The sequence below is a fragment of the Haemaphysalis longicornis genome, unplaced genomic scaffold, assembly GCF_048455015.1.
Source record: "Haemaphysalis longicornis isolate Haplotype H1 unplaced genomic scaffold, Haemaphysalis longicornis Haplotype H1 scaffold_220, whole genome shotgun sequence".
Taxonomy (NCBI): Eukaryota; Metazoa; Arthropoda; class Arachnida; order Ixodida; family Ixodidae; genus Haemaphysalis; species Haemaphysalis longicornis.
Window position 1 is genome coordinate 157,431 of NW_027526302.1, and position 131,927 is coordinate 289,357.

At 47.6% G+C, this 131,927-nt stretch overlaps 1 long non-coding RNA gene and 1 other non-coding gene across 2 annotated transcripts; one reads left to right on the forward strand and one right to left on the reverse strand.

The window, feature by feature from the left end:
• Window positions 1–973: 973 nt before the first annotated feature.
• LOC144172473 (uncharacterized) lies at window positions 974–55,271 on the reverse strand. The gene is made up of 6 exons (XR_013323020.1): window positions 55,089–55,271; window positions 51,598–51,773; window positions 10,606–10,638; window positions 10,364–10,446; window positions 1,945–2,031; window positions 974–1,181 (listed from the first exon to the last, which is right to left on the reverse strand). It is a non-coding gene; the product is annotated as an uncharacterized LOC144172473 (long non-coding RNA).
• Window positions 55,272–72,998: 17,727 nt separating this feature from the next.
• Window positions 72,999–73,070, forward strand: Trnar-ucu (transfer RNA arginine (anticodon UCU)). The gene has a single exon. It is a non-coding gene; the product is annotated as a tRNA-Arg (tRNA).
• The last annotated feature ends 58,857 nt before the right edge of the window (window positions 73,071–131,927 follow it).

The following is a 131,927-nucleotide window of genomic DNA, read 5'->3' on the forward strand; positions in this document are numbered from 1 at the left end:
AAATTAGACGAACGAGCTATTTGCGCTTAAATTTAGGGCACATTCTTACAAAGCAATAAGAATGATGGGACAAACAGTGGAAGTTACGAAAGCACATGTAAACATAGAAGTACTGACGCGTTCTGCTGTTCGTACTGCGCACAGCATGCTTGGTTTAGCTGCACAGCACTACGGGGCTTGGGGTTGTCTCAGACGACACTGGCCGATTGACGCAAGCAACGGTGTCTTACATGACCCCATTTGTCGAGCGAGCACTGTTTCAGGGAACGAATATTTTCTCCCAGAACAAAAACAAACCAAGTTTAAATGCGGGCAAAAACAAACCAAACGCTTGCCACGGTATGGTGGCGCCATCTAGGTTCGGGTAACGTAAAGAAACGCGGGAACAAACCAACACCGCTGTACAGGGTGGAGACAACCTTTGAACGGTCCCGTGCCGCCGCAATTGGGCCAACGGGCTGAACGCGTTATTCTTTTCGTTTCCCACGAGACCTAGCAACGCGAAACAGACAATATGATTCAATCTTCTTCAGTAAACCGCGTTGCGGCGATAATTTTAGCGCGTTTTTGACACAATGACTTGCTTCGCCGGCGAGCGAGCAACCCAAAATGGCGGCGCCAGCGTATACGTGTCTCTACCCTGTACGGCGGATGCGTGAATGAAGGTACTCTAGGCTGCAGAGCGGTCGGTTCCTGTGATGTCATTTGGGACCACAAAAACGCACGATTGAGCGGGAAAATCAATCTTTTAACCTAAATTGTTTAATTTCTCAGTGAATAAAGCATCGTTTGTATCCGGACAAGCGCTGGGGGCACTATAAAACGCGAAACTTTCGAATAAAACTAACTTGCATTTTCTCTTCATGGCTCCTTGAAGCTTCATTGCCTCCACTACCATCTAAAAATTACGAAATTACCTTGTAGAAATTACGACGTACTTGACATATCAGTAACTGAAACTTTGAAGTCTGTTTATTTGCAATCGTTGGACATTGTGCATCCTTCAACTTTATTGCACAAATGTATTCGTGTGGCATTGTCGTCGTAGCTACAATGTTGCCTTTCGTAGTTATAGGCATTATAGACTGGAGTCCTGCACCTGTCCAGTAGGATGAAGTGGCAATGTCTGTTGGCTGAATTAACAGCGTTTCTGTTAACCCACAAAGCGCAAAGAGGTTTTACTGAAAAATACGCAAGGTAAAATAATTAGTTTGTGTGCTATAAAACAACCAACTACAGCCTTCATCAAATTCACATAAGCAACTGTGTTTCTGACAGTCCAGTAAGGAACACGCCAACAATACCGTGAAAGAAAAATAAACCCCATAAAATACCATTGTGCTATGGCGTTGTCAGTTTTGAACAATAGTGCCAGAAATGAGCTCCCCAGACCTTTACCGAGACATTAGATGGTTCAAGGTATTTACAAACGGCGCACGCTCACAAGATTCTTAGATAAATTATTCACATTCTTCCTCCAATCACACTCTGTTATAGATTTTGAGGAACCATTAGGACGCGACTTTAAATGCTCTAAGCTTAAATATCAATACGTTGGTAGCACTGTCCAGATCTACCGGTTTCGTTTTCAGTTTAATTCGAGCGTTATGGGTAATTTGACAAGTGTTCGAGCAATGAGCGGAAAATAATTTTGAGCAATACACAGTAATTATTCCGTGAATGGTGGCTCATAATAACCACATTCACGTACATCATAGACGTTATCATCGTGGTTTTTTGCTGTAAATCTTTACAGTACCGCATCTAATACCACCACTGTATTAGGACCTTCCTACTGGGAACTTCTAGATAGCTTCAGCGTAAGGTGTAATTCAACTCTAGCATGTCCAGTTGTCTGCTTAGTGATGAAATTGTTTCGTCTCTAGCTTTAATCCCTAGAGTTGGGGCATGCATTTCGATTTTAAGAAAAGAAAGAGGACGTACGTATGTGAGGATTGTCTGAAGGCAGTTCCATAATAATGCAGTTGCTGTCGGCAAAGAAAACTTTCGACAAACCATGAATATATATCACTGAAAAACAAAAAAAATATGCGCTGTGGCTATTTCGAACACTTTGAAATATATGTCAACAGCTCACGCGGCTCAAAGATTCCTAGTGTAATATCTGACAGAATATTACGTAGCGCCCTGTGCCCATATACAATGTATTAGCCGAGCTAAAGTTAGGTATGATAGCAACAAAAGAGCACTTCCGTTTGGGAATTGAAGAAGCGCTGTTTTATTGCGACAAGATATAACTTTTGGTCGGGTAATATCTTGTAGATGGGAATTGGGCACTGTGTAATATTTTTGAATGAATATTAGCACTCCCACAATGACACCAATCACGGGACGGTACGGGCTCTCCAAATCTTGAAATCTCAGTCAGGAAATTCCGCCTACATGAGGCGGAGGTGTGAAGAGGAGTGAAATGCTCGACCTACATTCCGCGTACTTCTCATTGGCTTCCAGTATCACTGTAGTTCCAGCTGCAATGCCCGGTCACCAGCATTGTACAGTTGCCACGGCCTCTGCTGGCATCGGTACAGATCCTCGCCTTTCAACGTCTTTTAAACGCTGCTGCTTTGTTTAAAACTAGCCCTCGTATGCAGGCACCTCCTTCATGGAGTAGGAAGATAAACAGTTCAGACAACATGTTTCCCTTCAGTTTTACTTCCTACGCGCCGCATTCTCAGATCACGGTTAGGGAGAATTCGGTCTATTATTGCAATACCCCTGCGTGAAGGTGAAAATTCATGCGTGGAATCGGGGTGTCAACAAAGGGGTATTTGATCCATTCTCATAGCAAGATTAAAGAAACTTCGTTCCTGGGCTTGCATTTTGCAAGTTGACTTTCTCAAGGCGACTTTTATAGTAGTTATGTGCTTGATGCATTGGAGGGAGACACTAGAAATTAAAGGGACCCTGCAACACTTGCCATCGACTACTAGTACTGTATTTTGGGATGAAGTCTATTGTCCCAGAAATCTCCTCCCGCAAGAATTATGAAAATCCGTTCACAATTAACGAAACCGCGCGATGAGAAATCGCGCATAATCGTTCCCTCTCAACTCGAGCGCGGACAAGGCGACGAAAGCTGCGCGCTCTCTCCCGGAGAGGGGGGCGGCTCGCGGCGTTCTCTTCGGCGGCCTTCGATATATCACATGCCGGGTAGTTTTCTCCTTTTCTCCGCAACGCTGAGGGGCCCATTTCCGGTCTGGTGCCACAAAAAAGCAGGCATGGGTGCCTGCTCGCAAGTGCGCGCTCGGGCTGGAAGGGCGTTTTTGAAGCAATAAACGTTTGTAGTCGAGTGGTCCCGTTGAAAGGGAAGTATTGAGCTCATCACTCAAACTCCGCGCGCACTGAAAACACAAAATAAACGGCAAAACTGTGCCTACAGGTTCAGGCATAGAAGAGGTTCGTACACAGCGATGACGACGACGACGAAGGACAGGTGTTAATCGACGATTAACACCTGTCCTTCACTTCGAGTTGTTGATCAATTCGCCTTCGCGCTACTAACGACTAGCCTCCTGGTTAGATCAGTTGGTAGAGCGACTGCTCCTGTTAAGCAGTGGTCCCGGGTTCGAATCCTGGACCAGGACGAATTTTTCTTCAACTGCGAAGTTTCTGAGAAAGCTGTATAGCTTTCCTTTGTAGCCGTATGGCTGCATTAAGGTGGATGTCAAACTTTCCTTCACAATTAAAGCGATGCTGGGCCTCCTTCTGTGAGCGTTGCAAGGGACCAAAGCGTTTTGAGCCGTGGTCTGCAATACAGCTACATCAAAGGGTAACCATTAACCAAGCGAAACCAATACTCAACCAGAGTAGGCCAAGCTTTAGCTATGCATATCCAAGGTTAGCTGAGCTAAGCCGCAGCCATTTTTTCCCTGCCGTTAAGTGGCATGGTTTGGGAATTGTATTCGCGAATCCAAAACAAAACTTAGCGGTTGAACTGTCGAGCTACCACATCAAACGTCAATGCATCGTTTAAACCATAAGTACGATTCGACCAGTTTTAAACTTGTGCTTTGTATATTTAAAAAAGGCAATTGTACTTTCAGAGGACGAAATACTGATGTGTGTATTTTGGAAAGTTGGTATGTCCCTATATAGCGTCAAGATAGTTTTCTCCCATCCACAAGGTAGGCTTGAGGGGTGGAGGAAGGGGGGAATATAGGGCCGCGTCCGGCAACCAAGACCTCCAAGTATCGCACCTTGTAGCCCTGAGCACGTAAACAACGAACGAGCAGCCTTTATAGAGGTTAAAGGGGCTCCAGGCCATCAGGAGGAAAAACGAGGGTGGAATAATTACTCTGTGCTATTACATGTAGAGTAGAATAAAAGAGGCGGGCGCCCACGACTCCTCAACCTACTACACTCCCCAGACGGTTCGTAATATGTGTATTTGTCTAGCGGTTGATAGACAGAGTCGCGTAGGCGTTTCCCGGGAAGTAAGGGGGGAGAAATGGAAAATGAACCGTTCCGTGCAACCCTTCCGCTGCGTTTTGTTGCGACTATAAATGTTTAGAACTGACCGGAATCACAAAACGAAATACTACATCTGCCTGTGTACGCGTGTGCGTGGCGTCACCACAACACAACCAAGCTCGAATTTGGCGCGAACGAGCGGCCACTTAGCAATATATAAACCAGACGCCGGCTGAGAAAGCATGCACGTGCTCACTATAACAAATTTTGAGGCGATTCTTTACACCTTCGCTTAGCTATTTTAGACGCCCGTATGTCCCACCCCATTCCTTCCATAATCTTTTCCAGCCGTGAGGGGAGTTCAGGATTCATAAACACAGTGATAAAAAATGGCCTAAACGAAACGCAAAAAGTCAGACGATCCCGTACCAAAGCGAGGCGGCGCCGCAGGATATCGCCGTAGCAAACGACGTCGCAACCGCATGTTCTTGCAGACGTCATCTATAAGCAAGGCATCATGGGCAGTCACGCTCGTCGGGTGCGAGGAGGTGGACGAAACGAGGGTGAATCGCGGCGCGGGCGAAAATGCGGTGTTTTGATTTGCAATAACTCCACTAATAATCAATGCTTTAACGAAATTCTTGAAGGAGGTGATTACTAGGAAATTGGTTTACTTGAAACTGCGAACACCCATCTATCGGAAAAAGGTCGTTCAGGGCAACTCTTCGTAGAAAACTCTCCTGTGTGACTTGGAGAACATGCTTGATCTTTGGCGTGCTTTATGAAATCTATGCCCAGAAACCTCACGCGGTAAGCCTTTGCGTCTTAAAAAAAAAAAAAAAATCACCGAAATGGTGATTGTCTGGAATTTTTGGCATCGGTTTGGAAATATTGTTTTACCTCATAAAAAGACGTTGTAAAAATGTGTTGTAAGCTACGAATAATTAGGAGCATTGGCCATGTGTCCTGTTAGATTTTTTAGCCAAGTACAGTTCCAAACAAAAGTTGCAGGGTACCTCGACGTTTAGGTCTTAAAGGGAAACTAAAGGCTGAGTGACTTCTTGTTTCAACTGAAAATTTACGCGTTCCGTAGCCCTCTCAGCTACTGGTCGGCAGCCAACCTACATTAGTTACGCCTCGGCGCGCTATACTCCCAGTGAACTCCGTATTCCCATAATTCCGTATATACGGAATGATTCAGTAAGGCGAAACTATACCTGCTGAGACGTCCCTATCAAAGCTGCGAAATGCACCAGGTTTTGTGATAATACAGCGAACGTTAGGAAATGCGAATTTTAGGTTTATAGAAGATAAATCCAACCAGGTTCGCTACAAAATATGTCGTATCGTGTGACCGAACATCCTCTGGAGCGCGTTGTGGTGTAACAGTTCAAAGAGAAAGTGTATATTAACTTATGTTTTGCAGGACTCTGTCTGAAGCAGGTTCATCAACGAAACAATTTGCGCCCTCTTCTATTCTACCCTTTCCATTTCTTGCGTCTTTCTTTAAGTGGCTGTCGAACGCGTTTATTAATAGAACCTAAGAGTAGCCCGGCAGTTTGAGTTTTCATGAGGGATTGAGTTACGTCGTCCAAGCACGAAATATAGTTCGAACCAAACAAAAAAAATGTTTTCAACCGATTTCCCTCTTAATTCATGTGCATGCAGCACTAAAATTGGGCAAGCGCGTTCCGTGGCCACCCAAGAGACGTGCTTGTGGACTGCGTTCAGAAAGACTCTGAAGTTCAGAGTTTAACTGCAATAGCAGAGCCGTTTAGGCCGACACACATCTGTCTTTCGCATCAGGAAACCACGAAGACTCCAGAAAAGAATGTTGCTAAGGAGGTCCCGGGTATCGAACGCAGGTCCTTTGCGTTGAGAAACCGGCAAACTAATCACTGAGCCACCACAAAGCCCCGAGGGGTCGGGTTAGCAGCGGCGGGGTCCCATAACATGTGCCCAACCAATTCGAAAGATACGAAAACGCTTCCGGTGGTGGGATTCGAACCTGGGTCCCGGTCCCTCGCGTTATTAAACCGGCCTCTGTCCGATTCAGCTGTCGCCGAATACCGGGCGCAGAGTATTTCGTTTCGGTTCTTAGCACGGGCGTTGGCTTTGGACTTTGCCACGGGTTCTAGCACTTGCAAAGGCGGTCCACTATGGGAAAGACGTAAAAGCCTGCGGACGAAACCATCCGCGCCTCCATTCATGGAGAACTTTCAGCGGCAAGTTCAGAAATAAATGTGAGGTGATGACATATGTAGCCGAAACGTGGCGCCCTACTAAACAACTAAGTCGGCTCAACGGGCCATAGAACGACAAATGATCGGAGTAACACTGAGAGAAAGGAAACGAGCTTACTGTATCAGATAACAAACTAGAGTAGGAGAGATCATGGTTCAAATAAAGAAAAAGAAATGGACTTGTGGTGGCCACGTAATTAGGCGAAATGACAACCGGTGGACAACAAGGGTGGCCGCGTGGACTGCGAGAGCAGGGACGAGAAAATGAGGAAGGCTCATTACTTGATGGAGGGACGAAATAATGAAATTCGGAGGCAAAGAATGGGCTCGAGTGGCGCAGGACGTGAGCGGTTGGAGGTCGATGGGAAAGGTCTTCGTACTGCAGTGGGCCTAGTGTGCTCTGATGGTGGCGATGACGCAGCAGCCGTTTGTCCGACGAAGGGAGACGGACCGCCAGCTCTGCCGTTTCTCTAGCCTTGCATCAGTAGTGCAAGCTGCGGCAATTTTTAAAACTAAATGTTAAGGTAAACCGTAAAAGTTCAAAAAGGTGTTGCAGGGGACCTTTTAAATTACAAAAAAATAATCAAATGCTTTTAAGTCCACTCATTATTTTTCTGGATCTCGGCGTCTTCTACCCATTCATCTGGGTGCACATAGGGCTTCGTGTAACTCATAGGCGCCCGAGCCCCATCTGAGAATTCTCGGGAGAGGGGGGGGGGGGGCGAGGGCAGACCCCCTCCGCGATGGTGACCCCGCCCCTCTAGTCCCAAGTTTCATTGCCAGTGCCACTACTCTTGTGAGTTTCCTCTAACTTTTCACTTAAAGTTCCGTTTTGGCTAAAAGCTTACGGCGTCATTTTTGGCGCAGACGTGCACGGATTACTTTCATACTTTTCATTTGTTCCTTCAAATCCTTACCATAGAAGGATAAGCGCCCTGGAAACACCAGCGGCGGTTGCGTAATCCGTATTTTTATTGACTGATTATTTTTTGCTTTTGATCGTGAACGCCATGTACACACAAACTACATTTAAATATACATAGGGATAAATTGTATTGTTTTAAAGGGTTCATGAAGAGAAAATACAACTTTGTTTAACTTTAAAGAGTTCGGCTTCGGTACCTCACTCAGCTCCATTCCGGCCACGAAAGACGTTTTTTAACCGATAAAAACTCAAGAAATACTTAATTAAGAACTTTCAAATTTTGCGCCACAGCGACGTGTATCGGCGCGAGTGACGTCATATGGGCCAGCACTAAAATCTTAATTTTCAGTGCGTTAGGTGCACATTAGCATTCAAGTGAGTCGATCAAACGGAACTAGCGGCCACACTACAATCGTCCAGTAGAGTGTCCTGGCGATTGATTAGTTCGGCCGCCGTCAATCGCCCAAACAAGATTCTGTGACGTCATAGAAAAGTTGCTGGAAACTGGCTAGCGAGTAGCTCAACACGTTTTCTTTATTATCTCCGTTATTTTTTTGAAGTTTGCGATGACATCGGTATCATTTTTATCAGGATAAAGCAGCCTTTCTAATTAACCCATATTGTATTTTGTCTTCATGGCTCCTTTAAAGACAAGGACGGAGCGTACTAACCATCATTGACTAATGTTGTGGATAGCGTATGCTCAGGTGATGAATATGTTGCTGCATGTTCACCTCGCTTTAAATAGCTTTGTGTGCCTGTTTCAGCATGACAAAAAGGCTGCAGTCTCCAGTAACTCCTTCGGCAGGGCTCTTTATCAGCGCTTTGTCAAATACACATGAGTGTTCTTAGTATTGCTGCAATTTCGAGTAAGCAATTTTGAGGACCCATGCAAAATAGCTCTTCTAATCACTCTTCTTAGCGGTGAAGACATCGTTACTTGCATGCAGAGGTCATAAAAATACATAATTCATTCAGTACTAAAAATGAGGCCCATAATCATTTACTAAAAATCAGAATCAGATTAAGATTATTGTGCTCAACCCGCCGAAGTCTAAACCCATACTTGAGGCGCGGCGCAGAAGTGGAGGGCTCTGGATTAATTTTGACCAAGTGGGGACCATAAATGCACGCCGAAACCTCGACGTACCATATATATATACATGTATATATGCATGATGATGATTATAATGACGGCTACATTTCACCATCATCATATTGAGAGGAGCGCGAGAGAAGGACAGATAGATAGATAGATAGATAGATAGATAGATAGATAGATAGATAGATAGAGAGAGAGAGAGAGAGAGAGAGAGAGAGAGAGAGAGAGAGAGAGAGAGAGAGAGAGAGAGAGAGAGAGAGAGTGGGGGTAGGGGGTAGGCGGGGGGCCAAGCCTTGCCCTTCCCCCGTAAAACTGAACTTTCCGCCTATGGGCCGGTAACTGCTGCTAAATTTCATTCCGAAGTCTGGATTAGGAAGCAGCATCAGTACACTGCGGTTGAAAAAGCATTTTATAATAAGACAGTACGCACAGTTAACTGATACACTGCTTTCTAGACCTCTCCGGTTACGCAAGGCGCGACGCATGCCGTCCCGATTTGCCTATAGCGCCGCTGCAGTTTGTTTGGTAGCGTGAGCTACACTGGCCGAGGTTGAGCAGTTTCGCGTGGCTCCTGGCGAGCCGTGCTGCGCATGCGCGAAGAGCAGTGACGTCGCACAGCGCACAGAACGTTGGTCGCTGCCCGGCGTCTCTCACACACCCCACGCGCCCAGCGTCTTCGCAGACCGCCGTTCCGCGCGTGGCGGCCCGGTCCACTTGATGACCATGCTAGGGGTGGCCGGTGTGGAACCGATGGCTCGTGCGTTGCAGGAACACCGGCGTGCGCCTGTGGAACCAGCTTAGCTCTGGGGCGATTGGTGACGCTGCACCGGAGCTGCTTGATAAATATGCATGTCTCACATAATGCCTATAGCGTGTGTGTGTGTCATTGAAGGAGCAGTAAGCATGATAATCAAGCTAATCCAAGACAACCTGGAAAGCTAATAATAACGAGCTGAGCCTTAGCTCACTCTAAGGATATCCTGCCATATCCGAGCTAAGCCACTGCTAATTTTTTTCTTATTTATTTTTGTCTGGGGGCGAGGGTCCTGGGTGAATAAAAAGGCTCCGCGGCCATATTGTGTACGCTGCCGCATGAGACACCCCTTTAGTAGCAATATGGTTAAATCGCAACCGTGCACTTTTCCCGTAAGAGGATGTTTGTGAATGATTACGTTCGGCTTCCACTTCTTACTCGGTGCGCACTATTGATCCCGGTGCTTATGACGTCCGGTTCTGTAAGCTTGAGGAACCATCATCGTATTCTCGCTACCAGACTGTCGGTACCTCCCCGTGTACCACTGACACACGCGAACCAATTTTTATGAGTTCCGACTGGTGCCTGTGCCACAATCCCCCGTCACAGAATGGCTGAAATATTTACTTACACGGAATTGATTTTACTGCATCGGAAAATTTAGTGCACCTGCTAAGAAGGCTGCACCTCATCAATGGGGAGGATCAACTATACAGTGTAAAACCAAAATACAGGAGCAACATTTACGTGTATGAGTCAGCCAGCCACTGATTAGAAAATTTGTCGGTTAAATACGCCAAAGTTAGTAAGGCATGGACGATTCTGTCTTAATGAACATGACGGTTGGTAATAATTTCCGCAGCACCCTATTAACGTAAGCATTTTAAAATATCAAACTGTTCTCTTGCCTTTTGTATCGTTTATAGGTGTGGTGTAAACTTCTGTAAATTCTTTCCTCTGCCGGTATACTTCGTGCTTCACGAAAAAGCTTCTGAAAAATTCGGAATGTTAGAAGAAATAAGACACTCAAAGAAAAAGTATAGTGAGAAGGACTTCTACACAAAGCTCAAGAAAAAGAGTGGACACGTTTTGAACAAGCCATAACACAGAAGGAATTGGTAGAACCGAATTTAGTTTTTGTTTCACATGCCTGCGTTCTCTCTCTGGGTGGTCTTCTCTGGACCTGAAAAGGACAGAACAAATATTAAAACATAGCGAGAACCTCGATTGACGGTGAGCTTTATAACAAAAACCGATTTCTGATTATATTTATGCTAAGCATTCAGGTCACGACATGAGAGGTCTTAAACAGTATTACGTAACAAAAGCGCAAAAGAAAACGTGAGACTTCAAAGGACACAAAAAATGTGGCGTTGTAAACTACCGAGAAGTTGCATCTGCAGCCACCTGAGTCAGGCGGGTGACGCATGAACCGAACAAAATTTGTCTCCCGCATCGTAAAGTTTCCCCGCCCTTTCCTTCTTCCAACATCCCCTCCCTTTTTATTGACTGTGCCTAAATACTCAATTTTCGGACAAATAAACAGTTCAGGCCTGACTGCCAGCCTCGACTGTCGTCCAACACGGTACGCGCTGTGCACACGCCGACTATGCACCATGTGGATAACATTTTGATGTTTTACTGATAGATCCCACCGACCGAGTTTTTGTTGTGCTAAAAAAAAGGCAGGCGTTGTTTTCATGAAAAAAAAATGTAACAATGCGCGCAGCTCCCTCTTTTATTTCCCTCGTTATTTTTCGCAGTGGAAACGAATTTCATAAATTGCTAGTGATGTCCCCATGTGATGCCTCCAGGGTACACAGTGTGTACAAAGGTAATATGCCTGAGTGCTGCCTCCTTTATGAAAACATACGGTATGCAAGTAGGCACTTTCCGCGCATCCCGTTGCTTTGAGTTGCCGGGGTTAAATACAAAAGTTCACACGATATAACTACTGGCGTGAAGTTCACCGCTTTGCTGCTTACTCTTTTTGACGTTGGCTTCTTGTAATGGACTTTCCCCATTTGGGAACAGGTGCTTACAGGAGTGCTGACACGAAATTTCAAAGCTGAGATAACTATGTAAACGGCTTTTTTTATCAGCAGATATCTCCGAGCAAGGTCGAATAGCAACCGTTCGGCGTAACAAATTTTAAATCCATTTTAATCTTCGCCGCTTGAGGAAGCCCAGAGTGGGCTGACCTGACATCATCTGATACTTGCTCCAAACTGCCGACGCCGGGGCTCCCGTGACGAAGCCGACGCGCTGGCTGTGGTTGGCGCGCGTTGCTCCGGCTTGTGTACACGTCATGGTTTTGGGACTGACGTCATGCTGCCCGGGCGCATGGGGACGGTGAAGACCTCGGCCGGTCTGGGCGCGCCTGCGCTCGCTCGCGCGTGCGTCCAGAGCGGCAGCGGTACGGCAAGAATAGTGACGTCACGTGATACCTCCTGTCATGGCGGCCGCTCGGCGTTCGTTTTGTCGAAACCGAAGCTGACACGAATAAACGACGCCGCAAATGAATGTTTACTCTGCACTCGACCGTCGAATGGGTCATTCTATGATTAGTGGGCTGGTAGGCACGCATAGCAGCGAAAAAAACGTAACACAAAAATTTCGGGTCAGTACTTCTTTGAGCTAACGTCTAACCTCCAAGAAATTTAGACAAGCAGACGGCTAGCATGGCTGTCGGTTCTCCTATGGTGGTGGCTTCGAAATTTTGTTGGAGGCAGCTGTAGCTAACGCATAGAATAACAAATGGCAGATTACGCAACGTCGAGACTAAAGTGGCTACTGACACATCATTTGTAAACAATGACGCCATGCGACCCATATACCGACCAAATTGTTCATGAGGGCTGTTTCTAACGTCTGTTTTTAGGACTGGATGGGTTGCGTGAGTAGTCTGAACGTGGCCTGAATATAACTTGAACCCGTAAAACTCTCCTTTTCACTTACACTTGCAGACCAATGCAAAACAATGACCGCACGATCACAATCAAAATTGAAACAATGGACACCTTCTCGGTGGCTTGAAAGACGAAGCTGGCCGTTTAAATATCTTTATACGCTGCCGTGTGCGTCTTTGTGGACATGTGGCTTGTTTGTAAAAAGTGAAAGGGTATGCGCACTAGAAATGAGAGTCGACGGTCGCTGGAATTGAAAAGGTATTCGTGCTAACGTGTGCGAAATTAATTGGTGGTTGCACCCGGTGCGCACGAATGAAAATACAAAGCACTCGGCATATCCCCATTGGCATGGGAGCAGCGGAATTTCTGTGGGTAGCAGACGGGACACGTCGACATCGCGCCTAAGTTTCCTGCCGAAACTGTGCTGCTGCTGCCCGCTTGAAGGGAACTACCAACCTTGCTGGACTGTTTCATCGGTTGTTCGGCGAACGCGACTAACACTTGGCGAAAAAACGAAGATGCGGCTTGGGTAATCAACTGCAACGTCACCGGACGAACAGCCTGGCCGATGCCACATCTTCTGATGGCCAATCCTATGAAAAGGGGCGTCAGCAGCTGGATTCAGCCTTTTGGACATCAAAGGAACACGCCGACATCGTGCATTAATTTTCTGCCCGAGCTTTGCGGATTGGTTCCTTATGAGTGGTAAACCTATGGGTTGACTCTCAAAACTTTTGTGTGCTGCTTCTGCCAAGCGTATCTGTGAAATAAGTCGGACCTCCAAACCTTGCAATGCCTGGTTTGTGGCGTACAGCTCGACAGTTGATTTCTTCCTCGTGTGCAGAAATTGCAATTACGTGCCCCATGTAGGAACATGTGCCGGTATTACGAAGCCCGAGTTTTCACCGATGCGAAATAAACAAACAGAAAAAACTCCAGAGGCGTGGTGGTGCCAGACTCGCGAGCCTGAAGTGGCTCTTAGGATAGACCTAAGTCTGACACTGCAGACGTAAACGACATGGTACGAAAATTGGCATTAACCACGTTCTTCTTGACCTTCAGGCTAAGTTATACCCCTTAATGTATCTCACAAGCACTGTTGAGAAAATCAAATAGTGCAGCTCAAGTCCGACAAATATGATGAGGTGCTTGCGCCACGGTACACCATGAAAGAAGACTTGAGCATACGAACGTCAAAATTGAGGCTCTTGATTCAATGAACCACCCTAAAATAACTTCTATGAAAGAACAGCTTGAGGAACTAGAATGAGGAAACCATAATCTTAACCTTGAGTTCACAGATTCAAACCAAAGCCGCCTGTATAAACATTGCCTAACGCGTGAGCGAAAAATGGCCAAACAGCCACTCTCCTGCTGCTCTCCCCTACCCTCTCCGACTCCGTAGCCTTCCTGCGTGCTTTCATGTCCGTCGGCCATCGCCGCTTCTTGGAAACTGCAAAAAAGTTGACAGCTTGTTTAGCGTATCCAGGCGGCGCTCCTACGCCTTCTTGTTTTTCACCATGCCTGTCTGTCTCGGTCTGTCGCTGATAAAACCGCCTGTGCCACGTACGCAAAATAACTTGCTTGCCACAGCCTGATGACGGCTTTGCGCGCTTCCCTACTTGGATCACGTGCCCCGCAAACTTCTGATTGGGGAACTGCCCCCCCCCCCCCCCCCCCTTTGGGTCCCCTCCGCATTACGGCCTTGTTTTGTCGCCGATGTTCTCACTCCGCTCGGTACGCACTTATTTTTTTTGTTTTCTATAGTCTTCTGAAATTTACAAGCACGTGATATTTTCTGGAAAGTGATGGGAGAAGTGAGCTCCTGAACAAAAACTGTGCACGCGATTTTTTGTTCCTAAATCTTCCAGAAAGACAAATATCAGTAAAATATTGAATGTATCACCCGAAAATATCGTGTTCTGTTCGCTATTTGTCTATGCGACAATTAATATGTTGCAGAAGAGTTGCAAGCTGGGCGAGTTGGAAATGCATCTTGAATGAAACCAGGCGCAAACGTAACAGGACGCAGAAAGGAGTACACAGGACAAGCGCTTGTCCTGTGTACTCCTTTCTGCGTCCTGTTACGTTTGCGCCGTGTTTCATTCAAAATTAATATGTTCTTACACTGTTTCAGTTACGCCTCTATCAGTTATCTTTCGAAAAATGCGGTATGAAGCGAGCGACGCGTTGAACGAGATCCCCAGTGTACAGGGGGGTAAAGCGAGCTCTGAGACCGTACGAATCATGGGCGCTGACATGATACGATCCACATGGTCGCAGAGTAGTCCTATTCAGCCCGGTAATTCAGTAATTAGTTCAGACCGCTACTCAGTAATTATTTTGTAGCACCAGCTCCAGCGACATCGCTGGATCGAGCGCCGCTCCTCGCGCAGCAGCCCGATAGACATGGTCACAGACTGCGTGGTCGCGGGCGCACGAGGACACGGGGGTCTCACCGGCGCTCACAAAATAGAATCTGGTTTTGCCTTGCGACGAACGGTCGTCCTGCCTGAGGCTCCTTCCTCTCGCCCGACATAGCGCCCTACAATTGGTGACCCGGACCTGTGGCACTGGCGTGTGGCACTCTCTGGCAGGTGGCACTGTGGCCGCGGTTTATGCCTCTTTCACTTGAGACTACTCCACCGTACACCAGTTCGCCCCACCTTGCACTCCCAGCCAAGGCCACCCGAGGCCAATCAACGCTCCGGAGGCCCACAACGGACTGACCAGGACTGCTCCCATTGTTTACCTGCGATTTGACCTGGACCCTCTAAGAACCTTTACGATGGATAGGCTTTGTTAATTATCTGCACATAGTTTGTACTTCGGCTTCTTTCGTAACGCACTACGCGCTAGAGGGGGAGCCCTGTAGTGGCGGCAGCTTCACCCGCTAACAGCGCCACTATCATCACCACCCCTGCATCCCACAATCATCATCAGCAGCGGTGCTTGCCCGGCTGCGTCAGCAGTGCCACACGCCAGAGATCAGGGGCCCTATTCTCGACTGCACAAATTGCCGGCATTTCGCCCATGTTTTTTTGCGTAAGCACGACGTAAGCAATCAGTGACGTGCTGCACCTATAGCTATGACGACATGCAGTGTAATTTGACGAGTCACTCATAAAGATCGCTACCAAGGTATCAAATATTGGGCAAGAAAGATATAAAAACACTTGGCATGTACTATAAAAATTAAGACGGTAGCTGAGGCTGACAAGAAAAACACATTTCTGGAGGTCAAATTTGGCGCCAACACCACAAGGCGATCGAGTAACGTTGATCCAAAAGCGAGCGAAAGGCGGATGTCGAGCTAAAGAACATCACACAATTTTTTTACCGTATCTATTTATTTCTTTCAATCGCTTTTATTAACATAGCTAGGCTCTCTGCTTCAATGCAAGCTTTGTTGCGTTATCATCTTCCCTGCCGCCACCGCCGCCACGCCATCGTCTGCTGCTATGTTACAAGTTTACGGCGTGATCACAGAAAAAGACGGCCGCGACCATCGCTTCTATGACACATAAGAGCAGCGAAGCGCTACGCCTGATAACCGCGGAGCGCACCGATGTCGCCGATTCACTCATTCGTCAAGCTCGACTGCAATCAGCGCTGTAATGAACTAAATAATCACTTTTCATTGTTATTTTTCTCTTCAGTTCGATCATGTGACCCAACAGCTTACTAGGACAAGTATGGGCAAATGCCATGCATTGGGTACTCTTTGTCGTGGAGAGGCTTGTACTGCCCTCTTATGTTGTGGTTACGCCAAAAAAAATAATTTTTATTTCATTGCCAAACATAAAAGCAAAATACTGCACGTTATTTGTATGTTCCATGATCGCTGACTTGGAAGCAGTTGAAACTATAATTTATTTCGTTAGGAAACAGGCTTTAAACAGCGCGCATGCGAAACTGCGCCTGCTGCAAATTGCCGCACATTTCGCGGCGCCGTAAGCCGGGGCAATAGTTTGCCCTATTTTGCTTGTATTTTGCGGCAAAAACAACCGCCATTTTCAAGCTGTTACGTAGCGCTACGTCACTCTTACGCAGGCTGAAGTTGCCAATGCATGACGTAATTGTTCCCGCCAAGTGTTTAAATTACGTCACGCCTTCTCAGCCAATCATAGAGGGGGTGTGTATTACAAGCAGTATTGTTGTTGAATAGCAAAGACAGGCTTACGTTGTCATGTCCGCTGTATTTAGTGTGGTTTTTCATTGCCGGCCAAGAATTATGCGCCTTTAGTAACGAGAAATAAGGCAAACTTTAGAACTGGTGTCCGTAAACGACATGAAACGTCAAAATGACGACAGCACACACAAGCGCTTTGTCAACCGGAAGCACGTGACCAAAATTGAAAGCCAATCAGAAAAGACTTCCGGAAAATTGCCTGAATTGCCGGCAATTTGTGCAGTCGAGAATAGGGCCCCAGATGGAACACGACCGAGCGCCTGGGCGGCCTGGGCGGCCGGGCCTACGCTTCAATAAAATGTAGGAGGCCACCGCACCCTACCGAGTCTGTTTCCTACAATTTAACTAAAACAAAGAAATGAAGCAAAATATACAAATCATTCCCTCGGTAATTAATACCAGCTCTTTAAAAAACCTATCAGTGTAACTAGGCTCTAAGTAGGCTGGGATTAGCGGACAAAGAGTAAATGTGTAGTTCAGTTCTGCTTTCGATTTCCTTTAAGTGCAATAGAAAGTGTCTATGCCCTTGCGCCAGACTTGCGCAGTGCGTGCGTGCAGTCTCCAGCTCAGATGTGCGTGCTTGCAAAACATGGGCAACTCGGAATCGCGCTGTGCACGCACTGAGCAACTGCCTCCCCGGGCGGTTTCGAGGCCGTCATTCGTTGCTTCACGTTAAGCACCTTATCTATGGCCCCTGAACTGACGCGGGAACAGCGATCCCGATCTGAACTTGACTACCGCAAGCTCACTGCAGGGTATAGAGTGGCAGCCAGCGGTCGTTCCCGTCAGAAAAGAAATAAAAGCAGCTTTTATAATCGTTCCGTTTAGTTGTTTCATGTATAGAACTTGGTACAGCTCTTCGTGCTTCAAACTTCCGCGCAAACGTTCGTGATTGTACAACAAAAAAATATGCAACAAAATGCGGTTTATTTTTTTGATCAGTAACAATAAGTGAATGCTCTTTACTCGCTTTGTGCGGCAAATTACTGTCCCCATTCAGTACCGCGAGCTTTTCCTTGGAAGTGGTGGAAAACAGCTGGCTAGAACTTGACGAATAAAGGCAGAAAAGAAAACGCGACACGTCGCTGACTGCATTTCTTATACTGCCCTTGGCATGCATTTTGCACTCCGTTGATTGCGATCGCCCGCGCTCTTTCGTTCGTGTACTTCAAAGCGACCGCGACTCACCGACAATATTAGCCTTGGCCCATGCTATAACGTTTTTGTTTTGTATTTATGTGTTATTGAAGGTTCCACATTTAGCTAAAGCCACAGTTCACTTCACGTCATTTGAAAAGCATTGAGTGCCTGGAAAAATGTCGCAGAATGGCAAATAAAGCGACACGGCGCAATTGTGCACGGAGATCATGACGGAGAATCATTGCGCGCCTCAGTACGGAACAGCTGATTCGTTGGCGTCCGCGCGCATTCGATCAGTCGCATTCAAGCTGGCGCGAAAGTGTTGTGCGAGCGTATGCCACGTCGCGCTCAAATAGTCTCACTACGTACAAGTCGCACGCTCAACCGGAAACATGTTGGTTACCTACCCACAGGTAATAAACTACGCAATTCTGTCGACGCCAGCAGCACAAAATCCGCCTGGCCAGCGGGCCGCCACGTTAATATTAATCCCGGCATAATTCGCTAGCCGGATGCGGAAACGCCACAGCAAAACGTTGCCAGATTAATACCCATCACTTCCGCTGTTTTTAGTAAGCAAAAACTCAGCTGGCAACCTTCAAATCGTTGTATTATGGCAGCCACTATGTGTGGTACGCTTCCAATGCATTGGCTCAGTGGCGCGCTTTCTCTCTAGAATCAGTATATTATCTCTATGTCAGTGCGCCCCAGAACTGGCGCCCCGTCGCGGCTAAGATGTGAGGGAGACTGCTCTTCAAGCCCAACAGGCAAGCTGACAGGCACATGTCGTAGAAGAGGGTGCAGCTTTTTTAAAGACGATAGTCTTTCTTGGGCTACTTAAACCCAGAAATTTTGGTCTGTCTGTATGTCTGTCTGTCTGTTTGTCCGTCTGTCTGTCTGTGACTCGATTCAGCTACCCGGCCAAAGCAAAACAATGCCTGCGCAATCGTCTTATATAGTCACAGCTAAATCTACCCGTCTATGTCCGGTGTATTGTTCATACTTGTCAACATTGTTGAATAAGAACAAGACATTACGCAAATATGAGACAACAAATCAATACAGAAGTGATATTTGCAGTGTTCCTTTATAAAAAAAAATGAAACATGCTTGAATTTTGCGAAATTAAATACTTCATCAACTGCAGAAAAAGAATTCACTCCGCCGTCGCCTGCTGGCGCCCGCGCCACTATAGCTTCTGGTGCAATTTTAAGAAATCAACCGGCAACAGTTATGCAAGGTTCCACTAGATAGGTTCCACGTTCTGCTTGCAATGCACGTGGAGTAGGGAAACGCGGTTCTATAAACGTTGAAGTAGGGCGTCTCGATTAACGCGCGTCTTCGCCGTACGGGAGTGTTCGCATCGAGACACCCGGTTTGGAGCAGTGGAACGCGGTAAATTTAAAATGATTTAAGCAAACCTTTGGCGTCTTTACCTTGGGAGGAGCGCGACGCAAGAGGAACAACATGAGAGGTGAGAGGGAAAGCTAAGGGAGGCATTTACTTCGCAAAAGCCAATAAAGACTATCGTCTTTTGACGGCATTTGCAACGAAAGGAGCAGATACGCGGCCAATTTTTTTCCACTCGCGAGCAGTGACGTAAGGCGGGATGTCCGCCGGTGCGCGCCACGTAGCGGATGAGTGCCTGAACTCTTCCCATTGAAAGGCACGCGACGCGTTAGGTAATGTTTATACAGGCGCCGTTGATTTAAACAAGCTGAAGATGGAGAGCTGCTCGCCAAAGTGGATCATGTTGTTCAGAAGTTAAATGAAACGGTACTGTCCAAATGTAACATCGTATCTACATATCAACTTCCCGCGAAGCCAGAGAAGACACCAGAGATAATTGTTCGTTTTGGTAGCCATAAAACAGGGGAGAAATTTCTGGAGAGCAGGCATGAACTAAAAAAAGAAGCACCTCAGGTGTTTGTGCAGGAAAATCTAAGAAAGCTCGCTCGGGCACTCTAATTGGAGGCAAAGCGTTCGGCTAACGACCATAACATTGAGCAATGCATCGCACAGAAATGCCAGAATTTACGTTAGAAGACATCAGGTGTAGAAGGCCAGGCTTATTAGGAACCCGTGTAACCCTGAAAAATTTTCTCCCTAAACTTGATCAGTGTCATCGACTTCAATTTTCTGTTGAAACAAATGATTTTCAGTACAATAAGATAGTGTCGGATCAATTCTAAAAATTCTTGTGCAGTGGTTTATTATAGTTCTGTAACAATTAGCAGATCAGGAAAGAAATCGCGTAGCAATCAGTATACCTTTTTTATACTAACAAGAAAATTAGTGCCTCTCCACTCGGTAAAGACGGATGACGGATGCACTCCATGGAGTGCAGGAAACAAACGGCTTGTAATTTGCGATTTGGCATAATTCCTAAACAATACATAGCTAGCACGTGACGTCACCACCGCCCTTTCTTGCGCACTGCCCGCAACTTCTTTAGCGCTGCTGGAGATAATCGCACCAGATAACTTCATTGCCTTTCCCCGTTCCCGCGATTAACCAAGATGAGAGCTATCGTGACGTCAGTGCAAGCCATGTATTAGGCAACTGAAATTCTGAAGGACCCGAGGCTTAGTTTCGCAGAAAAAAATAGAGCTCACTGTTTCACACCCGCGAAGTAGTCACCTTACTGTTTGTGTTACACAACAACCCAATCTGCTCGACCACTGTAAGATCACCGAACGGTTCGCACTGGCCCGTGTGATGGCCGCGTTTAAACCATCCGCCAGCACAATGGACATGTCATCAGTCAGGGCATGAAACCTATAGCTGCGCGTGCATGTCCGCCCCACCCCCCCACCTATTAACGCTGACAACCGGCTATATGCGCGTATTTGGAAGTTAAAGAAACTGTCGAAAATATCGCTCTTAAAACTCTGAGCTGAACAGTAATTTTGACCCACGTCGGCGTTCCAAGCGAGCAAGTTGCTGTTCATTCGGGAAGGGAATCGCAGCTACTCGATGAGCTGGAATTTGAGGCGGCAACGGTGGTGGCAACTGCTTTCCGTCGTTATCATTCCCATTCCCGCTTCTGTTCGGGGTGACGCTTCTTTAATTCCCGCTCTTCTTCCGTCGAGCGACTGACATGGGTCCGTCCCATAGCGAGGTATACCTGCAAGGCGTCTAACTTTATTCCAGCGAATAAACATGTTCCTGTCTGTTTCACTCCCCCGTTGTAAGCATCTTACTCTCTGTGTGACACACCAACCCAGACCCAAACCGCTGGATTACGGAGGACAGATGACAGAGTGCATTGAGCAATGAGACTTCCACGTTCAATTCTACCACCAGCACAACGGGAACGTCATCGGTAGCGGCATGAGGCACAGCTGAGCGTGTACGGCCCGCTCCTTCCACCCCCAACCCGTGAATGTACAAACCTGCAACCGGTGAGGGGCTCATAATTCAGCGGGAAATACGCCGGCAAAAATGACGCCGGGGAAGCCGTTCAAGCTGAGGAACAATTATGGCTTAACGCCGTTGTTCCAACCTGGCAAGGTGCTCTTCATTCGGGAGGGATTTGAACCTAGTCGGCTATGTGGAAATTAAGCCGCCAGTGGTGCCGTCTCCATGTTCGGCGACGGCGGCGTTTGGACGTCTTTACACCCATTGGCCCTTCTATCTATTCTCCGCAATCATCTGATAACAGCGCTACCATGGTTGTCAGTCGAGTGCGCAGCATGGGAAAGAGGCATCGGTGGTGGAGAGGGGAAAAGCAATTGTGAAAGAGGGGGAGGCTTGGCGAGGAGTAGCCCATGATCGGCGTCGAGTAAGCTGGCGTCGCCGGAATGAAAACTAAAAGGGGGGGGGGTGAAGGAGGGGGGGCGTTAGACATGTACATCTCCGCAATCATAACTTCGTTTAAATAAAGGTAATGTACTATCCCGCTCAATTTGGCTCGCAACAAGCTATCGGAGGCCGGAGCTGCTCCTCGGATGGTGGTGGCACCGCACAGCGAGACATTTTATAATTAAAAGGGGCGGATCTCGGCTCTTGGGATAATCACCAGCATCCCCCGTAAATTCTACTGCCTTGTACCTGTCAAACCCGCAGCGCTCGAGTGAGGCCGATGTAGTACAGTGGAGCACTGATTTTCGCAACGGATAAACAGTTGCGACTTTTGGTGGTTTCCTTGCTGCTTCTTGTTAGTTATGGCGTCTGCTTGAACTTTTAGCTATTGTCCCCGCTATTAAAGACGTCATTTCTCGCTCTATTATATCACTGACGGCCCACTGTTTGGTTTAGCTGGTTAACATTTACTTCGAGTAACGAAAACGAATGACAGCCGATGAACCTATTTTTATGCGATAATAGCGAGGAAATAGCACGCGTCACAATTTCCAAGCCGCTGCCCAATGCTCCGCTGGAGTGATATACAGCCGGACCGTTAGAGCCTTGCGGTAGTTGTAAATCACATGGAACAAAAGCTACCTAGGGTTGCTGATAATCATCAGAAAAGCTGGACCTGCTTTCTCGCATAGTTCTCGAGTGCCTCGCTGCGAGGTGCCGCATGCGTCGTGGGAGCAGTTCCGGCCACAGCTCGCGTGGTGGGAGCCAAGTTGAGCGCGATATTAAGGAGCACAGCAGAACACAAAGCCTGCCCCTTCGATAAAACGAGCACCCTAAAGACCCAGTTTTTGATGTCCCTCGACGAAACTTACCGACAGTGTCTTTGCGAACAGTTTTAACACTTAGAGACTCTTATCCTGATGATAATTGTCAAAACGGAAGAAAACCCGACCTGTTTTTTTTTTTGTCTTCATCAACTGATTCTGTTGTGTCCTGTTACCATCATATAGTTTAATACTATGTACACTCTACAAGAATCTGGCGCTAGCGTCTATGCGGCTCACATCAAGGCCGTCTGTCGTCAAACGTCTGCATAACGGCCCACACGCGCGTTAGTTTCAGGATTGGTTTGAATTGAAACGTTTTATTGGCCGTAAAGTCAAATACAATTCCACGAAAACGCAAAGAGTGCGCAATCATACAATAATGAAGTAAAACACGCTGTTTTAAAGCTCAAGAAATAACGATAGAGCGTGTTCTTTTTGTTGTGAGTCTGCGGGAACGGTTATGGCTACTATTCTCGAGACGAAGCTGGTACTCAACAATAATGTAAAATTTTGGGCGAAACTCATTAAACACTGAAATTTCGCTGATATTTCACAATATAAATTATTTGAAAAGCTCAGGAAAACTTTATGCGCGTGCGTAGGAAAACATCGCCTTCGCTGGGAACCGGCACATAGACCGTCCGCTAAAATTTTCGCAGTTGCGTATTACCCGCATAGGTCGGCAAAACAGAAAGAACTCACTCAAACTCAATCACAATTTTTTTCATTCACGCTGTTCTCAATCAAACTCAGACTCAAAAAGTTCGCCTGTTCACAAAATCACTCGTACTCACTCATCAAATACTCATTTGTAATCGTACTCACTTGTACTCAAACTCATTTGTCCTCACGAGTATTCATACTCAATCTGTACTCATGAGTACTGAATCTGTACTCATGAGTACTCACTCTGTACTCATGAGTACTCAATCTGTACTCATGAGTACTACTGATTTTTCACTCATGAGTACTACTCATTCTGCACTCTGGAGTACTACTCATTCTGCACTCATGAGTACTCAATCTGTACTCATGAGTACTCAATTTGTATTACTCACGAATAATCAACTTATCTGCACTGTTAGCTAGGTCGTAGCTCGAATGAAAGACTAAGTAGAAAAACTAAATTGTTTAATTGATTAGAAAAACACAGGTTACATATAAATCAGGACAGAGGAAGAAAACGTCTGACGCGGTGCACTGTCGTTGGGCGACTTACTGCGCGAAGGCAAGTACATGTGACAAAGCAAAACGGAACGTAAGCACTCGCGTTGCGTCTGGTGTCTCCTCTTGTTCTCAGGCCGGGTCGGGCTCAGGGAAGCTCGGGGGTTGTCGGTGAAGCCGTGGCCGTAAACTGCGTTTTTCTGCGTGTCTTCGGGTGGCAGCTTTTGTCGTCCGTTTTCTTGTTTGCGCTACTGTATTCAGGAGTGCATATACTCAAGAGTGCAAGCACTCGCAAAAACAGTATTCATGAGTATTGTACTCATGAGTGCTGTGTACTCATGAGTGATGTGTACTCATGAGTACTGTGTACTCATGAGTGCTGTGTACTCATGAGTGCTGTGTACTCATGAGTACTCATACTCATTAGTACTCAAACTCATGAGTACTCATACTCATGAATACTGTACTCATGAGTACTCATACTCATGAGTAGTGTACTCATGAGTACTGTACTCACGAGTAGTGGACTTACCCCTATACTCACTCGTCATCGTACTCACTATTTTTTTCTGGGTGTGTGATCACTCATCATCGTACTCACTCGTGAGTTTGAGTACAAATGAGTACAAATGAGTGTACTCACGAGTGAGTACGCCGACCTATGATTACCCGCTCAGTGGAGATGTCCGGACACTGCTAACATATGTACTGCTGCTGTAAAAAAGGGCCCAAAAGCGAACTTCCTCTACACAAACTAATGTATCTATATTAGGGGTTTGTACTTTAGTAATTATGTACCGACGGTCGCTCACCGGTACTGTTACCCCCACTTGCTTATAATGAAGCACAGCTCTCTTAGCATAAACTAATGCAGGAAATTTAATTTGTGACAAGCTAGTTTTATACACAAATTCCTCGAGAACGCACGGTTCCTTGTAAGCGCTCGAGTTGGTACACCGTACACGCATTTCATTTATGATAAGCGGCCGTCTGCCATTACCGTATATATGCTGCGAAATTTTGAGCGTTTCATTCCAGCCGCCTTTCCTCCGCGTTCACCTTTCTATAAGCCCCTACCTGTTTCATTTGTTTCATTCGTAAACCAAGAGTTTTTTGAACACTTTTGTTTGTTTTTCTCAATAAAGTACCATGAAACAAGTCTCCCACTGGGTGATGCAGACCCTCTACAGAAATGTGTTCACGCTATGGGGCAAGAAAGCTTTGTGGTCAAAAGCCCCCACAGACTTGTCTCAGCAGACTTAGAGTTCTCAATTTTTTTCGGGTGTCTTGTAGGCTACGTGATTATGCAGTGCTAATACTTTTCGACGTCACCTCAAAGAAAGCACAGGTGTGCATGTGTAAATGCTCACATCAGCGAGGCACACAAAGTGGCACGAAACCAAGACAAAATGCATTATTACAACATTAGAAATTCATAGGTGCATGACATTGGGAGGATCATACAAATTGTATATACACGAAAAAAGCGAAATCAATTGCAAACCGTAGAATCAAGCTACGGTTGTAGATCGGAGGGAATGTATGGAATCTCATGATGCACATCATGTTCCATTTACGTGCGATATGTGGTGTTTTCAAACTCCCTACTGTTTTAACTTAGATGCACTCGAGTAACTCTAATTGCAATGCCTTGCCCTGCACAAGGAAGCTAAAAACTGTCTTGTAAACTTCAAGAAATATGTCCACTTGGAAATGTCATGTGCTGCAACCAATCACAGTCTTTTTGTTAATGTCTGGCTTCAATAACTGTTTCAAACTTGCTCCAGAATTTTTTTCAGGCAACACGTTTCTGTTAGGGATGTATGGCATGTACTAATAGATTTCGACACTGCAGACATCGCAAGTTCCAACTTCTTTTGGAACTAACAGTGCATACAGGATAATGCTACATTTGAAGTACATGAACAAATCGTACATAACAGCATTTAGCCAATAGTGTGAACATGGTTTTCACAGAAGGTTTTCACATGATTACAATTACAAGTGCAGCAAAACACTGCTTTACAGCCCATGTTGCAATCCATTTGAAAGCCTGCCTACCCTCCTCCTCTCTGTTGGGCTGCTCATTTCTTCCCACGGACACTGCACTCGATGGTTCCTGCAGCTTCATCAGACAAAGGTCTCGAAAAAAGAGACATTGTTGGGACAAGAGAAGCATGTCTAACAGACGCAACATACATTGATGCAGGAAGTGCACAGAGCAGAGGAGAATTTACGCACACTAGGTATAAACCGCAGTATGGAGCGACATCAGCGAGTAGTGTGCAGCATGATCAAAGCATACATGACCACAGTTAAAGGTTTACACTACGGCATGAAAAGATTGCAAAGCACCTAACAGGGAGCTTGGAAGCCATAAGGAAAAATCTAAGCTGCGGGGGGGGGGGGGGGGGGGGAGGGGGAGAGCAAGGCTGCACATTGAAAAAAGTGACTGTTTGGGAGCTTTCATTGCGTAAATAAAGGAGCAACACTTTCTGTCAGATGAAGCAGAAGCAAAATTGGAACAATTCGGAAACTACCCATATAAAATTGTTAAAATCTGAAACGAGAATGCTGCAAGCAGCCACGAAGGCGAAGGCCCAGTGAGGAGTTGAAGAAGTTTCCCTCCGAGGTGCATTATTACTCTTGTCATTGGTATGCATTCGTGTGCGCACTATTAACCATGCCCTGCGTTAGAACCACCAGTCAGCGTATCCAGGTTGCCGGTGTCTGGGCAAGCTTCACTGCTGAAGTGCTGCAAACCTTGACGGAGGTGCGCAAGAACGACGCCGCCCGTGAGCACATTTGCTCAATTCTGCTCAACGGGGTGAGTATCATGAAATTCTGCGACTTATTTACATAGATTCGGAGGCTCATCGGCTATGTCGACCTTGGAAACAGCCATCGACACAGATCGATCGACAACAGGGCGACACAGATGACCCGCCACTCGCGACCAACATACTCGCATTCATGGTTTTGGACTTGCAGAACTCTAAAAAAATCCCGTTGGATGCTTCTCTCTAGTGAGGTCGTCGAAAACCTGCTGCTTGAAGCAATCCAATACGTGCACGACTGGAGGCTCAATGTCGTGGCTCTGATGAGCGACTGTCTTGGGGCCAACCTGGTGATGGCAAAGCTTTTGGGTTGCCAAGTGCATCAGCGGTATTTTGATGACCTCAAGACAGACGCCTTCGACAGGGTGTATGACCAGCAGGACATCTCCATTGCGCCCGACGCCTTGCATGGCCTCAACTGCTCAGGAATATTTTTGGTGACAAGAGGGGCAGAACCTACAGGGTAAACACGACATTTGCTAAATTGGTCGGGCCCATTCATGCTCTAGAAGTTTAGCAAACTTAGGTCAACGGATGCCACTGTCTGTCTGCGATTCATTGCCCCAAAATCAACTACTGTAATGCTATCACAATGGTTTGTGACGTAGCCTTCATAATTTCCACTTTCACCTATTGCAAAGAATTATCAACTTTTGATTGTTCCCGCAGAAGTAATAGGCTTTAAATGGGCCAGCAATGACAATCAATTAGCTATAACTTTACTATGCAGGGTTGTGCCGAGGGTCTGTACATACATACCACACACATACCACACACAAATACCACATAACACACATACCACAACAGGTGCTAGACCCGCCGCGGTGGCTCAGTGGCTAAGGCGTTGCGCTGCTGAGCACGAGGTCGCGGGTTCGATTCCCGGCCGCGGCGGCTGCTTTTCTGATGGAGGCGAAAAGCAAAAACGCCCGTGTGTACGAGATTTCGGCGCACGTTAAAGATCCCCAGGTGGTCAAAATTAATCCGGAGCCCTCCACTACGGCGCGCCTCATCGCCTGCGTTGCGTCGGCGCGTTACACTCTACAATCAATCAATCAACAACAGGTGCTAGATAGCTCCGCTGGTCATCCACATTCCTAGGGTGGAATGGCCATGAATTTTCAAATCTACAAATAATCACTAAAACTACTCCAACGATTGGTCCAACAGCTGTTTATTTGGTGGATTTCCCCGTCAGATGTTGTTCTCGATAGCAGGGGGTGCAAGAACAGCCTTAACATTAAACGATATAGGGTACTGCTTTCAGGCAATTCTTGGGATATCCAAGAGTACATTAAGTGCAGCCACTGTAGTAACAGCGCATGCCGCTGCCCTATATGCAGACCTAAAAAATCCATCACTGAAAAATGCGAGCAGCAATGTGAGAGTTTGGTAAACATCAACCACAACTGCTGGTGTTTCTTCTCCGTTTCGATAAGGTTTTTAACCAGGCCTCATCGATTATCAGTACCGGACCATCCACGGACTACCCGGGACGGGTTTCGGCACTCTGTTTCCCGTATATTTCTATCAAACATCCGGTCCGATGGTAGTCCTCGGACTGCACGCCGACGGCGCTAGTAAACCGTGGATGCTAACTGTTACCGCACTAGGAAAGGAATGCAAACAGTGGGCTGTTTTAATTTGTATCGAATCAAAACAGACTTCTTCATTTTAAGGCCAATCAACGTATTTCTGTGATCGCAATTTTCAACGAATGAAAAAGAAACACAACTAACAGCACAAGCAATGCTGGTACACTACAAACTGATGGTGTAGGAGATGGAAACGAATGAAACAACCTTGTCCAGTTGCGGCAGTTAGCGGGAAATAGTTATTGTGAACACACCATGCTGAGGGTAAGAAAATTGCGAGAGCTCATGTTGAGACAACGATGATCACTTGAAAAGCTGTACGACACATTAGTGCGCACAAACAGTTACGGGACCTGACAGTCCTAGGCATAAAATGTTTCCACCGACGCTCAAAAGCGTGCACGAACAATATAAACTTCCCTCACACGGCTTACTTGGGTCCTCTGGTGTCCGGAGAGACGGTAGTAGACCAGCGCCAGGAAAAGCTGCAGCCATACGTTCATTCGGCTGTAGCGTACCTAACATTGGACACGATGATCTGCTGCTCCACCGAACACACCGTGCCCCGGCTATCGTACCTCGGCCACGACTCACGGCTACCGGTACCCCGTGCCTACCAACGACCAGGCAGGATTTCTGTGTTTCCGCCATTTCGGCTGCCTCGTAGACACAACAATGCATAGTGATGAAAGCAAATCCAAGAACCCACTTAAGAATCCGTTAGACATGCCAAGCCAGCCGCTGTGCTCTTCCCATTACCCCCCACGTGCACGTGGATTCTCAGGCGCAGTTTCCTCTCTAGTATACTCACTAAGAAACTCTATGGTTACCACAGACGGAAAAGCTTGGACGCCCAACCTGCTTGTCGTTTACCTATTGGCGTAGAAGATTTACGCTGATATTCTCTTTCGCCACACCTATCCACTAGGGGACTTCCTGCTCCTTGGCACGGTGGTATTATAACTTGTAAAGGTTTTCATTACGGTTTTATCCTCTAGTCTCTGCCAGATTTCTATTTTCGTAAAATGTCAACACCGACTGTGTGTTTCACCTAAACGCAGAGCGTTTGAAAAACAAGCTTGACGAGGTACACTTGTTTCTTATTGGCTTCGGCGTCAAATTTGACAGACTTTGTATTATTGAAACGTCCTTTACTCCCAATTATGTCTGCTTTCCCATTGGGGTATGGCATTATATATGTCTGCCATTCCAGTGCACGTGGCGGGTACATTGCTAATTCCTTTCGTGATGACTTGCCTTACGACGTTCGCGCTGAATAGAAGGAGAGATGCATATCAGTGTATGGCTGGGAAATTTTAGGGCATTTTGTTCGCTCTTTTTTACCGCCCTCCATCTCGTGTGTTGAGCAATTGTTTTTGCTTTTCGGAAAAAACTGTTTCAGCTGAGCATTGAGTCAAATTTAGAAAGTGTTCTTGCCGGTAACTAACATCAACTCCTCCTCGGAAATTTCATCTTATTTGCGTTTTCAAGAAATTCTCCATGTCAGTGGGTGTTCGGAATCTCTTTTTAACAATTTTGGATTTTATTTTACAAGTTTAATGTCCGATGATGACACTGCAGGGGTTATTAGGGTTATTCCGTGTAATGTGAGTTATCCCCTTCCTATATACCTTCTACTACTTCGTAGCTTACCCCGTAAATTGAAAAAAAAAAACATTTCGATGATAGATTAATCGACGAAAATATAGAAAATTCGAAAGTAATATATTTGCTCAAAACTCGGATGTGGTTTTAAACCAGACACGCGGATAGAGCTTGCAATGTTTTTCGATCGTGTTATATGTCAGCATATAATGCGCATTTTTCACTCAAAGCAGAGAAAAAACATAAAAAGACACGTAAACATTGCGTAACCCATGAACTATATGAAAGAATAAAGCATCGAAATAAACTCTACAAATGTTTTCTGAAACCAAGAAAGAAGGCGACTTAAAAATACTTGAAATAGTTAGAAATAAAGATAACGGAAATATGAAAAAACCCAATCTGAATTTTGTAGGCATATGGCTTCCATGAAACGGCCGCAAACTCCGCCTTATGGGCAGTCAAGGAAATAATTTCTAAATCTCCATAAACAAAAACAATTGCTTTCAATAAAGACGTTTACTGAACTTGAGATTTTAGATTCGTTTAATGATAATTTTCATACTGTTATAACGGACATCGCCCAAAGGACATCACTCACAATTCAATGTGAGCAGTTCATCGCAAAAATATGTCCAAATACCATGTTTTTATCTCCAACCGATGAAATCGAAGTACTTGAGATAATCCTTTTCTTGAAGGGCAGCTGGGCCGCTGGTGCAGACGACATTAATACTTGGCCACAAAAGGCTGTTGATGCCGGAATATGCACTTCTCTTGTGAATGTATGCAACAATATTTTTTAAAAAAAGGAGTGCTTCCTGAAAAAAAATCGCGCCAATCCACCCCGTGAATGTGGTTGGAAAGCAAAGCTGTAAACGGCACCCATAACGATTACCCATGCGACGTCACTTAAATTCACTCGCATCGCTCTACTTATAGCAAAACCAGAGAGAAGTCAAATGCACTTAACCACACCATTTATTACTTCAAAGAAATATTCTTGTTAAGGTTAAATCAATGGTTGAAGCATGAACGGTGTTTGGTTGAGTTGTACTGGTGTAGCGCCAGAGTGGAAACTTTTTTTTTGATAAAATTAAAGTAAGCGACAACCCGGTGTTAGACGATCTGTCTTCTCCGTCTGTGCGCCGCGGACGGAAGCGACGAGATTTGCGGAAGAGAAGCAGGAGGAGGAAGAATAAATACTTCTGTTATTTCTGAGCGGCCCAGAGTGCAGCCCTGGGGAGTGATTCCTCCTTCTGTGGGGCCCATATGCAGTCCGCGCAGCCTGTGTTCTGTCCACCCGCTGAAGCTGGGTAGGTAGACAGGGCCTGGACAGCACCATCTCCCATTGCTCTTGTTGGGTAGCTGATGGAAAGAGAGGAGGGCGGTCAGGGCTAAAGACGCACATACCGATTACGGGGCGGAGTGTGCCTACTTCTGAGCAAAATTTACATTCAGCGTCGTAGCGATTCGGATACATTAAGTGAAGACGCGTAGGCTGTGGGAAGAAGCCCGGATTGTATGAGCCGTGGGGTAGTTTGTTGTTCTCTCGAAAGGTCAGGGTAAGGCGATGGTACGGTCTGTCTCAGAAGGTGATAATGCTGGGTTATCTCCCTGAACGTGACACGCGGGTGACTGTCCTCGTGCAGCTCCATAGAACGGGAGGTAAAAGCGCAGGCTTGTTGGGTGGGCGTATTTGTTGCCCTCCATTGAAGCGTGAGGGGGTGTCCAGATGAGCTGAATGGAACCGTTTGGGGAGTGTTTTTTTAGCACGCGCAGTGCAGGTCAGCACACCCAACCCTACTGGTAATTCCAGTAGGCTTTCTCGGAATCGTTGACTATCCTCCGAACCCCTGGTTGAGGGAGAGTCAAGGTGATGGCTGCCTTTTCTGCTGCCGTCATTTCTTGGGTCCGAAGCGAGGTACAAGCAAGGAGGTTGATTCTGGAAGAAGCCACGATGATGGCGTATTGCTGCCCCCGATGTTTGGAGGCATCTGTGTAGATAACTGCATGATCCCCACCGAGGGTGGTGTTTAGCACTTGAGCCCGTACTTTTCGGTGACCCTCGTCATGTGAGGGGTTCATATTTTTAAGCAAAGGGAGCATCTTTAGTTTCAGTCGCCAAAAGTCTGGGAGTACGTCAAGCTGAGTGACATTTTGGGCTACCCAGCCTATCTGGTGAAGCATGCGGTTACCCATCGCTGTTCTGAGTCGGACCTTCTGGTTAGAAAGATGGCCTTCTATCAGCTCTTCCACCGTGTTGTGGAGCCCTGTGCTAAGCAGCCTCTGTGTGGACGCACTAATGATAAGACCAATGGCCTGCTCGACCGCCTTTCTAATCATTATATAAAGCATCTCTATGTCTGCCTTGTCGAGAAGAAGATAGGGGTTTGTCGTAAGTAACTCTCGAGAGGACAAAAGCTTCAATTAATCGAAAGGTACCGGATTCTTTTAGGCCTCGCTTCTTGGTGGCAACTCGCCTGATCATGTGTATGATTAGATTAATGCTGTTTTTGAGGCGCTGCAAGGAGACGTCACTCTTGGTGTTGGCCTGGAAATGTAGGCCCAGGATCTTGATGCTGGGGTTTGGAGTGATGGCCTGACCATCAAGGAGTATTTGAATGTATTACTTGGTTTGGCGTGAGGGCGGACGACAAGGAGCTGTGATTGTTTACGTGAACACTGGAGGCCACAGGCTTCATATCACATTGGCGGACTAGAAGTGAGATGCCATGCATTGGTGTGAGCTTCCTTTAATTTTTGTAACTCTTAGCACATGAGCAAGGCGCGCACAGGGCCGCTAGACGGGCGTGAGTGGTCGCGTGACGCTTTCACGTGGCATTCAGCGAGAACAATTTGGGTAAACCCGTAAATGTGCTTGGTGAGTACACCACCTGTCTTCCCTGTCTTCGCGTGGGCTCGTAGCTAAATCGGTAAGACAACGGGCTTCCGCTTTGTTAGTCTATTAGTTCCAGGTTCAATTCCCGGCGGTGCCAGTAAATTCTTTTATTTGTTCGCTGGAGTTTTCTGGTGAGACCAACGGTCGCGAAAGAACCCTTGGGGGGTAGAGGTAAAAAGCTTTGCTTGAAAAACTTCAACTTGTGATTGTTATACCTGTAGCAGAAGCCGCTCCGCACCCCAGCGCAGTCCTTTCTCTCCGGTCTGCCGCCGGCTTGACGACAGTGCGCCTTTGTGAAAGACGCGTATTGGCGACGCCACCACCGGCTCACAACGGGGGTCATTCCCCAACCCTCTTCAACGATTTCCTTTCAGGGGAGCGCTTAACTTGTTGTCCGGCCCACTCCTGGCATTAGTCCTGTCGCCGTTGTCGTCTGCTCGCTCAGGGGCCTTTTTCCTCTCTCTTTTGAAGGATGCGGGGGTTCCTCTTCTTTCCATCGTCGGGGGAAGCTCTCTGTGTACGCATTTTTTGGAAATAAAGACTTGTCTTGAAACTTCAAACCAGCTGCACATCTGCTTTCTCGCCTCCTTCAGCAGCCGACATTTCGGACTGCTACAAAATTGGTGACCAGAACAACGCTCTAAAGTACGCGATGAGCTCCGACGACAACTCTGCTGCCTCCACGCCTGCAGTCTTCGCCACAGAATTGAAGATACAAAATTTTCGGCCTAAAAATCCAAGAGTTTGGTTCAGCCAATTGGCGGCCCGTTTTCCGCTCCGGCACATCACCTCGCAGTCGACGAAGTACCTTGACGTCGTCGCAGCCCTGCCCCCAGAAATTGTCGACGCTATCGACGACATTTTGGTTTCATCCCCCACACAAGGGGTATACGACACCCTCAAAAAGACGGTGCTGGACAGCCTCTAGGCGCCTGAAGAAAGCAGACTTCAACAGCTCTTATGTCGGGAAGAGCTGGGCGACCAACGACCTTCTCAACTGCTGCACCGGATGCAGCAACTACTCGGCGTGCACGCGCGTCAGGACGGCCAGCTCCCTCTTCTTCGTGAACGTATTCTGCAACGGCTGCCCCGGTCGGTGCGCATGTTCTCGCGGGTTGAGATGAGATGTCCCTTGATCGACTGGCGCAACTTGCCGATAGCAACGCGAAATACTCTACTCCAAACTTCGCGCCCATAGCTGCTGCAAGAAAACACGAACAACTAGACCGACTTTAACAAAACAGCGCGAAGCACGGGACAAAGGGAAGATGAACACAACACAAGCGCTGACTATCAACTGTTTATTTGAAAGCAAAGAACGAAATATATAGGCGAAATGTTATCAAAGAGTAGCCGCGCGCATGATCAGTGAATGAATTAGGCTATTTGCTAACACAGGGAAAGTCACAATCAATGGAAGACGCTATCTTGACAAGTATGATTTTTCTTTTTCCAGGAGAGCTACTGAAGGGGTGCTTACACACGAGGTTCCTCTCTTGTGTATCGCAAACGCTTCACAAATTTCGCGCGTGCGCTGACCCTTGTATCTTCGTAAGATACTACATTTGTCGAACTGTGGTGTACATCGGCGGGCCTTGACGTGTTGGGCAAGCATGCTGCCCGTGCCGGTCTTCAGTGTGTTGGCATGCTCCCTTAACCTGTCGTTGATGCACCGCCCGGTTTGTACCACGTACGACTTGCCACAAGGCACCAAGGGGATCTCGTAGACCACCGCTTCCTGGCATTCGACAAAGGGCTTGGTATGATTTACCTGGCATCCTTTCTCCGCTGCTTGATCTACATTCACTCTCCTGCAGAGCCCGCCCAGTTTGTTGGGGGCAGAAAACAGCAGCTGTACACCCGACCGTCCTACTATCTTTTTGAGTTTGTGGCTGACACCATGAATGTATGGAATTACTACTATTTTCTTGCGGCTTTCTTGCGGCGTTTCCGGTGCGGCAATCTTCCTCGTGTCGCTCAAAAGTTTGCTGGCTATGCTGCTAAGAAGGTGATCTGGGAATCCGGCGGCAGAAAGGCGCTGGACTTGCACGGTGAAACTCGTCTGAACGGTGTGTCCGCAGGACCGAACCAGTGCATTCTTCATAACGGACGTGGCAACCCCCCGCTTCACAACCTTGGAATCAGCTGACGAGTACGGGAGCAGGTTCTTCTTGGAACGCGGGGAATATGTCCAACACAGGTGTTCAGGGCTCAGTTGAAAACAAAGGTCGAGGAATTGTAGCTTCTCACCCTCGGGCTCTTCCTTAGTGAGGTCGAAGTCGCAGTACACTGTTGAAAAAATGTGGAACAGTTTTTCAACTTCTTGTAGATTTTGCCTTTGGGGTGCCTGGAAGATTATTAAGAAATCATCGAACCGGAACACCCTCACAACTGCGGTGTCCTGCAGAGCTTCAAGCAGTTTTCTATCCAGGTGTGCTAGAAGCAGACCTATGTTCTTTTTGAAGGCGACCTGTACATACAGAAGAAGGGAGTATGCAGAGGCTCATGTCTAGCTCCGGTCCTTAGCGACCTGCTTCTAGCAGGTCGCTAAGGACCGGAGCTAGACATTCATGACCTATTCAAAACCTATTCATGACCTATTCATATTCATGACCTATTCAAAAAAGCCAATGATTGGGTGGTAAATTTAGGGGTACGGGTCAGAACAAATGTACTAAAATAAAATGTAGACAAAACAAAACTTCTGTTATTCAGGCCACAAGAAACGAAAGTTCCTACAAACCTGAAATTAAACATTAATGACATGAATATTTCACCGTCTGGAACAATCCGCTTCCTTGGGTAACATCACATGGAAACCTGTCATAGACGCCACACATAGCTTGTCTTATAACAAAATTTTGTTGAGCTCTAGGTGCACTAAAATGGCTTAGTTACTAATTTCCTGTAAGTGTAGAACGACAAGTTTACCACGCGCATTTTCATTCCCGCCTAAATTATTGTTTTCTAGCATGGTAGACCACAATGCAAACAAACCTAAATAATATTACGCTACTTCAAAAACGGCCAATACTACCTATTGCAAAGCTAAAGTATTCTGAAAGCTATACAACACACCTGGCAAATATAAAATATTAACAGTATGGCAACTGTACATGCAAAAATTAATCCTTAAAGTATGCGCCGGTAAAATTCTGACAAATGATTATTTATTATCGAATTTCCATGTTCATAGTAGCCCAGATTAACAGAGAACATGCTTGATAGAAATGTGCTATTCTCGAACGGGGTACGGTCACCAGCCGTTATTTTGGACATCCCTCACCTCCTAAATCCAACCCGGATATCTTATATCTCATTGAATCCCGTAGCTTTAACAATGTAAATACAATGATGAAACAAAACTTGTTCATAGAAGCGGTGACAGTAGTTAGCGCTGTTATTTTTGGTCAATGCCCTGTGCCTGAATGAGTTATATGTGCGAATGATATCAGACGTTTGTTTTAACGGCAAAGCTGCTGAGCAAATCGTTCGCGTATGGTGTACGCAGTTTTAAAAATAGCGAGAAAATGCCGAGCGCTCAGGAACGAGTGCCTCGAGCGCCGGTTTCCCAAGCTAACCATACCCACTTAGCCAGATTGGCCAAAATTCGCCACGCACAAAAAAAGAAACTCCAGCTAGCGTTCAGTATCATCGTGGCAACGCTTGCTCGGAAAGATAAAGGCACTTCATAGCGCACGCCCCTCGTTCGTTTGTCCTCGTGTCGTCGTGCGCATCCGCTGTATACCGTAGAAGAGGCGCGACTTGAAATTTCAAGCTGCTCTAGGTGATCATTGAATTCGCATGGCCCGCGCGCTGATAGTTCGGAAGGCCGAGAAGAGGCCGTGCTTTGAGAGGCTCGGCATGCATAGCGTCCGCTAGAGACGAGAAGTCGTGCTTCCAAAGTGGCAACCGAAGACGTCGACCAAAATGACGAGCTCACTCTGGCCTTGCGCAAAAATAAGGTCATTGAAATGCCATGCCGCCGACGTCAATCACGACACCACAACGATATTGAAGCTCAACGAGTCCGCCAATGATCATCTAGAAAAGCTGCGCCATTAAAGTCTTGCGCGTGGGTGCAACCTTCCCTGAATTTTCTTGTTTTGCTGGTCGTTGCAATCCGTTGCGTGCTTATTATCTAGTACTGGAATGATTACGCCAGTGTTAAATTTTTGAAATTTATTTTGGCGAACGTATGTAAGTCGTATTTTTTTCTCGAGAGAGACCAACGACATTTTGTATTGAATTATCTTGAAATACACAAATAGAACAACAATAATACTCAGTCTTCGTGTTGTGTCCCCGCATCTGTATTTCTCCAGTCTTGGTGCCCCTATCATCCTTGCTGCTTCCGTTTGCAGCTTCACAACCACGGTGGCCGAAGTTTATTTACTACCGTTGGATCGGCACATGGACGCTGCAACCTACGGAGTCACAGACTTCCTTTTGTTCCCAGTGAACGATGGATTTTTCCACTGACCGTCTTCCAGTGAATGTTTGTCCCAGTGAACATCTTGTCTCTAGAGGCACCGCTCCCTAACCAGTAACCCCTTGCAACACTGTCTATCTGCGGGCAAGCAAACAGCGGTGCTTCTTCGCTGCTCATTCACAGTATTTTCGTTTCGCGAGTACCCTGGAGTTTCAATTTTTACTACCGATCCGATAAATGTTTTCTGTACTCTTTCCTTGCCAAATCAGTTGTGCTGATGCCCTTCCTAGTAAGTGCAATTACTGCTTTTCTGCATTTCTTCTCAATGGTAAAATAGAAATAAATCAGGGTCCTTCCAGGAGTTCAAGCTTAGCTCGGTCAACAAAGGCCCTAATAATTCTTGTGGTAGCATTTCTGTCTCTACTTTCTCGATAATAGTCAATAGCGAGCAGCTTAAGGGGCAGAAAACACTGTTTATGTTAAAAGCGTCTTGAGTGAGCTACTCGCAGAGAAAAAAAACTGGCTGATGACCTAGCTAGAAATCAACGTATACAGTTCAACGGTCAATTACATGTTTTATGCCTCCTAATCTCCAGTGGCTCTTCTTAAATCGACATGCACAGCACCTGGTGGTCCTGAGGCACCTCGTTTCCTTGGACTGCAACTACACTCCCTTGCCACCTTAGTAGGAATAACTTTAAACAATGACGATTTGTAAAAACGATGTCACAGAACTTTATTTCATGAAATTCTGAATAATCCTGAACGAAATGAAGTAGCTTTGTTAACAAAACTTCAAAGTTTATTGCAGACTAACTGGGCATAGAGTCGAATGCTTGCGAATTGAAAGATGTACTCCTGTCGGGAGATGTACTAAATTCGGTTCTCATATTACCGTGAACCAATTAAATTGCATTTAAATAACATGGTCATGAAATATGTCAAGAAGCAGAAACACGCAGACATTTCTCTTACTGAGGAATTACCGTTTGACTGCGCTCAGCACAGAAAACATTGTGGGAAGCTACGAAGTCGATCAAGGCACTGGCGCCAACGTTCGCATCGTCTACGATTTCGTCTACATGGACAACGTGCGTTACGACTGGGTTAACGCGTTACAAATCTGTTATTCGGTCCCATATCCCCCCAAAAAAGCTCCATCTGGGCTCTTTCCGCGAAGTCCTCGGTGATTATTTAACAGCAGCTTGTCAGTTCGAACATTTTAAACATCATGGCAAGAAGCATAGTAAAGTTTCCCGAATTCTTATAATCGACTTCTTCGGAAGAAGCACACGTTGTAGGTGTTACTGAATCTTGGCAGCATGAAGGAACTTGTGGCAGTGCAACCACTTTCCGTGGTTTCACCCTAGTTCGATCGGAGGGTTATAATTGGGTAGGATGCGGTGGAAGGAAAGGGAGAGGAGGCATAGTCAAGAGGTATAATTCTCAGAATTGGCCTACCAGTTAATGTACTTGTTAGAAGAACGACTTAAAAGCGCCAACGCCTACGACAACAAGCAACGTGTGATTGGGCTGATTGCTTTAGAGCAATTTTCTGCATCTGTTGAGCAACTGCGCCTGCAGATTCAGGACAACACAAAAGTCGAGACGAAGTAATTGTAGCTAGTTTGGCTGAAAAGTACTCTTCCCGCGGAATGGAAAGTTCGGGAGAACTACAAAAGAAGCCTACGGAAGCATTCAAGAAGTTTCAGAAAAGAGCGAGAGATACCAACAATAGGGAAACCCGAGAATGTTGCCGCCAAAAGGCATATGGTCAAAGCGAGCGAACTGAAAACTTCCATGTTTGAATAAACACATTTGTTAGTCTGCTGCAAATGCAAATAAACTGGCCATATCAGAGCAGGCTGCAGACGGGAGAATGTGTCGGTTAATTTGCTAGTTCGAAGATGGCCTGACGCATACTACATGGTGGTGAACGGCATCAGTTAAAAATTCTACGTGATGCCGAAGCAACATCTGATATCTTCCTCTGGTTGTTTGTTAATCCAGAGAACTTCACAGTATTTTGTGTATGGGTGCGCCATTCACTGGAGCCCGACACGGAAAGATGGGGCAGACAAGAGAATAGGTGCCTTCGGGAACTTTCAAGCTGAAGGTGCTGTTTCAGACAAGCCGCCTCGAAAACTCCCCTACCATTTTCCCAACGGATCAATGAGATAATTGCAAAATCTCGGTATGAAACTTAATGCAAACCCCGTAATGGTGATCTAGAGTTTGCCCACAAGAGCGCGAATTACCAGCGCTTCTGGTATGCTAGTTCCCCCAGGAATTACGGATCAACATAATCCATCACAAGCTGCCACAACGAGCGAACCCGTTCCAGCAACGGCGGCGCTGATAACAGCGCTCCTGTCGATTTCGCTTCCGGAGGCTAAATGGTAAGCCCAGTCAGCGAAAATTTTCATCTTCTACAAAGGTTAAAAAAATACGCTCAAAACGGGGCAAGCAAACGACTATAGTCACTGCAAACCTGCTGGGAAAAATCAAGACGGATAAAAGAAGGACCGGTGCCGTTCACCATCGAAGATGGCGTCTTTTACAGAACATTCAAAAACAAGAAAGGCTGGTCCTTTTAACTCCTTGTAGTCCTCCAAAGGTATCGTGTACCCTTCTGGCTCTGGTTCACAGTGATAGCTCGAATGCCCAATTAGAATAAAGAAGACCAAGACCAGACAATTGAATGACTGCTATTGGCCGATGTGCTTCAAAGAATCCCAGAACTATGTGCGTTCCTGGAGCGTTTGAGCAAGGCCAGGACGGCCCAACAAAAAAACTGAGGCACATTTGCGCCAAGTAACTTTTATTGGTGAACATTTTCGCAGATTAGTAGTCGACAGTGTAGGCCCTGCCCCAGTAACAGCGGCGGGAAACCGGTATTTGCTAACGCTCATTGGCCCTGCCACTGAAGTTTGGCAGGATTGGATTTCCCAGTGCAATCGAATGCGATCAAGGTACCGTTTTCTCAAGCGCGGTGACCACGACGTTCTTGAAGCAGTGTGGCATATCCATTCAACCAAGCTCCGCCTACCAACCGCAAAGTAATTCGGTCTAAGAACTACACTACGTAATTAAGCGAATTCTGCGCACGCTCTGCTTCGAGAATGGCACCGACGGGGACTTGGCTATTCCCGGAAGGCCCTTTTGCTCCGCGCTTCGCTACCCACACGGCAACTGGTTTCACGCCTCCGTAACTTGTTTACGGTCGGACGCTTTGTCCCCCGCTTGCCTTGTTAAAGGAAAAGTGTTAGCAGAAATTCGTAGACAAAACGGTTTTCAAGTGCATGCTGATCTTGTTGAAGCGCTTACACGAATCGCAGGGATTGGTACAAATAAACGTGGCGAAATCGCAGCAATGCGCGAAGGTGTACTACGAAGGATGTGCACGCACAAGAACATTCAAGGATGGTGACAAAGAGCAGATTCTGAGCTGTCGGAGGCAAATAATCCACACGTAAAGAGGGGCAGGCTGGTCACGGTTAAACAAAAGCTCTTCGACACCAATTACGTGGTAGCAACGTCCTGCAAACGCAGCGAAGTGACAATATATCACTGCAGTCTAATCAGGCCGTTTATACAACGCACCGAGACGGTGAGAATCATCCTAAGCAAACCAGATGAAATAACTGTCCCAGTCCCTCAAATGACGAGTCCTTGCTCTTCCCCGTCAATATAAGGGATAGTTCAATCTGTAGCTAAACAGGCTTCTTTAGCCGTCAGGCAAGGCATAGAGTTTAAAAGGTTCCTATCTCGGTAGAGCAAACCTAGCAGAAACACTACATTTAGTTGACATCCTACCAGCCCTTCCAAACCAGAATGCCGACCTTTTCACCCAGTAAGAAAAAGCTGTTCAACGATTTCATTCAAAACATGTTGGCACTGTGTCTAATCGTGCCAGGGGCGAGTGAATACGTGTCACTGTTATTTATAGTATAAAGTTCTGGCAAGGAGCCCCGACCTTCCATTGAATATCTAAAATTGAATGCGACAAAAAACGTTTGCCACTCGTAATGCTGAGGCTTTTGAACAAGGAAGTCTCCGCGGCACAGTATGTTTCGACGCTATATGTAGTACACGGCTTCCGACAAGTGCCCCTCAGGGAAAACGCCGTAAGCTCGATACTTTCACTCCAGCAGGCAGGCACATTTCGCCATCTTGTGGTCACTTTTGGTTTCAAAAACGCACCGTTAATACTTTAGCACGTAATAATTTGGGTGCTCATAGGCATTGATTCATTCGCTGCGTCCTCACTCGATGGCATCGCTGCTTTCTCGAGCACTTGACAAGAACATTTGAAACGTATATGGCAGGTATTCCTCCGAATAAGTAAAGCGTGTTTGATTCTCAAACCGAGCTAATGTGGTCTTGCAGGCAGGGTGTCGAAACGGACTTTTTTCGGGTTCTGGTTTGGGTTCATGTCTTTCGGGTTCAGTTGCTGGTTTGCTTCCTGAGCACCATTCCATTCCGTATGGAACGAGTTCGGAGAAAAAAAGCAGGGATTTACTTTTTACTTTTTTTATTGCGGCGTTTTTGTTTCTTCGTGAGGTCGGCTGCTTACGTGGGTGAGTGTGAAAGCATTACTCTTTATGGCCGCAAGTTTATATTTATTACTTTGTTATAGTTCATTAGAAAATTAGGTTTAATTTTATTTTTGGCTCATATACTCGCAGTTTCATTGACCGCAGTTGCTTTCTTTACAAAACTAACGACAGCACTACTTACCGCCCCGGTGCCGCCTTGTGCTCCACTCCCATCGCCGACCAGTGACACGCCGCACCTAGTCTCCAAATGATGCCTCATTGGGCAGCCTTAGACCCACTTAATAAGCTACGCTTCAGAGTAACAACACTGACGCACGGCAGCAGCCATTTTGGTGCCTGGCGTCAAGGTGGCCAGCCTTATGCACCCTACTGCGGCTGACGTTGACGGGCGGAATTGGTCTGGGCGCCGCTTGGCAACAATGACACCTGTGTTTGCTTTTCGAAGATTTAGAGACGGCGCGCCGGTTCGATAAGGTCAGGCTCGGTTACGCTATCGTAGCTCATTTAGTGGCTCCAGGTTACGCTAGAGCCCCTAATTAAGCGACGCTTTTTAAGTGGTTATCTGTTACGCTAGACCACTGTCGTTCTTTCCCAGCGGGAAGAGATGCAGACTTTTTCCGCCTTCTCGCCGGTTGAAACATGCCAGTACAGAGCATCACGGCATCGCTACTCTATCTGTGGGGTTAAAAGCTCACTCTCAACGGGCCGTACAGCCGCACTGCGCTCCGCAGGTCACGATTTATCGGAGAGAGAGCGCGCGGCCACAGAGAGGCACCAAAATGTCAGCGCCCCTGGGTAAACAAATGTCGCGTGACGTGTTTCGACCAATGGCCGCTGTCGGCGGCATACAACAATGACAGAAAAGAGTGCCGATACTGTGAAACCTGACTAAGAGGCTCCCGGGCTGCTGCCCGGGCTCTGGGCAGCCTCTTAGTCTGGAAGGCGACGTTTTTGAAAAGCAGAGAGCCTGCCCGTCCGCAATCATTTTGGTACCATCAAATTTCGCCACGCACGTGGACCCGCACGCACACGCACACGACACGCACACGCACACGCACACACACCAGTGCTGCAGAATGGACAGCCCCCTTTCATTCCAGTTTCATTTCGTAGAATTAAAACTTTCCGCAATTCTATTCATTTCAATTCCTCGGAATGCCAAAAGTTTGCCCATTCCCACACCTGTAATGGTCGGGAAGTTCAATTCCAACCCTGTAATTCCTCAACGTAGAAACTAATTCTTGTTGGCTGCATCGAGTAACCTACGAACGCTACATAACGCTGCGTTATCAGTCGCGCTGAGAAGCGCAAAAACATGCATGCACGTCGGCAAAGTCGAGGGACAACGGTAGTTTGCTGGTATCTCGGACAGACAAAGATATATGAAAAGATTATCGTGGCAACGATTCTTTCTCTTGTCGATTGAGAATGCGCGAGTATGACTGCTCTTTGAGTTATGTCACCAAATCATTGATTTATTGTAGGGTTTAACGCGCCGGCGCAACGCAGGCGATGAGGGGCGCCATAGTGGAGGGCTCCGGATTAATTTTGACCACCTGGGGATCTTTAACGTACGCCGAAATCCCGTACACACTGGCGTTTTCGCTTTTGGTCTCCATCAGAAAAGCAAAGGCGGCGGCCGGGAATCGAACCCGCCACATAGTGGTCTGCAGCGCAACGCCTTAGCCACGAAGCCACCGGGGCAGGTTTGTCACCGACTTATGTCTCTTAATTGAGGGTCACTAAATATTGTTGACTGATTGTGAGGTTTGAAGTGCCGCTGCTTTACAGGCGACGAGGCGCGCAGTAGTGGAGGGCTAAGGATTAATTTTGACCCCATGGGAATGTTTAACCTGTAGATCATCAATCTGGAAAAAGCGGGCGTTTTGGCTTTTCGACTATATCATCAAAGCGGCCACCAAGGCCGAGAATCGAACCGGTGTCCTTGGGATCAGCTGCATAAAGCCTAAGGCATTGAGACGCCGCGGAGGAAGCTAGGTTTTGGGCCAGTTGAGTTTAACATTGCTAAGTGTACGATGTCGCGAAACATGCAAAACCAGTAATACTCCATATTTCAACGTTTTCATCGTTACCCATTTTTTTATTACGTTTTTTTCTTATTTCTTTCGTTGTTATGACCAAGAGCCTTCGCTAACCGCTCTTGTTAGACCAATGTTCATGCTTAACGTCAGCAAAACCTTATCATTAGCTCAACGACGTACCAAGCAACACCAAACTCATTGTACACCTTCCCAAATTTTTAATATCATCACGGGAGCGACGACCGATCGGCATGCAAGTGCCTTATCCCGGAGTCCAGCGGCGAAATGAGCGAGAGTGCGCGCACCAACAAAAGGCCCTTTCCTGTGCGAGCATGATCTGCTACGCTATTTCTTTTAGAATGATTTACCCCCTACCACGGCGCGACAGAGTTGCAGCCGGCTGGTAAAGAAAGCGTCACATACCTTCGGCGTCCTGGAAGCGTCTCCCCGAACGGACATCCGCGCAGGGCGCGTGTTCGCGTCCCGGCAAGAGAGGGGTTCGGGAATCATTCAAACGGACCAATAAGGTGAGGTTAGCTCGACTACCAGGGCGGAGCGCCCGCTGCGTGACACTGTTTTATAGCCGCAACGGTCGCTGCAGCCTTCACCTCAGGCAGAAGACGGCTCGGCTGTGCACAGTGGCGCCGAGATGAGCCGGCATTTCGGGGAGAGAGGGGAAAAGCGCCGCGCAACGCCACAAACCCAGTGATCGCGCAATGGCTTGGGCGTCAGGATCCCCACAGGGTTCAACTTTAAGAAGAAGAAATGGACGTGGGCAGTTCATGTAATGCGAATCCAAGATAACCGTTGGTCGTTAATGGTAACAGAGTGGCTCCCTAGAGAAGGCAACCGTGGCAGGGGGTGACAGAAAGTTGAATTGGCAGATGAGTTCAATTGGCAGAAGTTTGTGGTGATAAATTGGTCGCAGTTAGCACAGGACCGGGATAATTGGAGATTATTGGGACAGGCCTTTGCCCTGCAGTGGGCGTAGATAGGCTGTTGGTGATGATGATGATGATGACGAAACGTCCCAGTGCAAGGCGTAAACGAGTGTCCCGCTGTTTTAGTATCGGAAATACATAAGACGATGGTTACGACGACGACAGAAGACGCCTTCAACCGGAGCCCTTAAGGGGCTTATCCCTTAATACGTTCTAGTGCGAGGTGTAAACGAGTGTTCCGGTGTTTTAGTGCCATGACTGGAAGAGACACGGTTACGACGATGACATGAGACGCCAACAGCCCGAGCCCCTAAGGGGCTTCGCCCCTAAAACGAGTACTAGAAGAACACACCGGGACACTTGTTTTCCAATGCTTCGAGCTTGAACACTGCGTGCTTCAAGGACACAAGACTTACAGCAAGGCTGTATACCTCTACTTCCCAACGGTTCCATCTCCATGAGCAAAAACGCCAAGGCACCAAGAATGAACTTATACACTGCATGCTTCGCCCCTCCCGGTTTCACGTTGTGATGTCATCTCCATGCGCAAAAACGCCAAGGCGCCAAGAATACCCACCCTTATACACTGCATGCTTCACCCCTCCCAAGGTTTGACGTCAGGGGAGGTGGCCCGTGATTTTCCGGCGCTGGACACCCTGATAAGGCGCTGACACCCCCTTCGGTCGCCGCTACCGAGACATTATTAAAGGTTTGAGAGGGTGTACTTCAAGCTGCGAGTATCGGTTGAAGACGTTGGGCCTAAATCGTTAGGATTAAGGTCGGGGCATTGCATGTCCGCGCCCACCCGTTCCTCGCCAACCGTTCGACTGATTACATTTAGTCTTTTTCACATCTTTTATTAGGCCACGAGCCACCCCTTTCCAATAAACATTTATAATACACGCTTTGCTTTGTTGTTCAGCCACACCTGGCATACCAGTCAGTGGGGACGTGAGACTGGCGCGTACTCGCGCTCGCAGCCAATATAGACGTCAGGCCAAAGCATACCCCCGGGCCGACACACGCCCGCTTCCGGCGCTAATGCAACCCCGGGGTCCCTTCGGTTCACCCTGCACCTCCTGAACCAGTTCACAGCGGTGCAAAGCCGGTTCCACCATCCCGCATAATCGGCGTACCCAGACGTGCACCTTTTTCGTCTGCCTCTGCACTCCCGCGGCAGGGAGTGCAGGCAAAGCCAAGAGCAACTCCAGCATCCGTAGACACCACGGGTGAATCGAACGGCGCCGTTGAGGAGCCGCGAGCTGCAGAAGTTGAAATGAACGGCTAAGTGCTGCACCGCCTGAACTGGTTCCCGTGGTGCAGGTGAAACGAACGAACCCCCGCAGTCGGGGCTAATTGAAATTTTGCGCCCACGTTTCTGGCGTCACGCATATACGGGAAAACCCGTTTTTCGCCACCTGAGCTTAATTAATGCTACGTGTAAGTCTAAACATGTACGTTTAGGTCTAAGGCTTATGACGCCCTAGCGTTACTTCGGCTTCGAGGGAGCGTTCTGGAACGGAGTTGCTGCGTATATCTTTTATCCTTCACAAGTGCTGAAGTTCAGTGACAAGAGCAAGGCCAGCCGCAATGGCTTTAATCGCCGCGGCCAGGAAACTCGGAGGACATTTACTGTTGCATGGCTTAAGATATGAAAACAACAGTTTCAAAGTTTAAAATCGTTCATCCTGGTCACCTGACTGAACGTTCTGGGTTTTTTTATAAGACACACAGAGGGAGTGAGGGAGGGAAAGATCTTTCTTTAGTAAGGTTGATTGAATGTATGGGAAAATGGGATAAATAGATGGTAGACCCTATGGGTTGAACCAGAATTCCAGGTCCCCAGAATCAGATCAAGCTGATCTTCCGGTGGGAATCTGGTCAGGGCAGCCTGTAATATGTCGATATAGGTTAGGTTACGTTAGCTATAACTTTATTAATGCCTGCAAAACGACGGTTTTCACGTGCCGCGCCGTGGGCCAGCGGGCCTGGCGTCGAACTAGGTTCATATCCTTGGATATGGCCAGGTTTTACAGAACATACTGAGTGTTTGCCAGTATGTAAGTCAATGTCGCACATTTCCTACCAAACATCTTCCCCCATCTAGATTTGTGGATGTATGTGTTGGTTTGTATCCTAAGCAGAGTTTCCGATTTAAGCAAGAGATCCCCGAGTCACACGGGAAGGATGGTGTTCCTTGGCGTAGGATGAGGAGACGTTTTCCATATTTTTGGGGGAGGGGACTGTGGTAGTCGAAGTCAACATTGAGCACAGTATGGAAGTTCGAAAGGACCTTGATCGGCTGCGTCGTTCCTTTCTAGACCCGTGTCGGTGTGTTAATGTAATGTGAACTTTAATCATTGTGGAGTGGAGAATCTTTCTCAAGCGATTAAGTATTCTGCTTGTAGCCGAGAGACGAATGGCCAATTGGTCGTGTGTAATGATTCATAAGCATCTATTGGGTATCTCCGCTAGGGGATCGCCAAAAGAATTCAGTTCCAGTGTGTTGGAAGATAATAGAATTACATCGATTGTCCCTGTTCAACAGTACAAGCATTGTTGTCTTCGTATTTCCGAAGGACCCGGCGTCGGCGTATACTGTTGTTTTCGTAATTTTAAAACTTTCCTCAAAGGAATTCGGCCTGGTTTGTTGCTTGTCCTGGCGTAGGTTTATATTTATGTTTTTTACTAGGGGTACGTCTTTAATGAAAAGTCTCTGGATCGTTGACATATCCATCGTGGCGTCCAGCCATATTTTTTTTTTCTGGAGGCGCGCCTTTATTTTACAGGATGAGTAGTTCCAAATTTGCTTTTTCCAGACACTCCTTTTCTGCTAAGAGAGTGGCGTCTCTAAATTCTTCAAAGGTATCATAAGACCCAATTTAAATAACTTTGTGATGATTGTGAAAATCGGGAGGTTAAGGGCTGCCCTTTATGCTGCTCTGATGATGGCGTTTGTTTGGCCATCTTCAGTCGGAGTAAGTAGTTTGTGGTACCGCAGGCTGTACGATATTCAGCTCATGATCAGTGTCTGCACAAGTTTTATCAGTCCTGCACTTCTCCTGTACAGACGTTGTGCAATATGGGCTAAATGATCAAAGATTCCCGGTATTGTGGTGATTGTGAGATCGGCTCTGCCGCTTCTCTATAGGGCCAAGCCGAGGACTCTTACGTGACTTGTTTCGGGGATAACATGCTTGCGGATTTCTGGATTTTTGTTTTCAAATTTGCCTCGTGGCGCCATTCATGGTTTGCCGGACAAAGCTTGCGACGGTGATACCCCAGCGAAAGCTTTTAGGCTATTTTAAAGTTCGTGTAATTAGACACCATATACTCAATTTTGTTTCTTAATGTGGAATATTTTAGTTCGTTTCTGGTTACAATGTAGGCTTGCCTTGTTTTTTGAGCGCCGGGTGTTCATCGTTTGCCACCTTTTTCAGCGACGCGCCGCGGTGGCTCGGTGGCTAAGGCTGCTGCTGAGCACGAGGTCGCGGGTTTGATTCCCGGCCGCGGCGTCCGCTTTCCTGATGAAGGCGAAAGCAAAAACGCCCGTGTGTACGATATTTCGGCGCACGTTAAAGATCCCCAGGTGGTCAAAATTAATCCGGAGCCCTCCACTACGGCGCGCCTCATCGCCTGCGTTGCGTCGGCGCGTTAAACCATACAATCAATCAACCTCTTTCAGCGAGGTAACAGAATGTTGGCGCCGGCATCATTTTACGTCGTCGGAAAGGCGCTTTGGTGGTGGCGTAAGTTCTGGCATGGCTGGCGGCCGTGTCTGCTCAGCATGCGACTCCACACGTCTGTGTGACACCACGTCTAGTGCGTAGGCGCGGCGCCTGTTCATGTCGCGTATCTTTTCTTTGGTTTCGGGCGTGGTATCATTGTCCTCCTTTATACAATCCAATTGCCGCGGCTCGCCATTACTGATTCCGATGAGCTCTCGTATCTGACTGTCTCAGTTGTAGCTTCCTGTTAGCACCGATTACTTATTTCCGCGGACTCTTTATGAGCACGGCTCATAGCGGACGGCAAGCAGCCAAGGCAAAACCAAAAAATGAGCCTAATAACGCTAGCGCGTTAAAAGGGGCAACAGCGTGAAGATCTCTAAATGCCTTAGCATCCAGTTACGGCTTTGGTTATTTTCAGCGGTCACCTAAACCTCAACATCAACCACTGCGCTAGCCCAACCCCCCGTTACCAGCTGCGAATACACTTGTACACAACTTCGCATTTTAAATATTTGTTCATGTGGTAAGCATATCCACAGCCATTGTCCCTCTTCGGTTGTCGCTAGGACAGGCGCAGAAACAACCAAACTATCCCGATGCCGCGTTGCTCAGTACAAAGCGGCGGACGCATGGGCGCATGCAGTAGAGTCTGTGGCCAAGTAGGCATGCCCCGCGTGGCCCTGGTTCTTAGTGGTCGATAGGCTTGCGAGGGGACAAGCCACCTCAACGCATTCACCAAATAGTATTGTAATTATGATGGGTACTCAATGAAGGAGCCTACAAACTGAACCTAACGGGAACCCGTGCAGTCTGCACGCTGTGTGAGCCGCCACGAAATTGTTTGCCCTACAGATTCTCCACTTAGCACTGAATTATGAGACTACGCTCTCTGGCTACAGCTATTTCATTTTCCCGTTTGAACTGGTTATTTTTTCTCAAATAGTGTTTGATCTGTTACGAAAATCTGAAGAAAAGTCCTTTATTTAGTGGGTTTTTAATGCTTCGAGCTGACCAAATCTGTTACATAATGTTTCTACGCGCCATTTATGAAGAAAAGAGCCACAATACCCTTAACATTAAATCTTCTAGCTACCATCTCAGGCATACAATACGGCACACTCCAAAAATAAGAACGAGCTACGGTGAGTGTCTTTCCTGTACAAGTCAACTGAAATAATAAATATATTTGGAGAAAAATTAAACTTCTACGCCAGTAAAACCACGTTCATAGTTCAAACGAAGTTTACTGAAGGGAAACGCCTTCAATACTGATATGTAACTAAATGTTTGAAGTATATGTCGGCATGTCGTCGTAAGGAAAGAAGTTAGTAACATTTACAAAATAAAGTACATTAGTTCATAACGGTGACGTAGTTGTGTAATCGTTGAAACTTAATGTGTCCGTATTACTGCGTTTGTGTGGACACTTTGATCCCTCGGTGCATTTTAGACCTATGATTTGTATAATACTTAGAAATGTATTATTGTGTGTGCTTTTGCGCTTTTGTGCTATTATGATTGTGCTAGTGTGTTTAAATTTGTTTAAATTTGTGAACATCACTCTTCCCGTACTCGGTGAATCCGGTGGCAGATGCCTCTGCCAGGCCACACCCGCCTTCAGTCTAAGCCTTCCCTTGGCTTTCGCCAAGAAATCAAATCAAATCAAATATGCGGCCTTGTATTTTTCTGTTGATATTGGGTCTGCTATTCTGCGAATTATTCCTGACTTTGATTTCGTTGCGTTTGTGCTTCATTCCAATGTTCCTTTTGCATTCCTTTTTTTTGTTTCCTTATCTCTTTCCAAATATTTCTAATCGTATTCATAAAGGTTGCCAACTTGTTAGTTTTTATGCTTTATTGGCGTGGCTAACATTTGAGTTCCACTTTTTACTCGTGGTCCTTGTCAACCTGAATTTATTGCATCACGCTTGGGTTATTCTTAGCAGAAACGTGAAAGAAATCGCCCGTTGATCCGGCCCAAGCCCTATTTGTGAGGGCGACCCAAATGTATTCTCTCAACTGTAATCAATTGCTTCAAACAAATATAATAGAGAAACTTGCACCGACTAACATATATCAATATACACGGAGATACTTTCGTATAAACTGAAACCAGAATTGCGGCAATCCTTTCATGGGCCAAACTTGTTTCGCTGCTGTGATTAGTGTACAAGGTTGAGTAGAGGGTGATAAGACCCAATTTAATGAATAATAGGGGCTTTGCATTAGAATTCCGCGCACCCATGCTCTTTGGGAAACAAGCACGGCGAGATAACGTGGCTTTGGGTATGTTTGAAAACTTGGAATTAGACTATTGATTGTAGCTATATACTTCGTCTATCAACGCGAATGTGTACCTTTCATCCACAAACAAGGAACAATTAATTAAAACGATCCTTTAACGTTTTGGTTCCTCTCATGCCGGCGGCGAAAATCTGGCTACACGGGATCTGAAATTACTAAAGCGACTTTTAACTTCCCGGGAATTACAATGTGCCAAAATAAAGAAGGAGAAGAACAATACAACCATGGAATTGGGATATCTGTTGAATCGTAACTCGCTATTATGTGCAAATTTTTTCTATTCGGCTTGTCGGCCGCGCAATTCTCACCGCTGAAGCAGTGCTCTCACGGTTCCAACGCTTTGTTCAGCAGTCAGGAATACAACAATAATGGATATGGCGTACCTTTTTTTAATATTGTTTGGAGAAGCCGGTTTAAAAGTATATTCTCCCATCCCAGCGGCAGGGCTGAAAAAGACTTAGCTTAGGCTCCAGTGCACTATATTTAAAACAGATTCTTAATTATGTACGGTGTCACAAAATGTACCGACTAACTGTCTGCCGTGTACACTATAGGTGCGCGACCATGGCTTTTTTTCCGTGAAATTCGGAAAGCGCGTTTCCACGTATGTGCTTACCAAATACAGCTTCCTTTTCGTCGGACCTGTTGGGCAAGGGGAGGCTCCACAATGAAGAGACGTGGGGCTGAAGAATACATATAAGCCGAAGATTCCGCGTGGGATCGTGGGGCCACAGGACACTGTTTGAATGCTCTGTGAAGGCCGGATATCTGGCTATTTTTGCGCGTGCTGGACGGGTAGATAGCTAGTTCGAAAGATGTTGAATCGAACAAGGAGATTGAGTATCGGCGTTTTCTTCCCCGGTACTGCGTACAAATGTCCGCGAGCCGAGGCACGCCGCTAAGAGTGACGGCTGCACGCCTGCTGTAATGCCAGTGAAGGAGACGGCATTCACCATGTGTTGCCGTGTGTGTTCTTGGTTCCTCCACACCGCCTTTGCCTCGTGTAGGCTAACCAAGACGCGCACAGAAATCAGGTGAACGACAGTCTAGCCCCATAATGTGTCCTTGGCTCACGCAGTCGGAATTCAGCCCAACCAACTTCGTTACCACTGAATACAGACGACCGACGAGTGATTTTGTATCTGAAAGGCGTGAACTCACCCTCTCATAGGAAGTCCTTTTTTCTTTTGAGGCACGGCGTACTCAAGAGATCTATAATATGTACCGTTTGTTTCGCCGCTGCCGATGAACTTAGACACGAAGCACTGCCAGCTGTCCTCCCTCCAGGCAGTTGCTGATACCCTTAGCAGGAGAAGATCATTTGTACCACCAAGTAGCTGGAATGGTAAATAAGGGAGATCAGAAGTAGCAAGGACGATATTTAGTGTGAAAAGAACTTATAATAGGTTACCTAAAATGGAGGACGGGTAAGAAAATAGGTCCATTAAAAGAACTCTTTTAATGCTGGGCAGAAATGCTAAAGCCCCCAATTAGGAATTCTTCCAAGTATGCGGATTGTCGATATAACACGCTTGGCCTTCTAAATTATACGGTTGCTGACCACTCTTCAAACGAAAACAGAATGAACCGCTTCTTGTCAAGTTTGAAGAAAACGATATGACAACTTTCGCGAGGCTTTTTGCACAAATTAAGTCCATAGATTCCCTGTGTGCAGTAGTTGGTGGATGGGAATATTATCAAGTAATTTAAACTTGCCCGTCTGAATTGCTGACCGACGTGTTCACTGGATTGAAGACGCCCACGTTGTAGTCACCAAAGACTATCACCGAACTCTGTTACACCTGCTAGACGATTGCCTGGACGCGTTCTTTACAGTATCCTGTCGATAACATTGCCTTCTCCACCCCGGCGTCGCTCTTCATAGGACCGGAGCCCTTCTAGAGTCTTAGCTATACGTGGCCATTCTATAGCGTCCGTACAATACAAATGGAACGCCCTGCGCGCGTCGAACCTCCTGCGTCACTGATATACAAACGCAACGCCCCATTGCCATGGGTGTTGTAATTGCAGAGAATTTTATGGGCTCGCCTTGTCGTCTTAGTTCGCTAATGGTCTATGCGACCACTGGAATCAAGCCGTGGCGGCGCAGCGGGATAATCTGGCGGCGCAGCGAGGTAACGGACCCAAGTAGAGCCTTCTGTACCGGAGTCAGAGAGTTATGGTCAGGCTTCGAAAACCACGCATTTAAATAGTCATAAGCGTTCAAACCTGGGGAACCGCTGGCGCTTGTCGTACATCTGCCTGTTATAGCCTGTAGTGCAAGGAAAACTGCAGGTACATTTTAGGCAAAATCAGTGTATATAACCGGAGGCACTCGCGTCCATTTAGTTAGGAACGCTCGTTAGGTGGGTTTTTACGATAGCATGCGAAAAAATCGGGCCCGCAAGAAAGAAGTAGCGCGTTCAAAATGGTGCAGAAAGGCTCCAGCCGCGCAAGAAAAGAATGGCGCGTTCGAAATGCCGCCGAAGGGCTCCAGCCTCGCAAGAAAAGAATGGCGCGTTCGAAATGGCCCAGGAAGGCTCCAGCCGCGCAAGAAAAAATTACGCTTTCGAAATGACGCAAAACAGCTCCAGCATACGAAATTAAAGCAAGCGCGAAAAGAACAGAAATCCGGCTGGCGCAGTTCCAGGCAGGGGGCGCGCGAGCACTGCGAAAGCGTGAATTTTGAAATGCACCACTGAGCGGATAGCGGCGCTGCAGCCCATTATGGCGAATCACTGCTCTGCACTTCCGACAGCTTTAACAGTGAGTGGAACGGCTTTAATTTTTGTGTTTTGAGACACAAAAAATCCTGTCTTTCTAAGTATATACAGCTTCGCTATAAAACCATTAATTCTTTACTCGGGAAAGGACAACGACACGAACTGAATGTATTTTAGTGGCTTAGAAATTAGGATGGAATTGTGATATCAACTGCAGGGACACGCGAGGGAGATACCACGTAGTTTATGAACATGCACATTAGCTTAATTAGCCGTGGTGGCACAACCCCTGTAATTCAAGTTGGAGGCTGCAATGTAGCCATTTCCAAACCTTGTAACAAATGGTTCACTCTATTTCTGCAGGAACAGTTTGTTTTAAGTTGCCACACTAATCAAAGTCTCCGAACTATTCAACAACGGCCGTGCATTCGTTGGGCTTTGGCAAATAATTTAAATGTGCAACTAAAAATATCGGTGCTTATAACAGTGTTCACAAATATACCGACGCTGATATTACCAAAATAATAAAGTGAATACGGGCAACCTTGTGTAGCACTGTGATATGTTGTTTAGTAGCTTCATTTGCAATTCGCTTTCAGAAGGTGTAACGTTTCCTGTATGCACTATAACAACGCCGTATATGGTAAAGATGATTCGATTGTTGTTTGCGAATAAAACAATTAGTGCCGCTTGCACTAGTGGTGCAAGGTGGAAGAAACAGCAGAGCTGGTGGCCCCTGTCGCATCGTCGCAGACACGGCAGTTGCACATCATCATCCGTAGGAGCAGCAGCCCAACTAGGTCTACTGCAGGACGAAGGCCTCTCCCGTCGACCTCCTAGCACGCCTGCCTCACTCCACTCGAGTGCATTGTTTGCTTCGGAATTTCCCAATTTCGTCCCTGCTCTACAAATGCCGTTTAAATGGGTTTATTACACTTCGAGAAGTTTTGTATTTCTTGATTGATGACATAAACGTAAGCGATTGTTGGGTATACTTTTATAATCATAGACTGCACTCTAGGTTGTTGAAGATCTAGGCTGTTTCTTGTGCTGTTAGTCAGTACCTTGATACGTTAAGGTTCCCAGGTGGCGTTAGTGAGATCTAATATCAGATTCGTTTGAACCATCAACATGCACAATGTCAGAAAGTTATGCTGCTCTTTAGGTCTTGTTTGTTAGATTGCGTGCTCGTTTTTACGTCTCGAAGAATTTCGAATATATTGTTGCATTCAAGGCTGCACTGCGCATTTTTGACCGACGCAATAAGTTCAGCAACATATTCAGAACCTGGTCTGCATATTCCGAGCGATGCTTGTGCACAAGGTGCCTACATGATTTCAGGACTTCTATCAAATGATTGCTAGTGTCGAAAAGGGGTCATCATATATTTATATTAAGAATAGACCTGAATCTAATCTAGAATGATGACGATCATGAAGATTTTGATCGTGGTCGAAAGTATTGAACATGATGATGACGGTCATCAGCCATGATCCCGTGGCTTAGCCTATGAGTACCAGTATATCTAGGCTTGCTAATTAGGATTTCAGGTACAGCACGATTGAACCGAAATATGCGAAATGTCCAATCAGGGAAAGGCAGAAAATAGATTTTAAAAATTCTATATTGAATGACAGTCCAAATATTGGTATAAAGAACAAAACTGCACCTGCCGCTAGTTACAACTTGAACGCATTTCCACAAAGCACACACGTATAAATTGAGCAAGCTTGCATTCGCAAATTTCTCTCGAGAATAAACTTTCTTGCAGATAGCATATAACCGACACAATGCATTGATTTTTAGTATGGTGCTTAAAATGTTGTGCATACATCCGCTTTTAGCTATGCAGAAGCAAGATTCTTAGCCTTGATATGGTTACACATATCGTAGCAGACATTTATGCCGCCTGAAGAAAATGCTTCTCACCTTCCACGCATTTCCATACTCCCGAATTTGTAGGTGTCCAGAAAATTCTGGTTCAGTCTGCGCGTGGTGCACTGCTGCGGCCACAGCGATCAACACAAGGGAGAATATGCCGTTCAGCATTTTCCTCGCATTCAATGCTTCTGTATAGCAGCCGAAATTATGGCTAGTGAAGTGCTTCAGTGCTCCGGGATTTCTGCCGCAACTGAACAAACAATCTCTATGACATTTAAATTCTGCGGAACACGGTTTTCTTGTTCTTTTTTTTGCTGGCTTCATCGCAACGCATCTCCTGGAATGCTTCTTGCAAATGTTTATGTTTTTAAAGCCCCCAAAGCAAAATGGCACATACAAATAAAAAGTTCTTCTGTTAACAAAGCGGAGAGCAAGGTTATTAAGGCGAAAGTTTTCTCAGTGGCACCCATGGCTTTCTATTGAAAAACAAATGCATTTCCAATTAGACCGGTTGGTCGACAGACAAGCTCTGATGTACCCCACTGCGCGTGCAGGAAACCGTGCTTCCATTAGGTCAAAACGGTTACTTAAAAATCGCGAAAAAGGAACGGTTTTAAATGAGACATACACGCATCTATCATTACGAAGGAGTAGAATCGCATCTGTTTATCTCATAAACCACCTATATATTTATATTCAGATCGTTCATGGATGCGTTTACTTAGTTCGCCAGAAATAATTGCACGGATTCGTTCATCTCTTTGCAATTTCGGTGTTTGAAAGTTTGACGAATGATCGGGCGCACTTTAAACGAAGGTTGGGTGCAGTTTTAGCTTTCGCGCTTTTTTACACTTTCTTTATGAAGGGATAGTAGTTTTTGTAACTTTTATTGTGCCCTTTATGGGGTCAAAAAGCAAGGGGAAGAAGAAAAGGTGCCGTGTTCGACTCATCTTCCTGTCCTCTTCCTCTGTCGTCGTATAGAAGTTTTTGGATTCTGGTTGCGGCCTCGGCCATGCGGACGGCCCGAAGTTGCACTTCCGGGTCGGGGCTGAGCAAAGCGGTCTCCCATTGCTGCATATTCTTTCAGTAAACGAGTTGCTCTTAGCATTTGCTGCGCCCTTTGGTTTCTGTCTGGTGGGGTATGACCTTAACATGTGGTTAAGTCCGCCGGGCCCGCGCATGCCTTACAATCTCCAGTGTATATGTCGAGATAGCAGCGACTGAGTGCACCTTTGTTTCGCAACGTGTTCGTCTGTCACCACTGCCACGATAACGGGTCCCTTTGAGTAAGGCTGCGGTGCGCGACGGGATACTTTCGCCTTGCCGATCGGTAATGATCAATGATTTCTCTGAATTACACCATCTCTTCCTGATCTGTCGAGGTGAGAAGGGGGGGTTGTCGTCTCCGGTTTATTGAACCTCGGGCGGTGGCGTGAGACCTCTCACTTCCTGTCAGACCCTAGTGTGCTGGTGTCCACGTTGTTTGAATTTTAACGGCAGAGCTGTTTAAGCGGAGCGTCATCCGTCCTCCACACCAAAAAACGTTGCGGACCGATCACTTCGCCTCGCGTTGCCTAGCAACCCCTGGCGCTGCTGTGCATACCTTCTCGCTCGCTTCGCTATGGCCTAGGCATGGCTACATTTTGCAAATATTCTGGGGGCTGATTTCGATTCACTAACAAATATTTTTGCGCTGGTGTTGGTTATGGCCAAAGCAATGGCCACCTGCTCACCTCCCGTAGGATGCACTGTAGCGAGCAATGCGGCCGTCAATAGTTAGAGAATTATAGCAGAGCGGAGAACCGAGCCCAGTACCAAACTCCGCTTCAGCTGCGCATGCGCACAACCAGTTTTTCCGCCTCTCGCCACTCGCCTACCGGGTACAGTACCGGGAGTGGTCTCCGATCTGCTATAACTCTTTACTGTGACTGACGATGGAATATCGCTACCGTCATGGGTTGCACAATATTCGGCTGCATCAACGTAGACCGCGTTTTAAAGCAAAGCTTTTTACCTCTACCCCCCAAGGGTTCTTTCGCGACCGTTGGTGTCACCAGAAAACTCCAGCGAACAATAAAAGAATTTACTGGCACCGCCGGGAATCGAACCTGGAACTAATAGACTAACAAAGCGAGAGCACGTCATCTTACCTATTCAGCTACGAGACCACGCGAAGACGGGGAATACAGGTGGTGTACTCATCAAGCACATCTACGGGTTTACCCGCTGCGTTCTCGCTGAATGCCACGTGAAACTGTCACGCGACCACTCACGCCCATCTAGCGGCCCTGTGCGCAGCTTGCTCATATGCTAAGAGTTACAAAAATTAAAGCAAGCTCACACCAGTGCATAGCATCTCACTTCTAGTACGCCAATGTGCTAAAACCTGTGGCCTCCAGTGTTCACGTAAAAAATCACAGCTCCTTGCCGTCCGCACTCACGCCAAATCAAGTAATACATTCAAATACTCCTTGATGGCCAGGCCATCACTCCAAGCCCCAGCGTCAACATCCTGGGCCTACATCTCGAGGCTAACACCAAGAGTGACGTCGCCTTGCAGCGCCTAAAAAACAGCACACACATGATCAGGCGAGTTGCCACCAAGAAGCGAGGCCTAAAATAATCCGGTACCTTTCGATTAAGTGAAGCTTTTGTCCTCTCGAGAGTCGCTTACGTCAATTCCCTGTCTTCTTCTCGACAAGGAAGACTAAATAATAAGAAAGGTGGTCGAGCAGACCATTGGTCGTCTCATGAGTGCGTCCACATAGAGGCTGCTTAGAACGGGGCTCCACAACATGATGGAAGAGTTGATAGAAGGCCATCTTTCTAACCAGAAGGTCCGACTCAGAACTGCGGTGGGTAACCGCATGCTTCACCAGATTGGCTGGGCAGCCCAGAATGTCACTCCGCTTGACGTACTACCAGACTCTTGGCGACCAAAACTAAAGATGCTTCCTTTGCTTAGAAATATGAACCCCTCACATGACGAGGGTCACCGAAAAGCACGGGCTCAAGCGCTAAACACCACCCTCGGTGGGGTTCATGCAGTTATCTAACCAGACGCCTCCAAACATCGAGGGCAGCAATACGCCATCATCGTGGCTACCTACAGAACCAACCTCCTTGCGTGTACCTCGCTTAGGACCCAAGAAATGACTACAGCAGAAGAGGCAGCCATCACCTTGGCTCTCACTCAACCAGGGGTTTGGAGGGTAGTCACCGATTCCAAGCAAGCCTACTGGAATCACCAGTCGAGTTTTGTGTCCTGACCTGCACTGCGCGTGCTAAAAAACCACTCCCCAAACGGTTCCATACAGCTCATCTGGACACCCCTCACGCTTCAAAGGAGGGCAACAAATATGTCCACCCAACAAGCCTGCGCTTTTACCTGCCGTGCTATGGAGATGCACGAGGACAGTCACCCGCTTGTCACGTTCAGGGAGATCACCCAGCATTATCACCTTCTGAGACAGACCGTACCTTCGCCTTACCCTGACCTTTCCAGAGAACAACAAACTACCCTACGGCTCATACAATCCGGGCTCCTTCCCACAGTCTACGCGTCTTCACTTAATGTATCCGAATGGCTACGACGCTGAATGTAAATTTTACTCAGAAGTAGGAACACTCCATCCCGTGATCGGAGTGTGCGACTTTAGTCCTGAGCACCCTCCTCTCTTTCCGTCAACTACCCAACCAGAGCAATGGGAGATGCTCCTGCCCAGGCCCTCTCTACCTACACATATGTAGCGCAGAAGACGAGAGACACAGACAAGTAGACACACACGTGTCTACTGTCTACTTGTCTGTGTCTCTCGTCTTCTGCGCTACATATTTGCAAGTTATGAACCAACAAGCCCAAATTTCCACGCTACTGAAGTTTAATCCTCTCTACCTACCCAGCTTCAGCGGGTGGACAGAACACAGTGTGCGCGGAATGAATATGGGCCGACAGAATAAGGAATCACTCCCCAGGGCTGCACTCTGGGCCGTTCAGAAATCTGAACAAAAGTATTTCTTCCGCCTCCTCCCTCTTCTCTGCCGCAAATCTCGTCACCTCCGTCCGCGGCGCAGAGACGGAGAAATCAGATCGTCTAACACCGGGTTGGAGCTTACTTTAATTTTATAGAAAAAGTTTCCACTCTTGTGCTACACCAATACAACTCAACCAAACACCGTTCATGCATCATGCCTTGATTTAACCTTACCAAAAATATCTCTTTGAAGTAATAGTGTGGTTAAGTGCATTTCACTTCTCTCTGGTATTACTATTTGTAACGCGATGTGAGTGAATTTAAGTGACGTCGCATGGGTAATCGTTATGGGTGCCAGTTACAGCTTTGCTTTCCAACCACATTCACGGGGTGGATTGGCTCGATTTTTTTTAACTAATTGTTGAATGCTTTCTTTAGTGTGGCCATTATTAGATGCGACGCATCTCTTTGACTCGCCTTGTCCCTCCATCCATCCGTAGTCCGCACGCCTCTCCCCCATTCTCCTCCCCACGCCAGCTGCGCGGTAACGCCGCTCTCACCGCAGCGCCATCTTGCGTTAGCGCTCGCTCCCCTCGCCATGCCAGCTGTGCGTCAGCGCGCGTTAGCGCTCGGTTAACACATGCGCATGGGCTACTCTCTCTCATTCCCCTCACCGTTAACGCGCGGTACATATAAACGCGATAACTGCGCCGCTCCGCTAAGGCGCTCCACCGCCACCACTCCGATGACATCCGATGACCACCGATGATTTGAATGGAGACTAACAGGTCTGCTACAGCGATGGTGGGCGCAACCGTAACAAGCACCGCCCAGATGCGTCGCATCACCCCATGGTTTCCCCCCGCGGAAAGATGTGGTCAATTTTTTTTAATTATCAGGCCGAGGACCGTGATTCTGACCACGGTAGGAATGAGGTCGCTGCCCGCGTGGAGCACAATGTTCGGTGTAGCAGGGTCACGTTTGCGTCCTCTGCTAGTGGGTCTGTATAGCAGGAATTCAGATTTTTTGGGAGAACATTCGAGCCCTCAAGGGTGGACGTAATCGATTATTGGGTCTATTGCCCCCTGTAGCGTGTCTTGCACATGACCGTTGCTGCTGCCGGCAACCTAGAGGGTAACGTCCTTGTCGGAGAGGCTGGCATATGGAGTTGCTATCTCAATTAGCTTGTCTGCTGGTCCCATCATGGCCGCATTGAATAGAAACGGTGAAAGTACCGATCCTTGCGGCGTCCCTCGGCATCCGGTCTCAAATTGGCTCGATTCGATGTTTTCAATTACTAGGGTTGCCGTTCTGTCAGCGAGAAAATATCTAATGCAATTGCAATCTTTTTTTTTCGGTCGCCAGCCTCTCGAGGCTCTCCATGGTAATTTTTTTATGTGAAGCGTGCGATGTCAGATTGTACGGTGCATCCGCTTGCACCATCAAAAGTTATACTGAGCGGCATTTACAGCCGTACAGCACCGGTTCAAGCAAGGTTCTGAAAGTGGGAAAATAAGGCTTTTGCGGTAGCGCAGGGCTGGACAGTCGCTGCGTGTTGTATTCAGATTGGTGATCGAGTGTGAAATGTAACTTACCTGTAGTTATATTAGGGGCGCAGCGAGGAATAAAGGTTCGTTCTATCAGCATGCCTTTGTGAGACAAGTCACTACATCGGCGACAAGGCGGGTACTCACCCGACATGCCACGAAACGACAGAGAAATAAGTTCGTGTGAACGAAACAAGTCACACGACCAAGATAGCGTAGAATCTTCGAACGCACGCGGCTGGAAAAGTAGGAAGGGCAAGCTCTGCCTCGTTTAGTAAGGACGCCGCTACGCGCAAGCTGAGCCTCCCGTAGAACGGACGCTGCTGAACGAGCAAGTGGGCTCCCGGGCACGATAGCCAGCTACTCAAGACAGCCGGACGGGTGAGTACCGCATTCTTAAACAGCAGAACTGTTTAAGTGTTTAGTTTCGTCCTCGAGCGTTACCATAAGACTCAGCCCAGCCGAACGCACGTCAAGGTGCGCCTCGTGAGGAGCGCCCGGCATCGGCCTGCTCGACCTTCGAAACCACTCGGCCCAGCGTTCATGGCGTGATCTCTCGCCTGCTGTTCTCCTCGCCAGTTTATGTGCGTTCGCACCTGAAGTGGGGAGCCCAGAAGCCCAGTTCGCAAAGCCGGTTGTCGCTGGTTCTATAGCGCGTGCTAACGCTATCCACTTTGGTAATAGTGTGAAAGCCTGCGGACAAAACGATCCCGGCCTGCCAGTCATAAAGAACTTTCAGCCAAGTTCGGAAATTTATGTGAGGTGCAACAGCCGGGTCTCCGACAAACGGTGATGGACCGCGAGATGAGCAGTTTTTTAGAATAAACCTAGACCACCAGGAAAGCTTAGAATAACCAGCTGAACCTTAGCTCACGCTACGTATATCCTGGAATAGCCGAGCTAAGCCACTGTTAAATTTTTCGAATAAACTTGGTGCAGTGTGGGCTTTGTGTCTTAATTTCATTATGAACTCGGGAAGGACTTTCAGATTCCAGCGATTGACTCTGGCCGATATCGAAACGACAAGGGGAGTAAGCCCAGAGCAGCTGTGGAACAGAGAGAGCAACCGACATTCGAACGTGTGCCCTGATTCGGGTCCGCAATAAACTCAACGCCCGTTTCCGGAAGAGAGAGAAACATGCAGCTTTTTCCGATCCGATACAATGTAAAGTACACAATCTAAACAGTCAAACCCCAAATCTACGACAACGCTGAGCTAACCGAATGTGACGTTTTGGTTTGGTGCGTATCAGTTTGTGATAGGGTTATCTGAATATGCTGATTCGGTTCGATGGCGTTGATTTGGGCTCCCAATCGGTTAAGCGTGTAGCGTGATTAAATGTCCATCTGGGGGAACAGTATAGAATGCTTTCAACATCATCATCATTGCTCAATCCTACGACGCTAAACTGCATTCGCCTAGCACAACGGAAGCAGTTAAGCATGTAATGACATTGCATTGTTTATGAGGAGTGTGATTGATGTACCCTTTGTGGAAAATGTAATGTGTAAATTTGGCTTTCCAGTAGTGAGTTATGACGAAGCATTGTCATCAGTGACGCATGGGAAGCTTCGCTTTAAGAACACCGAAGTGGTCAATATGAAGCTGGGGGCCGCCCTGTACATAATGGCGTATATTCATTCAAATGGTAGTTTTGACACCTAATGCACTGAAATTAAAGGGACACTGAACTGATTCGTAAACAGTGCGGGATTACTAGCCCAAATTGTTGTCCGGAGTCCATAGGCCATTTTCGACCACTCTGAGTGCATTTACGCGAATTTATTTAGTAGAAATATGAATTCGAAAATTGTCCTCCGCCCTGCATCCTCGCCCATTTTCTGTGGCGTTTTCGTGTGACGTCAGGAGGAAATAACGTGGCTTGACTGCGCTACTGCACTGCTCGCCGATCTTCCGACAGAGTCTGTCGGCCCAGCGTTTAGTCCGCCGGGCGCCGACGGGTCGTCGCAATTCGTTCGCTCAGTTGAAATTAAGCCACGACACGTTTGTGAATGAAACAATGTGCCTTTCTTTACTTTGTTAGTTTGTACACTGTATGTAGCTCCAAGTTCAGTAGCTCCGCACAAGTGCTGCACAAGCGCACATGCGACGCTTCGCTGACTGGTACGCTAGTAGGAAATTCTAAGGCCACTTGAAGGCGGGAGGAGAGCCAGCGATGTCAATATAGGTACTAAGGAAATAACATCAACTGAAACTTTCACCGCACAGCGTAAAACTAGGGACCAGGAAGCACTTTTTTGCCCTGGGTGAACAAGCACAGCGGTCAGCAGCACCACCATACATTTGCGAACGCTTTTCCGTCTAAGAGATGCAATTGATAGACGTAAACTATTGTAGAAAGTTGGGGGACACTTACTGTATGAGCGCTAGACAACAAATAGTCACCTAAGCTGCTTAAAATGCTATGACTAAATAAAAGTGTAAACTGGTTATACATATATACCTTATATTATCAACGCCGGTAGCGCTGGCCCGTGGCCGAGTGTTCTGGAGCGCTAGTTATGTCATCTTGCTAGTCAGAACTTCGAACCCCCGACGGTAGATAGATTTTTTTTGTTTTCTATACTGGCAGCACCATGTTTTGGCCGTAACGTTCACTGTTCCACGAGCCAGTTCACTGAACGCGCGCAGACTGACTGGAGCGCTAGCCAGTCCTCGTTGGCCTGCTGTTGTTGCCATAAGCACCGACTGCTTGCGGACAGTGGGCCCAGGCCACATTCTTAGCCAAAACGGACTAGTAGGGCATCGGCTTTTGGGTGCTAAATATCTTGCCACTACCATTATTCCTTTTTGGGACTAACGGCAAGGGTTAATCCCTCTACACTTAGTCCCTTGACGGTTCAACTGTTGGTCCGCCATAAAGACTAACTGTTGGTCCCTCGCAGGTACACTGTTAGTCCCCCCTGCTAGTCCACTGGAGACCAATTGATGCTTTGAAGACTAAATGTTTATACCTGCAAATGCTACCCTCTGGATTAATCGTGCACACTTAACGACGCGGTGTTGGCTCGTGCAAATACTCCATGGGAATGACTGTCGTTCCTGTAGACGGGCAATTCAGAAAGCAGGAGTAAACATAAGAGGCCATAAACAGTATTTCTTGGTCACTTAAGATATTCACGACACAGAAAATGTCACTTTCAAGCTTTTATTGCAACACTGTGTAAGCAACATACACAACACAAGCCAGCCGTACTCCACTCGGAATGTCGGTGTCTCTATTTCAAAGGCCTGTTTGGCACACCTTGTCAAGGCAATATGCGCACAGTATGGGCTATTCCGGATATACATGGCTGCTGCCCTTGGCGCAAGCGCTCTCCACTTGCACGAGGTACTTGTCCATTGAGAGGGGACAACTATCCTCCGTTGCGTTGTCGGCAAGGGGCGCATGTCGTCACGCTCCTGCAGGAAAGAAATAGGGCAACCAAAGAACTGCTATTCGTGGTAGGATAACATTCGTGGTAGGCGCCAAACTAAGAAAAACACAGTTTCTAGCAGCCCTAACAACCATCCGTAAATATACTCCAAAAAGCAAAAAGATAGAAGCAAAATCAACGCTTTATGTAGTGCATCCAAACGTGGCCTGTGAAGTGCAATGAGACAAGACTACGGATTATTAAGACCCTGGCCACAGTCGTTAACATACGAAACTAAGGCATTGTTGTTTTTCCGACTCCAGCAGAAAAGACGCCCCTCAAACCAGAAGTACAACCTGGGGGCTTATGCTCCCTAACTCGACGCATTGAACCACTGCATTAGGGCACCAGAAAATATAAAGATTGCTCATTATTCGCATGCAGGTTCGCTATCATGCTCAGAGGCTTACGCAGCACGAAACAAGGGCCTCTTCGCTCTCTTTCACGAGACAGGTAAGCAAAGAGACGCTTCCTGTCAGCACCCGCTCTCAATCGGAATGGTCTGACTGCAATACAAAAATAAAAAACCAAGAAGAAATAATGATTGGAAGAGAACCTGCTTTCCTGCGCTTATGGTGCGAGTTTGTAGAAATAGTTCCTTATTGATTTCTGGCTGTGATGTCGCCGAATGCATTTTTATTTTCAAAATGTAATAAGAGCCAAATTTTCACAGTGTTTAACAAATTTTATATATCCGCATTTTTTATTGGGTGCATGTTTGCCGTTATGAGGACAAGGCAAATTTTCTAATACTCAGGCTCAATGTAGAGTTAGCGCAGAGCGATGACACAGCGTCTAACGTAATTGCCCCGTAATTTTTTCCCTACACTATCGTAATGTCTATTAAATTTGCTATCACTCCATGCCGCTTTTGAAGCTTATCAGCGGGCGCTGTTATTTTCGGCCATTCGCGTTTGCCGAGTCAGTTATAGCGCTGCATGGTATTCACTGAGAGTTGAACACGTATTTCGCATATTCTACTTGAAATTAGATAACACTCTATTCTGAAAAAAAAAAAACAACAACGCAACACCAGCCGTGAGGTATAGAAAGATGCTACAGTTCTGTAAGAGGGCTTTTATTACGCCAGTCAGACCACGCCTTCGAGGAAAACTTCACTTTGCCGTTCTGTTGTTGTCCGGCAGATTACAAGTTTGTATTGCGCAAAATATCGAGAAAAAACCGCATTCAGCCAATTTTCACCAGATTTTAACTGTTATTGTCTAGTTTTATTCTGGACGTGGTCGCAGTTACGAGGATACGATTATTTTTCCCTACTCAGCCCTTGCAGATCCGGTATTTTGCCAGATTGTTTCTAAGTTTTCTGCTTAAAATATCACGTTTTCATTAAACATTTAATCTGCCTGCGAGTAATTCTTGTACGTTAACAGCACCATGTTGTTATTTTAGTGTTAATATGTGTGCTTAAAAAGTTAGAGCCCTTCAAGAGTCTCGACCACGTGTTAACCAAGTTTTACTAGATTTCCGGCTATAACTTTATAAAACTGCAATTTCAAAAGAAAAAAGTTAGTGGTTAGGTTCCTCTTTGTAAGCTGGTCCTGGTGGGGCGGTTATTTATGTGGTTGGGCCACCCGTTTGAAGAAAAAAATTGCGTTTTACTGTTTAGGGTTAAGTAAAAAACTAGGTAAATATTCACCGAAACAAATAAAAATTAGGTCGTCGTCGGCAGTAACGTACAGCGTATAGGCTGTTGTTCGTTTTAACAAAAACTGACACTCTGACGCTAAGGTACAAGCTCACGAACTTCAAAAAAAAAATTGCACCATCTTCCCGAGGAGAACCATGGGGTGATGCGGAGCGAGTACTGCTGCTCGCTCAGGTACTGCTGCTCGACGTTGTCGTTTCGAAGCGGCTTCTCGTTGTCGTAGTTCAGGTTCCGCTGCCCGACGTTGACGAACCGCCGCTGCTTCACGTTGTCGTAGTTCAGCATCCACCGCTCGACGTTCACGAACCAACGCTGCTTCACGTGCTCGAAGTTCAGGTACTGCTGCTCGACGTTGTCGTTTCGAAGCGGCTTCTCGTTGTCGTAGTTCATGGTCTGCCGCTCGCTTCAAACATTTACGTTCAACGTCGCGTGCCCTTCGCTTCGCAGCTTTGCCTTGATTGGAACTAACGTTGCTGTGTGCGTTTGTGCTGATGCTAGTATGAGGTTGCGTCAGCCCACTCGCAGACGGGGCTGTTGCTTCCATCACACTGCATCTGAAGTCAACGGAGTCAAGCGGAGTCAACTGACGTCAACCGAAGCAAGCGCTGCACTGACTCGCGCAGCGCGCTACCGCTGCTTATATTCACACTTAAAGGAGAGGAGACTAGAGGAGGAGAGATGCGCAAGCGCCGAGCATGCGCGGTGTGAGTAGAAGCTCACGCACGCGAAGCTCACGCAGCTGGTAGAAAGAGAGACAGAGCGGAGAGAGTAACGCGCAGCTGTTGGATAGAGGGAAGGAGGAGAGTTGCGCATGCGCAGTGTGAGTGCGGACACCGACGACGCCGACACCGACGCAGGACAGGCCACCGCTATAAGATGCTCCGCATCTAAAAAAGGGCGAACGGGGAAAAGCCGCGACCGCCGCAGCTCACCTTTCACACGTCATTCCCTGGTGGTAGCCGAACAAGTAGAAGCAAGTCGGAGGGCCCCCGCCACGGGGAGCAACCGCAACGTTGCGGGAGCAAAGGGTGGTGTTAGTCTTTCCGTTGGTCCCATTCGCGTCGAGGGTCCAGCGTTTGGCCCCTTCATTTTGCACACGGCCCTAATCTTGGCGCGTTTGGTCTTTATGGGACTGAACGCCCTTCGCGAGGCGTAGATGCTGCAGTTCGTCTTACTTTCTCCCATTTTGGCTAAGAATACAGAATCAGCAGACCCTTCGCTGGTGCGAACAGGCTTTTAGATGCAAAGCATCTCTTAGACGACCCTCCGTCGTCCGTCGGCGTCCGGCGTCTGCACCTCCCCCCTCCTTCCCCCTCTCCACGCCAGCTGTGATAACGCCGCTCTCTTTCTCGCCGCTCGGCTCGGCTCGTCTCGTGCCGGGTCAGGAGGACACAGGCAACACTGTCGCGCAAGGAGCCCAAACCAGCTGTGATAACGCCTCTCTCCTCTTCGCCGCTGGGCTCGTCTCGTGCCGGCTCAGGAAGACACCGGCGACACTGTCGCTCCAGGAGCCATCTCATGGTCGGGTCTATGTCCCTCCCTTGTTGCGCCGTCCACACCCCCACTGCGCGTCTATCCTCCATTCTCCTCTCCTTTAGCTGTATAAAAGCAGGTGCGTGCGCTGCGCGGCATTCAGTCAGGGGAATGAAACTCCCCCGTTTTTCTGTCCCATGACTGCAGCGATCCTAAGGTTGGGGGGCTGTACTACATACGAGCATAAATGAACCTTATTGTTGTATTTTATATTTATTACCAGGTTACTTATTAATTACAGAGTTTTTAATATGCAAGTGAAGTCAAAATTTGCAGTTCGAGATTGGAAAAACACGAGCGCCACCCCGAGTTGAAAACGGGAACCGCTCCTTTCGACTTCGCACCACTGAAAAGGGGCGTTTCTTGTCGCGCCCACAGGTATGCTATGATCCATGGTGTTCGGAGGGCCGTTTTTACCACCGTAAAGTCCGTGTCATCGAAACAGACGCATGAATGGAACATACGCATCACAGATAGTGCTGTACTGAGTGGTGTCAAAATTCTTCACGCCAGGCCGCATAACATTCTTTTGGATCCCGCGGACGAAAGGTAAGATCTGCATGCTGCTCGTTTTGCTTTTGTACGCTTGCACGAGATATCAGATGCAGTTGTAGCAGTAGCTTTATAATTTAAGTGAGCGACACGTGCACTATTTGTTTATTACATTCTGATTGTCTTCTTTGACTCTCGAATTACACATGAAATGCGCGGCAGAGCATCTGGTAATTAATCCAATGTCTACATTAGCTACACACGTTTGCTTATACGTGCGTTATTGATTTAATGCGTTTCGATCGTGTGTTTTCATTTTAACGCAAGTGAATGCACGGTATGCAGGAAAATGTATGTAAGGCAACATATACAATAACTAATGGTACAGTGTAAGCCTACCCGCTCTCTTTTTATTAACTTTTGATTTCCTGCGTTGTTGTTAGTATAATATTATTATTATTGTGAATATTATATTTATTATCAGTATTATTGTTATCATTATTATTATCAGCCTATTTATGTCTACAGGTGGATTAAGGCATCTCCCTACGCTTATGGCTCAAATGGTGGGTCCGTAGGTTCATATCGTGTTGTTAGCACTATGTTAACTATATAGTGACTACATAAATTATTTTATTGCGTTTCAATTGTGTGTTCTGCATTTCTCTTCACGTGAATCAACGGAATTAGCAGAATGAATTTGTAGCAATAAATATACAAACTAAGCAATTGCTCTATATGTTTATAATACAATCGTAACTATAATTCCGCGACTTATAATTATACTTTACGCTTCCGCTCTATGCATCGAGTTTCAGTTTTAAGTACAAGAACGATATATTCACAAAAACGCAGTTAGAGCTATAAGCCGATAAATAATTCGACAATGCAGGCTTAACCTTTGCTGGTAATTTATTAGAGGTTCTTAAATAAGGTTTTTATAACCGGTTTACTGCGGGGCCCGAGAAATACATGAGGAATACATAGTGCGCGAAAGTATATATGCATGAATAATTGCTTAGCGATTGTGGTGTGGGATGGCTGCTTTTGTCTGCAGAAATGTATTTTCGATTAGGAGGAAAGGTGGGTCGTTGCCACCGAACATTACGATCACACAAATAGAAAAACGTATCCGCGTCCCTTAATATTATTAGCTGATTTTAATTTAAAATTTGCCTTTATGATTGCTGTTCTCACAGTCGTCTTTGTAGCCAAAATCAAGTTCAGAAAGAAAGATTCTAAATATATCAGATCATGTTTATTTCGAATACAGATGCGAGTTTTAACTCAAAACTATGTGCGCCTGAAAGCAGCATTAAAGCTAGTATTCATTCTAACCCAAATATACAAACATGCTTGTTGATGTTCCAGATCTCGCGTTTGGCTCCAGTGTGGGAGAAGGCAGGACATGGCTCATTTACCACCTCGACAGATCTACAGCAGCTACCGGCTGTGTCCTGTCCATTTCACCAGCAGAGACTACGCGGAACTTGGACAGTCAAAGCACTGGACAGATATGCACTGACTGGATACCTAGTTTAGCATACGGCCATGTGCCATACACTTTTTTTTGCGACTAAAAGCGCAAAATCTCCAAGTTGTGTTTTTACTGTATGAATGGTACCTTTAGGCAATAAAAATTAAATAACTGTACTCTTTATTCTTGTCTAGATTGTGTGTAGTAATAAACCAAAACAACGCCGTACTTATAATGAGTGGTGCTAAAAGAAGTGGACGCGCAAATCTTCATCAATCAGGACAAAACAATTGCTCTTTTGATAATGTGGTGGGTTGCGCAACAGGAACAAGGTGGTGCGCTGGCCATCTGAATATATTCCACTAGCTCAATTTACTTTGCATGTGCGTCCCAAATGAATTTGGCGCTAAATTGCCCCCCCCCCCTCCCCGCTTGGCTTTTCAGTCCTCATTAAGATGGCGCCTCCCAGTGCATGTCTGCAACGCGCCGCCATGTTTGAGTACCGCCACCAAACACCAGGTGTTTGCCCGGCGCTGCGAGCGAATATCGCGTCCCATGCAAGGTATAGGAAGTTTCACTTCCCTGGTTCAGTCTGCTCTGAGACACCGCCTACACCGGGAACCTACACGGAACCCCCATGCTTTGCATCACCACATAGTTCCCTTCGGGGAGATGGTGTAATTTTTTTACGATACAGACATGAATGCGGCAAGCTCCAAATATGGGGGAAAAGCGCATGGCATTTGAGCGTAGCGTCTGCGGTGACGCGGAGGGCGTTCATTCATTGCGTAGGCCTCGGTAAGTGGTTGCCACAGAGTTTCTTACAGTATACACTAGACGGGAATCTGGTGCTAGCGTCTACGCGGCTTACATCAAGGCCATCTGTGTAGTCATGGACCGCCATTAGATCATGCGCTCGCCTTAGTTTCATCATTACCTTGGATTAAAACGCTTTAGTGGCCGCATTCGAACACAGTGCCACAAAAAATGCAAAAGAATGGTGTGTTATTATATAAATGGAAACTAAAACAGGCTGTTTTAAAGCTCAGGAAAAAAGGAAGTAAAGCGCATTTTTGCAGGAACGGTTGTTCCTGGTATTAACAATCCCAAAATTTTGGGGTGAAACTTATTAAAGACTCTTATTTTATTAATTTTAGCATTGTTGTAGATAATAAGTTGTTTGAACAGTTTGGAAAGCTTTTTGAGCGTGCCTATGAAAACGACGACTTCGTGGTGAACCGGTGCACCGATTGCCAGCTACAGTTTAAAAAATCTTGTTACTGAGCGAGTTGGTTCGTACTTGAAGAAAAAAACTCCCAAGCATTTCCCCGAGGGTGAACATGGTTAAGTGCGAATGCACGGGGTGATGCTATGAGGGGGAGTAAAGTTAAAATCCGTTGGCATTCGCCCGTGAGCGCGCGCGAGCCGACCCACGGAGGTCTGGCAGTTTATCGCTGCATATATAGGGGGGTACGCCGCGCCGAGCGCGCCGAGCCAGGTGGCTGAGAGAGGAGGCGAGCGCAAGGGGAGAGGGACAGCGGCCCACGGCAGCTGCAGCCGAGTGAGGGGGAGAGGAGAGAGTGTGACGTCACGGTGGAGAGAGAGGCGCGCGGCAGCTGCTGGGGAGAGGAGGCGCGCTGTGACGTCATACCATGACGTCACGGCGCGAGGAGCGGTGCGGGGAGCGGCGCGCACCCGCGCAGCCACGGCGAGGAGGCGGAGCGAGCGCGGTCACGTGGTGAAGTGACGTCACCGCGCCGTTGCTACCGACGCTCCTCTCCGCTCCACGCCGTTGCTAGGGAGAGGAGGACTGCGGACGCCGCCGCCGCCACCGCCGCCGCCGCCGGCGGTGGAAGGTTTGGGGTCGCTTATAAAGTGCATTCGCACTTAAAGGAAAAGGTGGCCTTAAAAAGTCGCGGACGAAGAGAACATAAGACAGATACAGACGCCCGTATCTGTCGTATCTTGTCTTCGTCTCTTCGTCGAAGTAGGTTTGTTTCTTTTGTTCGTCACGTACAACTTTCGCGGCGGCATTTTACCCGCTCAGTTATACGTCCTTCGACTGCGGCATGACCAACGTCATGATCACGCATGGCCTGCGGCCTGCCTTTTCACCGAACACGGCTACCACAGAACAAGGAGGATTTCGGCTGCCTCGTAGCTCGTAGACGTGTTAATGCATAGTCAAGAAAGCAAATCTCAAAAACCGCTTAAGAATCCAGCTGCCATTCCAAGCCGAAGCCAAAAATGGGGGTCTTCCCATAACCCCCCACGATGACATGGCTTCTCAGATCCAGTTTCCTGTCTAGTATACTTACTAAGGAACTCTATGGTGATTGCTACGATTCCAAGCCATCCTGGGAGGCTTATTTTAGGCCTTCTACATCCGACAACAAGGCAGAAGCGCGTTATGGCGATTATTGAGATATCGAAAATTCCCATCCACCGATAACGTCGGATGTCAAGCATGTTTTACAGAACCGAAACCGAAACTTGTTTGAATGCTAATCTTGGACATCGTCCTATCACAGTGCACCTCCTCCCGACGTTCAGCCTTTAGTGGGTGCGGTTGCCGCAGACCGCGCATGATAGTTTTTCTTCTTTAGGGCTTTATAAAAGAATTACCGACTTATCAACTGGATAAATGATGAAAAGTGTGTTAATTTGGGCCAGGCTACTAAGTGCAAGTAAAATCGGGAGCTAGACAAATTCACTTCAGTGTCCCTTTATATTTACGTCATATTTTATTTCATAAAGAGTACGTTCTGACACCCCACCCCCACACACAATAAATATATCTATGTATGTATGTATGCATATATATATATATATATATATATATATATATATATATATATATATATATATATATATATATATATATATATATATATATATATATATGTGTGTATGGTTTGGAAATGAGGAGGGGCTCGTTAGGAAATAAAGAAATGCCGGCAGTCCACAACGCCAAAGAAGGCATCGGGGAATGGTTGACTTAGACTATTTTTTACCGTTAGTGACGTTACATAATTATTTTTTATTATTATTAATTACGTGAGAAAGAAAGAAAAAGACGCGCCCAGAGTGAGGACCGAACCCACGCCTTTCGATTAGATCTCGAACGCCTTACCAATTCGGCTATCTGGGCGACTGTGTTCTCCTTCACTTTCTGGGGCATTTATATTTACTACAACTGTATCTGACGCTTGAGGGTGGTAGCCAGCGCCAGTCAGACTTCACGGGGAGAAGGGGACCTTCTTTTCAACCCCCGGGCCGTGCCGTTAACGTCTACAGCCTGTCAAAAGCGGGTAACTGGCGGGAAACCCTCTTATGCTACCTAGGCATCAAGGCTGCGAGAACCGAGGCCCTCACTAAGCTTTCATACGATAATAGGGTTTGGAAATGAGGGGCTCGTTAGGAAATACAGAAAGAAATGCAGGCAGTCTACAACGCCAAAGAAGGCATAGGGGAATCGTAGACTTAGACTATTTTTTTACCGTTAGTGACGTTACATCATTATTTTTCATTATTATTAATTATGTGCGAAAGAAAGAAAAACACACGCCCAGAGTGGAGACCGAACCACGGCTTTCGATTACATCTCGAATGCCTTACCAATTTGGCAGCCTTGATGCCAAGGTAGCATAAGAGGGTTTCCCGCCAGTTACCCGCTTATGACAGGCTGTAGACGTTAACGCCACGCCCCGCGGGTTGAAAAGAAGGTTCCCTTCTCCCCGTGAAGTCTGACTGGCGCTGGCTACCACCCTCAAGCGTCAGATACTGTTGTAGTAAATATAAATACCCCAGAAAGTGAAGGAGAACACAGTCGCCCGGATAGCCGAATTGGTAAGGCATTCGACTTCTAATCGAAAAGCGTGGGTTTGGTCCCCACTCTGGGCGCGTGTTTTTCTTTCTTTATCACGTAATTAATAATAATGAAAATTAATACTGTAACGTCACTAACGGTAAAAAAATAGTCTAAGTCAACCATTCCCCTATTCCTTCTTTGGCGTTGTAGACTTCCGGCATTTCTTTCTGTATATATATATATATATATATATATATATATATATATATATATATATATATATATATATATATATAAAGGGTTGGCAGTCAAGAAAACCTCGGAAAGCAAAGGGGAGGTAATGGTGGGTCATAGAAAGAGATGAAGAATTTTTGAGTCGAAAAGAAAGTGGTGAAAAAATGCCCGCCGGGTGGGATCCGAACCCACGACCTCCAGAATACCAGTCTGGTGCGATAATCACTACGCTACCGGCGGGGCTGTTTCCCCAGCACTTTCTCGGGTATTTATGTTAAGGTATTTTTATATATATATACATATTTATATACATATATACCTATATATATATATATATATATATATATATATATATATATATATATATATATATATATATATATATATATATATATATATGAGTGTGTGTGTGTGTGTGTGTGTGTAGCGAATCAGAATAGGAAATGAGGGGCTCGTAGAAATAACACAGAAGTAAGGGTTGGCAGTCAAGAAAACCTCGGAAAGCAAAGGGGAGGTTGTGGAAGGTCATTGAAACAGATAAACAATTTGGAAAGAAAGAAAGAAAGTGGAGAAAAAATGCCCGCCAGGTGGGATCCGAACCCACGACCTCCAGAATACCGGTCTGGTGCGATAACCACAACGCTACCGGCGGGGCGATTTTCCCCCCCGCTTTCTGGGGTATTTATGTCAACGTAATTTTTTCCTGTGCTTTCGGGTGGTAGCCAGCGCCACTCTGACTACTCGGGGTGAAGGGGACCTTCTTTTTAATCCCCGCGCCGTGACTCGAGTGTCTACGACAGGTCGAGAGTGGTCAACCAGCGTTGAACCCTCTTAAACTCCCTATGTCACCAAGACTGCCAGAACAGAGGCCCTCGCTATGCATGTAGCGAATCAGAGTAGGAAATGAGGGGCCCGTAGAAATAACACAGAAGGGTTGGCAGTAAACAAAATCTCGGAAAGCAAAGGGGAGGTTTTGGCAGGTCATTGAAACAGATAAAGAATTTGGAAAGAAAGAAAGAAAGTGGAGAAAAAATGCCCACCAGGTGGGATCCGAACCCACGACCTCCAGAACACCGATCTGGTGCGATAACCACTACGCTACCGGCGGGGCATTTTCCCCACCGCTTTCTGGGGTATTTATATGAATGTAATTTTTTCCTGTGCTTGGGGGTGGTAGCCAGCGCCACTCTGACTTCTCGGGGTGAAGGGGACCTTCTTTTTAATCCCCGCGCCGTGACTCGAGTGTCTACGACATGTCGAGAGTGGTCAACCAGCGTTGAACCCTCTTAAACTCCCTATGTCACCAAGACTGCCAGAACAGAGGCCCTCGCTATGCATGTAGCGAATCAGAATAGGAAATGAGGGGCTTGTAGAAATAACACAGAAGGATTGGCAGTAAACAAAATCTCGGAAAGCAAAGGGGATGTTTTGGCAGGTCATTGAAACAGATAAAGAATTTGGAAAGAAAGAAAGAAAGTGGAGAAAAAATGCCCGCCAGGTGGGATCCGAACCCACGACCTCCAGAACACCGATCTGGTGCGATAACCACTACGCTACCGGCGGGGCGATTTTCCCCACCGCTTTCTGGGGTATTTATGTCAATGTAATTTTTTCCTGTGCTTGGAGGTGGTAGCCAGCGCCACTCTGACTTCTCGGGGTGAAGGGGACCTTCTTTTTATTCCCCGCGCCTTGACTCGAGTGTCTACGACATGCCGAGAGTGGTCAACCAGCGTTGAACCCTCTTAAGCTCCCTATGGCACCAAGACTGCCAGAACGGAGGCCCTCGCTATGCATGTCGCGAATCAGAATAGGAAATGAGGGGCTCGTAGAAACAACACAGAAGTAAGGGTTGGCAGTCAAGAAAACCTTGGAAAGCAAAGGGGAGGTTGTAGTAGGTCATTGACACAGATAAAGAATTTGGATAAAGAACAGATAAAGAACCGATAAAGACTACGCCCAGCCGGTAGCGTAGTGGTTATCGCACCAGACCGGTATTCTGGAGGTCGTGGGTTCAGATCCCACCTGGCGGGCATTTTTTCTCCGCTTTCGTTCTCTCTTTCCAAATTCTTTATCTGTTTCAATAAACTACCACAACCTCCCCTTTGCTTTCCGAGGTTTTCTTGACTGCCAACCCTTGCTTCTGTGTTATTTCTACGAGCCCCTCATTTCCTATTCTGATTCGCTACATCCATAGCGAGGGCCTCTGTTCTGGCAGTCTTGGTGCCATAGGGAGCTTAAGAGGGTTCAACGCTGGTTGACCACTCTCGACATGTCGTAGACACTCGAGTCACGGCGCGGGGATTTAAAAGAAGGACCCCTTCACCCCTAGAAGTCAGAGTGGCGCTGGTTACCACCCCCAAGCACAGGAAAAAAATTCACAGCATATCCACGGGGTGAATGATGATGACTGGGCGAAGCTCCTGAGGGGAAATCATCGGTAAAACCGTGACTCTTCAGTGAAAGTTCGCCTACTACATCTGTGTCCGAACGTAACGTCTAGAAAGTCTCGCTTAAACCGCGCGTCGGCACCTTGGGGCTGAGCTCGCCTGATGCGTTTTGCAGACGCCTCACGAGCTCTCACTGCATCGGGGTCTGCCTGCCGATACGTGCGCTTTTTCGCCGCTTCCCGTTCTCTGACGTTTTGGAGATACTCTTCGCGCCGCAGCCGTGCCGCTTCGCGTACGGCAGGGTCCTCGCGCCGTTGCCGTGACGCTTGGGCCTCTCGTTCTCGAACGCTGGGATCTTGGCGGCGTCGTCGCGCAGCCAGACGACACGCTTCGGCCTCCCGCTCTCGTACGGCAGGATCTTGGCGGCGGCGTCGCGCAGCTTCACGGAGCGCTTCTGCCTCGCGGGCTCGCACATCTGCAGCCTTATCCATCGGGCGACTCCGAGCGCGCGCCAACAGCGAACGGATTTTATTACAACGCTCCCCGCCATCTAGAAAACAATCCAAGAACTAAACTTGAGGTAGCCACGCCATCTAGTAAACAATCCAAGCGCATCTTTTCATCATATACAAGTACCGCCATCTAGTAAACAATCCAAGAACTAAACTAGAGGTGGCTACATACATACGTCGAGGATGGACAGACCCACGCCTTAAGGAGCTTCGCCCCTAAAAATTACTTTGACATAAATACCCCAGAAAGCGGGGGGGAAATCGCCCCGCCGTTAGCGTAGTGGTTATCGCACCAGACCGGTATTCTGGAGGTCATGGGTTCGGATCCCACCTGGCGGGCATTTTTTCTTAGCTTTCTTTCTTTCTTTCCAAATTCTTTATCTGTTTCAATGAACAACCACAACCTCCCCTTTGCTTTCCGAGGCTTTCTTGACTGTCAACCCTTACTTCTGTGTTATTTCTACGAGCCCCTCATTTCCTATTCTGATTCGCTACATGCATAGCGAGGGCCTCTGTTCTGGCAGTCTTGGTGCCATTAAGAGCTTATGAGGGTTCAACGCTGCTTGACCACTCTCGACATGTCGTAGACACTCCAGTCACGGCGCGGGGATTAAAAAGAAGGTCCCCTTCACCACGAGAAGTCAGAGTGGCGCTGGCTACCACCCCCAAGCACAGGAAAAAATTACGTTGACATAAATACCCCACAAAGCGGGGGTTTGGGGGGGGGGAAATCGCCCCGCCAGTAGCGTAGTGGTTATCGCACCAGACCGGTATTCTGGAGGTCGTGGGTTCGGATTCTTCCTGGCGGGCATTTTTTCTCCACTTTCTTTCTTTCCAAATTGTTTATCTGATTCAATGACCTACCACAACCTCCCCTTTGCTTTCAGAGGATTTCTCGACTGCCAACCCTTACATATATATATATATATATATATATATATATATATATATATATATATATATATATATATATATATATATATATATATATATATATATATATATATATTGTAAGATGGGTTTATTTGCGAAGGCAAGGCAGCAGGACGCTCAGCGAAGGCAGTCCGAAGCAAGTGGGGCTGACGGCTGGCTCTCACGCGCTCTTCTCGCGGTTCAGGCTGATGATGATCCCTGTCCGGTTCACTGGTTCTTCATCTTCCTTGAAGCTGTATTTCCATGGCCAATCTCCTTGAAAGAGTAGGAGATACTTGTATCTCTTCCGCACTACAATCATCCCCCCGCGGCGAAGGGAGCCACCCTGGCGACTCAGGGGCACGCTACGACAACAGGATCGTAATAACGCTTGAGGCGTTGCACGTGGACTGTCTCGCGGCCTCGGCGACAAAGGTCTGAGGACGGGGTTAGCGGCTCCACGACGTAATTAACAGGTGACGCGCGTTCGACAACGCGGTATGGGCCGTGGTACTTGGATAGCAGCTTGCTGGAGAGACCGGGAGTAGTAGTCGGTATCCAAATCCATACCTGGGAGCCGGGAGAAAAAGTCGCTTCTGGGCGGTCACCATCACGACAATGTTTTTGGTGTGACTGGTCTTCAGAAGTTAAATCGCGGGCAATCTGGCGGCATTCTTCGGCGTAGCTGCAGAGTCGAGAAATGGTCGTGTGCTCAGAAACATCAGGTCGATAGGGGAGAATGGTGTCGAGAGTGCAGGATGGTTCACGACCGTAAAGAAGGAAAAAAGGGGAGAATCTAGTGGTAGACTGCATCGCGGTGTTATAGGCATACGTCAAAAAGGGAAGAATCGTGTCCCAGTTGGAGTGGTCGGAAGAGATGTACTTCGCGAGCATATCGCCAAGAGTGCGGTTAAACCTCTCCGTCATCCCATTCGTCGGCGGGTGGTAGGCAGTAGTGGTGCGGTGAGTCACGTTGCATTTTTCCAGGAGAGCTGCTATCACTTCCGACAAGAAGACACGCCCTCTATCACTTAGAAGTTCACGTGGTGCTCCGTGACGGAGGATGAAACGCTGTAGAAGGAAAGTAGCAACTTCGCTCGCCGTGGCAGCCGGTAGCGCAGCGGTCTCAGCGTAGCGCGTAAGGTGGTCGATAGCAACCACGGCCCAACGGTTTCCGGCAGAAGTAGCTGGCAGCGGCCCGTATAAGTCAATACCGACCCGATCGAAAGGTCGCGCTGGACAGGGTAAAGGCTGCAATGGACCGGTTTGTTGATGAGGCGGAGACTTCCGACGCTGGCAGTCTTCGCATGCCCGAATAAACTTCATCACGAAGGTGTACATGCCTCTCCAAAAATAGCGCTGTCGCAGTCGTTCGTACGTCTTCAGCACGCCTGCATGGGCACAATGCACATCCGCATGGAAGCTTTCAGAAATGGCAGTCCGCAAGTGACGAGGGATCACGAGCAACCATTTGCGTCCTTCTGGGCGATAATTGCGGCGATAGAGCAGTCCATCACGGATGGCGAAGTGCGCAGCCTGACGTCGCAGCGCTCGGGGAGCGGTACACAGCGTAGGATTAGAAAGGAGGTCGCAGAGTGAGGATATCCAGGGATCCTTCCGCTGTTGTCCCGCCATGTCCTCAAATGGTTGGAATGTCGGGGTAGAGTGAATGGCCATGAGCTCTGCCGTATCCGTGCCCAGAGGTGAACGAGAGAGTGCGTCCGCATTATTGTGTTTTAGACCAGACCGATATATCACGCGGATGTCATATTCCTGGAGGCGGAGAGCCCAGCGGGCAAGGCGACCAGAGGGATCCTTTAGTGATGACAGCCAGCAAAGGGCGTGATGGTCTGTCACGACATCGAAGGCACGGCCGTAAAGGTAGGGGCGGAATTTGGCAATAGCCCACACGATGGCCAAACACTGTTTTTCTGTGACGGAGTAATTGGATTCGGCTTTTGTAAGCGTACGGCTCGCATAGGCAACAACGTACTAGTCAAATCCTGGCTTCCTTTGGGCAAGTACCGCTCCCAACCCGACGCCACTGGCGTCAGTATGGATCTCAGTGGGCGCACGAGGATCGAAGTGGCGCAGTATAGGGGGTGAGGTGAGCAACCGACGTAACGTCAAAAAGGCTGCCTCGCATGCAGGAGACCAGGTGGACAAGTCATGGCTTCCGCCAAGGAGCTTGGTCAGAGGTGCAATAACCGATGCAAAATTTGGAACGAATCGCCGGAAATAAGAACAAAGGCCAATGAAACTGCGCAGGGCTTTTAGAGTGGTCGGTTTCGGGAAGTCGGCCACAGCTTGTAGCTTAGCAGGGTCAGGGAGAACACCGTCCTTTGAGACCACATGACCTAGAATTGTCAGTTTTCGGGCCGCGAAATGGCACTTCTTTAAGTTTAGCTGTAGACCAGCATCCGTTAGGCAATGCAAAACATGCTCTAGACGAGTAAGATGGGTGTCGAAATCGGGGGAAAATATAACGATATCATCCAAGTAACATAAACAAGTTTTCCACTTGAGGCCACGCAAAATGTCGTCCATCATGCGCTCAAAAGTGGCGGGCGCATTACACAACCCGAACGGCATTACGTTAAATTCGTATAATCCGTCGGGGGTCACAAAGGCGGTTTTTTCACGGTCATCGTCTGCCATCGGCACCTGCCAATAACCGGAGCGTAGGTCCAGCGATGAAAAGAACTCAGCTCCTTGCAGATAGTCTAAGGCATCGTCGATCCGGGGCAGAGGGTAAACGTCTTTCCGAGTGATCTTGTTAAGTCGGCGGTAATCCACACAAAATCGGATAGATCCATCCTTCTTCGTAACAAGCACGACTGGAGAAGCCCAAGGGCTATTAGATGGTCGAATTACGCCACGCTGGAGCATCTCATCAACGTGGCTATCGATGACGGAACGTTCTTTGGCCGAAACGCGATACGGTCGCTGGCGCAAAGGACGATGAGAGCCAGTGTCGATTCGATGAGAGACGGTTGATGTGCGACCCAAAGAAGTCTTCTGACAGTCAAAGGTAGATTGAAAACGCTGAAGAAGGGTCAGAAGCTGGTCGCGCTGAATAGGATCGAGACTGTCGTCTACGGCGGTGACGAAGGCAGCAGTGTCAAAAGGTAGAGGTCGGCTCATTGAATTGATCGACAGAGGGGTTAACACATCCGGGAAGTCGACGAGGTTGCTATGAACAGCTTCCACACGCCCAAGGGACTCACCACGAAACACAGTTAATGGGGAAGGAGATGCATTGCAGACAGCCATAGTGCCTGCCCCATTCTCGATAGTAAGGACGGCATAGGGGAGAGAGGTACCTTTGCGGTGGGAAAAAAGATTAGAGGGCGTGAACACGACTGTTGCCTCGGAAATTGTGTCACAGGTCACTGGTATCAGAACAGCAGAAGCTGGCGGAATCGTGCAATCGTTGGCGGCGCATAGCCTAGAAGAAAGTGGAATACTGTCCTTTTCGGCGTCAAACAGGAAGTAAAGCAAGCTCGGCACGGGCACAGTCAATAATGGCGCTATGACGTGACAAGAAGTCCCACCCTAAGATGATGCGATGGGAACAAGAGGGCAGGACGAGGAACTCGATGATGTAGAGCTCATTTTGTACTAAAATCCGGGCGGTGCAAACTGCGATGGGCTCGACGTGGTGCGCTGTGGCAGTACGGAGATGAAAACCGGAAATTGGCGTCCTCACTTTTCTTAATTGGCGGCAAATCTCTGCGTCCATAACTGATACAGCAGCTCCTGTGTCAACCAAGGCGCAAGTGGGGATTCCTTCCAAGTCTATTTCAATCGTGTTCGCAGGGGACAGACAAGGGCTTCGGTATTTCGACGGCGCCGCAGTTCTTGCCTCCGGAACTGCGGCGATTAGTTTTCCTCCGGGGCAGTCTGACGACGCCGCATCGGCGAGATGGAACGGCGTCGAGGAGAGACGGACCGGCGGGCACCAGAAGAGAGTTCGTCACGAGAAGGCGGAGAATAGGGCGGCTCAGCATGGGCGTCGTTGTAAGGGCGGTAAGGAACATATGCGTTATCAGCGTAGGCTGGCCGTCGGTAAGCGTCTCCTGGCGGCGGAATCCCACGGCGGCAATAACGTGCGACGTGGCCAGGAATTCGACAAGGGAAACATATTGGCCGGTTATCAGGCGTTCGCCAGGGGTTGGTGTGGAGCGGCGACGGGCGAACCTGAGTAAGATGTGGCGGCGGCTGTGGGCGGCGTCGAGGCACATAAGCGTGAGCCGGGGTCCGTGCCGCAACTTCAGCGTAGCAAAGTGGCGCCGCAACAGGCAAGGGCTCGGGAGCAGCTGAAACGGCGTCAGCGACTTGCTCCCGAATTATTTGATGGAGTGGCGACGACTGGGCAGGATCTTGTGTCGGCGACGACTGCTGCGGTAAACAAGGCAAGAGAGAGATCTGCCGGGCGACCTCCTCACGAATCAGCTCTTTGATGCGCCGCAGCAGGGACGGGTTTCCGTCGACTTCCAGCGCACAGAGTGGGTCGTCACGCTGCGACGGTCGGCGACGAGTCAAGGTGCGCTGCCTGCGCAACTCTTCGTAACTTTGGCACAGGCTGACGACTTCGCTTACGTTTTGGGGATTTTTCGCAAGCAGCATCTGGAATGCGTCCTCGTCGATGCCTTTAAGGATGTGCTTGACGGTGTCTTGCTCAGGCATCGATGGATTCGCGCGTCGGCAGAGATCTACCACATCCTCAATGTAACAGGTAAAGGTCTCACCGGCCTGTTGAGCCCGCTCTCTTAAGCGCTGCTCCGCGAGAAGCTTGCGCACAGCTGGGCGGCCGAATACACGAGTAATGTTCGTCGTAAATGCGGGCCACGTTGACCTATCAGCTGGGTGGTTCAGAAACCATTGTTCAGCCATGCCCCTCAAGGAGAAACCCGCGTTACTGAGCTTCGTGACCTCGTCCCACCGATTGTAAGCGCTTACTCGCTCAAAAGAAGAAAGCCAGTCCTCGACGTCCTGGTCGTCTGCGCCACTGAACTGCGGCGGGTCACGCTGGCGGATCGCGCCGGAGCAGATGACAGCCGGCGGGGAAGGTGGCGCGGTGTGTTGGGCATCACCAGGCATGGTTGACTCAGTGGGAGATGGCAGGGTACGACTGCGGAGCTCCAGTCTCGAGGGTAGACGGGGTGAGCTGAGGCGGAGAACCCGCACACTCCACCAAACTGTAAGATGGGTTTATTTGCGAAGGCAAGGCAGCAGGACGCTCAGCGAAGGCAGTCCGAAGCAAGTGGAGCTGACGGCTGGCTCTCACGCGCTCTTCTCGCGGTCCAGGCTGATGATGATCCCTGTCCGGTTCACTGGTTCTTCATCTTCCTTGAAGCTGTATTACCATGGCCAATCTCCTTGAAAGGGTAGGAGATACTTGTATCTCTTCCGCACTACAATATATATATAAAGTAGGAGCCCTGCATTTGGCTTCCGCCGCCATATACAGCGGGTCGTTCCGTATATATTTTAAATTAATACATACCGCAAAATACATGCCGTTTTCTTTTCTTTGTGTAATATTCATCTGAAAAGAAATTATTTAGACTGTCTTAAACAGTTTTATTGCTTCCTCTAAATACTGTATTATTATCCTATTCTACGCGCTACTACATGCGAAGCAGGCGAAGCACGCGGAGCAGATGCAACCGCTAGATATGCAAAAGTGATGTCGCGTTGTATTTATTTGTTTTGTCGAAGCAGATGTAAATAAACCTAGAGGCGAAGCCTTTTACCGCAAGCGTTGACCGTAAGTAAGCCTTCAAGCACGCTCGCCAAGCATTGTTTATTTATTTGAAATACTGCCAGTCTCTTTTGAGACCAGAGCAGGTGGGAATTCATGAATAGACATGAACAATAAGAGTAGAACAGGTTGGTATACATAAACAGACATGGATAATAACAGTAAGAATACTCGGTAGATAACATAACCATGGTGAATAAACATTATTTCAGCTAATAAAAATGAAACATGCAGGTTTTGTTTACACAGCCAGGTGTTCGGTTCGGTCAAGAAAATGAGAGTGTGTGACTCATATTTCAACAAAATTTGGCGGAACAGTTCTGGGAAGTGTACGTGTCTGAATGTGGCAGCTTATTTACATCCAAGTAACAAATATCGAGCATGTGTGTAGAACAAGTTGTGCAAATAAGAAAAACAGCAAAAAAATATTGATTGTTACAGAAATCCGGAATAAAAGAGGAGAAAACAGTCAAGAGTCGCCGCAAAAGCATACTTTGCAACAGGCGATGCAGGCACAGAAAGGCGTAAGGTGCTGTACATTGTGCGGCATACTGCAGCGTAACGTCAATGCTAACCGTACGAAAAATTTCCATCTATTTGATGTTTTCCTGTCAGTGGCTACTACCCGCTATTCTTAATAAAAACTCAGATAATGAATTCGGGTTATAGATGGGCTTAAATGGTTTCACTCTAATGGCGACCGGAAAAAAATGAATACTTAAAGGCATTGTTATGACAGGAATATTCGGCTAAAGTTTACGGGTGCTTTCGCTTTGTTTTCGGGTTCCCGAAAAGCGGATGTACTTATAAGTGTCGATTTTATGATTGTGCAATAGTTGGAAAAGGTATTTTAGTCGACCTTGTTACGCTCTAAATTCAAGGGTAGAAAGCCCACAATCAGTTAACATATTAGTTGGTGACTCCGTACGCATGTATTTATTGCATTTAAATCTGACAGCTTGCCTCTGAACCCTTTCCAATTTTTAGGTGAGGAGCACCTTAGGAGCGCACAATGTCCGTCCGCGTCCATGCGCATAGCATTTACAATCGCGAAAATCACACAGCCACCGGCAGGATTCGCGCCTGTGTCTGGTAGACCAGACAGAGTTAGTGTCACTCGTCTCACCTATTGGGCTGCAGCCGTGAGTTAGTACACGAGAGTCAAACGGCTTACACCCCCACCTGTAACGGTGCGGAGTACCTCCCTATGTCCGCCCGCGTCCATCCGTGCGCACACCACCATCAAGCGAAAATCAACCGAAATTCGATTTGAGCCGTGAGTTGCAGTTTCATTTAGGGAATAATCAAGGTGCAACAATGTTAGGTGTTTTAGAATGGCGTTTTCGAGTATTTTACATGAGGTACTAGTGAGGGAGATGGGCCTGGAGTTAGAAGGGTTTGTGCTGCTGCCTGCTTTAGGTATCGGTGTTATTTTTGCTTTTTTGCAGTCATCTGGAAGCTTTTATGAAGAAATGGATTTACGGTGAACCAGTCCTAAATACCTGCTAACCTTTCTGCATACCGCCTGAGAAATTCGTTTGGAATATCGTCTGTCCCGCAAGCTTTTTTGGGGGGTCAACGTTCAGCAAGAGGTTTAGAATTCCCTCATCAGGCATAATTAATGGGTCCATTGAAACGCTGTCAGCAGATGGGATGCCGGAGTTTTCCCGTTATCTTTTGTGAAGACTGGCTAAAAAATTGTAGACATTAGCTATAGCTTCTTTTTTTTCAGGCGAAAAATCGGGGGTGTCAGTTTTTGTGGAGCGGATATACTTCCAGAATCTACCCGGGTTATTTTTATAAAGGAAGGAAGCGTTTGTTTGAAGTAGTTTTCTTTTGATTCTTTTGATTTGGATTTGAAGTTTTCTTTTGCACGTGTCAGGGTAGACCAGTTGGAAGCGTTTGCGCCATTTTTCTTTAAATATTTACGTACTTTTTTGACATTTTATTTGGCATGTATGACTTCTCGTGTAATCCATGGATTGTTTCTGTGGGGTCGCGTCACTCGCAAACGAATAAGGCTATTTATGCAGTGCATGGATGGATGGATTTATGCAGTGCAAAACCATCTTTTTCTGTTGAAGCCAGCGGATGTTAACATTTGTGTCGGACCTAGCAGCCAAATCTGGTAATTTCGGGAATTCATGCACCAGGTATGTTAGTATCCAACCGTCATCCGCGAGATTAATGCCGGCTACTGGGGTTCTAGTACATCGCATACGAAAGTGATTCTTAAGCGTAAGCCGAAAAATTGACATGAATGCTTGAAATGGAAAATAAATACCGGCTTGTGGAGTCGTCATGTATGTTGCCTCATTACTCTTGTCAGTGCATGCTTCAAGGGGTAACCACACGCAGCGATGGCGACGAGCGACGCGAAAATCGTAAGTCAATGGACACAGCAAAAAAATAGTATGGGCGACAGCGGCAACCCGTATAAATTAATGGCAGTGGCTATTTTGCCGGCAGCCGGCACATTAGCCCGGGAGAAAAGTTGCCGGCAATTCCCCGGCAATGCTGCCTCTGGGCGCCAATGCTGCGGCAGCCGGGGATGTCAACTTTAACGTTGGGGAGAAGTTTTCGAGCTTTGCCAAGCTTGAGGAGAAACGGCTGATTGGTACTGTTCAGTGAATTACGTCGAGTTCTAGAAACGAGTAGGCAAGGCTGCGGCGGGCATGTCGAACTTTGACTCAGCACGACGCCAACTTTGACAATTTGATTACAGCCACTTTGATAGGTGCTTGTTGTAATACCACATGCCGTGTGTGCGTCTCGCCAAGCAGCCGAGAGCTAAAGTTTGGCAGTGTAGTGTGCATAAGTCGCTGTTTTTAATCTGTCTGATTGTGTTTGGTATATGAACGCAAAACTAGATGTTTTTTGTGGACGTCTGCCTGCTTTGCATAATCCCATGCAGAAATAATGTTTTTACCGAAGTTCATGTTTAAAATCCCATAGCATTGAAATAAACAGTGGTGAATTCTAGCCATGCAATCTTGATTTTTTGGCTGATCATTTCTTTATTGTGCGACTTTGCTTGAAATTCTACAACGGTAACACCAGGGAACATTCACTGTCTGTAATCAAATTTTCAAAGTTCTCGTCGGGCTGAGTCAAAGTCCGACATGCCCACCGCAATCTTGCCTACTCGTTTCTATAACTTGACATAATTCACTGAACATTACCAATCAACCTTTTCTCCTCAAGCTTGGCAAAGCTCGAAAAGTTGTCCCCAACGTTAAAGTTGCCATCTCCAGCTTCCGCAGCATTGGCGCCCAGGGGCAGCATTGCCGGGGAATTGCCGGCAACTTTTCTTCCAGGCTAATGTGCCGGCTGCCGGCAAAATAGCAACTGTGAAAATGTGCCGGCAGCCGACAAAATAGCTCCCGCGGAAATGTGCCGGCAGAATAATCACGTGGTCTGGGCCAGCCAATGGGAAGGAACTGCCGGCAACTTTTCTCCCAGGCTAATCTGCCGGCTGCCGGCAAAATAGCCACTGCCTAAATTTATACACAGGCCACTGGGGCCCTCGCTCGCTTTTTTCCCGCCAGAAGCAGCCCACAAGCGAGGGGTAGCGACGACACAGTGAACTGTAGTGACGAGCGACGACGATGGAGAACATAGGTGGCAGTGTATTAATTTTTTCGCTCGTCGCTGTCGTCCAACACTATGTTTGTGAAAAAATTAATACACTGCCACATATGTCCTCCATCGTCGTCGCTCGTCGCTACAGTTCACTGTGTCGTCGCCCCCGCTCACCTGTGGGCTGCTTCTGGCCGGTAAAAAGCGAGCGAGGGCCCCGGCGGCCTGTGTATAAATTTATACCGGTTGCCACTGTCGCCCGCACTATCCGTTTGCTGTACCCAATGAGTTACGATTTTCGCATCGCTCGTCGCCATCCCTGCATCTAGTCACCCCATAATCTTAAGAAACTTCACGCTAACGCGAGCACATGCGTTAAGGGCTAATCACGGTGTTATTTACACATATCTGTCATAGCCATTCAATGCCAGAAAGGGGCTCGCCGAAAACATTTCAGAGCCGACAAGTCAAATCCATAGCACTTTGCACTAGCCACTTTATGTCAATCCGATTCTCACTGTACCCCCAATTCCCATGGGTGCGTGCGATTGCAGCGACAGTTTCCACTCTAGGTAATATTGAGTAACTCTATGGTCCAGCCGTCTGGTCGAGTGCTAACGGTCGCTGTTGCAAATGTCAAAGGAACGTTTAACAGCAGATCAACAGGAGGTTCCTAATGACGGTAATCAAGAGGAATGAGCTTCACAGGGTCTCGTCCAGGGATCTGGTGAAGTGATCGGTGCGGCCGCCAAGTTCAGCAGACACTTCAACGGCCCGTTTGCAGAAGGTCCAACTAGGTCTTTCCCTTGACATCTTACAAATTTGTAATCATAGGTGTCCCAAAAAATTTTATTCTCCGTGTTAATGTTAAATTGTGAATTGTCGGAATAAGTTCGAACGGAATGGAGGTTTTAAATGATTGCCTCAAACGATTTCTTGTGCCCAAGTATTAGGAGCGTGTAACAAATGTTAGTAAAATAATTGGTTTGCTTCAATGATAGTAATCGCTATTATCTCTCTTGCAGCTGCGATTATATTTACGGTAGAAATTTGTACTTGTTTAATTCAATCAGGTAAGTTGGTAGTAGACATAGCACTGCGGTTGTCTATATTTACCTCCTCTGCTAGTTGGTTTAGCTCTGAGAGCACGCTGTTATTGAGACAATTTTCAACCCAAATATTGTCTATTTTGTAATAGGTTCTGAATGAGGGATCGAAATTTGTGAGTGCAGATCGGGAGGCTGCTATCAAACCATCTACAGTTGATGGGGTAGCCTTCGTTTAATATATAAGATTAGAAAAAATATTGGAAGTGCCCGGAACTGAAATTCCACCAAAAAAACGCCGCAGCAGTTTCTAATTCTGAGCATGGTGTTCCCGGCCAATTAGTTAGTACATGGCGCTTCCCGTTTGATGCAGCTCAAATCACAATTTCTTTAACAGCGAAGCATTGTTTTCCTTGAATCAAACAAACCCTGCGATGTAAAATCATCATGCAGTTTCGCGTGGTTCTCCGTGGTGCATGTGGACACTGTCGTTTGATGTGTGTTTCTACTTCTCGCATTCCAGTCGGTATGAACACGAACTGCAGCAGGCCGAAAACGTAGTGCGACCCCTGTAGGAAATATTTTGTGAAGCGTGCAAACTGAGCGCTCACGGGTGCATTCATAAGGACGTAACTTTGGCATTGTTGCAGTGTCGCCACTCAAACAGTGCCCCAAGGTATGTGTCTGGCGCACTGTTTGTACCACGACTGAGTATTTAATAAAATATCATCTACCCGCCGTTGTGGCTCAGTGGCAAGGCGTTGCGCTGCTGAGAAGAAGGTCGCAGGCTCTATTCCCAGCCGCGACGGCGGCTTTTCTGATGGAGGCGAAAAGCAAAAAGGCCCATGTGTACGAGATTTCAGCGCGCGTTAAAGATCCCCGGGCGGTCAAAAGTAATCCGGAGCCCTCCACTACGGCGCGCTTTATCGCCTGCGTTGTGTAGGCGCGTTAAACCCCACAATCATTCAATAAAATATCATCTTTTAACAAAAAACCAACTTGTTTTTCGCCCAAACCAATTCACTAGCACAGCGGCGACTTGCTTTACAAATATTAACAAGGGCTTCAATGAACAGAAAATTGTTATCGTTATTTTCTTAGCGATACCGAGCGCTTTCGACTCCGTAGATCATGAAATACTAATATGCAAACAGGAACACTTTGGTTTCCGTGACAATAAAGTGTATTGGCCCCGTAGGCAGCAAATAATCCAACGCTCGTGCTTAAACAGAACTGCGTGTTGTGTATTTGCTTCTCCTATGATTGAAAGTGACAATACACGATATGAATACCATGAGCTTTCGCTACTAATGTCAGGCCCGGATTTCACTCTACGAATCCGTAATACCTTTAAATGCCCGCTCTGCCTGTAACAAGGAAGATGACCTAATACTTTCTTTAAACGAGTTTTCTTTTCCTTTTGATATTTTTATGCTTCCCGAAACTTGGTATTCCAACGATTGTAAAATTCTTGATTTAGAGTTGTACCTTTCTTTTTAACCGACCAAGTAGAAGAGGTGGGGGCGTAGTAGTGTTTCTTGAAACGCCCATATATTGTGTGTTGGGACTTCCTCGCTGCTTGCAGACGACACTGATCATCATCATTCATGCTGCTTTTCACGAGCTGTCGCATGCTCGCGTGGCTGTGCCGGCTCGCGCTCTTCTTCTTCTGATTCCATTAAAAGCCTCATCGGATCACGACGTGTCGCTCCCCTTCCTGAGAATCGCGCCGCAGCTGGAGGACCCGGAGGTCCAACACATGGTGCCGAGAACCCGGGACTTCTAGCCGACGCCAAGCACATCGACGCACGGAACCGCGAAAGCAGAGGAAACGACGCGGCGCCTGCGATCTTGGCGATCGTTCCCAGCTGCGTGCGACAAAATGGAGCGGCAACTTCGACGACGCCTCAGACTACGGGCGCAACTGGATGGCCTTCTAGCGGAAGCGGAAGGCCACTTAAGAGGAAATCTAGAGGTGACACCATCTGCAGTAAGTGTACTGCTCGACCGAATCAGCGCATTTTATGCACAGATTGAGAAAGTGGATGACGCGATTTTTGAGGAGACACCAGACGACTTGCTAGAAAGTGAGACGTTAGACGCCGGAAAGTACCGCGACAAGGTTGTCACCTTGACGGCTAGTCTGCGTTTCAAGATTCAGGAATGCCGGTCTTCGACGCTACGCCCGGCGACCATTCATTCACAAACACAGGGCAAGTGCACATCCTCACAAACAGACGATCCACTACAGGACTTGGACGCATGGAAATTACCTCGGGTACCCTTTGGAGATAGTTCGAGTCCTGTCATTTCAACGGCTACTTTGGACCACCAGCTTCAATCCGTGGAAAAGTGGCACACAACGACAGCCCCACTACCACAAGACTCCACTGTGAACTATCCCCTCGTGGAAGCGGATTCCAAGTGTATAAACTATCCCCTCGTTGAAGCGGAGTCCACTACTGAAGAAGCCATCGAGATGCTCAATAATGAGATGATCTTCCGAGAAGCTTCAATGACTACATGTATATTGGCCAGCAACGACCCTGTTGTATCTAACGCCTCAGAAGAAGTACTGACTTCACCGGAAAAATCAATTTGCTCGCCTTCTGGAACCTCAAAAGCGGTAGGACTTCATTGCAACAAAGAGTCGGACATCTTTCCCTTCACGCCCCAGATAATCCAGTACTACCGGGAACAGGCCTCAAAGGATACAGGACACCTTCTTCAGCCAACGTCTGTAAAGCAGACCGAGTCAAAAGGACACGAGCGCCTAAACAAGGCAATAAAGTGACAATAAAGTGTATTGGCCCCAGAAGACGCCATTCCGAGCCAAAAGTGAGGCATCAAGCGAAAATTGTAGCGCTGCAGACACGGAACAAAACAGAAGAACAAAACAGAACAAAAACAGGAGCGCCAAGACGTCCGCGGAGGAAAGCACAGAGAAAAGGCAGCAAAAACACGCCCTCCCCGAAGGTCCGACACCTGCAAGAGAAGTTTTCCGTTTGCAGCAACTTTCCCTTGTTTAGGTTTAGAAAACTTTCCTGCTCCTACCTTCATGAATCGACTCTGGCTTCCAAAACACTGTGGACAAATTGCAAGAAGCGACAGGTTAGGCAGTGGAAACACCGATGGCGGAGGAAGCGCTCTCTTGACGGCGGACGACTGATGCACGGGAATCTCAAATCCACCCAAGAAAAAGACACTTATGGAAGGACAGAGTCATTCTACTCGGCGAACAACGTCATAGAAAACTGTGGACCTTGACGCAGCGATTAGAAGAGTCGATCGATCGATGGGACGAAGTATCAGGACTTGCTCTCTACGCTTGCCCAGCAGCACTTCAGTCCAGCATGCCGTACTCCACCCTTCGGAAGCCATGGACCTAGCGTCATCTGTCGGCGGGGGAGACTGTTGGGACTTCCTCGCTGCTTGCAGACGACACTGATCATCATCATTCATGCTGCTTTTCACGAGCTGTCGCATGCTCGCGTGGCTGTGCCGGCTCGCGCTCTTCTTCTTCTGATTCCATTAAAAGCCTCATCGGATCACGACGTGTCGCTCCCCTTCCTGAGAATCGCGCCGCAGCTGGAGGACCCACAGGTCCAACATTGTGAATTTTTGTACGATTTCAGCAAAATCACAAGCGATTATGAAATGTTAACAGTGCTATCTAACAATGATATCATTCGTACAATACACAGACCGCCTGATCTCGGCATTCTTGGATTTCTTTGAAGAGCTTTTAGATCTTGTTTCGAGGAACAAACTGCGCCGGATTTGAGGCGGGGATTTTAATTTGAACATGATGCAGAATATTGGTGCTGTTCATGAGTTTAACATTAAAATTCATTTATTTGCTTTCACCAACCCCATAACATCACCTACAAGGATCCCAAGCTCCCGCTCGTCGTTATTTGAGATATTTGTCAAAAATTCGAAACAGTTATTTGCAGCGCTGGAACCGTCAGTTGGGACATTAGCGATCACTTCCCAGTTTTTATTATATACAAAAGTAATGCGGTACAGAAACGTGACCAACTTAAACCCGTCATTTTTCCGTCGGTTACTGAGCTTAACCTTCGGGCATTTGAATGTTACATAATGAATGCAGATTGGTTTTTTGTATTGATTGAAACTAATGCTGAAATGGCTTACAAGAAATTTCTAGAAACGTTTGCACCCATTTATGCAAAATGCTATCCATTCAAGATCTATAAACCAACAAGAAAAATAAAAAAAAACCCCTAGATTACGCGGGATCATATACGCATGGTAAAAGAATGAAATAGGATGCATCATTCGTTTCTACATATGCGTTCAGAGTTAAAACAGCAGAAATTTAAGAAAATGCGCAATCGACTCAATTCTGAACTCAGACGGGCTAAAATAAAGTATTTCGAGAACTTGTTCCCTGATAGCACTCTAAAGTGCACTGACATGACGTGGAAACTTATAAACCGTCCCGCGGGTCGAGATAAAAGAAACTCGTCCCCCAAAACGTTAAGAGTGAAGTTTCATGAGCTCACTGGCACATTGCAGACTATTTTAATCAATACCCGATAAATATCGTTCCCTCTAGTAATAGCCAAGTCCCACTTACTCAGAGCCATAGTGCTAACGGCAGCATATTTCTGGCGCCGACGGATGAGGGCGAAGTGTTTAACACATTCATGAGCCTTTCAAATAGGAAAGCGTTGGATACAGAGGACTTTCAAATAAAGCCAATTGAATATGTCTTAAGATACATCACTCATCCACTGGCTCACATTTTTAATCTAGCGCTTTCCACAGAGACATTTCCAAAAGGAATGAAGCGTGCTAGGGTCTCTGTTATTTCTAAAGGTGGTGACCGCAATTCTGCTGCTAATTACAGACGCATATCGGTGTTCCCTGTTTTTTCAAAGGGACTAGAGAAAATATACATTCCCGTGTGACAAAATATTTTGACGTAAACAATATTATTTCCGACTTCCGGTTTGGCTTCCGAAAGAGCAGGTCTACCGAAACTGCATTATTAGCTATCAAAGAACGCATTTTAGAGGGCTTCAACAACATGTTTTCTATCGGTGTTTTTATTGATTTCAGTTAAGTGTCTGTCTGTCTTAATCACAAAATATTATTCAAAAAACTCTCCTCTTAAGGAATTAGTGGCATGCCGTTATCATTACTTGAGACGTACTTAAGTAACAGACCTTTTTACATTAATAAGCACAAATCCAGTTGTCTGCCAATACGTTCTGGCGTACCCCGAGGAAGTGTCCTGGGTCCATTGTTATTCATCACGTACATAAACGACATGGTTAATAATGGCGAATAAGTACATTACGTAATATGTGCTGATGATATTACTTTGCTCTTTTTGGGGCCTATATACAATCCTTGATAGAAAAACACAATGCAGTATTACAGGAATTATCCGATTGGTCAAAACTAAATAAAATAAATATTAACCCTCTCAAAACTAAAGCTATAATTTTCTGTGCAAAGAATTAGGAAGTTAATTCGCATCAAACGATATACATTGACGACAAAGCTGTAGAAAAAATTAAAGCACACAAGATTATTGGGGTCTGTTTCACTTGTCCTCTATGCTGGGAGAACCATACAGACTATCTCTGTAAAAACTTTCGGCTGTTTCTGGTGCACTATCCAGAATACGGTACTTATTTCCGGTAGAGGTTAAGCTTGAGATTTATTACCCATTATTTTACTGATAACTAAATTAGTGTTGCTTAGTGTGAGCAATACAAATAAGTCGATCAATAAAAATTTTCCGTTTCCATAAAAGAATGCTTCGGCTGATAGCAAATATTGAACGGCTTCACACAACAAAGGAAGCATTTAAAAAACATCATATAATTAAAATAGATTACAGTTATTAATTTCGCCTCATGCAGACTTACTATTTTTCTTCACCCATTTACAGAAAGTTTCTAACATTATTGACTGGCTTGCAATACCAGAGTTCAAAAATATACACTCGACGTCATGACGTCTGGAAAACACCTTATTTCCGTAACAATTACGAACCACAAGTGTTGGCCAATAACCTTCCATCGGCTTTGAACGAATATAAAAACATCAAAACTCTCACACGAACAAGTTCGACTATATTTTACAGAGTTGTAATATGACTACTTTTGATTACTTTTGTTTCCTTAATTTGAGATTGGCTGAATAAGACTTATTTTGGCAATTATGTTTTCAAAGACCTCCAGGGAATGGAATTCCCATCTTGTCGGTTTTCTGCGTGCTTTTGTGAGGTATTGCGAGTTTTTGAAAGTGTGTAAACCTTTTCTTTGTTTTATTCATGCAATGCTACTTTGCTGTGTTCAAGTGTAAACTTGTATTTTTGTGATTGTGCTTGTCGTTTAGCCTTGTAGTGGTTTCTTGAGCTCCGCCAAACTGCTTATGCAGCTTTTAGCCAGGAAACCATTCAGTTTTATCTACCAATAAAAATTGATTTGATTTGAATACAATAATCTTCTTTCGAAGCTATCTTCAGTCCCGTCAGCAGTGTGTACAGGTTGACGTGCAGTTCTCCCACCTCCTTCCCATGATCCACAGCGTCCCACAGGGCTCCGTACAGGCACTTATTTTATTTTCACGCTACATAAATGACCTTACACTTTGTATTAATTACGCGCCAACGACAATCTACGCTGATGACACAGTGTTACTAACAGACCTTTCTGGAAAGTTGCGCGCACCCCCAAACGGCGGCCGCCAGGCATCCTGAGAACTGTGACCACTGCAGCAGCCCCTTTTTATGACTCACTGGCGCCATGTTTGCGCGGGTCAGTCGCCCGCCGGTCGACCACCCCACCGCTTGTCGACGGAAACGAAAGGAGGCCGACACGACGCTGCGGCGGCCACTGATTGACAGCGGCTTTTGAGCGGAGTTGAGTGTTGTTGCCCCAAAAGGGATTAAGGAGCCGCCGGTCTTCCCCCGGCCTGAGCAACTGAACGCGTGTGCGCGTGAAAGCCCAGACGGCGACGACCGGACAATGGGACCCAGTGGCGGCGGCAGCACAGCGAAGAAGGCAGTGGCAATGGTCAAGCCATTAACCCTTCCCGGAGTGATTCCACGAATCTTGTTAATCTGTGCTGTTAGGCTCCCTGGGAACGCAGCGCGCGGCAGACACCAAAAAGATACGCGGCGCCCGCGCGTCTTCCGTTCTTCCCCTCTACTACTGGCTCCTGACGAGTGGCAAGGGTGTGTGTGTGTGCGTGTGCTGTGCATCAGCCGACATACCTGAAAGGCGTGTCCCTACCCGAGGGCGGTGCTTCACAGCGAGGAACGTACACATCACCATTGGTCCGCATTGTTTTGTATGGGGATCCCTAACCTAGGGAACTAGGGATCGGGGGTCAACAAAAAGGGCGTGCTGCGGCCCGCCAAGATCGGTCTCCTGTCTTCATCTCGACAACTCACTGTAAAAATGTAAATAAACCCGTTGAGTTTGCTCTAAGCTCTCCCCTAGTCCTGGCTCGACGGAGCGTAGGCGACCGGCCCCGCTACGAGCAGACTGCGGTCGCTACAACTCGCAACAACTGGATGGCAAGCGGTTGGATCTGAGCCTGGAGGACGGAGAATGATCAACACGCCGAGATCGCGGAGACTGACAGCTGTGAACTGGTGAGTGCGGGCTTTGGTTTTTTTGGTTGCCAGGCTGATAAGATAGAAGTGCAATCTTTTCGCTGGTAGAGGCTACCACAGAAGCAGTTGTTTCCGGAACTTCTGGATAGAGAGTGAGCCGCACCACACTAGTTATCTGTCATGAATTGGAAGCGTTTGTTGAAGAATCAGCTGCTGATTCTGGGGGAGGAGCTGGGAGCAGAAGTAGATTCGGGGATGAAGAAGGACGAAATTGTTCGCGCTATCGAGGGCTTGAATCTCACCAGTGAAGATATTACAGAAACGTGGAATGAGATTCAAAAGCAACAGGAACAGGAGCGCGAGCAAAAGCGGGAGCAACAGGAGTGCCAGCTAAAGCAACAGGAGTGCCAGCTAAAGCAAAAAGAACTGGAAGTAGAACAGCTGCGCCTGGAAGTGGAAGTCAGGAAGATGGCTGAGGTTCACGGAGTAGAGGTAGCAGGAAGACAAAATCTTTGTGATTTATCTAAGCTAATGCAACCCTTCAAAGTAGGGCAAGATGTGGGCCTCTTTCTTGTGAACTTCGAGAGAACCTGTGAAAAAGCGAAGCTTGGCCGTAGCACATGGGCTCGAAATTTGTTAAGTTTGCTGCCATGTGAAGCAGCGGATGTGATCGCGCGGCTTCCGGTGGAGGATGCGGACAATTACGACAAAGTGAAGGATAGCCTTCTAAAGAGGTCCCGACTTTCGTCAGATGCGTTCCGGCAGCGGTTTCGCAATCTGACAAAGAAGCAGGGCAGCACGTATTCTGAGTTTGCCTATGAGTTGAAGGTAAACTTGGTAGAATGGATGAAGGGAGCCAGCGCTTTTGGGAACTTCGAAAAGGCTCTTGAAGTAGTGGCTCTCGAATAGTTCTTTTCTAAGCTTTCCGAGCCAATGAAGCTCTGGATCCAAGACAGGGCCGGAGTAGTAACAGTGCAGGCAGCTGCCGACTTGGCTGATGAGTACGCGTCACGCCGGGGAGAAAGGGACGAGGTTCCTCCAGCAAAAGCGGGAGATAGAGGAAAACCTTGGACGGGAAAGCAGGGGGCTGGCGCAGGTATGACGGCACATAAAAAGGCGGACTTCGCTGCAAGTAGTCAAGGATCACAAAACAAACAGGAGGGAAAGGCTTCGGAGAGTTCTTCCAAAAAGAGTCCTTTTGACGCTAGGCAACCACCTACCTGCTACAAATGCAAGGAGGTCGGTCATATTGCCGTAGGCTGTCGTAGACCCAGACCAGCCCTTTCGTATACTTGTGACTCTGCCACTAGCGAGGAGCTTCTTAGTCCGTACCTTTTTAACCTAACAGTGAACGGAAAGCCATGCCGCGTCTTACGAGACAGTGGGGCAACCATTGATCTGGTGCACCCTGACTACGTGGCACAAGCAGACTACAACGGCAAGTGCGCATGGATTAAGCCGGTTTTGGAAGATGGAAGCATTTGTCTCCCGGTAGCTCGAGTAGTCATCACCGGGCCGTTCGGAGAAGTAGAGACGGAAGCGGCGGTGTCAGACAAGCTTCCCTCGCAATACCCCTACTTGTTCTCGAATCGGACCGACCGTCTGCTTAGAGAGCAAGGGAAAAGTTTTCACGAGGGAACAGTCCAAGCCTTGACTAGAGCTAAAGCACGCGCATTAGCAGCCGAACTAGAGCGGCAAGAACCGAGTCTCACCGGACGTACAGCAACACCAGCTGGAGTCAGCACAGCGGAGCCTACTATCCCGTCACCTACTGAAAAAAAGAGAGAGGGGTCAGAGGAGGAGACTAGCGCTGATATAGCTGAAGGAGAAACGGAAGAGGGGCTGCTCGTGTTGCCTGTATCAAAATCACTAGGCAATGTACTGGGGAAAGTGACCAGAGACGAGCTTATCGAGCAGCAAAACAGCGATCCCAGCCTTAAGGAGATTTGGAACACCGTCAGGGAAGGAGTGGCGAGGAAGAATGTCAGTTTTCCCGTCAAAAATGGCATCTTGTACCGCCACTACCGGAATGCAAAAGGTCGCACGTTTGACCAGATTGTAGTGCCGGCTAAGTATCAGCATGACATTGTTGATCTCTGTCACGGAGTTGGTTGGTCGGGGCATTTAGGAGCACGAAAGACCAAAGATAGGCTCCTAACAGAGTTTTATTGGCCAGGATGCTTCAAAGAATTTGAGGACCACGTAAGAGCGTGTGACACCTGTCAGAGAGTGGGAAAACCGCACGAGAAGGGAAAGGCACCATTTAAGCTTGTTCCGCTCATTTCGGAGCCCTTTCGCCGGCTGGCAATAGACGTTGTGGGACCACTCCCAGCGACAAAGTCAGGCTACCGGTATTTGCTTACCGCCGTTTGTCCAGCAACCAAATTTCCAGAGGCGATCCCAATGAAGGAGCAAAGCTCAGTAGAAGTAGTCAACGCACTACTGTCTATTTTTTCGAGAGTGGGCTTTCCTCAGGAGATACAGTGCGACCAGGGTTCAGTATTCACCAGCGTTCTGACTACGGGCTTCCTCGAGAAGTGTGGGATGAAAATAATCCACAGCTCAGTTTACCACCCACAGTGCAACAGTGTAGAGCGGTGTCATTCCGTGATGAAGCGAATCCTGCGACCCCTTATCTTCGAAAAGAAGTGTCAGTGGGATGCCTGTCTCCCAGCAATGCTGTTTGCGCTGAGATCGGTCACTCATGAAGCGACGGGTTTCAGCCCCGCGGAGCTGGTTTACGGAAGGACGCTCAGGTCTCCACTGCGACTTTTGCGCGAAACCTGGGAGTCCAAAGGTACCGACCCTACGGTGGCCGAGTACATTCTTGAATCGTTGGAAAGGTTGAGTTGCGCTCGCGACATTGCTGAGGCTAACATGAGAGAGGCGCAAAGTAGATCCAAGAGCTACTACGATCCAAACGCGAAACTGAGAGCTTATCAGGAAGGGGATCTGGTTATGGTCTTGCGCCCCTCGCGAGCAAATAGGCTGGAAGTTCAATGGGAAGGGCCCTTTCGGGTTGTGAAAAAGCTCTCGGACACAAATTATGCACTGGAACGGAAAGGAAGGCGCCGAGAGGTTGTCATTTATCACCACAATCTAATGAAGCGCTACGTGGGAGAAGTGCAGAAGGTGAACTTGGCTCTTAATAGCCCGGAGGAGCTAACGCCTGAAATTCCAGGCTGGGTTGAGGCTGAAAGATCAATGAAGGTTACCGACGTCATGAAAGCCGTGGCACCTACTGAGGGCTTGACTGAGACGCAGCAAGTCGACTTACGTAACTTGTTGTCAGAACACATCACAGTTTTCTCGGAAAGGCCGGGGCGAACTACGGTTATCACTCATGACATTGAACTAACTTCTGACACCACCGTGAAGTCGAGGCCGTACAGGTTAGCCCCGCGGCAGCAGGAGATCTTGAAAAAAGAAGTAGATCGAATGCTGGAGCTTAAGCTTATTGAACCATGCGAAAGCACCTGCACGTCCCCCATGATACTAGTAGAGGTTCCTGGCAAGGATCCACGACCTTGCGTGGATTTCCGCAAACTTAATGCGATAACGAAGGACCAGACCCATCCTATACCGAACGTAGAGGAGCTGGTCGAAAAAGTGAGTGCTGCAAAATACGTCTCGACTTTGGACTTAGTAAGAGGCTATTGGCAAGTTCCAATGTCTGAACGAGCTAGTGAGTATGCAGCCTTTGTGGCACCGACGGGCACATTCCGGCCCCTAGTTTTGAGTTTTGGTCTTAAGAACGCCCCATTTTGCTTTTCAAGGCTAATGAACCGAGTTCTGCAGGGGGCTGAAGGGTACGCTGTTCCCTACTTAGACGACATTGCTATTTACTCTAATACATGGGAAGACCACCTGTGCCATCTTAGCGATGTCCTTAGACGTTTGACGCACGCTCGACTGACAGCGAAGCCGGCTAAGTGCCAGCTAGCTCGCGCCGAAGTACGGTACCTAGGGCACGTGGTAGGGCAGGGCAGGAGGCGACCTGACGAGCTGAAAGTAGAGGCGGTTAGCGAATTCCCGCAGCCAGAAACCAAGACTGCTATCCGCTCCTTTTTGGGTTTGACGGGGTATTATCAGCGCTACATTCCTCAGTACTCGGAAGTAGCCGCTCCGTTAATGGATGCACTGCGCAAGAAGGCTCCAGAAAAGGTAGTTTGGAGCCCGGAAACGGAGGGTGCCTTCCAAGGCCTCAAAGATGCTCTTGTTAGCTCACCCGTACTGCATGCACCGAACTATGATCGTCCCTTTATTGTGCAATGCGATGCCAGCAACAGAGGCTTAGGAGTAATACTCTGCCAGGAGGATGAGAACGGGAACGAGCACCCTGTGCTGTACGCCAGCAGGAAACTCTCGGTTCGCGAGGAGGCCTACAGTGCGTCAGAAAAAGAATGTGCCTGCATTGTGTGGGCCACCCAAAAATTAGCCTGCTACCTCTATGGAACTTCTTTTGTCTTCGTCACTGACCACTGCCCACTGACGTGGCTGTCGCAAATGTCGGGAAAGAATCCGCGACTACTACGCTGGAGCCTTGCGCTTCAGGAACTTAACTTCACTGTGAAGTATAAGAAGGGTTCCGCCAATGCCAATGTTGACACATTAAGCAGAGCCTTTTAGCTTTTTCGCTTTTGCTTTCTTTTGTTTTCAGTTGAGGAACGTTTTTCTGTAGTGATTTTGAGTAGTGTTTTAAGTAATTCAGTCTAAGTTTTTAGCTGTGAGCAAGAGTATTAGTGTGGTTGCCATATGTAAAAAAAAAGCGTAGGTGCATTGTAGCACCTTTGAAAGAACAGCCTGGTTGCCGAAAACTCATTGCCGGCGCTTGCTGGTTGGTTCGGGGAGGTTGGTCTTTGTGGTTTCAATGATGCTGGAGGAATGCTGCTACTGTGATCTCTCCCGTCGAGCAGCTGATACTACACTACGTCCGAGATCTTCCCGTCGGCGGAGGAGCTGTTATGACTCACTGGCGCCATGTTTGCGCGGGTCAGTCGCCCGCCGGTCGACCACCCCACCGCTTGTCGACGGAAACGAAAGGAGGCCGACACGACGCTGCGGCGGCCACTGATTGACAGCGGCTTTTGAGCGGCGTTGAGTGTTGTTGCCCCAAAAGGGATTAAGGAGCCGCCGGTCTTCCCCCGGCCTGAGCAACTGAACGCGTGTGCGCGTGAAAGCCCAGACGGCGACGACCGGACAATGGGACCCAGTGGCGGCGGCAGCACAGCGAAGAAGGCAGTGGCAATGGTCAAGCCATTAACCCTTCCCGGAGTGATTCCACGAATCTTGTTAATCTGTGCTGTTAGGCTCCCTGGGAACGCAGCGCGCGGCAGACACCAAAAAGATACGCGGCGCCCGCGCGTCTTCCGTTCTTCCCCTCTACTACAGGCTCCTGACGAGTGGCAAGGGTGTGTGTGTGTGCGTGTGCTGTGCATCGCCGACATACTTGAAAGGCGTGTCCCTACCCGAGGGCGGTGCTTCACAGCGAGGAACGTACACATCACCATTGGTCCGCATTGTTTTGTATGGGGATCCCTAACCTAGGGAACTAGGGATCGGGGGTCAACAAAAAGGGCGTGCTGCGGCCCGCCAAGATCGGTCTTCTGTCTTCATCTCGACAACTCACTGTAAAAATGTAAATAAACCCGTTGAGTTTGCTCTAAGCTCTCCCCTAGTCCTGGCTCGACGAAGCGAAGGCGACCGGCCCCGCTACCAGCAGACTGCGGTCGCTACAAGACGCAACACCCTGCCGCTTGCGCCCGGGCCGCTCTTCATGTAGCTCTACCGTGCCAGACCGTGCCGTGCGCGACAGCGCCTGTGGAGGCGGCATTTGTTGACGGTGCAGCTTCGGCGTTTAGCATTGTTTGATACATGCAGAACATCTGCTTGGACAATTGTTTTGATATCTGGCTTCCTTTTCAAACTTCCGCATTATTACCACAGCCCGCATTTCTTCAACAAACTGCTGCATTTTGGGGAGTTGCAGTGTGTATCCCATCGATTCATGCTACACTATGTATTTGTTTCGAGTACTGTTGCCTAAGAGGTGAAAAGTGTTATTGTGCAATCCTGAGCTCTTTTGCTGTTTTCGGCTGTGTGTAAATATGAAAACAGACATGTTTATTTCGGTCGAAAAAAAATGAGACAGCTAGTATGGTATCATTCGAATAAAAGACACGTACGATTTTATTGCGTCGGCAAAACTAACCAATACCGACTAAAAGGTAAAACTGTTCATAGGGCGCCCAACAAAACACCTATAGTTGAAATTTTGCTTACTTATCGAGTGAGAAGTTGTTCATGTGTGAACTTGTTCAGGTAACACCAAATTTTCCATATCTGGTTTGGATTGTCAGCCATCGAATTTGGGGAAACATACCACACTATTCTCAAGTTCTTCACTTCTCAAATAACTCGCTCAACGTGTCTCCTCAGGTTGGCGATCTGCCGTGTGCGTGTTTCCTCCGCTACTGTCAGTTGACGCCGACCATTTAGCATGGGGTCTGTTCAATTGAATTCCAAGTTCACGGAGCTCATCTTCGATCAAGAATCCTGGGTCAGCTATGACGAGCTGTCTCCTTTGTTTCCACACAGGAAGTATACCACACCTCAAATGTGCGAAATAATAATGCCACAATGAGCGACTGAAAAGAAATAGTTGAAATGCTGAACTCACAACCGCAGTAACCCCGTTCCTCCAATGCCGCAGGAAACGGGCTGCAGGCAGTCCCTATTGTTGGAGAAACCGCATCGTTGCCTGCTGGAGCGAAAGTATTGCTTTATCGCCCTGTTACGCCCTTCGTGCTAAAATGTATTACAAAATGGGCGTTGATTATTCTGAGCTGACACGAGTATCTCGACAGTTCTCAATATCACCCGTTCGTCTTGGATGCTTGGAAGCGGTACGGGCGCTTAGGAGAGCGCCGTTTCATTCACTTCGCGGCAGCTAGGAAAAAAACATAACAAAAGCATGATTTACGTTATAATGCTGGGCTTGCCTGTCTTTACCGGAGGACACCTCTCGGAGAGGACGCGGTGTGAAAAAATGGTCGCATAAGGCCCATGTAACATTTGCGTCTGCTCGCGTTGAAATGGGCTCCACGTATCCTGTGATGCTTGGACGGCTCCCACAGCAAAGCGAATCGGCCATCACGACCTGACGATTTATCTGGTGAACCCATTGCTTTTTAAGTTTCTTGTCCTTCGGAAACTTGTGCAATGAAACATGCCCGTCTCGTAGCGGATTGTTGTCCCAACCGGGCACACAGCAAGTTTGTCCGCCTCCTGCAGGTTCCTTGGCACCATATCCTCAGTATCGCGTAAACTACAAACGCTAAGGCAGGTCGTAAACGAGTGTAGCTTTACACACGCGGAAATGCATCACGAATAACGTGCGAACACGATATCGGCTTCTTCGTTTTCCCACTCGGCTCGGTTATTTGTATTTTTCTCGGGGAGCTCAAGTGTCACATTTGTTTTCTCTTTCCTCATGTTGAGGAATTTCTCTTTTCCCGCGGGCAGCCAGAAGCGCGAAGACGCTTTTCAATACTCCTTTAAGCGGGTGCAGTACTCCTTTAAGCGGGTGCATTAGCCCTTCTCACGCCCGATTCCTGGCCAATCCCCCACGTGGGTATGTGCCATGCACAGACGCGTATTTGTGTTGTCGTTGTACTTGATTGCTAGAGCGGATCTCAGCTTTGAAATTTCGTGTCAGTACTCCTTTAAGCGGGTGCATTAGCCCTTCTCACGCCCGATTCCTGGCCAATCCCCCACGTGGGTATGTGTCAAGTAAGTGGGAATGCACGGGTGATGCGAAAGAATTCTTCTTGGCCAATCGCCCTAAGTGGGTATGTGCTAAAGAAATTAGGAACTCCTCTTGGCCAATCGCCCTAAGTGGGTATGTGGTGCGGATGGACGGACGGCGGTGGACGCGTGATTCAGAGTAGCTTAAGAAGTGCATTCGCACTTAAAACGAGTTCCTATTGTTGTATAGGAAGACAATTAATTATTACTTGCTAATTACATTTTTATCATTGCATTTAGGCGTGCGATTTCAATGTGGAAATGGTATAGGCTAATAAGTACACCTGATACCCAGCTATAGTTTAGCGAAAATGTAATTGCTGTAGACCTATGGGCTCCGTACTTCAGTCCTTCGGACGGGCGCATTTGGGGCGTGGCGGTTGCAAAGTTCCATAAAGCCATGACTGAGCTGCACACGTCACACGCATGCCGCTTTTTATCACGGCCGGACCAGAGCGGGCGAGCGCGTCCGCACTAGCCTGGCACTGGCTTTATGTTGCCTTGAACGGAAAGTACCGCGGCGGGCTTCTGAGTGACGTCAACACTTGGGAATGGTTTTGCGGCCCTTAGCAGGAGCCGAGCTCCAGACGCGAGCGTCTGGAGGATTGAAGTACTCAGCAAATGGGTCTGCGGGTAATTTTACTTTTGCAAATCTAACACTGGATATCGGGTTGGCTGATGATCCTCTACAATTTCCACATTACAATCACACGCCTAACTGCCATAATAAAAGGTAATTAACAACTACTAATTAATTGTCGCCCTGTACAACAACAGGAACTCGTTTTATTGCGATCGCCATGATCTCTGATCACTTAGCGCAAGAAAAACAATTTTACCTCTGAAAGCATACTTTTGAAAATTACTTAAAGTCTTCCCTGAAACACCCTGTATTCAAAACATCTGTTAAAATCTGAGCTAAGCCTGTTTTACCTTACATCAATCACGACAGCATTTCCTTTTATCATGACAGCATTTCCCTTTATCAGGCCTAGATTATCATGCAAACGTATTTTTCATTTTTTTTTCAGAACGTAGGGGAATGTGCTTATAATCGGGATGTGCTTATAATCGCAAACATTGGGCAATTGTGAATCCTGTACATCGGGTTCATGTCTCGTAACCCGAGTCGGTGTTTGTGTATAAACGTAGTGCATGGGCCCACTACTAGTAGCGTTGCTCAGTGCCCGATGTTTTTGACACCAATGTTTTTTCTGTATCAATGCGTGAATTAAAATAATTTAGTTCAATGGAATTGAAAACATCCCCGGCTTTAAAGCAAGCTTAACAGATATATGCGCTTTCGGTAATGGCTTGACTCACATTCAGGGACAAGTAAAAATGAGTTAGCATTGCTCCAGCATTTCTTCGATCAAAGAACTAAACAGGCGCCGTGTTCAGATTAATATTACAACGTGGGCGTAAAATTATTTTTCTTGACTGCGAACACAGGTGCGCGCAAGACTGCCGACCCCTTTGCCTTCACCCGCCGCGGTGGCTCAGTTGCTATGGCGTTGTAGTGCTGAGTCAAAGCACGCAGGTTCGAATCCCGGCCGCGACGGCCGCTTTTCTAATGAAGGCGAAAAGCGAAAACACCCGTGTGCTCGATATTTGGGCGCCCGCTAAAGATACCCAGGTGGTCAAAATTAAAGCGGAGCCATCGACTACAGCGCACCTCATCACCTGTGTAGCGTCGGCACGTTAAACCTCAAAATCATCATCCCAGCGCTTCCGACGTGGCACCGGATGCGATTATGTAATTGGAATTGAATTGAATTGTCTTGAGTTTATTTTACAGCCACTGTGCAGGAACACTAGGATGAAAGCTTCTGAAACAGCTTGATGGGCCTTGGCCACCTCACTCACTGAGCCACAAGTCCAGCTTGACCAGAGGAATTTCAAAACAACTGTAGTGCAGTTAAAAAACAAGTGTAAAACTAGTACAATGGTACAAAACAAGCGTAATACAGTTTTAAATACAAATCAGAAGAATTAGAAATTTCAGCTACAGCCTGAAAATAAATCTCATAACAGTGCATTGGCTTTACAAGTCATATCACGCATCTGTCTGAATGAATGCGTTGAAACAGCGACTTTTTTTAATTGAAACAGTATTTAACATTGTAGGTAGTAAGTATTGGATCATTTGGGTCTCGTAGTTTGTGCGGCATTTATTTACCTTCAAGCAACTGCTGTATGGTTCTTGTAGACTAGAATGTTTTCTTTTAATCTGGGAAACCTGGTTAGCGCATCATCAATATTCACCAAATCTAATTTATAACACATACATAGCCTATAGCTATACATGGAATTAATTGGAGCACTTTTCAGTTGAAACAAGCACTTTTTAGTCGAAAAATCCTTGAAGTCGCTTCTCGAGTTTCAACGGGTTTGTTTATATCATGTGTAATTAGTACGGAAGTAATCAACAATATTTTTCCATTGGGATTTCACGCACGAAACCAATACTTGTGATATGAGGCACGCCGTACTGGGCTGCTCCGGATTGATCTTGGCCATCTGGGGGTCTGTAACGTCATTCGAAATACAGAAGAACGGTTCTCACAGCTGGAATCGAACTGGCATATTTGGACTGCGCAGCAAAACACCTTAGCCACTGAGCCACCGTGGTGGGTACAAAAGCAAACTTAATGTCGACGTTTCATTAGCCTGGCCGCATGTCGGCTTAAAGCACACACACAGTAGGAAACAGAATAAAGATCATTAGTGTGGTTTATTCTCTGTTCGTGACCTGTATGAGGTGCGCTATTTTCAGAGTTAAAGCAAAGGAGATGGGGTCGACAATGAATAAGAAGTAATTAGGTTTTCAATTAGCTATTTTATAGCGCTTTCAGTGTTTAACGTCTTTCAGTGAGCGTCCCTCAACAAGATAGAATTAAAGCTTTGTTTATTTTAGCGCCAATGTGGGGGCCTGTTATCATGGTTTTATTGAGGATCACCAAGGCATTGGGAAAGGTATAGTCTTCAAAAATCACGGCGACGGTGTCACGGCCGCTGTGATCATGCACGGAGTTCTAATCAAGAGGCAGATCAACCCTTACACAAACACCAAAGTCGAGAGGAAGTATGTCGCTGTTGGTTTCTTAAATAGGAATTGTTACAGTACTAATGAGAACGAACCACGGGATATGTGTAGCACCGTTACCATCACTTCAACTTCCTTTTGTAGTGAACGAGAACATACTACTTATAACTATTTATATGAAGATTCATACACAAAACATAACATCGAAATGTGCAGACGAAGCGCTTGTGCTTCGTCTCTCGTCATTGTGTGCGTCCCCAGTTAAATTTAGGCTGACCAGTATTTAATCAAAAGGACCCCTGTTTAATAATGTCACCGAAAAGTACGATAGTTGAAAGGAACCTATGATATGGGAGGTGCTTTGTCGAGGAAGCGTTTTTCGTTCCTTTCTTAGTACAATTCATGTAATTTGAAACGACAGATTGGCCCACAGTATAAATAAGTGCACCCACAAAATGAGTAAAACTATTCAATCCGTGTGCTTTATTTTCAAGGAAATGTGTTGAAATATTATGACCACTGGTATTCAAACATCCCCGTCATTTAAACAAATCTGAATGTTATTACCAAGAAAAAATCCATAACGATGTATTGTCATTCATATTTAGGGCCAAGTACGGACACTGTTCTTCAGTCTTAACACGGACAAAGATTTGCGCAATGTTTGGAACAGCGAAGGTAGACACATGTAAGTTTTGGCTCATTGTGTTATGTAAAACTGCCCTGACGTTAAAAATTGTGCGATTAAGATACGTCCAATTTATATGGATGTACAAGAGCGACGACTACTTGTGGGGAACGCGTCGCCTTGCCGACATTGTGATAAATTCTTGGAATGGTTCGTGCCCTCGCGGACGTAATAAAATGGCTGCGTATTTCGATCGTTTCCCAAGCATTTCTCAAAATGAGGGCTACATTACATGGAGTGCTTTTTAAATATGTCCCACATAATTTCTTGGGATCCCGTGGCTCCTACTTTAGTCAAACAAATGTCGTAGACCTTAATTGTAAAGAAAGGTGCATGAACTTAGCAATACATATCCTACGTGTGACCGATGTGGCAATCCTCAAAAACTAATAAAGCTTTTGCGGGTTACAAAATATATCGCCTCTTCGTATCTTACTCAGCGTTTTCAGGTTAGAAAACTTTTGATTTACATAACACATTACCAGATATGAACTTTTTTATAAACAAGCAAGACTACCATTCAGAATGGTATATATTTATTTACTTATTTTTTATTTATTTATTTATTTATTTATTTATTGATAATACCCTCAGGGTACATTGAAGTACATCGCAGAGTGGAGGGGCAAGATGCAATAAATAAACAGAAGAGGTACACTAGGAAGAAGATGCAAAATTAAAAAAAAAATCGACAGCAGCAGAGAAAAAATAAGAAAAAGAGAAGTCAATGATACATGAAACAACTTAACCAGGTTTTACAATGCATTTTTGAATAGTATGGGGTCGGATATGCTTGTTAGTGCGAGTGGTACACAATTCCACTCAGTGCTAGTTCTGGGGAAAAAGGAGTGTTGGTACAGTGATGTGTTACAGCGAGGCACGTTGCGTAGGGCCGTTGCCGGAACGGAAACCTAATTGTTTGAACTTGCATTCACAATCTTTATTATATACGCGAATAGATGACGAGAGCATTTTCCTTTTTGGGGAACATTTGTGTCGTGCACGTGACCACCAGACTTCCGCGAAACATTTGAAGGGTAATGTACATTGCTTTGTTATTGCATCAGTGAAATATTTTCTGCCGTTAAGGTGTGGTCGATTCAGTTCCCTCAACCCTCTCTTTTCCTTTGTTTGATGTTCTGGTTCTTGAACAGGACTTGTTTATTTTATATTTCGTGATATATGGACGAATTACCAATGAGTACGACTCAGGAAGTTCGGTATTCGTCTACGAGTGGGCAATTATGGTAGCTATTATTGTGCAGCAGTGTCAACATCTTCTTGACTATATAACTGCGTGATGTTCGGCCTGGTCACTGACTAAAGGCCAATACAATGTGTTTGATTTGGCTTCGTGTTCTCTCTACATCTACGCTTTGCTTTATGAACCAAAATCCTTGGCGTTTTTATCTAATCTAAAACTGCTACTCGACCGGCTGGGGCCCGCGTCAAGAAGGGGAACGGAAGTGTGCTGGAGGAAGGAGACGAAGTTGGCGGCATCACGATGCTGGCCAGAGAGGTCGATCAAACTTACATAAAAAATTAAGAAAAAATATGTTCTAGTGCTCTTATTACGGGTTGTTAGTGTCCATGCCTCCAGTGGCACATTCCTTGGCGGGACCACGTTAGCGACTGCTCTTTCTTGCCATCTCGCTGGGTACTCCCAGAGCAACAGACGAAGTTGCCACAAGAGGTCGTCGGGATGTGACGCATTTTTGGTCGTTTCTACTGGTGCCAGCACGCGAGAGTCTTAGTTTTCACATAGCGTTTGTTAGGCCCAATAGTGGCCGTGATGTGGTGACCAAGCAGAGTTGATTACGAAAGGAAGGAACTCCTCCCGGGCTCGCACGTAATCGCTCATCGTACTCGCCTTACGTTCCCCTCGCATTGGATGATGGCTGAAAAGCACGTTTATTTATTTGCTAATTCAGTTTATCGTATTCCTGCCTTTTGCGTAATGAATACCTATCCACTTAAGCCCAACACCTCCTACAAAAATATTGGTGTTATCTTCCATGAAAGCGGACGTGGCACACCCAGATTAACAGTACTCGTGCTTGGAATAACCACACAATTACAGTGCTCAAATACAATATTGAACTTCAATATTGAATATTGAAGAAACACCGAGCACATCAAACGCAACTGAATCGCTAGGCTTCCTAACGGCTTTTTCCTAACCGAAGGAAAAACCCGAGCCACGCTGGTGAGTCTCATTCCAAACACGTGTGTGCATAAATTCTCGGCGCCCAGACGCGTTCCGTTTTTCGGCTGTACACCTCTTACCGAAAGAATAACGTATAACCTGAGACCTTACGTCGGCTGGTCTCCTCCTGAACACCGGTTTCCAAATATTCTGCGGCCGTTCGCTTGCTGTAATTCGGCCGAGGACCGCTAACCGAATGAAAAACGTACATCCTGGGGCCGTACGTCGGCCAGTCTCCTTCATAACACCGGTTGCCCGAAGAAAACGAATATTCTGCCGCCGGACGCACGGTTCACCGTTGAAAGAGCAAATGCGCGGCAGCCGCGCTCAGGCAGGTTTCTTTTCGAACATCACCTGCCACAAGAATACGAATATTCTGTGTCCGGTCACTTCCGTGCTTCGGTTGAACACCGCTTCCCAAAGGAAAAACGGATGTCCTAAGGCCGTACTTCGGCCGTTCCCTTTCTGAACATTGGCAAACGAGAGTGAACTGAATATCTGGCAGGCGGGTACCTGCCGTTATGTGTCTGAACACGGGCAGCCGGAGAAACGCCGAAGCGCTGGTTGCCGAATGTTGGCTGCTAAACGTATGATCAGTGGCTGCCAGAATCGGGATGCTGGCCGAACATGCCAGAAAGCGGCCATACACGGGCCAGTCATGGGACACACTTTCTGTGCCGCCTGGGTAAAGCCCTGTAGCGCTAGGAAACCTGCCGTTGTTTTTCAAAAACGAAACTCGGCGCTCGAGGAGCGCTGGAAGTCTTCAGCGAACGCAACGTCCGCTGGTGACGTGTTTCAATGAATGTGACGGGCAATTCGCAATGTAAGTGCAATTTGATGTGCAATGTAAGTGCAATGTAAGCGAGGAAGCCTCCATGCGAGGCATAGGCAGCAGTGCATCCAGCGGTATCTGTTGCTTACTTACTGGGTGGAAGGCAGAGGCTAGTCATCGCCAACTGCGAAGCTTCCGATTTCGAAATGCTGTTAGGAGCCAACCTGGCGCTCCGCCAGTGCACTTACCTCAGGAAGCAGCCTTTAATTTCCATTTAAAATACACTAACTTTGTTCAAAGAATTAAGGCACGCTTTTGTGACAGTGCAGAGCTTTTTTTTGCGGCGCCGGTATTGTGTAATGCAACACTCGAGTTATTTTATGTGGTATCAGCTTGACAGCTAAAATCGTAGCTGACAACTTTTTGTAATTGTAGCGCGACCTTGTTTTGTACCAGCTCCCGTTCCATTTGTTGTACGAAGTGCTGGCATAGGATTAGGAAATCTTGACTTCATACTATGTTTTACTGTTTTGAGTCATACAACAAATATCAGTGAACACGAACGGCTTATTTCAATGTTTTATTTGGTTGTAGGCCTATTTGGACACTTCACAAAAGTAATATTTTGGGCGACAACGAATATTTTACATGATGTGCTGAAATTGTTTTCCGTTCATTGCAATGCACAGACGAAGGCGCTCTTTCATGGAGTTCATAGTGGATAAAGGCCTCTGTCTGGGAATGTTGTCGAGGGAGACCCTCACCCGTTGCTTCATATCCTCGAGGTTGGCCGCCTCAGTCTTGAAAACCTCATTTTTAACATATCCCCAGTGGAAGAAGTCCAAGGGTAACAAATCGGGTGACCTAGGCGGCCATGGTGTGGTTCCACCAGGCCCAATCCACTGGTTGGGAAAGGACTCGTCGAGGAATTTACAAGCCAGTGAAGAAAAATGCGGGGGGGCTCCGTCATGCTGGAACCATATTTTTTTTCAGCGGAGCCAGTGGCAACTCTGAGGCAAACTAGGAGACGACGCCCTTTAAGACGCAGTCTGTGTACTTCTTTCCGGTAACTTTTCCGTCGATGAAGTAAGGACCAACCATATGGCCGTTATAAATGCCACACCATACGTTTGCTGACCACCTTACCTGGTGCTTATGCTCACGGAGCCAGTGGGGGTTCTGATCACACCAATAATGTGCGTTGTGCAAATTGACATTCGAATTCTTACAAAATTGGGCCTCGTCAACCCAAAGCACTCTGTTGAGAAATTACGGATCTGCGTCGGATAGAATAAGGCACCAGTTGGAAAAATCAAGCCGTTTTTGAAAGTAGGTTGGTCTCAGCTCTTGGTGAAGACACACATGATATGGGTGGAAGCTGTGTCTTGAAAGTGACCTCCAAACTGAAGCTGGGCTCGCTCCATATGCGCTGGCAATTTCCCTGACGCTTGCTTCCGGCCTGACCGCGACGTATGCCAGTACATCAATGTCAAAAACATCGGTTGCACTGGCTGCCCGCTTCCTTTTCTGAGCATGGACCGATTCAGCGGTGCTGAACCGATTAAATATTGATACGAATGAGGGGCGAGCTGGCACACGACGGCCAGGATGTTGGGCAGCATACAGCATCGATACCAGCTGCGCGTCCTTTTGCGCGCTCACATAAGCCAGTACAAAGTCCTCTTTAGCAGATTGGAAAGTTGGGCGAGTTGGTAGGTCGACATGATGTAAAAACAGCGCTGTAGGACGAAATGCACGAGAAAAGGAACCAGACAGGACGAGCACTGAATATCAACTGAACATTGTATTTGACCGGAAAGACATACATACATAAAAAACATTGAAACGACCCATGCGCTAACATCTTTGCCATACCAACACTGATAGCGAAAAAAAGGGGAGAAACTAGTTTGCTCCTTCATAATGTCAACCACAAGCAAGATAAGTCACTTCTTTATCATGTAAAGTAACGGATGCCTAACTAATGCACTCGTCACCAACCCTGTTTATATAGAACGCCTCTATTATTTCGCACTTTAGCTGATTAGAATGACGGAACAGTAAGACCCTTTTTTTCAAATTGGGGCTGACATGAGCGCGTAGGACACGAACGACAGTGTTCAGACCAATCAGTTGTAAATGCCCTTTTCAAAAAATTGAAGTGCTCTCTCAAACGCGCATTTACACAAAGGCCTTGGCCAACGTAAACATGACCACAAGACAAAGGTATTTCATAAACAACACCAACATTACACGGGAAGTACTGGTTCTTGTGGTTGACGGTGCAGATGTATGAACTATCTGAATTTGTGCCTCGTTTCTTTCTGTTTACTATGGCACAGACTTTACCTAGTTTATTTGGTGCTGATATGGCCACCTGCACCTCATATCTGGAAGCAACCTTTTTTAATCTGTGAGTGGTACGGTGGATGTACGGAACTACAGCGAAATTTTTTGTTGGTCCACTTCTTTTTGTGCCTTATGCTTGTCGAAGCCGTTTATCATTATTACAAGCTTATTTCATGCTAACGCCAGCGCACTAGTTGGAAAACCAGCTTGTTTTAGGTTTTTTACCTGTTCTTGGAATAGAGGCGTTCTATATAAACAGGCTTGGTAACGAGTGTATAAGTCATGCATCCGTTACTCTACATGATAAAGAAGTGGCTTATCTTGCTTGCGGTTGACATTATGAAGGAGCAAACTAGTTTCTCCCCTTTTTTTCGCTACCAGTGTTGGTATGGCACAGATGTTAGCGCATGCGTCGTTTCAATGTTTTAGGGGCGAAGCTCCTCTTGCTCGGGCCCTGTCCCGTCCCTCGTTGCTGCTGTATACAGCATGGCACATTATTGATGATTGTGGCAGGATCCCCCTAGGGATTTGCCAACCAAAGATTGGCCGAAGAGGACAAAACGTTCAACGCGTTCGTTGCTACCCAACAAGGAGAAGAGGACGAAGAAGAGGTTGTCGTTCGTCGCCTGCGAGCTCAAGACACGTACCGGGGGTACACGACACAAGACGCTCGGCAGAAGGCGACGGCCAAGGTGGCTAAAATGCCACACACCGAATTCGCCAACTTACCCATAGAGATTCTCATCGTCCAAAACAACCCCTACATAACCACCACAAACATCGACGCCGTCGACGGGCTTGTCAACGGACCGGTGGAAAGCTTGACGTGTCGAGTCTTTATATGATGTGCGGGCGAATGTTTCACGGTTTTACGGATAAGAATTTTCGCTTCGCCCCTCTCATCATCATTCACTCCGTGAAGATGGCGGAATTTTTTTATGTATATATCTTTCCCGTCAAATAAAAGTTTCAGTCGATAGTCAGCGCTCGTCCTGTCTGGTTCCTTTCCTCGTGTATTTCGTCCTACAGCGCTGTTTTTACATAATGTCCTCTTTCTCAGCAACAGAGTACTGGAGTCCAGCTGGCGTGGCCATTTTCACATAATTAACGCTGCGGCGTTGAAACCTTGATCCTCAAATGTACGAGGTGACATCAGTGGTACGGTCTTGGCTATGTAGTATGCAAACCGCGTAAAGAAGCATTTTAAAGGGAAAAGCCGCAAGAACTATGTATAACAGCATGCAGCCACAGCCGCGAAAGCCCTCCTCGCCCAGCAAACAAACCTTTCCTTTATCTGATGCGCTTTCTAACACGCAGCGATTAAAACGGACAACGGATAACGAAAAAAATGAACGGATGGTGACGTTTCACATCTTGCACGTCTCATAGCCACGTCAGATGTGGTCGAGACAATAAAAAAAAGAAAACCAAAACTCTCGCCAACGATCACTAGGGCTCCGAAGGAGCAGAACTGCAGCGGGTCGCCGCATCCTTCACCAGATTGGCTAGGCAGCACAGAATGGCACTTCGCTTGATGTACTCCTGGACGTTTAGCAACAAGAACTAAAGATGCTCCCTTTGCTTAGAAATATGAACCCTCACACGACGAGGGTCACCGAAAAGCACTCAAGCGCTCAACACCACCCTCCGTGAGGGAAGCAGTACGCCATCATACTGGCTACCTTTAAAACCAACCTCCTTGCTTGTGCCTCACTCAAGACCGAAGACATGACGGCAGCAGAAGAGGCAGACATCGCTCCTTGGCTCTCACTCAACCAGGGCCTCGTAAGGTACACACCGATTCCCAACAATCCTACCGGAATTACCAGTCGGGTTTGGTGTCCCGACCTGCACTGCATGTTCTAAAAAACCACTCTCCAAATGGTTCCATTCAGCTCATCTGGATACTTGTTCACGCTTCCATGGAGGGCAACGAATACGCTCACCAAGCCTGCACTTTTACCCCCTTGCTATGGAGCTGCACGAGGACAGTCACCAGCTTGCCTCGTTCAGGGACAGAACCCAGCATTATCGCCTTCTGAGACAGACGCTACCTTCGCCTTACCCTGACCTTTCTATTGAACAACAAACTACTCTACGGCTCATACAATCCGGCTCCTTCCCACACCCGACACGTCTTCACTTAAAGCACCGGAATCGCTACGACGCTGAATGAGTGAGTGAGTGAAGCACTTTATTAAAGACGAGAGGCCATGAGGCCCTGCGGGAAAGTCAGGATGACAAGGGGAGGAGAAAGGGAAAGGTCACAATTCACATAATGTGCACAGTTGTAGTCTTGCGATCCAGTTCATAAAAGGCACAGTTCACTCAGTCAGTGGCAATTTCGCTGTTGACATTGGACGTGGATGATTATGGTCAGTCCGAGACAGTCTGTAAGACCGCTACACCAATTCGTAGAGGCCGTTTTTAAGGGCCTACTGGGTTATTTCTAAAGTAGCGGGGTCGTCACGGACACGAGTAACGTGCTCCAGATCAGTCACGGGTGCTGGGCCTACAGTCAGCATCTGATGGCGGTTACGGGCGAATACAGGACAGAGACAAATTAAGTTAAAGAGATTTGGTATGGCATCACGATTACAATGGGGGCAAGGAGGAGACTTGGGCTTGCCTTAAAAAATGGCTACTTGCAGTTCACCCCAGGTGAAAAGAGAGTCGAGTTCCGGCAGGGGGTGATCAATGTTGATGATCGGCAAAAGGGGGAGGGTTGAAGGATCTGTAACGGCGTAAGGGAACAACGCGTAAATGATGGCATCTTCTACTTGTGTGTAGCCCATTTGAAGGGACATCTCATCCAGGATCGGCAGACGCACCTTCACATGGCCGTTCATGAAACAGAAAACGCCGCAAATACGCGAGAAACCAGATTCATGCCCAATATATTGATAGAAATTCTTCCCATTCCCATTCTACACCAATACAACTCAACCAACCACCTTTCATGCATCATGCATTAATTTAACCTTACCAAGAATATTTAAAGTAATGAAGGGTGTGGTTAAGTACATATATCTTCTCTCCGGTTTCACGATTTTTAAAGCGACGTGAGTGAATCTAAGTGACGTCGCATGCATAATCCTTGTGGGTGCCGTTTACAGCTTTCCTTTGCAACCACATTCACCTGGTTGATTGGCGCTAATTTTTTATTCCAGGAACATCAGCAAGACCGACTTTTTCTGACCGTAGCGGAAGGCTGCTGGCGAGCTTAGTGTAATCCACAGCAATCTGCATCGGCATGCATGTTCTAAAGCATGCTTACGGTCGTGTTTACGTGTTCGGTGCGTGTAGTTGCGACGAAACGAGTGAGCCTCGCTGTTTAAGCTACCCGATCGGACCATTGACTCCCAGATTCTTTTCCAGTTTTCGGTAGCGCATATCAGCTTTGCCACGGCTTAGAATATCTGGTCTCGCGTAACTTAAAGTGCACTAAACGCCTTTCATTGCACCGCCGGCGTCACCGGAGCCCCGCCGTTTGGCGCTGCCGTTACCCTACCCTTCCTACTCGTGAGACGTGCAGAAACCTGGCTTAAGTGAGCATTGCATGTGTTTCATCGCACTGAAGGCCTGTATTATGCACGTTGGCACAACCAGAGTTAAGCTGTAGCAGCACCTTGTTCGCGGCAGAAGCTTCAGTTGCGACGTTATTTCCAACTCTGTTAATAATCCCTGTGTGAAGGAATCGGTACATGCTCATACGATAGAAGTGTGGGAACAAGCGGGTCAAAGCCGTTTCATTTATATCAGGAGTAGGCTACGTTTTGAGGTGGAGGTCCAAGTCGCATAAAGTCGACACGGCAAGTGCCGGACGGCAAATTATCTGGCTAAGTGTGAAGATGGGAAGCAATGCCTACTGGAAGCGATCTTGCTTTGTTCCTCTATAACCCTATTTGAGGGTCAAATTGCCATGTCAGCCTTCAGAAGTTACCAGGGGAGGGGGTTTATGACGTCCTGCCGGAGCCCGCATAATACTTCACCGCCTGTGGCCCGCGGGCCGCAGGATGACACCCCTTATATGGATGGTTGCTGTGTGCGTAGAAATAAAAAAATGCCGCCAAACACCTACGAAACGCGTGAGCAGGAGTTTGGCGATGGGCGCCAGTCACAGCAGCCTTTAAAGAAGCATTGCGGGCCATTTTTCGGGACTACGTAGTCTCTAAAGGTTTGCACACAATATCTACGCGTCCGATAAGTCCTCGTTCACAGCGACACTCCAAAATAATGGCGCAATTCACCAAAAAGTCTATCCGGCGCTCGCCGATGCGGCCGGGCAATTTGAAGGCCACGGCAATAAACACGTATGAAAAGGCCAGAAGTGCCGAATGACGTTGCAGCGCCCAACATGACTGCGCGAAGACCGCCGCTCAGAAAACCATGTAGAGAACTGTATTTTATGATAGGAGCGCCGTCTTTGCCCATGCTGTAGTCTTCATCGTCTGAATTTTAATCGGAAGCTTTCACGTTCTCATCTGATAATTTTCTTAGGATTCTTCTCCAAATTCCTCTCCAATATAGACAGAAATAGGGGTTGGCAGTCAAGAAAACCTCGGAAAGCAAAGGTGAGGATGCGGTAGGTCATTGAAACGGATAAAGAATTTGAAAAGAAAGAAAGTGGAGAAAAAATGCCCGCCAGGTGGGATCCGAACCCACGACCTCCAGAATACCGGTCTGGTGCGATGACCACTACGCCACCGGTGGGAGAAATTTCCCCTCTACTTTTGGGGCTATTTATGTTGAGGTATTTTTCTTTCCTACGCTTGGGGATGGTAGCTAGTGCCACTCGGACTACTCGGGGTGAAGGGGACCTTCTTTTTTAACCCCCGGGCCGTGACTCGAGTGTCTACGACATGTAGAGAGTGGTCAACCACCGTTGAACCCTCTTAAGCTCCCTATGGCACCAAGACTGCCAGAAATGAGGCCCTCGCTATGCATGTAGCGAATCAGAATAGAAAATGAGGGGCTCGTTGAAAATAAGACAGAAATAAGAGTTGGCAGTCAAGAAAACATCGGAAAGCAAAGGGGAGGATGTGGTAGGTCATTGAAACGGATAAAGAATTTGGAAAGAAAGTGGGGAATATATATATAAATATATAAATATATATATAGCGAATCAGAAAATGGGAAATGAGGGGCTCCGTGAAATAAGACAGAAAATAAGGGTTGGCAGTCAAGAAAACCTCGGAAAGCAAAGGGGAGGTTGTGGTGGGTCATAGAAAGAGAATTTTTTGAGTCGAAAAGAAAGTGGTGAAAAAATGCCCGCCGGGTGGGATCCGAACCCACGACCTCCAGAATACCTCCAGAATACGGAGCCCCTCATTTCCCATTTTCTGATTCACTACATGTTTAGCGAGGGCCTGTGTTATGGCAGTCTTGGTGCCAAAGGGAGCTTAAGAGGGTTCAACGCTGGTCGACCGCTCTCGACATGTCGTAGACACTCGAGTCACGGCCCGGGGGTTAAAAAAGAAGGTCCCCTTCACCCCGAGTAGTCCGAGTGGCGCTGGCTACCACCCCCAAGTGCAGAAAACAAAAATTGCTTAACATAAATACCCGAGAAAGTGCTGGGGAAACAGCCCCGCCGGTAGCATAGTGGTTATCGCACCAGACCGGTATTCTGGAGGTCGTGGGTTCGGATCCCACCCGGCGGGCATTTTTTCACCACTTTCTTTTCGACTAAAAAAAAATCTTCATCTCTTTCTATGACCCACCACAACCTCCCCTTTGCTTTCCGAGGTTTTCTTGACTGCCAACCCTTATTTTCTGTCTATATATATATATATATATATATATATATAAATATAGAGAAAGATAAACTCACAAAGCGCGCAGAAATAGTATAAGTAAAGAGTCGGATACACAGCAAGAACAATAACAAACAATGTTTACTTACGTAGCGGCAACGGGACTTGCCTTCATCAGAGTAAAGTTACATGATTTTGCTCATGTAAAATCATGTAACTTTACTCTGATGAAGGCAAGTCCCGTTGCCGCTACGTAAGTAACCATTGTTTGTTATTGTTCTTGCTGTGTATCCGACTCTTTACTTATACTATATATATATATATATACGAGCCCCTCATTTCCAAACCCTATTATCGTGCGAAAGCTTAGTGAGGGCCTCGGTTCTGGCAGCCCTGATGCCAGAACCGAGTAGCATAAGAGGGTTTCCCGCCAGTTACCCACTTATGACAGGCTGTAGGCGTTCGTGTCACGCCCGGGGGGGTTGAAATGAAGGTCCCCTTCTCCCCGTGTAGTCTGAACGGCGCTGGCTACCACCCTCAAGCGTCAGATACAGTTGTAGTAAACATAAATACCCCAGAAAGTGAAGGAGAACACAGTCGCCCCGATAGCCGAATTGGTCAGGCATTCGAGATCTAATCGAAAGGCGTGGGTTCGGTCCACACTCTGGGCGCGTGTTTTTCTTTCTTTCTTTCTCAGGTAATTAATAAAAAAATAATGTAAAGTCACTAACGCTAAAAAATAGTCTAACCATTCCCCTATGCCTTGTTTGGGGTTGTAGACTGCCGGCATTTCTTTCTGTATTTTCTAACGAGCCCCTCATTTCCAAACCCTATTATCGTGCGAAAGCTTAGTGAGGGCCTCGATTCTGGCAGCCTTGGTGCCAAGGTAGCATAAGGGGGTTTCCCGCGAGTTACCCGCTTATGACAGGCTGTAGACGTTCGCGTCATGCCCCGGGGGTTGAAATGAAGGTCCTCTTCTCCCCGTGTAGTCTGAGTGGCGCTGCCTACTACCCTCAAGCGTCAGATGCAGGTGTAGTTAAATATAAATATCCCGGAAAGTGAAGGAGAACACAGTCGCCCAGATAGCCGCATTGGTAAGGCATTCGAAATCTAATCGAAAGGCGTGGGTTCGTTCCCCACTCTGGGTGCAGGTTTTCCTTTCTTACTTTCTCAGGTAGTTAATAAATAAAATAATGTAACGTCACTAACGGTAAAAAATAGTCTAATCATTCCCCTATGCCTTCTTTGGCGTTGTAGACTGCCGGCATTTCTTTCTGCATTTCCTAACGAGCCCCTCATTTCCAAACCACACACACACATATATATATATATATATATATATATATATATATATATATATTTCAAAACAACAAATCACAACGAGCGCGAGAAAATAAGCTCAGTAGAGACAGACACTCGTGAAAAACATTCGAATATAAGTTTACGGACGCTTCAGGAAGAGGGCTTCCTTTATTATGCATGGTAAGTTGATTTAAGTGTTATAGATATAGAATGTAGCAAGAAGGAGGCAGGGCAAGGCAAAGAAGAGTTCGTACAATGAGATCATGGTTGTAGGGCAGCGAAAAAAATGATATTGCCGCCAACCATACATTGGGTTTGTTTATTTGTGTTTTGCTTTTACCGCCCGGCTGCGCCGGTCTGTGTTATCTCTGCGCCAAGGGAAGCGCGTGTTCCATTCTTTCTTTCTGTGCCGCATGTGTTATCTGTTGTGATAGGGAAAGCATTCCCATCTAACGTGAACAGCCCAGAATAATCTTCTTGGATCTACTATGTTCTCGATGCGAATCGACGTTTCGGGAACCACGCGCGCCAAAAGATAAAAAGCCTGCAGTGCGGACGCCGGGGCATTCGATTCGACGACACTCGCCTGTGCAAGTCACTTTGTTGACCGCTGCTTCGCCGCCTCTGTATTCTTTTGAGTTGTTCGGGGAGCACAAGTTCGCTCCAATAAACGTGTTTCTCATTCAAGACAACTGCATCGTTCTTGTCTTCGTGTCATCTGGTGTAGGTGCTGGGTAGCACCCTTCATGCCCACTACAACCTCGGGAAGCCGCCAAGCCAGTCCAACAAGAGCCAGTTTCCGCCTGCAAGATTTACCACCCGAGTTCGGTTTGATGCCAGAAGGGCCCAAGAAAAGGAACGCTGCAACCAACACCATGGTGCAAGAAACAACGTCACCAATCGTCCTGCAGCAGCCCCGGGAACCACCATCGTTCCGGGGAGCCCCCGCTGAAGACCCCGAAGAATGGTTGGAGAAGCTGGAGCGCGTCCGCATCTTCAACAGGTGGGACGACGAAGAAACTTTCCGGCATGTCTTCTTTTACTTAGAAGATGCTGCTCGAACTTGGTTCGAGAACCATGAGAGTTCTTTGACCGACTGGACTCACTTCAAAAGGGAGTTCCTTAAGACATTCACTACCGTTGTGAGAAAAGAGCGAGCTGCACTTATGCTTGAAACTCGGACACAACCCCCCAACGAAGGGGTCGTGATCTTCGTTGAAGAGATGAAGCAACTATTTCGCCGCGCGGACCCCGAAATGACGGAAGAAAAGAAGTTACGCTTCTTGATGCGCGGTGTGAAGGAGGAGCTGTTTGCTGGACTTGTCCGCAACCCGCCCAAAACCATCGCTGAATTCGTGACCGAAGCCAGCACGATTGAGAAGGCTCTCGAAATGCGTGCTAAGCAGTATGACCGGAACTTTGTTGGCGCGGCCAGTGCGAACTACGTCGACAACATGCGGATTCCGGCTGATAGCCTACGCGAGACCATCCGCGCAGTAGTGAGAGAGGAGCTGCGGAAACTTTTCCCGACGACGCAACCCCAAGTCGCTTGCCTAACTGACGTGATCCGGGAAGAAGTTCAAAACGCTTTGGGAAGTTCTGTGGCATCCGAAGTACACTGCGAGCCCCAAGCTATGACGTACTCCGCGGCTGTTCACCGACCCCGCCCTGCTCCAACACGTCGTCAAGGGGCACGTCGTCAAGAGGCCCCGCCCTACCGCCGCCCACTGTCGCCCGCCCGACCCCCGGTAGCACAAACCCAGACGCCGAGGAAGACTGACGTACGGCGAACACCAGATAATCGTCCTCTGTGCTACCACTGCGGAGAGGCCGACCACATCTACCGTCGCTGCCCATACAAGAGACTCGGACTACGTGGTTTCTCCGTCGACGCACCACGCCCCTGACCCGGCCAGCACCCATCTGAGATTGAAGAATACCTGTCGAACACCAGCCGTGGACCAGCCCGTTTCAACCGTTCGCCGTCGCCCTACCCATACCAGTCGCCGGCCCGCCGTAGCAGTGCTGACTTCGCACGTGGAAGGTCTCCCAGCCCACGCGGGGGAAACTAAAGGCGGCAACTTCTGGAGGTGAAGTTGCTCTACGGCGAAAAACTGGAAACCCTCCAACGACGCAAGGACGCGCTGAAGACAGTGATTCACGACATGCCCTCATCCCGACGACCCGACCTAACCCTGACGAGACTCCCGAACACGACGACAGCTACACGGCGCGACGCGTACCCGACCTGACCGAGACGTCCGTTAAGAAGACGACGACAACGACGATGCACAGTGCCCGACGATCAACTCGTACAAGCAGAGACACGACGCCCCGACGAACCCGGAACTCGAGGAAGACTGCATCTGACGTCAAGGTGTCCATCGACGGCTTTGACATAGTCGCCCTCGTAGACACGGGAGCTGACTATTCAGTAATGAGCGGACCATTTGCGTCTAAAATGGGGAAAGTTATGACCAGATGGGACGGTCCGCCCATACGCACAGCAGGAGGCCACCTCGTGACGCCAAGTGGAACGTGCACATCGCGCGTCACCATAGACGGCACAACGTACCCTGCGGCGTTCGTCGTTCTGCCTAACTGCTCCCGCGACGTAATTCTTGGAATGGACTTTTTGATGGACAACGGTGCAATAATCGATCTGCAGACTAAGTCAATAACTTTTTCCCCCCATCACTCCATGACGCTGGAACCGAACCCCGAACGACGTGCTGCTGTAAGGATTGCCGATGATCATGTCACCCTGCCACCCCGCGCAAGCTTGATGGTCGCAGTCTACTGTGAAGATGCTGCTCCTGACGTCGACGCTATCGTAGACACTGATCAAAGGGTGCTTCTCGACCGTGGTGTGTCTGTCGCAAGAGGCATTGCGCGCTTCAAGGAACACCAATCCCACATTTTGGTTACTAATTTCACCGAGGAGTACCAGCATTTAAACAAGGGCGCGGCAATTGCATTCCTCGAAGAAACGCAAGAAGCAAGTGACGTGATCGCGGTCGCCGACTTTGAACGCACACCCGTAGAAACCTTCAAGCTCCCGCAGGAATTCGACGTGAATCCGGCGCTACCGCAAGAACAACGGAAAAAATTATTGGCTTTGCTGCGTCGCTATAGCGAATGTTTTTCGTCGAGCGCAAAATTACGTCAGACCCCTCTAGCGAAGCACCGAATAATAACCGAAGATGGAGCCCGACCTACCCGACAGTCACCGTACCGCGTTTCTTCACACGAACGGGAAGCCATCCGGACTCAAGTCGACGACATGCTCAGCGACGACATTATACAGCCATCGAAAAGCCCCTGGGCTGCGCCCGTCGTACTCGTAAAGAAAAAAAGACGGCACATTAAGGTTTTGCGTTGACTACCGGCGACTAAACAAACTCACGAAAAAGGACGTGTACCCCCTCCCCCGAATCGACGACGCCCTCGACCACCTCTGCCACGCGAAGTACTTCTCATCGATGGACCTGAAGACCGGCTACTGGCAAATTGAAGTGGACGAGAGAGACCGAGAGAAGACTGCATTTATAACCCCAGACGGCCTATACGAGTTCAAGGTGATGCCGTTTGGGCTGTGCACAGCACCAGCGACGTTTGAAAGAGTCATGGACACTGTGCTAGCTGGGCTTAAGTGGCACACCTGCCTCGTATACCTCGACGACGTAGTGGTATTCGCCCGGACTTTCGACGAACACCTTGAAAGGTTGGAGTCTGTACTCGAGGCCATTCGTACGTCGGGGTTGACGCTGAAGCCTGAAAAGTGCCGTTTCGCATACGGGGAACTCGGGTTTTTGGGCCACGTCGTCAACGCCGCGGGAGTCCTACCTGACCCGGCAAAAACTTCAGCCATTGCGAACTTCCCAAGGCCGAAAGACAAGAAGGGCGTGCGAAGATTTCTCGGGCTGTGCGCATACTACCGGCGCTTCGTCGCAAACTTCGCATGCATTGCAGAGCCACTCACGCGCTTGACGAAAGATAGCACCCCTTTCAGCTGGGAAAAGGACCAAGAAAAAGCATTCTGCGAGCTGCAAAAACGCCTGCAAAGCCCGCCCGTGCTCGCTCATTTCGACGAAAATGCCGAAACGGAAATGCACACGGACGCCAGTGATATAGGCTTGGGTGCCGTCCTTGTCCAAAAGCATAGCGGCTGCGAAAGGGTAATCGCCTATGCCAGCGGTGGTCTGTCGAAGGAGGAGAAAAACTATTCTGCCTCTGAGAAAGAGTGCCTGGCTATTATATGGGCGATTTCTAAATTTCGCCCATACGTGTATGGAAGGCCATTCAAGGTTGTAACAGACCACCATGCGCTGTGTTGGCTCACCAATTTGAAGGACCCCTCTGGCCGTCTTGGGCGGTGGAGCTTTCGCCTGCAGGAGTTCGACGTTACAGTCGTTTATAAATCCGGCAGGAAACACTCCGACGCCGACTGCCTGTCCCGCGCCCCTGTCGACCCACCACCACAAGACTCTGATGAAGACAGCGCGTTCTTCGGGATCGTGACGGAGAGCGACCTAGCCGCCCAGCAGCGTGCCGACCCCGACTTACGCGTCATAATCGAGTACCTCGAGGGATGCAACGTTGCCGTTCCTAGGACCTTCAAACGCAGCTTACCAGCATTCAGCCTGAGAAACTCCGTGCTTGTGAAGAAGAATTTCAGCCCCGGAACAAGAGCGAATTACCTTCTCGTCATCCCCGCGGACCTTCGTGACGAAATTTTGGAAGCGTGCCACGACGACCCGTCTTCCGGACATCTGGGCACAGCCCGCACTATTGGAAAAATCAAGGCGAGGTACTACTGGCCCGGCCATACCTCTGACGTCACCCACTACGTCCGGAGCTGCCGTGACTGCCAACGACGAAAAACGCCGCCGACAAGACCCGCCGGACTTCTGCAACCGATCGCCGTCCCATCGAGACCATGTCAACAGATTGGAATGGACCTTTTAGGCCCGTTCCCTACGTCACGATCACAGAACAAGTGGATTGTCGTAGCGACAGATTACATGACGCGCTACGCAGAGACCGCCGCTCTTCCGAGGGGGACTGCACAAGAAGTGGCGAAGTTCTTTATAAGCCAAGTTGTGCTGCGACATGGAGCCCCGGAAGTCCTAATCACAGACCGCGGAACGGCATTTACTGCGGAGCTGATGCAAGGAGTATTACGCTACAGCAACACGGATCACCGAAAAACGACGGCGTACCACCCCCAAACGAACGGACTAACAGAACGTCTGAACAAGACAATCGCAGATATGCTGTCAATGTACGTTGACGTTGAACATAAGACTTGGGACGAAGTGCTCCCGTATGTCACGTTTGCGTACAACACGGCTATCCAGGAGACGACGCAGCTGACGCCGTTCGAGCTTGTCTACGGTAGAAGGCCGACTACGATGCTCGACGCCATGCTTCCGCACGTAGAAGACGACGACCTCAACGCCGACGTCCACGGATATCTTCAACGTGCGGAGGAGGCCCGCCAGCTCACTCGAGTTCGTATAACGGATCAGCAGCTGGTGGATGCGGGCCGCTACAACCTCCGACGCCGAGACGCCGAGTACCGCCCAGGGGACCGTGTGTGGGTTTGGACTCCCATCCGACGACGCGGACTCAGTGAGAAGCTCCTGCGACGGTATTTCAGACCCTACAAGATTCTACGACGTGTTGGCCAACTCACCTACGAAGTGATCCCCGATGGTGACTCCGGCACATCACGACAACGCACGCGGCCTGAAGTCGTCCACGTGGTTCGCTTAAAGGGGCACTGACACAAAAATTTAGCATCTTGTTTTTTTCGTTGCGATAAGTAGCTAGTGACCTACTTATAACCTGTAGAAACCTCATTTGCTTCAGCGTGCGACGGTTGTTTAATTAGAGGGATTTTAAATGCGGCCAGTCGCAGTTTCGGTTTCAGCGAGTGCCGCGAAACGATGGATTTTGTGGATTTTGTGTGAACAAAGCTGACCACGTGACCGTCGGAGGGATATCACAGAGCAGAGCCACCGTAGCACTGTCGAATCCGCATCGACGGCAGTTTCTGCGAATGCCCCCACGTACTGATCTCGTGAGGCGCTTAATTAAAAAGCGACCGTGGATGTGACGCAGGCGCTACGAGTGCAAATGCTACCGCGGCTAAAGAACGACGCGCGACGCTCGAGACGGTGGGTGGCAAGACGCGCGCTGGGAGCAGCCGGCCGGTCTGCCTACAAGTCCGCCTACAGATGTGTTGGGTTCAGCACTGCGGCTATTATTCGAGTGCCGCTCTCGTAAGCGGTGCAGATGACAATTTTTAATGCAACCCGCCATCGCATCATTAACTCCTTTCTCATGTAAGCCACTATGGTCGGGACTTGGGGACAATTTCGTGCAGCGGTAACAAGCTATCACTCGAGCTACCTGCGCCGGCCTGGGCCACTTCGCGGCCGTGGCCGCCGCCTGCACAGCGACCATGCGGCTAGCTCAGTGAGTTTTTCGTGCCTCCGGCGCGTTTTCGCATCCAATGGTAATAAACAGTAATAGAAACAGAGTGCCTGGAATCGCTGTAGAACTTTGGTCGCGGCCAGCTGCTCGATTAGCTGACGAAATCACGGCGCCTCCGCCGCCAACGATCGGGTCGTTCGTTCTCGAGAGCAGAAGCTCCGCCCTCCGGCCCTCCGATTGGAGCGGCGAGCCGGGCGAGCCCGCGTAAAACGCCGGTAGTGCGGAAGCGGCAAACACAAACTCGTGACGTGTTTGGATGTTGTTTATTTACAATTGCGCGTGGTCATCTGCTGGCTGCTCGGTTGCGTTTCGCACACTTCACAATTGATTTTAAATATGTTCTAGGCTGTATTCGCCGCTGATATTTTGCAGATGATGTATATGTGTTCCCACCAATCTATCTCCGACGTTATCTCGCCTTCAAAATTTTGTGTCAGTGCCCCTTTAAAACCTTTCTACGGACGATGACGAACTTTTATTTTCATTTGTTCGGACTGTCGCTTATGTTAGCATCGGGTCGATGCACTCTTAGAGGGGGGGTAATGCCGCCAACCATACATTGGGTTTGTTAATTTGTGTTTTGCTTTTACCGCCCGGCTGCGCCGGTCTGTGTTATCTCTGCGCCAAGGGAAGCGCGTGTTCCATTCTTTCTTTCTGTGCCGCATGTGTTATCTGTTGTGATAGGGAAAGCATTCCCATCTAACGTGAACAGCCCAGAATAATCTTCTTGGATCTACTATGTTCTCGATGCGAATCGACGTTTCGAGAACCACGCGCGCCAAAAGATAAAAAAATTCCCCCGCATTTCCCCGAGGGGGAGAATGTGAAAGTGCGAATGCACGGTTGTCGGCCCGCTTGCGGCGCTTGCGCTCGGCCCCCGCAGCCCACCCCCTCGCCGCCTTCTCTTCCATCTCTTCCATCGGGTTTGTAGTATCACGTGTACACCACGCAGTTATCAAGCCGCTATAACGCCGCTGAGTCGCCAACGCACGCCGCTGACGACGTAGTTTGAATGCGTTAAAGATATAAGGCGCGTCTAACACTGATATCACCGTCGCGTCTGTGGCTTGGTCGGTAGCGCGTCGCGCTGCGGCCCGCAAAGTCCTCGGATCGAAACCTGGCGCCGGATGCTGTTTTTTCTTTAAAGAGCACTGCGGACGCCGCCGCCGACGCCGGCGGTGGATGGTTTGGGGTCGCTTATAAAGAGCATTCGCTCTTAAAAAAGCCTGCAGTGCGGACGCCGGGGCATTCGATTCGACGACACTCGCCTGTGCAAGTCACTTTGTTGACCGCTGCTTCGCCGCCTCTGTATTCTTTTGAGTTGTTAGGGGAGCACAAGTTCGCTCCAATAAACGTGTTTCTCATTCAAGACAACTGCATCGTCCTTGTCTTCGTGACAATATAAGTGGAAGAGGGAAGGAAAAACAAAAGATATCAAAAATCAAAATCACGTGGTTCGAACATGAGAGAGAAAAAAATCAACTCAAACAGGCAATTGCTAGTGTGTGTCAACAGGGGTCAAAAAGGGGTAAAAAGAAGATATGCCCATGCACGTATACGGCGCACATCTGGCCATACACATTCATTCTAACATATCCCGTGTCACGTGATTGAAAAATCAGAAAGTACTATACTCGGCTTCTGGCGGTGGCAGGAAAATGAAGCGCAGACCCGCCGCGGTGGCTCAGTGGCTAAGGCGTTGCGCTGCTGAGCACGAGGTCGCGGGTTCGATTCCCGGCCGCGGCGGCCGCTTTTCTGATGGAGGCGAAAAGAAAAAACGCCGTGTGTACGAGATTTCGGCGCACGTTAAAGATCCCCAGGTGGTCAAAATTAATCCGGAGCCCTCCACTACGGCGCGCCTCATCGCCTGCGTTGCGTCGGCGCGTTAAACCCTATAATCAATCAACCAATCAAAATGAAGCGCACACAAAAGAAGTCGGAGAGGGAGTTTCGACAGGAAATGGGCGTACATTCCTACACAAATAGCAGCAAAAAAACACAAATGCAAACAGGTCATGAAAAAAATAACAGAAGAGATGTGAACGCACATGAAGCGCACCTGGAGGTACACATCTGGTCGGCACATGACGGCCTAAAAAAAACCCTTCGACGGTCAGCAATCAATATTCGAAAACAGCAATACAAAAAAGAAAGGGCAGAGGAAAGCAATCCCACACGCTCGCGTGCTCAAATAGATTACAGTGTGAGAGTATCAAAGCTAACAATGGTACCGGAGCCTTCTAACCAGAACAAAATGCCCAGACTTGTTGGTTAGATTTGGTTTAGTGAAGCCACTGTACCACGGAACGCGTTGGGGTCGTCAACTGAGGGTCGCCAATTTAGGGGAGAATATTATCCAGGGACGTAAATGAACAGGCATAACACTATCCTGACCAATAAAGAATTCTAGAATATTAATAAGAATGAAAGAGGGGGCAGACCCGGCGAAAGCCGAAATTTTAATCCGCGGGAACACACGCCACTTTTCCATAACTATCATTGATGTAAAACGACGCTGATTTATATATTTAAGGTGGGACTCTCGAACCTCGCAATCGTGATGCGTTTTGAAACTACTTTTGAGAATTGTGGCCTGCGAATTGTAGGCTGCGGACGCGACGCATGCTCGGAGTTGGGCTGCACGCGCTGCCTCAGTGCTCCGTGGACGCGGCGTTCCCAGGAGCACGCGAGGGCGGCAGGCTGCGGCGCGCGGCCGAGGACTCCGGGAGTCGGTCGCTCGCGCTGAGCCGAAGGTCTGTGGCCGTGGTGGTCACAGGGGAATGCCGTGCTATCCGATTACCACCTGTGTCCGGGGACATCGTGGAGGGCGTTGGACTAGAAGAGAGCAAAGGCAGAGGCGCGAAGTTGCTGTAGTACGAAGAAATTTCGGGAGCTTGTTTTGCGGTGCATACGGGACTTCGCGCCATCGAGGAGGGTTTCAGCGCTGTTGCGTGAAGCAAAGGTCACGGATGTGGCTAGCAAGCACAACCATGCCCTCCAAGCTGGAGTGCAGGCCATCAGCAGCAACGGCTCAGCGGGCGGTAGGGTGCTGAAAGCCGCGGTAAACGAAGCGGACACAGCAAGAGTGGCTTGAGTTATTGTCCGCGAATTCGGCTCCACTCTCGCTGTGTCCACTTCATCCGCTTCATCCGCTTCATCCGCTTCAGCACCTTCCCGCCCGTGCCAAGAAATCACCCATCCTCGCATGCTATGAAGACAGGTGAGCACCCATACTTCATTACACGTCACTTGGGATTTTCAGCAAAACCGTTAGGAAGTGATGTTAAAGCGCCAGGCTTTGCACACTCACCTACAAGCATGAAAATAACGAGGTGAGCTTAGCCCTGTGCTGCAAATCCCGATGGTTCTTATGAGGTTTGGAAATCTGTTCTTGTAGAGGGGGGTATGCTACATCAGAAATACCTTGCAAATGCCTTGTCTCATCCTTTAACAAGAGTCAATCTGTACAAGGTAGGGCAATGCCGGTTATTACGCCCGTCAATATGTCGTTAGCTTGCAAATAACGCAGCTGCCTCTGCAGTCAGCTTTTGTGCATGACGTAGGGTTTTCGCCGAGTACTTAGTGTTTCCAAGGAAGTAATGCAGTGAAAGGGAAGCGAAATTTCTTTCATGTATGGAACTTTTGCAGTGCACGTTTTGCGATGTAGCGTTTTTTCCTTGAAAAGGCTGCTTACATAATTTTTTGACTTGTCCAGGCGGAACGCACAAACGTTCCAATGGGCAGTAAGGTACTTAAGCCTCATTACCACCACTGCCATCGACCTTCTAGAAATTACGAGCTACTTGACAGATTGGAAACTGAAATTTGAAGTTTGTTTATTTGCAACCGTAGGACATTGTGCATCCTTCAACTTCTTTGCACAAATCTCTTCGTGTGGTATTGTCGTCGTGGCTACAATGTTCCTTTTCATAGTCATAGGCATTATAGACCGGAGCCCTGCACATTTCCAGTAGGATAAAGTGGCAGTGTCTATTGTCTAAATGGAGAGCGTTTCTGTTAACCCACAAAGCGCAGAGAGGTTTTTCTGGAAAGGACGCAAAGTTATGCATTAGCACGTCTACTTCGACTAAAATTATTCGTTTGTGTAATAAAACAACCAATGTCTTTTTTTATCAAATTCACACTCGCAATTGTGTCGGCGACAACTCGGGAAGGGGCGCGCCAACAATACCGGGAAAGGAAAACCAACCCCAAAAAATACCAGCCTGTTTTGTACAATAGTGCCAACGATGCGCTGCCTGGACTTAAACTGAGACATCAGTTTTTTAAGGCATTTACAAACGGCCCACGCTGGTAAGATTTTCCGATAAAGTATTTACTGTCTTTCGCCCGTCATGGTTTGTTTTATATTCTGAGGAATCATTAGGACACGACTTGAAAGCCCTAAGCTGAAACATAAATTTTTAGGTAGCGTTATCCAACTGTAATTTTTTTCTCAGTTGAAATCGAGCGTTACGCGAGATTTGACAAGTGTTCTAGCAATGTATACTGAAGCTAATTTTGGCAACACGCTGGAATTAATACGCGAATTGTGGCTCCTAATAACATCCACGCACATTAGAGACCTCAACATTGTGGTTTTCTAGCTGTGAATTTTTATGGTATCGCATTTAAAACCACTACTTTATTAGGTTGTTTGAATTAGATAGTTTCGACTCTGTAAGGTGTCACTCAACTCTAGCAGGACTGGCTGTTTCATTAGTGACGAAGTTGCATTGCCAATAGCTTGAATCCCTTTGAAGTTAGGATATACATTTCAATATTAAGAAAAGAACATGGACGTACGTATGTAAGGATAGGCTGGAGGCAGTTCTATAATAATGCAGTTGTTGTCGGCAAAGAAAACTTGAGACAAACCATGAAGATATTCCACTGAAAAACAAAAAAAAAGTGCGGTGTTGTTATTTCGGACACTAGCAAATATGTACCAACAATCGACTGCGCACAATAGCTTCCGACTGTAATACCTGAATATTAAATAGTGGTCTCTCCCCATCTAATTTCAGTCGAGCTCAATTTAGATTCGGTAGCAATAAACCAGAGCTTCCTCTGGGAAAATGTCTTGACTCTGGTTGTTTATTTTCCGCTATAAATACCAATAATTCGAACATTCCGACGAACGGCTGGCATCTTCACTGAATCATAGTACTCCAACAATGACAGCAATCACGGGACGGCCTCTCCAAATCTTGAAAACTAAGTGATGTGCGCAGGAAATTTCGCCTACAGAAGGCGCACGTGCGAAGAGTAGAAAAATGCTCGACCTACATTCCGTGTACTTCTCACCGGCGTCTGGTCCGCTGTACTTCCAGCTGCAATGCCCGGTCACCAGCATTGTACAGTTGCTAAGGCCTCTGATTCCATCACTCCACACTCTGGTTTTTACGCGTACCTTAAGCGTTGCTGTTGGGTTAAAACATCCCTGTATCCAGGCGCCTGCTTCATTCTGTCGAGAGATAAACCCTACCGACAACTTGTTTCCTTGCAGTTTTGCTTCCTACGCGCCACACCCGGAGGTCAAAGTTACAGACCATTCGGTCTAATATTGCAATAACCCTGCGTGAAGGATAAAATTCATGCGTCAAACCGGCTTCTCAACAAAGAAGCAATTGAAGCATTCCCATACCAGTACTCAAAAAACGTGGTTCGATTGCCTGCAGTTTTCAAGCTGACCCTGTCAAGGTGACTTTTATTGTAATAGTGTATCTGATGCACTGGTGGGACATGCGAGAAATTATATCAAATAAAACTCTTGTGTGTGACTTGGAGAACATGCTTGATCTTTAGGCGTGCTTTATGAATTCAAAATCTATTAACCGAAATGGTGTTTGTTTTTAATTTCTAGCATCGGTTTCGAAATATCTTTTAACTTACAAAAGAGACAAGAAAAGCTGTTTAAGCTACGAATGATTCGGAGCTCTTGGCCATGTGTCATGCTTTATTTTGTAGCCAAATACAGCATGAACAAAAAAATTAGAGGTCATCTACGTTTTGGTCTTCAAGGGAACTAAAAACTTAGTAACTCTTTGTTTAAACTGAAAGACCACATGTTCCGTAGCCCACTCAGCTTTTCCTCGGCAGCCAACGATGGCTTGGTGCTGAGAAAGAAATTATTACAGCTGGCATTTCTCTCCGCCGTTTCCCTTGCAATTTTGGGACGTTTCTGAGCACGCAACAAAAAAGTTCCTGCGTTTTTGCAGCCACCTCTTTCCATAGGGGCGATTTCCCGGGCAAGCAGGGCGAACTTCCCAACTACAGCGATGGCTCAGAGGTACAGCACTCGTCTCGTATGCGGGAGGTACAGGGTTTGAATCCTGGTACCGCCGAGCACCCACCGGTTTCTTTAATGGGTACAGGCGTCCCTGGTCGAGTGCGGACCCTTGAAAGGGGAATCCACGCCTGGAAAGCTGCCTTTACCCATTGCGAGGGGCCCCTGACCCTCGTCCATCTGGCGGGGCCTCCGGT